The 129,284-nt window shown below is 48.7% G+C and overlaps 8 protein-coding genes across 25 annotated transcripts; 4 read left to right on the forward strand and 4 right to left on the reverse strand.

Moving 5' to 3' along the window:
* Nucleotides 1-385: 385 nt before the first annotated feature.
* On the reverse strand, nucleotides 386-13,777 carry CGREF1 (cell growth regulator with EF-hand domain 1). Of its 5 annotated transcripts, none has more exons than XM_064571988.1 (7): nucleotides 13,085-13,223; nucleotides 10,932-11,093; nucleotides 2,768-2,861; nucleotides 1,660-1,725; nucleotides 1,504-1,574; nucleotides 1,242-1,366; nucleotides 386-1,026 (listed from the first exon to the last, which is right to left on the reverse strand). In XM_064571988.1, the coding sequence occupies exons 3-7, from the start codon at nucleotides 2,842-2,844 to the stop codon at nucleotides 583-585; spliced, it is 783 nt and encodes a 260-aa protein (XP_064428058.1). In that variant the 5' UTR covers nucleotides 2,845-2,861; nucleotides 10,932-11,093; nucleotides 13,085-13,223; the 3' UTR covers nucleotides 386-582. The 5 variants fall into 5 exon arrangements, with proteins under 5 accessions (XP_064428058.1, XP_064428059.1, XP_064428060.1 ...); XM_064571989.1 differs by having other exon boundaries at nucleotides 10,932-11,043; nucleotides 13,085-13,104; XM_064571990.1 differs by lacking the exon at nucleotides 13,085-13,223 and adding an exon at nucleotides 12,073-12,093 and having other exon boundaries at nucleotides 10,932-11,043.
* A 3,369-nt stretch (nucleotides 13,778-17,146) lies between these two features.
* On the forward strand, nucleotides 17,147-22,516 carry ABHD1 (abhydrolase domain containing 1). The gene is given in 10 exon segments (XM_045883948.1): nucleotides 17,147-17,260; nucleotides 19,908-20,068; nucleotides 20,635-20,817; nucleotides 21,016-21,061; nucleotides 21,220-21,332; nucleotides 21,459-21,632; nucleotides 21,793-21,841; nucleotides 21,938-22,103; nucleotides 22,229-22,272; nucleotides 22,274-22,516. Coding segments are annotated over 10 exon segments (1,293 nt in total).
* On the reverse strand, nucleotides 22,461-70,303 carry PREB (prolactin regulatory element binding). 5 transcript variants are annotated; one of them, XM_064571984.1, is made up of 9 exons: nucleotides 70,168-70,303; nucleotides 25,133-25,325; nucleotides 24,744-24,964; nucleotides 24,486-24,566; nucleotides 24,262-24,386; nucleotides 23,886-24,059; nucleotides 23,670-23,742; nucleotides 23,322-23,481; nucleotides 22,461-23,157 (listed from the first exon to the last, which is right to left on the reverse strand). In XM_064571984.1, the coding sequence occupies exons 2-9, from the start codon at nucleotides 25,242-25,244 to the stop codon at nucleotides 23,063-23,065; spliced, it is 1,041 nt and encodes a 346-aa protein (XP_064428054.1). In that variant the 5' UTR covers nucleotides 25,245-25,325; nucleotides 70,168-70,303; the 3' UTR covers nucleotides 22,461-23,062. The 5 variants fall into 5 exon arrangements, with proteins under 5 accessions (XP_064428054.1, XP_045740208.1, XP_064428053.1 ...); XM_045884252.3 differs by lacking the exon at nucleotides 70,168-70,303 and adding an exon at nucleotides 25,927-26,267; XM_064571983.1 differs by lacking the exons at nucleotides 23,886-24,059; nucleotides 70,168-70,303 and adding an exon at nucleotides 25,927-26,268.
* Nucleotides 27,002-70,304, reverse strand: PRR30 (proline rich 30). The gene is made up of 3 exons (XM_045883949.3): nucleotides 70,168-70,304; nucleotides 31,128-31,187; nucleotides 27,002-30,875 (listed from the first exon to the last, which is right to left on the reverse strand). The coding sequence occupies exon 3, from the start codon at nucleotides 30,525-30,527 to the stop codon at nucleotides 29,313-29,315; it is 1,215 nt and encodes a 404-aa protein (XP_045739905.1). The 5' UTR covers nucleotides 30,528-30,875; nucleotides 31,128-31,187; nucleotides 70,168-70,304; the 3' UTR covers nucleotides 27,002-29,312.
* TCF23 (transcription factor 23) lies at nucleotides 45,760-49,072 on the forward strand. Its single transcript, XM_045884262.3, has 3 exons — nucleotides 45,760-45,981; nucleotides 46,725-46,967; nucleotides 48,754-49,072. The coding sequence occupies exons 1-3, from the start codon at nucleotides 45,760-45,762 to the stop codon at nucleotides 48,931-48,933; spliced, it is 645 nt and encodes a 214-aa protein (XP_045740218.1). The 3' UTR covers nucleotides 48,934-49,072.
* A 14,632-nt stretch (nucleotides 70,305-84,936) lies between the features above and the next one.
* SLC5A6 (solute carrier family 5 member 6) lies at nucleotides 84,937-96,307 on the reverse strand. 3 transcript variants are annotated; one of them, XM_045884277.3, is made up of 18 exons: nucleotides 96,235-96,306; nucleotides 95,992-96,058; nucleotides 95,838-95,909; nucleotides 92,152-92,693; nucleotides 91,762-91,827; nucleotides 91,364-91,415; nucleotides 90,912-90,979; nucleotides 90,464-90,618; nucleotides 89,694-89,834; nucleotides 89,364-89,493; nucleotides 88,729-88,817; nucleotides 88,196-88,308; nucleotides 87,798-87,865; nucleotides 87,301-87,387; nucleotides 86,971-87,152; nucleotides 86,674-86,777; nucleotides 86,334-86,449; nucleotides 84,937-85,912 (listed from the first exon to the last, which is right to left on the reverse strand). In XM_045884277.3, the coding sequence occupies exons 4-18, from the start codon at nucleotides 92,542-92,544 to the stop codon at nucleotides 85,760-85,762; spliced, it is 1,917 nt and encodes a 638-aa protein (XP_045740233.1). In that variant the 5' UTR covers nucleotides 92,545-92,693; nucleotides 95,838-95,909; nucleotides 95,992-96,058; nucleotides 96,235-96,306; the 3' UTR covers nucleotides 84,937-85,759. The 3 variants fall into 3 exon arrangements, with proteins under 3 accessions (XP_045740233.1, XP_045740227.1, XP_045740232.1); XM_045884271.3 differs by having other exon boundaries at nucleotides 86,331-86,449; XM_045884276.3 differs by lacking the exon at nucleotides 95,838-95,909 and having other exon boundaries at nucleotides 86,331-86,449; nucleotides 96,235-96,307.
* A 278-nt stretch (nucleotides 96,308-96,585) lies between these two features.
* ATRAID (all-trans retinoic acid induced differentiation factor) lies at nucleotides 96,586-102,303 on the forward strand. Its single transcript, XM_045884278.3, has 7 exons — nucleotides 96,586-96,961; nucleotides 97,659-97,780; nucleotides 100,329-100,400; nucleotides 100,613-100,684; nucleotides 100,785-100,906; nucleotides 101,633-101,730; nucleotides 101,954-102,303. The coding sequence occupies exons 1-7, from the start codon at nucleotides 96,863-96,865 to the stop codon at nucleotides 102,056-102,058; spliced, it is 690 nt and encodes a 229-aa protein (XP_045740234.1). The 5' UTR covers nucleotides 96,586-96,862; the 3' UTR covers nucleotides 102,059-102,303.
* A 138-nt stretch (nucleotides 102,304-102,441) lies between these two features.
* Nucleotides 102,442-125,773, forward strand: CAD (carbamoyl-phosphate synthetase 2, aspartate transcarbamylase, and dihydroorotase). 8 transcript variants are annotated; one of them, XM_045884268.3, is made up of 46 exons: nucleotides 102,442-102,788; nucleotides 103,042-103,181; nucleotides 105,062-105,191; nucleotides 106,269-106,411; nucleotides 106,584-106,725; nucleotides 106,915-107,086; nucleotides 107,294-107,479; nucleotides 107,661-107,773; nucleotides 108,102-108,247; nucleotides 108,518-108,649; nucleotides 108,788-109,021; nucleotides 109,154-109,375; nucleotides 109,579-109,767; nucleotides 110,025-110,149; nucleotides 110,324-110,454; nucleotides 112,962-113,074; nucleotides 113,519-113,763; nucleotides 113,969-114,215; nucleotides 114,583-114,681; nucleotides 114,871-115,095; nucleotides 115,173-115,355; nucleotides 115,565-115,783; nucleotides 116,076-116,243; nucleotides 117,018-117,200; nucleotides 117,337-117,441; nucleotides 117,871-118,110; nucleotides 118,354-118,435; nucleotides 118,628-118,794; nucleotides 118,953-119,117; nucleotides 119,259-119,390; nucleotides 119,577-119,778; nucleotides 120,170-120,360; nucleotides 120,469-120,609; nucleotides 120,827-120,928; nucleotides 121,381-121,477; nucleotides 121,728-121,778; nucleotides 122,070-122,114; nucleotides 122,219-122,388; nucleotides 122,500-122,574; nucleotides 123,138-123,350; nucleotides 123,516-123,641; nucleotides 123,836-123,991; nucleotides 124,077-124,178; nucleotides 124,387-124,481; nucleotides 124,590-124,642; nucleotides 125,271-125,773. In XM_045884268.3, exons 1-46 carry the CDS (start codon nucleotides 102,707-102,709, stop codon nucleotides 125,288-125,290), a joined length of 6,699 nt encoding a protein of 2,232 aa, XP_045740224.1. In that variant the 5' UTR covers nucleotides 102,442-102,706; the 3' UTR covers nucleotides 125,291-125,773. The 8 variants fall into 8 exon arrangements, with proteins under 8 accessions (XP_045740224.1, XP_045740222.1, XP_064428032.1 ...); XM_045884266.3 differs by having other exon boundaries at nucleotides 124,590-125,773; XM_064571962.1 differs by having other exon boundaries at nucleotides 121,381-121,468; nucleotides 124,590-125,773.
* Nucleotides 125,774-129,284: the final 3,511 nt, after the last annotated feature.

Raw genomic sequence — 129,284 nt, forward strand, 5'->3', positions numbered from 1 at the left:
TATCGTGAGGATACAATCAGACAATGGAGAAAATGCCCAGCATGATGCCTGGTGTGTACTCGGCTCTCAGTAAATGGCCGTTCTTGTTAATATTACGGGGAGGGCACCTACAGGGTGGTGGGGAGGACCGGCTCGGAGCTGCAGGAGGGTCCTGGGTGTCTGAACCCCAGGGGAGGGGGAAGAGGGGCATTTGGGCCCCAGCGAGAGGCTGCGCTCTCTTCCCCAGCTTGTCTGCAGCTGGGCCCTGGTGCTGTCCCCTGCTGTCTCAGCACCCTCTGGGAACACGGGGGAAGCCGAAGCCCCTCCCAGAAGCCTGTGCAGTCCCCAACCCCCTGTGTCCCTGAGGCCAGACCGGCCAAACCAGTAAGTAGATGGCCCAAGCAGATGAGTTCATTCAGTTCTTTATTGGTTATCTGGGCCCCAAAGCTGCCCCCTCAACTTCGGGTCTCCCTGAGCTGCACAGAAAGACCTGCCCCTCCGGGGGCCAGGAAGCGGACATACACCCAGCATACACAGCCCACTCTTTGGGGCTTATGTTCTGGTGCTGAGACTTCTAGGGGTGCAAATCTCTAGCCTCAAGGTTCATATCTCATCATTCTCCAGTTGAATAACATGAACTTCAAACTCATTTTGGGTGTTCCTGGACTCCAGTGTTTCCCCTGGATGCTCCTCTGCGTCCTTTCCAGCGTCGCTGGCCTCTTCCTGGCCCGCAGCCTCTGCTCTAGGGCCTCGGGCTTCTCTTTCAGCCTCTGCCTGTCCCCCAGCCTCCTGTACAGGCTCCAAGGACTCCCTTGTGGCCTCTACCTGTGCCCCATCTTCTCTGGGACCCAGGGCTCCCTGCAGCTCTTGTCTGGACGGGCTTTTAGCTAACGGGGACTGCCTCCCAACATCTTGTGGCTCCGGGGGCTCTTTGGGCTCTGTGTGCCTGGGGGCCTCTCCTGGGAAGTTGATAAGCTCTGCAGGGGTCATGAGCCCATCCCCATTCAGGTCCTGGGTCTCGAGCACCTTGTCCACTACCAGGATCACCTGTGGAAGCACACGTTTGCTGGAGAGTCTGCAGCAGACAGAGCTGTTCCCAGGAGCCCTGACCCTCCCAACACCTCCCCACGTCCCTGCCAGGCAGGCTCAGGGCACTTCTTTTATCGTGGATTCATCAAAAGAGCCATGATGAAAAAGACTAAAGCCCCAAGAAGCTGAGTCTCCTTCGTGGGAGAAGGGGCCCCCCGGCCAGCAGGGCTTACCGGGTTGGCGATAGGAAAATCAGCAGCTTCGGGCGCCAGAGCTGCAGTTAACATGGACAACAGCTCCAGGCCGTCCAGCTGTCCACTCTGGTCATAGTCGTGGAGGGCAAAGAGGTAGAGGAGAACTAAGGAGGAGAAGCCAGATCAGAAGAGGCACCAGGAACAGGTGGAGGAGGCAGGGGACAACTGACAGCCCGGGGTCAGTCTCGGCTCTGCTGCCCCTGAGCCCCCTGCCCGCTGGCCCCGGGGCCCAGCCCCTCACCCTGCTCCCGGCTCATGTGTTCCAGCTCCTTTTCCATTCTCTCCAGTCCCTGTAGGTAGTTCTGCAGAAGCCTGGCAGAAACGGGGAAAGTAAGCCCGGAGAGGCCAGTGTGCGGACCCAGGCCCACCCCCCCCAACCCCCGCCCAGCCCACTCACCGAAGCTGCTCCTGGCCTGGCTGGAAGGGGTTGGACAGGGGCAGCTGCTGCACCTCGGGGTCCAGGCTGGAGGAGGAAGAGAAGGGCCAGGCTTGCCAAGAGCCTCCCTGAGGATCCGGCCTACCAGCCTTCCCCCCTCAAGCTCCTGGCAGAGTTATCTCCCCAGACCCAAAGGGCGTTGTTCTCTCAAATTCCCAAACACCTTGTGGGGAGGAGGCCCTTCTGGTCTTAGAAGCAGAACCTGACTCCCTCAGACTGTTTTTACAGATTCCTAACTTAGACGTTAAGGGATAAATAAAGCACCTGGTTAGACAGAGGCCAGATGAGGCCACACCTAGTAGATACAAGTTGGAGACCCAAGAAAACAGTGAGTGGGTGTCCGGACAGCGGGGCTCGCAGTCACCCCTCTGCTCTGGGGCCGGGCCCGAGGGGCAGGTCTGTGGCTCAGCCCCGAGGCACTGCCCAGGTTTCCGCAGACTGGATTTGCTCCATGGCGCAAGCTGAGGGCGTAGATGTTGGTTTTGGAGTTTTGATCGGCTCAGGCTCTCCTTCTCAGTCCTCCAAGCCCAAGATTTGCTCCCAGTTCTGGACGGGGCTGCCTGTTTGCCCAGATCGGTCCAGACCTGTGGGCCAGATGGCTGGCAGGAGCCTCGGCAGCAGCCTTTGCCCCGCGGCCAGCCTTGCTGCTCTCCCTGTATCTGTCCCCCAACCCAGCCCGCGGACCCGCGGTGTGCTCCTCACACGGGCACCCCTGAGACGGCTGGGCACACAACCCCGAATGGGTCTGCTAATGATCTCCAAGGCTCTGGCATTCCCACATAAGGTCTTGAGAAGGGAAGCGCAGCTTCCTCCCAAGCTTCACACCCCATTGGAACGGAGTCCCCGGATCCCCGATGAGCTGATCCCAGCAAAGGTGCACCGGGTGCCCGCTCTGCGGAGGGTGCCCCTACGGGCACAGAGATGGCAGTAACTGGGGGAGGGGGGCGGATACGGAGCTCAGGGAGCATACACCCCAGGCTCCTGCCTCCCACAGGGGCCCAGCACACCTCAGATTCTCCAGAGACTCTCCATATCCCAGCCTATGGCCCTGCCCGCTGAGGCCCATTACCTCACGGTTCCATCCTTGGGCGCGGCCGGGCTCAGGGGCAGCAGCACTAACATTCTCATTGCCAAAGGTAACAACATCCCTGCTGGAACTGGAACTAGGAACAGAGTCAGGGAGTCAAGGGGGAGGGAGGTCTGCCACAGAGTGGGGGGATGGGAGGGTTAGACAGGCGCGCCTTCGCTCCCTGCCTCCACCTGCAGCCAGGTGACAGGACTCCTGCTCAGGGAGGAGGCCCGCATAGACATCAGCCATCCCCTGTGGAATTTGTCCAAAACAGATCTTACTCCGGACCCGGTGTGTAAAGCACGTAAATCAGACCTGCTGTGGTGGAAGCAGCTCTGAGGGCAGGAGCCCCTCCCCACACCCATCACCCCCAACCCCACTGAAGTGCCCTGCCCATCCCCCAACCATATCCTCGCCCCCCTAGTCCGAGGCGCTCGGAGAAGTGCAGTTCAAGTACATCTACTCCAGTCCAGTCCCTCACTTTGCAGATGGAAACTAGCTCCGAGACGTTAAGAAAAAGGCCAAATCAGAAATGCAGAGGGTCACAAAAAGACCATGACTTACACAGAGGCAGATTATTAGCCTGTATTTATTAAAACTCAGCCAAGAGCAAATCGGTAAAGGCTCAGACTCCTTGAAACAGATCTAAACTCAGGTAAGGATTGAAACAAATCAGAGTCAAACCAACGGTGGCCCCAGGACCTATTCCTTTCTCTTGGGAAATCCCAATAGAAAAGAAAAAACAAAAGCTTCCCTTTAGACCTACACTGTGCAGGCCCATTGGCAATGCAAGCACTTGGTTATATGAAAACAGTCAGAGAAAGGATAAGTCAGAAGCACAGAGCATGAAGCTTACTTGACTAGTCCCAGGTGGGATGTACGTTATCATAACGAATTCCTAAGGAAGCACACACCCACCACAGTTGAGGCCTGAGACCCCATCCCCATATCTAGGAAGATAAATCATCAGGTGCAGAGGATCAGGAACCTGTCATGGTCTTGGACATTCTGGCTGGCACGGAAGTCTCCTGGGGAAATGTCTGTAGCTTTCATCAGATTCTCAAAGAGCTCCATGGCTCTAACAAGGTGCAGAAGCACTGCTAGGCTGGACATCAACAGCTTCAGAGAGGTGGGGTAGGGCAGGGGAGCATCCGGCCCATGGGAAGATGCATGTGGGAGGCCAGCTGTAGCTGTGCAAGCAGACCCGCCTTGAGGAAGAAGCAACAAAACATGGAAGTCTACAAGAAGGTGAAGCTACCGAGAGGCATAGAAACTGTCTTTAGGGCACCTGGGTGGCTCAGTCGGTTGGGTGTCTGCCTTTGGCTCAGGTCGTGATCCCGGGGTCTTGGGATTGAGCCCCATATGGGGCTCTCTGCTCATCGGGGAGTCTGCTTCTCCCTCTCACTCTACCACTCCCCCCTGCTTGTGCTCTCTCTCTCGAATAAGTAAAATATTAAAAAAAAAAAAAGAAACTGTCTTCAGTTTTCTCTGCATACGTGGCCCCAATAGATATCATTAGTCTACACAGTTGATTGGTGTCCGTAATCTGCAGTAGCCAAATGGGTATTGAAGCCACTGCTCCCCTAAAGGTGTTCATGAACATTGGCTGCAATACAGATCCTTGAGCTCCGGTTGTTGCACCCAAGAGAGAAAACAAGTCTTGGGCCCATCCGAGGGAGGGAGTTGGAACTGAGATCCCCATATCATCAACTGGGGGCCCTCAGAGGTCCAACTGCCGTGGATACATCTCAGTGAAAGGGTCTTCTAGAAAAATATCCAAACCTCCATGTCTGGGCGTATCATAGTAAATGTCCCAATGAAAAGTCATTCCAAAGCTGAATAAAAATAGAACGTATCTTTTCAAATGCATTGAGTTGGCAAGAAAGTAAGAAATTCTGAGTACGAAAGCACAGTGAAAATAGTAATCCTCGGGGGGAAATGAGCTTGAAGTCAGCTTTTGCCTTGTCTGCCAAACCAAACCCGGGTGAGTCTGCAGTATCAGTCTGGGCGCTTGGTGCAACAGAGGAGCCCAGAGATAAGGCCTGGACCCACCCAGTGTGAGGAGACTAGTAGGAGATTCCCTACCTAAAGCTGGGATTCAAACAGCCCGACCCAATCATAAGGGTGAACAAAAAGTAAATGTGCCACAAAGAAGGGCAGCACAAATCTCGCCTGTCTTGACCTTGGTGCTGGGTGGAAGGGATAAAGTCTTCCCTGAGAATTTGTAAGAAGCTTGCTCTACTGTGGGTGCAAGACCTGAACTAAGCTACCTCTGTGGTTCAAGAACCTAAAGCAGATCATTTATATATTAAGTGGTACCTGGTTGAGAGTACCTCCAGTCAACTAGTAGAGGAAAATATACATCTTGTCCGAGAAACACAACTCCAATCCAGGCCTCAAAGAAATTCCATTGGTAAAGTGTCATGGAGCATGCCCTCACAGCCAGAAAGTCATAAACATGCAAGGAAATAAGACACTGTGAGTGAGAGCCAGCTAACCAATAGCGGGTAAAACCAGACTTGCAAATTAAAGACATGGGAATTATCATACAGAGAACATAAAGTATATTTAATATGTTTCAAGACATTAAAGAGAAGCTTGAAACTATGGGAAAGGAATATAAGCATAAAAATGACCAAGAAGATTTGAAGAAGAACCAAATATAACTTACACAAACATAATGAAAAGATTGATTTTAAAATGCAAACAGTAAGCATTAGACTCAGACGATGTGAGAATTAATGAACAAATTATCCAGAAGATAGTTCGTTGAGCCAAAGACAGAAAATATAAAATACAGGTTAAGCAGCATGGAAGATGGAGGAGATACCAGAGAAAACTGGATCGAAGCAGTGTTCTAAGATATAACAGTTGAGATTTTTCCAATCTATTACAAAACACTAATACTCTAACCCAGGAAGCCCAACAATCCAAGGAAAATTAAATAAACAGGATACACACCCAGAGCTGTTCTGAAACTATAGAATACCAAGAAAAAGAGAAGATCTTAAAAGCTGTCAGAAAGAAAAGACAAATCCCCCAAAAGGACAATTAGACTGACAGTTGATTTCTCAACAGCAACAGTGATTCCAGATGACAGTACTACTATAGTATTTTAACACATTGAGAAGGGGGAGTGGTGGGGAGGGAGAACTGCCATTCTAGAATTCTAGTCTCAGCAAAATTATCTTCCAAGAATGAGGTGAAACAAAAAGTTTTAATAAACAACAGATTAGAGAATTTGCCACCAACATTCCTCCATTAAAGGAAATTCTAAGGGATCTATTGCAGGAAAAAGGAAAATGATCCCAGAAGGGTGTGAAATACAAGGAAATATGGTGAGCAGAAAAAAAATCAGAAAGTATTTGGGAAAATAGAAACAAACATAGATTGATAATTATGTTAATATAGGAAGCAAAAAAAGGTGGACTGAGCTACAATATTGGACAACATTAAGATGTAAGGTGAGGATGGTTGTTTGGGAAGAGAGTAGACATACTGAGCAACTTTGTTAAATATGCATGTAAAGGTCTTAAGGATAACCACTAAAAAAAAAAATGGTATGTATGACCTCAAACCAGCAGAGAAAAAAATGAGTGGAATATTTTTTTAATGTAGATTTATTTATTTATTTTTTTTAAAGATTTTATTTTTTTGACAGAGAGAGACACAGAGAGAGAGGGAACACAAGCAGGGGGAGTGGGAGAGGGAGAGAGAGAAGCAGGCTTCCCGCTGAGCAGGGAGCCCGATGCGATGCAGGGCTGGATCCCAGGACACTGGGATCATGACCTGAGCCGAAGGCAGATGCTTAACGACTGAGCCACCCAGGCGCCCCGAATGGAAATTTTTTTTAAATGACTTCAAAGGAAGGCAGAAAAGAGAATAGAGAAACTTAAAAAATTAAAAAGGAAGGCAAATAGAAAGCATAAAATAAGATGGTAAAAATATATCTAAGTTTATCAGTGGTCATAACTATAAAATCTTTAAATTGATCAGTTAAGAAACAGAAATTGCCAAAATGTATACAAAACAAAATACAGTTATATGTAATTTTCAGGAGATGAACCTAAAAAGTATAGACACACGTTGAAAGCAAAAGGATGGAAGAAGGATATATAAAGCAATTTTAAAAAGGCAATAATAGACGAAAGAAAGCTAGTATAGCTTTATTGGCATTAGACTAGATGTGACGATGAAAGGCATTATCATAGATAAAAGAATGTCATTACAAAATTCATAAAAATTTAATCCCCTGGGAAGAGATCATAGTTCTGAACTTGTATATGTCTAATAACATAGCCCAAAACATCTAAAATAAAAACTGGCATAACACAACACACCTATTAGAATGGCCAAAATCCAGGACACTCACCACACTAAACACTGGCAAGGAGGTGAAGCAGCAGGAACTCTCATTCATTGCTGGTGGGAATGCAAAATGGCGTAGCCACTTCGGAAGACACTTAGGCAAGTTTCGTATGAAGCTAACCGTATTCTTACCATACAATCCAGCAAATCCAGCAATTGCACTCCTTCATATTTACTGAGAGGAGCTGAAAAATCCTGTCCACAGAAAAACCTGCACATAGATGTTTATAGCAGCTTTATTCATAATTGCAAAAACTCGAAAGCAACCAAGATGTCCTTCAATAGTGGAAGGGGAAATAAACTGTGGTATATTCAGACAATGGAATATTAGTGATAAAAAGAAATGAGCTATCAAGCCATGAAAAGACCTAGAGGAATTTAAATGAATATTACTAAGTGAAAGAAGCCAATCTGAAAAGGCTATGCACTGTATGATTCCAACGATATGACATTCTGGAAAAGGCAAAACTGTGGAGACAGTCAAAAAATCAGTGGTTGCTAGGGGTTGGGGTGGAAGGGATGAAGAGGTGGAGCACAGAAGATTTTAGGGCAGTGAAACTACTCTCTATGATACTATAATGATGGAGACATGTCATTACACATTTGTCCAAACCCACAGAATGTACAAGAATGAACCCTACTGTAAACTATGGACTTTGAGTGATGATGTGTCAGTGTAGGTTCATCCAGTTGTCACGAATGTACACTCTGGTCTGGGATGTTGAGAATGGGGGAGCAGTGCATGTGTGTGGGGGGCACAGAGGTATATAGGAAATCTCTGTACATCCCTCTCAATTTTGCTGTGAACCTAAAACTGCTCTAAAAAAATAAAATCTTAAAAAAAAAACTAGCAGAACTACAAGGAGAAAAGTCTAATCTGCCATCATGGTGGGAGAATTTAACATACCTCATTCAGTATTTGAAAGATTAAGCAGACTGAAAATGAGTAAGAATGTAGTACGTTGAATAAAGCACTTAATATGCCTGAGCTAATGAACAAATGAGAGACCCCCCCCCACTTCAGTCCCTTAGCAAATACATATTCTTCTCAATGCATGTGGAATATTTATAAAAACTGACAAGTAATGGGCCAGAGCACATGGCTCAGTGAATATCAAAGAATCTGTCTCACACTATATTATATGACTGACATGTAATTACATAGAAACGAATAACAAAAATGATGCAAAAAACTCACATATATGGAAATTAAAGGGTATACCTGCATGTGGATCAGAGAAGAATATCATAATGGAAACTGTTAAATACTTAGAATCGGATGATACTGGGAAAATATGCATGAAAACAAGATAGGTAGCCAGAGGGAACGTGGACTGACTTAAAAGCATATATTAGAAGAAAGGGCCAAAAGTTCATGAGTTAAGCTTCCAACTCAATAAGGCAGTAAAATAGAAGAAACTTATAGAAATAAAAAATAAAAAATGGCAGAGATTGGGAATATAATAGAGAAGAGCAACAAAGCCAGATACTGGTGTTTCTTTAAAAGGACTAATAAAATAGACAAACCTCTGACAACTCGCATTAAGAACGAGAAAAGGCACAAATAAAGAACATTAGCAATGAACATGGGGACATAACTTCAGAAATCGCAGAAATTTGAAAACTCAGAGGTCAGAGTTAATTTCCTAGAAAAACTTAATAGCAAAACTGATGGAGGAAGAAATAGCAAATCTTTTTTTTTTTTGAAATAGCAAATCTTAATAGTCCTATAACCATTAAAGAAATTGAATCAGTGAGGATTAACCTCTATTGTTTGAGGGACTACAAACCTGAAACGTTTCTAGAGAGCAATCTGCAAAGGTGCAGTAATTGCCATGAAACTCTGACCCAATGATACCATCCTGAGGATTACATCGGGAGGAACTCATATGGAAAAGAAATTATAAAGATATTTATAACGGTGCTATCCATATTAGTGAAAGAAACATAATCAACCTGAATGGCTAACATTGAGGCAGGGGCTAAGCAAATCACATTACATGATGGAGCAATTAGAAATGTTATAAATATGGCAGAGCGCCTGGGTGGCTCAGTCGGTTGTGTGCCTGACTCTTGGTTTCAGCTCAGGTCATGGTCTCAGGGTCTGGGGTTGGCGGGGGGGGGGGGGGGGGACACCCCACCCCCCTGCATCGGGCTCTGAGCTTGGTGGGGAGTCTGCTTCTCCCTTTCTCTCTCTCCCTGTGCCCAACCCCCTGCTCTCTCGCTCTCAAATAAATTTTTTTTTAAATGATAAATATTGCAAACTCTTAAGTTTTAAAGGAAAAAATAGATGTGAATATATCAAAGGTTTAAACTTCTGCATCACGAGAGACACCATAAGTCAAGTACAACAGGACAAGTGAGAGAGGACTAGGGGAGTGCAAGTAGGGTTCAAAACTACCTGGGTTCTTGGGAGGGAGGAGCTTACCGAAGCCTGCCTCAACAGGGGGCGAAAGACAGAAATCTCAAGAGAGAGCCCATGGGGATTGAGGAGAGATGCAAGACTGCAGACGTCTGTGCCTGAACCAGGAGGATCAGGGAGAAGGCCCTGCACACAGGGTGCCTGAGCGTTCTGGAAGTAATGGCTGAAGGAGGGTACAGGTCAATGGGGCAGAGGGCCCTGGTTCTTTATGTCCAGAGTGCTGCTGGGTTTCTTGGGGGGTGGGGTGGTGGTGGTGGCTGGATTCAGCTGAGGGTTCCAGTCTCTAAGGCGGAAGAAGAGGCACGTAATGGCTGAGAAGGCCAGCTGGCCAGAAGAAGCCAGAAGGAGAGTGCTGGAAAGTAGAGACCCAGGGACCAGATACCACAGAGGATAGCTTGGGTTGAGCCAGATGTCAAAGACCTTTGTTGACAAAGACCAAGAGGTTGAGCAGCCGCAGGGAAGGCAAATAGAAATATAAGTTTGTAGAATGAAGATAAAGTTGATTTACTTCTTTAATATGTATTAAGCACCTACTGTGTGTGAGGCACTATCTTAGAAGTGAGATGATAATATAAAGTAGTATTTGTCCTTTTTGTTCTTAAAGCTTGCAAATATGTAAGTAAGAAAAGATACAAATGTTAGACAATGATTGAGGGAGGGACAGAAAAACACAGAATTACTAAAGAAGAGGTGGCACAGCCTACAGGGGAAGGGTATGGGCCTTCACCTCAGGCTGCCTGAATCCCAGTCCTGGCTCTGGAACTGTGAGCCTTCGGTGTTTTAGGTCCTCCATCTACAGTGTGAGGCCGGAGAGAGCACCTCCGTGGGGTGTGGTAAGGTGCCATGACACGAGGTCCTACACACCCTACACATTTTGCACAGTGCTTGGCTGTACAATAATGCCCGTTTCCCTCCAGGAGTCTTTCTGGACTGCTCTGCAGTGGCTTCACACATACCCACCGCCCTGGGCTCCCCACCTGGACACCCTCAGATTGTTTCCTGCACCCCCACCCCATCTGTTTACTGCCAGGACCGGGGCCTACAGGAGGAGCTAGAGTAATTTAAATCCCTCAGAGCTGTCAAAACCTATTATCCGGGCTTCTCATGCACTAGCAGTTGCCTTTTAAAAGAGGACTCTCTGGTGGTAGCGATTCAGGCATAAAGGGGAAGCACCCCTCACATCCCACTAATCTACTCACTCGTTAGGCCAGATGCACCGGTTTGCAAAACAGGTCTACAAATTCCTTGACATTTCTTCCCACAAAGGACCAAGTCTAATTTGCCTTTCCTTGTATACGATCTGGACTTAGCCACTCACTTCTAAACAACAGCTGAAATAAAGGTGTGGGTCAGAAAAGGTGCCATAGCTTGTACCTGGTTCTGCTTCTCTCTCGCTCTGTCTCCCCACGCGCAGATATGCACCTCTGGGAGCCCTGAGCCGCCACGGAAGAAGTCTGGCGTCCCCGAAGCTGCCACGCTGAAAAGACTGTGACCTTGGGTAAGTTAATTATCCTCACTGGACTTCAGTTACCTTATCTGCACAATGAGATAATAGTGAGTGCATAATGAATTACTTCTTGCACAAATTAATGTAGTAGCCTCTCTCTTGCCTTTGCCTCTGGTATCTTCTCCACTTAAGGAACCCTCCAGGGGCACCTGGGTAGCTCACTCAGTTAAGCATCTTGACTCTCAGTTTGGGCTCAGGTCATGATCTCGGGGTGGTGAGATCGAGCCCCATGTCCTGAGCATGGAGCCTGCTTGAGATTCTCTCCTTCCCTCTTCCTCTGATCTTCCCCCTGTGTGCTCTCGGTCTCTCAAGTAAAGAAATAAATCTTAAAAAAAAAAGAACCCTCCATACCCACATCACATTAATCTTCCTTAGCTAGAACACCACTGCTCCAAAATCTTCAGTGGCTCCCTATTTCTATTATAGCCCACGGTCCTCACCTTGGCATTCAAGGCCTTCTACAATCAGCTTTCAGGTTACCATTTTATATTCGTCTTCCAGTGCTCCATTACACTAACACTCAGCTTCCGACAGAAGGGTGACTGGAGTCCCCCCAAAGTGCTTCTCACTTTCACTTTTCAGTGCTTTTGCCCAAGCTGTTCTACCCTCTACCTGGAATACCCTGAGCTCTCCTGACAACCTGAGCATTCTGGTTATAGTTCATGTCACAGACTTAAATAACTGTATGGCTCACCTCTATTGTTTAAAGGTAGTCAAGCTAAGGCACCTCAAGTAACATGTAATGACGTTGGTGTGATGTGATTTGTTCACGCTTAAGACATTTCTCAGCACTTAACAAAAGCTTTTGTAAGCAACAGAAATAAAGCCATTATTGAACCACTGCCTGTCAAATAAATGTGTTCCTAATCATTTCCTACAACCATAAAGCGAACAAATGTAATTTACCCTCATGACCACCTGAAAGCCACCACAACTCTTAGTTAACAGTTGTGATGTAACTCAGTAGTTATTCACATCCTTCACACACACTCACATTCATACACTCACATTCACAATGACTCTCAGGCCTCAAATTTCTTCGAGCCTTGACACCAGCGCAGTGAGGAGAGCCCAGCCTTGGGGTCAGACCTCTGATCAGATCCTGCCTCTCGGTTCTGACAGTGTGATCCAGGCGGGTGTCTTAACCTCTCTGAGCCTGGGATAACAGTATCTGTCTTGTAAGGGCCTGGGGAAGATGCAATGGGATAATGCAGGTTAAATGACTGGCATCTGAGGATTTCCAGAGAATCTAGGATGCGGCAGGGGCCTTTGATCTTGGGTAGCCTCCCATCCAGTGCAAAACTTTTCCCACAGCATCCCTGTCAATGGCCATTCAGCCCTTGCTTGACTTTCCACGTCAAGAGTCTAGCACCTCATAGGGCATCCATTCTGTTTCTGGCTGAGTCTCACTGTCCCAAAGTTATTTTGAACCAAATCCTAACCCTTAACTTATCCCTCTGGTGCCCCTGTGCCTCCCAGGACACGACCCCGCCCCCTAAAAGAAGAAGAGAGAGTGGTTCTACAGCCAAAAAGGTCCCACACCTGAGAGCCGGTCTCCACCCTGCCACTTCCAACTGGGTGATAACCTGGGGCCCCTCCCCAGCCCCCCTTTTCTTCATCTGTCAAATGAGGATCAAACTCCCGCCAGCCCCCAAGCCCCCGCGCAGGATGTCAGAGCGACAAAGGGTCGGGAATTGTGGAACCCCCTCATCACACCTAGGAAGCTCAGGATTCGCTTTCCAGCCCCTTCCTCTATCCACTCACCCGGGGGCTGGGCGGGGGGAACCTCCTCCCGGGAGATGCCCCGAGGCGGGAGCCGCCGCTCCAGCCCCGTCCGCGCCTCAGGGGGACGCAGAGGGACTGCGCCTGCAGCCCGGGGACCCAGACGCCGGGAGGGCGCCCCGGCCCCGCGGTCCCGCCCCGCGGCGACCCGTGCGTCCCCGCCGGCTTTGGTGGCGGCGGCGGCCCCCCGCCCGCCCAGCCCGGTGCCCGGCCGCCCCGGGCCGGAGCGCGGACCCACCTGCGGCGGCGCGACGAGGGCTGGGGTCCGGCTTCGCGGCGGCTCGACGCTGTGCGCCCGCCGCGCCTCGGCTCGCCGCCGCCGCCGCCGCCGCCGGGCCCTCCCCCCGGGCGGCTCCACGTGGCCGCTCCACGTCGCCCTCCCGCCGGCCGCCGCCCTGGCCCGGGCAGAGTGCGCAGCGGCCGCGGCCGCCCCCCTCCGCAGCCCCCGCAGCCCCGCCGGGCTCGTCCCCGCGGTGCCCGCGCGTGTGTGCGCGTGTGTATGAGCGCGCGTGGGTGAGCGTGTGCGCGCGCGCGCCTCCGTGAGAGAGACAGAGACGGACGTCTAGAGACACAGAGACAAAGAGCCGATGGCGACGCGGCTGTTTAGGAGAGGCAGGGCTAACGGTGCCACAGCCTGCCGGCCCCCAGATGTGCAGGACAAGCCTGCAGCTGTTAGTGTGACCGGGGCTGCTGGCTGTGTGTGAGGCGCCCGCGACGGTAGGGGTATGGACGCTGTATCCAGACTGACAAGACGGCCCTGAGAGGGTATGGCCGGTGTGTGAATGACTGGGTGTGTGACCGGAGAGGACATTCGTGGCACACGTGTCAGGGTATCTGGTGGAACTCTTCCTGAGTTGTCTGTGATGCTCAAGGGACAGCCGTGACTGCCAGTTTCCAGGGAAGGTGTCATTGTGTGGCGGTGACCGTGTGCATCACTGAGAAGTGGCTCCATACGAGACACAGTTGGGGAGGGCCTGGGAAAGGATCATCTTAAGGGCGATGGTGGCAGTCGTTTGCCAGCACAGAGTGTAGCTTTGCGGTCAAAATGGTGTGTCACCTACTTTCGTCACTGTGATCGGTTCCACCTACGCTTCAGACTACATCCTCACCCACTGGCCCAAGGTCTTAGTTCTTTAAAGGAATAACTTCAACTCTTCCAGAATCTTCAGAATCTTCAACTTCTCCCTCTCCATCAGCTCCTTCCCATCAGCATCTATCACGACAAACAGACTCTCATCAAGGTCACCCTGTCCTCCTTCCTATGGTGGACATTGCTGGATACTACCTGCTGGAATCATGGTATCCACTGGCTGCAGCAACACCATTCTTTCTCTTGGCATTTCTTCTTCATTTTCTTTGTGTCCGAGTCCTCTGGGCTGTCTCCTCACTCCCCATCTGCTCATGTGTTCATCTGTTCATGTAGTTTCCATCACTATCTGTTATGGGTGGAACTGAGTCCCTCAAAAAGTCATATGTTGTCATCCTAACCCCCAATACCTCAGAATGTGACCTTATGGGGAAATAGGGTCACTGCAGGTATAATTAGTGAAAATGAGGTCATGTTGGCCCATGCTACTCCAATATGACTGGTGTCCACACACACACACACACACACACACACACACACACACAGAGAACAGCATGTGAAGACGCAGGCAGAGATTGGAACGAAGCTTCTACATGCCAAGGAATGCCAAAGATTGCCAGCAAACCCCCAGAAGCTAGAGAAGAGGTGTGGAACAGATGCTTCCTCACAACTCTCAGAAGGAGCCAATCTTTCTGAACCTTGGACTTCTAGTCTCCAGAACTGTCAGACAATAAACGTCTGTTGTTTAAGACAGCCAGCATGTAGTACTTTGTTATGGCAACCCTGCAAACTAATATATCATTTAAATGCTGATGACTACCAAATCTCAAATTCTAATCTCCAAGCCCCAGACTACTTCAGGAATTGAACATCCTCTAATTTGTGCCTAGATTTTAATTTATAAAGGTGACTGAGTGACAACATGGAGAGGTCAATGCCACTGAAAGAAACATTTAATGTTACAGTTCCCGAGAAACGAGAGGCACAGCTCACCACACAGGACGGCAGGGGGAGGCACCAGTGTAAGAGGGCAGAAAGGAGCCAGGGGGGAAGGCACAGGCCACAGCCTCTGCTAAATGGGAAAGGCAAGGCAAGGTAGACAGTTTAGGATTGGCTAGTTGGAGTCATTCAGGCAGGCTTTGGGACATAGGAACTGTCCCTAGTTATCTGACACCTGACCCTGGGTTGATTTTAGGAGAGGGGAAATACTGGTTTGTTGAGTGAGAATTAGATTAAAGTAGTAGCTCAGAGTATGGGCTCTGGATTGCAGGTGAGATGTCAACTTTGGCTGTTAGTTTGGCTCTGTGATTCATGGATGCCAAGTAGACACAGAATCTAAGAAAACACAATTAGCAGCGACCACGCTACCCTCTATGTGTCTAAGAATGAATCTTCCTTCTCCTCAAACCTTCCTCTTCCCAGTTCCCCTATCTCAGGGACTGGCAGCGCCATGCATCCCTGAGTCATACAGTCAGAAACTTGGGAGTCCTTCATGATTTCTCCTTCTCTCCCAACCTCCAACCTACCACCAGGTCCTATCAATTCTGCCTCCTATCTTAAAGATCTTCACTCCTCTTTGGAGCTTCCTCCAGGCCAGGCTGCCATCTGCCATTCCAAAATTCTCTTAACAGCCTAACTGGCCTGTTTCCTTTCTCAGCCTCCTCCAATCCATTCTCCAAGTTGCCTGAATGATTCTTCTAAAACACAATTCCGGTCATGTCACCCACCCCTTCGTAAAACCCTTTGGTGGCTTTCCTCCACCCTTTGTTTAAACTCTAACATCCCTTTTTTTTTTTTTAGATTTTATTTATTTATTTATTTGACAGAGAGAGAGAGAGGCGGCGAGAGAGGGAACACAAGCAGGGGGAGTGGGAGAGGGAGAAGCAGGCTTCCCGCAGAGCAGGGAGCCCGACGTGGGGCTCGATCCCAGGATCCTGGGATCATGACCTGAGCCTAAGGCGCCCCAAACTCTAACATCCTTTGTGTAGCTGCTCACAGCTTGATTCTTGACCAACTCGTATGCCCCAGACACACGAGATTTCTTTTGTTTCCTTTAAGAAGTCTCTCACATCCAGGCTTTTGCTTATGCTGTTTCTGCTCCTGAAACTGTTCTCTCCCCACCTCTCCTTTGCCTGGGAAACTCCTACTCATTTTTTGGTTTCACCTTAAGTGTATCGTCATTTTGGGCACCCTCCTCAGTGCTCCCACTGCAGCTGTACTTCCCTTACCTAGCCCCATGCCCTATGACAGGGGTTCAACCCCGACTACACATTTGAATCTTCCAGAGAACGTCTAGGTTATATTGACATCCAGACTCCTCTCCAGACCAACTATAGCAGGGGGTGAGGCCTGGGCGCTGGTAGTTTTTTAAAACTCCCAGATGATTCTAATCTTCAGTCAAGGTTGCAAACCACTGCTCTGTTAAATTATATATTTATTTCCACATTCCAGGAATGTGATGACAGGGAACACCAACCCCGGGGCATCCCTAGTGCCTGGTACAAAGTGGGTGATGAGTACATATCCGTCCTGCTTACCTGACAGGGATTAGATGAGACAGTGCAGAGTGACACTGTGTGAGTGACTGTAACCTGTGTGTGTGTGAGACTCTGTGTGGAATGCCATGCACTCAATAGCTGAAACCTGTGTGACAGTGTGGGGTGTCACGGTGTGAATGACTGCGCCCAGTATGGGAAGACCACTGAATGGCTGAACACGGTGGGACTGTAGAGCGTTTTCACAAGGTGAGTGGCCGTGTCCTGAGTGGGGAGGTCACAGGAAGCCACCACAGGAGGGGCTGTGTCCTGTGTGCCAGTGACTGGGGACCGTGCCCAGGCTGCCCAACTCGCGCGGCCGGGGCAGGGTTTGAAGAAGGCGCTGGAGGCACCTCTCACCAAGATGGCGGCGGGGGGGGGGGAGGCCGCTAGTCCTCGCCAGGGGCGGCACCGCCGGTGACCGCGAGGCGGAAGCAGGAGGCGCCCGGGCGCGCGACCCGGGCGATGGGGCGGGGAGGCCATTAGCAGGTGACTCGGCTCCGCTCGGCGGCCCGCGAGGTCCCGGCACCGCCCCTCACCACGCCCGCCGCGGGGCCCAGTGGAGGTGGGCGGGGCCCGGACCCCGCACCTGCCGGCCGATGGCCTGGAACGGGCGGGGCCGGGCGCTGGAGCCAGTCAAGAACTTGAGGGTCGGGAGGTCGGGACCCAACCACCCAAGATGCCGAGCTCCTCCCAGAGCCCTCAGAATGGCACCTGGACAGAGCCTTTCTCCCTGCTTTTAGGTCTTGGCGCCACCCTCTACTTGGGCTACTACTGGAGATATGTGCCCCAGGCGGGTGCGGGTCCAGGGCTCTGGCCGGCGGGTTTAGGATCCTCGGGCCTAAGGAGCAGCTTCCAGCCAGGGGCTCGAGCCCTTTGTGGGAGGTGGCACGATTGCGCCTCCCGCAACAGGTGCAATCTGATGCTCCCACCCCACCACCAGCCCTGCCGCGTGCCGCAGCAGGGTTCTGCTTTGCTCTCATCACCTAACGGAGAGTCGGTTCTTTGCCTGCCTAGATTCTCTGCATCCCGTAGGCTCCCCGTACCAGTTCGGCCTTTCAGGCACCGGGGGGGGGGGGGGGGGGGTGCTGCTCCCTAGGATGTGGGCAGACATCTGGGGAAGGGCGGGGTGGAAGGCATCCCAAGGTGTCAGGGAGATGCTTTCCTCTTCTAAAAAGGCAGTCTAGCTGAGTTTCTCACTAGCTTCACCGAATAAAGGAACTGGAGGCCTGTGTGGCTCTGGCTAACTCCCACCACCTCATCAGCTTAGTAGGGCCTTGCTTCTCTCACAGGCTGGGGGAGGTTCCCTGCCTAGCTCAGGACTAATGGATAACCCTGTCGTTCATTCTGCCCTGTTTTAACTTCTAGGCTCTCCATGTATATATGCTGCAGTGGGCAAGTCTGAAGAGATTTTTCACTGAAATTCAGATAAAATACATTAATTTACATATCCAGAAAAATCTAAATCTTTTTAATCTTCATTAAACTGTTCTAGGTAACTGAGTCTAATATAAAACCAATTGATTCAAGCCCTTAAAAAAGATCTATAGGGAATTTAAATGTTGCCTAGACTTCTATTTTCAGAGCTTTTTACATTTGCATGTACTGTCTGCCTTAATAAAAGATCCAAACCTCACAGTACCCTATAAATCTTACCTTCCATGCCTAATTTCAAAAGTCAGTCATTTCAAACCAGAGCTCACCTTAACTAACCATTTTCCTTTGCTTGCAACCAGCCACAAAGAAGTCAGAGACCTCTGCCTCTTTATATTACAAACCCTTCCTTGACTTCCAAATACTGGTTAAAATGCAGGAAGTGCATTCTGGAAGTCCTGAGGAGTTTGGATGGTCCAGCATGGTAATGGACTAGTATTGATTCATCCACAGAGACCAATGGCATATTACTAATTGATTCTCAAGAAATGAGTCAAGAAACTCTTCACTAGAGCTAAAATGAAATTAACCTGTGACCTAATCTGTTCTACACTGCTGAGCTGTTTGATCAAGGATTCCATAAATTGGTAACTCAAAATCCTGGCAATGAGGAGGTAATAGAGTACAGTGACTAAGAGCATGAGCTCTAGAGTCATACCTGGGTTTGAATCCCAGCTCCACCTCTAGCTGTCTTTGGCAAGATAATTTATTCAACATTCAAACCTGTTCCCATGGGGGAACCACAGGATCTATGCCAAAGAACTGTTGTGAAAATCACAGGATATAATCATGTAAAGTGCTCAGCACAATGCTTGAAACCTGCGCACTCAACAAATTTTACCTACTAGTATTGGTAGTAACACCATTAATTGCAAATTCCACTTTGCCTCTTGCTTGCTGTGTGACTTTGGGCAAACAACTTCATCTGAACCATAGTTTCTTCACTTACAAATATCCTAGCCCCTAAGGTTGGGCTTAGCCTAGTACCTGCGCATAGCACACAATGAATCACAAGCATCATTATTCCAGGGCTTAAGGAGCAGGGTACAAGTCACATCTCGAGACAGTGGCATGAACAACTTGGCCTCTCTAGTTCATAATTTACCCAGCCTTTTGTGAGTACTGGCCTGCAGAAGACCTAGAAATCTGATCATCAGGTTCCTTAGGGCTCGCAACAGAAATGCAATTTCTATTTCTTGAGCCTGAGGCCTTTTGGCTTTCTACAGCACACCCCTCTTTCGTAAGCCATGTGGCTAGGCCCTCTCTCACTTGATGTGCATCCAGAAGAACCAGCAGAGGCGTTTAAAGTCAGGGCCAACTCCCCCACTGACCTGTATGTCCCTGCCATTGTTACCTTCCCTCTGGCTGGCATAAAAGGAGAGAAAAATCTGTTCCCATCGGGACTATTCCTCCTTTGGAGTATGCTCTAACAGCAAGCCCCATGACTAAGAAAATGAGGTGCTGTGGTCGAAGCCATTCAGCTGTGAGCACACGCTGTAGGGAACATGAGTATGTGGCAATGGGGTGCTAAAGCCAGGAGCCAGCATGGCCAGAGCTAGTCTTAGGAAGATGCCAGTGTGGATAATTCAACTGCAGAGCAAAAGCCACAGACGGAATGGTGCTGTACTTCTTCAGCCTCTGACGGGGACGCCAGCCCTTTCCACAAGGAGTCAGCTGGGCAACGTATATTACCTGCTCTCTCCAAACTGGGGCTGGGGCACGGATAGGCGGAGTGGGAGAGTCAGCACTCGGTCAGCTGCAGCAGCTCCCAGCCCTGGCACTGAGTCCGTTCAGAGTCAGGCCAGGGAGGTGGCACTCCAGGACTGGAGTTCCTGAGGGCTCTGGCGGGACTGTGTTCACAGAAGTGACTTGGCCGTTCCGGGCCGAAGTGTGCTAGACTTCTCACCGCCGGAGGCTGGCCTCTGGAGAGGCGTCACGCTGGTGTCGGGCGTCTCACTGGCCTTGCAGACACCAGGGGAGTGAGGCAGACTGTGTTGTGGTTGCAGAGGCCTCAACTGGTGACTGGGTCCTGGTTTCTGGCCCTCCTGGAGCAACACTGTCCAGTCACCCTGGAGGTTTGCTACCCTACGCTGTGGTGTTTTGAGGGGCAGCTCCAAACCACCTTCCGAGTCTTCCTGCAGTCTCAGCCTCCAGTCCCTTACTGGAGGTAGGAAGGGACAGAAGGGGTAAACGTGAGGCTGCACCTACAAGGGAATCCTGTCTTCCTTCTTTAAACTGAAGGTAATCTTTGCCCCATCTACCCCGCTGTGCTGGGGGCAACAATCAGAGTGGCTATATGGAAGGCCTATTTAATTGCTCGACCATGAGGTAGCATTTAATCATTTATGTCCCATTACACCTTGTTATGGTCTTTTTTTTTTTTTAAAGATTTTATTTGAGAGAGAGAGCATATGAGAGAGAGAGAGAGAGAGAGAGCACAAGCAGGGCCGGGGGCAGAGGGAGAAGCAGACTCCCCACTGAGCAGGGAGCCCGACGCGGGGCTCGATCCCAGGACCCCGGGATCATGACCTGAGCCGAAGGCAGACGCTTAACTGACTGAGCCACCCAGGCGCCCCATACCTTGTTAGGATCTTAATGTCTTGCATAACATATGCCCTCAAATGATGCCAATGGGAAGGTTTGGGAGTTGTTTGTTGGGGAAGAGAGGTAAACCTTTCGAAGTACATGGAACTCCTAATAGTATCTTTGTGTGCCCTTTTCTCCCAACCACAGTGAAGTCCTCCACACCCCAGATGGAGGCCAGTTCCTGCTAGACTGGGCTGGCCAGTGTGGCAGCAGTCAGTACCCTGACCCTACTACCCAGCCCATTGTATTACTGCTTCCTGGCATCACAGGCAGTAGCCAGGACTCCTAGATCTTCCAACTGGCCAACCAAGCTCTGAGGGATGGTTATAGGTAAGGATGGGCCAAGTCCAGAGGAAGTGGGTCGTGTCTGAGAACTTGTAACAGGGAGGTCAATGAAGACCCTGAGACCTCTGGGGAGAAGGCACTATATGAAGGGCACCTTCTCCCTGGGGTCTTTCTGAAGGCTACCAGAAGGTGAGTGGGGCTTCTAGAGAGGGTCTGGCTGAGATGTACCTGTGTGTGCCACAGAGCTGTTGTATTTAGTAACCGGGGCTGCCGTGGGGAAGAACTGCTGGTGAGTACCCTCCTTCCTCATCGTAGCCCTTCCCCCGACTCCCTTAAGAGATCCCTGACCCTGGGGTTCTACCTACCTGTCCTCCTTCCATGCTCCTTCCATCTTTCTGCCTTCAGGCCATGGCCTCCCTCCCTACCCAATGATCTGGTTTGCCTCAGACCCACAGGGCCTTTTCTGCCAACAACACTGAAGATCTGGAGATAGTCGTGAACCACATAAAGCACCGCTACTCCCGAGCTCCACTGCTGGCCGTGGGCATCTCTCTTGGAGGGTAAAGGTTGCCTGGGCTTGACCCACAGGCCCAGTCTTCCTTTGTTTCCTCCTCCATGTCCTCTTCCCCTCTCCTCTGTCCCTGCTCACTAATGCAACCCTTCTTTCGTGGCCCCTGGTCCGTCAGGATATTAGTGCTGAACCACCTAGCACGAACAGGGCAGGCTTCGGGGCTGGTGGCGGCACTGACTCCATCTGCGTGCTGGGATTCCTCTGAGACCACCCGCTCCCTGGAGACCCCACTCAACTTGCTGCTCTTCAATCAGTGCCTCACTGCTGAGCTCTGCCACATTGTGAACCGGTAGGGTCTTGGCAAGTGGGAGGCGGCAGCAGACAGGGAGGGATGGCGGACATACCAGGTTCTCCCAGTGCTCAGGTCAGTTCTTTATCTGGGTTTGCTCACTCATGAGACAGACAGGGTCAGGTCCAGGCAAGGCAAACCTCTATGAGCTCTTTTGCAGAAATAGAAAAGTAATGGAAAAGGCGGTGAATGTAGACTTCGTGCTACAGGTATAGTCTTTCAACCACCACCCCCTGCCCAAAGTTGTTTAATATCTTCTTCTCCCTAGCCTCATCTTAGCCTACCCCACCCTCTACCCCGGGCAGGCCTGCACCATCCACCAGTTTGATGAGCGCTATACAACTGTGGCCTTCGGATATCAAGACTGTGTTACCTACTACCAAACAGCAAGCCCAAGAACCAAGGTAGATGCCATCCAGACCCCTGTGCTCTGCCTCAATGCAGCTGACGACCCCTTTTCCCCAATCCATGGTGAGCAGCCTGAATCTGGATGCTTTAGAGGCCCCAGGGAAAATGGGCCACAAGGTGCAAGTGGAGCGCGCCTGGGCTCTCAGGAAAGGCCCGGGTTCCTGACCTCCTCTCCAACCCTCCCCAAGCCCTTCCCCTACAGGCTGCCCAACGCTCTGCCCACGTGGCACGGGCTCATCACAGCCCGGGGTGGCCACACTGGCTTCCTGCAAGGGCTGTTCCCCTGGCAGCACTGCTACATGACCCGCCTCCTGCATCAGTATGCCAAAGCCGTCTTCCAGCACTCGGCGGAGCTGCTCAACCTCAGTGGTCTCTCTCCTTCCAAGAGAGGCAAGAGCGGACAGGAGTACCACCGGGGTCTTAATTCAGTCTTCGCTTATTTATTAAATATCAACTTTTCCCGAAGAACAGTCTGAGGTTCATTTTCCCTTTCCTCAAGGTTAGGGTAGGCCATCCAGGAACTTACTGTGTCTGTAGCCAAGCTGGCTTGGAGCTACCAGCTGGACCCAGACACGACAGCTTGGGTCGTCCTTTTGCCCCTTTCTTCCCTAACTGCAAGTCCCAGGCCAGAGCCTGCCCCAGCAAACACGAGGGGCTCATGTGAAGAGCAACTGATGGACAGCAGTACCTCCGGGTTCTTGGGCATCCTCACATATTTCTGGAGAGAGGACAAGCTCAACTCTGGAGCCTCTGTTAGGCAGAGGGAAAGATGCAGGTGGCATGGCCTGGGTTGCAGGTACCACTGTCCTGGGTGGATCCATGAAGAATGAAGGGTTCCCAGGACTCAGAGTCACACAGGGCCATAGCCAAGCTTTCACTGGGCGGGGCAGGCAGTGCCCATCAGTCTCATCAGAAGCAACCCCAACTGTGGACCCAGGTAGGGTAAGCAACGGGGTCCAGGCCTCCACTCTGGTATAGAAGATGGCGGTGTCCACACCCCTGATTCCCCAGGAGCATGAAGGCTAAAGAAAACCTGGGAAGACACCCTGGAGCAGCACGATGGTCATAACAATAAGCCCGACACATAACAGGAGCAACAACCAGACAGGAACACTCCCTGCACAAGGGTAAGGAAAGAAGTCAGCAGGCAAAGTGATTCACAGCCCTAAGAACAGAACCGTTTAAGAAGGGGGCAGATGGCTACAGATAAGCAGCCCATTCTCCAGAGGGGCAAGTTTATGCTATAGCTAGAGGTAGGTACCCCCCACCCCAATGACTCACTCCGCGAGGGCAGCAGGTGCAGCTGGCAACGACTATCCACAGCCACAGAGAACAGGGCAGTTTCATGGAACCCAAGGAGCTCTGGACCACGACCCTTCTCAGGTAGAAAGGCCACATCCGTCACAACAATGCCATGAGCCTCCTTCACATAGTAGAGGCGCTGGAGACAGAAGAACTAGTGAGGGAAGGCCTAGTTGGAAACATGCCTTCTGGAAAACATGCTCCCTGTCCCCAGACGGCCTTCCCTCTATGGGCTGGGCCAGACTCCTTCCTGCACACTTAGATTGAAGCAGGTCTAGATTCTCCCCCTCGAGAGCCCTCAGGGCTGCGCCCACCTCTACGCCTTACCTGGAGAGAGAAAGCTATGTAGATGGCCACAGAGCCGGTGACCGTGCCCAGGCCTAGGAAGGTACCCGAGTCACTGCAACAAACAATGAAGTGTTCACTGTTCTGGAGGCCTGTGCAGCAAAATTCGCTAACAGTGGTCTTCAGCGCGTCAGACCAGACACCTGCCCGAGCTCCCCCAGGCACCCTGCGAGCAGTCAAGCCACCACTGTCTCACACCTGACACTAAGGCAGGAGATGACTTCATGGCCACAGGACTTGGTCCGAAGGGGCAGGAAGGTGGAGCCATCCCAGGCTGTGAGGTAGCAGGGTGGGGGCTGGCGCAGACGCTTGTGGGGAATCTGCACTGTGAAGAGTCGCAGCCTGGTAGGTTGGTCTGGAACCTGCCCAAACCTGGGGGGGCCAGGCGGAGAGGCTGTTCAGCTCCCGGGGCCTGCCTAGCCCTTCTCAGAGGTCTGTACCCTCCTGTACCCTGGTCAGGCCTGGGGTAATACCCACCAAGGTTGCAATCCTCCCCAGCTTCCCCCCAGTGTTTTCCCACTCCCCCACCACATCTAGGCTGTGCCTCTTTTAGCTACCCTCTGGGGTCTCACACCTGCAGGCCTGGTAGCGGTAAGGCGTGTTAGAAAAGGTGGGTCCATTCTCTTGCCACTGCAGCTGTGTCACCAGCTGATCCTTCTGCCACACGGAGGCCTTAAGGTCCCAGCCCACAGTTACCAACTAGTCAGGAATCAAGATTCCAAGGATGGACAGTTAGGGGATCCACCTACTGGACAAGCAGCATCATCATCTAGTTTCTCCATCCTCTCACTTCCTCACCTTGCCATCAGGCCCCAAAGCCAGGTCCTCAATCTCTCCTTCGTGGGCTCTGAACTCCAGAACTTTCTCTAGGCTGGGTACCTGCAGCCAAACCACCAGCATGGTTACCCCAGGTACCTGGCAAGGCGCCACGATCCCCACCCGTCTCTGCCACTCAGTGCAGGCTTCACTCACAAGTCTCCCAAAACCCATGTTCGGTTTCTCACAATTCTGGCCTTGTTGCTATCGACACTGATCCCCTAATCCCCCAAATCATACCTTCCAGATACGAACGTAGCCATCCGTCCCTCCAGTGGCAAGCAGGGTGTTATCGTGGTTGAAGCATACAACTTTCTGAAACGGATCAGGGCTGAAGTCTGTCTGCACCGCTTGCAAATTCTCTACACTGAGTTCTATCCTCTCCTGGTGGGTTTCAGCTCCAGACTTCTTCTCCACTGGGGCTGCCCCCTTCCTCTGTCGAGGCCCCTGCTCCTTGCAACCTGCAATACAAAGAGCCTGCCAGGTTCCAGGCTTCTACAGTAAGTAGTACTGGTCTCCTCCCTAGTAGTGAACATCCGGCTTCTTCCTGCCCCATTTCTTTAAGAAACCAAAATAAGTGATCTTACTCATTTAACCCTTTCCCCAAAGCGAAAGAGGGAGCTTCTCACCTGCCTTCTCTGCCTTGGTTTTGCCCTTCTGCTGATGGGTCTGGAAGCGCAGGAGCTGACAGTGGGCATCCTGCCCTGCGGCAAGGATGTTACCAGCCAGCGCCATGTTCATGGTAGCCCGTGTCTCTGTGTCATGGGAGTGTAGCAAAGAGGCACTCAGGCGCCCGTTAATCTGCTCTAGCTGTAGAAAGTGCTGTGGAAGAGAGAACCAGGATGAGCAAGGTTCAGGGGTGCCCAGAGAGCACCTCAAGGGCAAACTTACATCTTACAGTCTAAAGCCCTACCCCTTTGATTACTGCACTTTCTACTTTAAAAGGCTTTTTCCAGCCTGCTTGCTTCTTTCCCTCTCTTGGTTTCTTTCTTTCAACCGCACAAATCTGTACAGCAAGGAGGGTTGGGATTAATACCTCCAGTTTACAAAATAATAGGGTGACCCTCAGAGGAGTGAAGAAACCCAGCCTAAAGGCCAAATGCAGCACTCCTGCCACTGCTCTCCAGCAGTGGGACAAGTCTTTGCGGCCTCCCCAGAAAAGTTCAGGATAAGACCCCTGGGGCTGCTCTTGAGCTCGAGTTGAAGCCTAAGTTCCTGCCTAAGCGGCGCTGTGTATTTTTACTCTATCTTAGGAGTTCCTGGTGAGTAAGTTCTTAGCTGAAATTCGCACCGGGGCGCCCGAAAAGCCTAGACTTCCCACCGGGGAGAGGTAAGGTCTGAAGCTTGAGATGCGGCCATTCCCAAGATCCCCTACCACCATCACCCCTGGCGTGACCCGGCCCCAGTGGCCCTGAGCTCTCACCACGCCATTCTTTATGCCCGTCTTGGCAGCACCTCCTCCGCCTGCAGCGATGAGCAGCCCCGTACTGGGGTCGACCTGAAGCGCATACAACGGGAACGGGGCCCGGTACAGCTCTGGCGCCCGTCGCCGGCCCATCCTGCTCGCGGCGCGCTTCACTGTACGTACTGCGGCACCTGGGACATGCCCGTCCCGGCCGCTATTTAACTTGGTCCCGTGGCCCCCAGGAGGATTCTGTCACACCCTCCGAGGTGCCAAAACTCTAACCCACAGATTTGCCAAAACGACACTCAGGGAACCGGACTTCCGCTGCCGGTCTTAACTGGGTCTGGCTGTCGCGCAGTGCGCACGCGCACCTAGCCCGCTGCTCTCCTTGCGCAGGCGCAGGACCGCCAATACGCGTCAGCACTAGCGGGCCGGTGAGCCAACACCCCCCTCAGGATTCCGTCCCCCTTGTGACGTCAGCCTCCACCATGTTTGTGCGGGGCCGGAGGGCTTGCTCTTCTTCCAGGGGCTCGGCTTGGTGATTCCGGAGGAGGAGGGGAGCTAATAAAAGTTAAGGGATGCTAGCAAACCTTTAATAAATCTGTGGGGGCTCTTGACTTGCTCAGTTGGTAGAGCATGTGACTCTTGATCTCAGGATTATAAATTTGAGCTTTGAGCCCCAGGTTGGATGTAGAGATGACTTAAAAATCCTTGGTTACGGCTGTCCCCATTTCAGGAGTGATACACAAGCTCAGTCCTTACCTTTTATCTCAGAGAGGGAGTGATTTGTTGCAGGTCACACACCTTGGAAATTCAACATGAACTGTGTCTTTTGCCTTTTAATGGAGGCAGAGTGGACTTTAAAATAAAACTGGCTTCAAATCCTCAATCCACCACTTCCTGCTTTTTTTTTTTTTTTTTTTTTATTTTGAGAGAGAATGAGAGAGAGCATGGGGGGGGGGGAGGGTCAGAGGGGGAAGCAGACTCCCTGCCGAGCAGGGAGCCCGATGCGGGACTCGATCCCGGGACTCCAGGACCATGACCTGAGCCGAAGGCAGTCGCCCAACCAACTGAGCCACCCAGACTCCCCACCACTTCCTGGTTCAAGGAAACCGCTATTTACCTCAACCAAACACCTATCCCCTGTGGCTGGCAGATTTGAGAGTTGGCCATTCTTGTGGCTCTGCACACAACAGCATTCAAGGGTTTGGGAGGGGGCTGCTCCCTGCTGACACCCTCAGAGGGAGGCAACTTGTCTCCCAGGCAGGGCAGGTCTCTTTTCTGCCTGGCATTTCCATCTTCCTGAAGAGGTGGGTCCCTTGGGTTTCTGATCTTCAACATCAGACTCTTAATGTTTCTCTGCAAGTGAACCCTAGGAATGCCGGTCCCTTCAAGGAGACACCTCTTGCTGCTCCCCCGGCTGCCTAAGTGAGCATTCTTGTTAACCTAAGGTGCACTCAGAGGAAGGAGCCCAGTGGCTTCATCTTTGGGAATGCTGTTGTCTGTCCCACCAGATTGAATTAAATATGTAAAGGGCCCCGCAGAGCTGTCTGCACATCTCAGGTGCTCAGGCCTTATGGACCCCATGCCCTCCTCAGATACATGGCACCTACTCTCTTGGTCACCCTGTTTGACTCTCCGCCTCCCCTTGTTTATTTTTTTTAAAGATTTTGTTTATTTCACAGAGAGACAGCGAGAGAGGGAACACAAGCAGGGGGAGTGGGAGAGGAAGAAGCAGGCTTCCCGCTGAGCAGGGAGCCTGATGTCGGGCTCCATCCCAGGACCCTGGGATCATGACCTGAGCCGAAGGCAGACGCTCAACAACTGAGCCACCCAGGTGCCCCCTCCGCCTCCCCTTGTTTAGTTGTGGTCCCCAGTAGGTTCAGCTACCCACTATGTCTGCTCAGCAGGACACCGATGTTTGTTGCAAGCTTTCCTTTCCTTTAGTGCCCACAGTTCTTGGTCATGCCACTTTAAAGAATGAAGAGGTAGACCAGACGACGAGTGGTGGGCAGCAAAGTTTAACAGAGCTCCTGAGAGGGAGGGGACCCAATTTGGTGGTTAAACCTAGGGGTTTTTATGGGTGATTTGGTGGAGCTGTTTTAATCTGATTAACCCTCCATGGGACTGTCACCCAATCAGGTTTTTTGTCCACACGCTCATCTACCTATCAGGTAATTGTTCACGTGGGAAAGGGTGGAGGGCTCCTTCCAGGGTGGTGTTTCATAGTAGCCTTCAGGGATCAAGAGGGCGGGGCCGCCACTGCCTTAAGGCATGCTGGCCAGCCACAGGCCACTAGATCAAGCTCTTAGCTTAAATATCCCACTGGCTGTTGACCTGCCCCCTCTCCCCCCGGGGCCTGGGTTAGGACACCCAAGGCCATTCCCTTCCTTTCTAAAGTTGTAAATCCTCCCAGTTGGAAGACTTAAAGCTGGGGCACTGAGTAAAGCCTAGAATAACAGAATGGGGGCTTTTTCCTTTTAAGGGTGGTTTCCTCTTAGGACAGAGGGGGATGGGGGGCGCTTACCCCTGCCTGCCTGCCTTCCGACTATCCTCCATCAATGTGGGAAATGAAGGCAAAAGAAAAAATTAGATTTCTTTATAACTTAACAGCCCACTGACAAGTCCTTGAGACAGGCGAGGCGGTGACCTTCCCCTAGAAACTCCACTGCCTCAATGTTAATACTTCGCTAGAGGCAAAGGCAACCTTAGCTTAACATTATCCCAACTTGCAGGATCCTGGAAGTCTCCTTTAACAAATAAAAATTCCTTTGAAAACTTCCTTTATCTCTAACCCCAAGATATATGTTAGCGATCATCCTCCAAGCATATGGCCCACTGATAAACATCTGAAGGGTCTCATGACTAACATTTTATTAGACAGTAATAAATGACCTTTTCCTAACAATAGCTAGTCCCCTCAAGGTCCTGGAAACCTTGCTTCCAAAATTCCTTAGAGACTTACGCTATCCCTAACCCCCTCCCAACTTGAAAGTATATAATCAGCCACTCCTCACAACTCCAGGGCAGCTCCTTCTGCCCACAGGTCCTGTCCCTGTGCTTTAATAAAACCACCTTTTTGCACCAAAGGCGTCTCAAGACTTCTTTCTTGACTGTTCACTCCAAACCCCAACATTTCCACATCAGACACTAACACAAGTTTTGCAGGGTCGGGCTTTATTGATACACTATAGGCTGAATGGGATCTAAGGGTGCCCTTCATCTTCTTCAGCCAGGAGAGAGCAGACTCCATAAGGGGCTCCCAGGGTTCAAGGCTGGAGAACACACCTGACCTCCTGCCAGCCAGCCCTTCAGGGTGTCTCGGGGACTCCCCAAGATCGGGGGCCTGGTAGGGGCAGCAGGGCTCGGAGGAGGTGCTCCAGAGAGCCTCCTTGGCTCTGGAACTAGGGTGGTGACTCTCGGAGAATGGGCTCTGGAGAGGCAGGCCCCTTGGACGCAGAGAAAGGCCTGGGTTTCAGGGAGACAGTGGCTTGTTTGGGTGCCTGAGGTAGAGGCCCTGAGAAGCACATAGAGTTTGGTGACTGGAGGCCTGTAGATCTGAGACTCGCGGCCTGGGAGGATGTGCCGCGGGCTGGAGGGGTCCACGCCTGAGCCACTGCTGCCTGAGCTGCTGGAGCCTGGGATGCCCGGGTTTGATATCCATGGGCCTGAACAGCCTTGCCCTGAGGCCCTGCTTCCTCTGGCTTTCTTTCTGGCAAAAGATGCAAGGCCCTGGCCTGGCCCCGAGGCAGGCGGAGGCCAAAGCCAATGCCTATGCGGAGTGGTCCGGATTCCTGGCCCTGGGCACAGGGCAGTAGCTGGGGGAAGGCAAGCAGCCGGGGTCCAGTCCTGTACCTGGGGATGGGGCAAGAGGGGCTGCGGGGCTTGAGGCACAGCAGGCATATGGGATATTCTACAACGGGGGCCTGGCCAGTCCTGCCAAGCCACAGGCGCTGCAAAAGCAGTAACCGCAGGTCGTGTGCGATGCGCCGGTGCCCCAGATGGACCACCAGGGCCTGGGCCAGGGCTCCTGGGTCCCGGAACTCTGCAGGGTCCCTCTCGCTTGCCACGCATTCTCCCACCGCCCCAGGGGAGCCGGTGTCCCCGTAGTGATGCCAGGGCCATGTCTGCCTGTTTGAGTGGACCCCACCAGAAGGTAGGCTGGGGGTCGGGGAAGTGACGGTGGAGCTAGGGCAGTCTCCTGGGGGGGAAGGAGACTGGCAATGAGAGTGGGGGAGAGAGGTGTTCTGTAGCTGAGAGGGAGAGGAGGGATGCGTGTGAGTAGGGGAGGGGTATGGCCGGTGGGAGGGAGAGGAAGAGGGGGGGTGGGAAAGAGAGAAGTAATTCTGATGAAAGAAACTGGGGGAGCTTGGGAGAGAGGAAGAATAAGGGTGTAGGATAAAGTCAGAATTTGAGTCAGAAGAGTAGAAATGGGAGCCTAGAGAGTGGGACCGTGGCGGAGGGGAGCAAGGAGAGTGGGAGAGAGGGGGTGGTCGCTGGGGAGGCAGAGGCTGTAGGTTGCTGGATGAGGAGTCCACAAGTTGTGAGGGGCTCAGAGGGGGGCGCCCAGGGGGCGCTGCGTTCTGTAGCAGCACCTGGTCCTTGTTTTGAGGCAACATTGCCTTGAATTCAGAAGGGACTGGGGCCTCAAGACCAGAGACGAGAGACCTGGCAGAATCAGGACCAGTATCTCGGAGGCCAGACCTGGCTGAGAAATCAGGGCCTTCTGTGGCTCCAGCCCAGGGTTGGTGCAGCTGTTGATGCCAGGACAAGGAGCCACCCAGGCCTGTAGCACTAGGCTCTCTGAGTGTCTGGGTGGGAGCTTGGGTCTAAACTTGGCCTCTCACTTTGCAGTCAGCCATTGATGAGGGATGTATAGGGATGGAGAATCAGAGCTGCCTCTTGGGAGCTGAGGGACAGCATCAATCGTCTGGGTGAGCTAGGGAGGAAGACACAGCCCAAAGGACCTGTAGAGAAAGGAACAGAATCGGAGATATTGGGAGAATTGGTCCACTTCTGGCTCTGAAGACTGATTTACCAAGACCCTAAATCCTTGCACCTTTGGGATCAGAAGAGCTGGCAAAATGCTCCAGGGAAGGTGAGAGATGAGAAGAATGGCGGGGGGGGGGGGGGCAGGTAGAACGGAGGTGGAGGAGGGGGCTTGAGGATGGCCGCTGAGGTGGGACTAGAAATTGTGTTCTGGTGCTGTGAGCTCTTACCAATGAGGGTTCCTCTGAGCTGTGAGCTGTGTTTCACAAGGCACTTTAGCAGTGAGGAACCTGGGAGAGAGAGGGACAGTCACAAAATGGTGGCCACACCCCCTCCGTCCCCAGCATCTGTCACCCTAAACTCACTCTGACCCAGATTTCTGTCCGAACCTTGCCCTCGGTGGTCCTCCAGCCAGGAGGAGGTCTTCTGTTACAGATTTTTGCTCCCCTAAACCTGAGTCAGGGATTCTGCAAGCATCCTGGTTTCCTGCCCGTCCGGTTTGCCTGACTCCTTGTCACCCCTGATGCTGATGTCCTCTGCCTTGGCCGGGCCCTCAGCACGCCCAGCAGTGGGAGCAGCACGACCAGCAGCCGTGGGGCCAGCTGGTGAAAAGTTCTGGGAGACTGAACTTTGTCTAAGCGGCGGCGTTGCTGCCCCCCTCGGGAGCTATGAGCCCCATTCCCTGGGGGGCAGCTCTGCCTGGCATCTCCTGCCTATGTCACAAAGGTCAGGTGCTGACATAACACACTCTCCTCAAGGCTCTAGGACCTTCCTTCAGAGATCATCCAAAGGCTGGCCCTTGACAAAACTAAAGCAGACAGGGTGCTTGGGTGGCTCAGTCGTTAAGCGTCTGCCTTCGGCTCAGGTCATGATCCCAGGGTCCTGGGACCGAGCCCTGCATCGGGCTCCCTGCTTGGCGGGGAGTCCGGTTCTCCCTCTCCCTCTGCCCCTCCCTGCTGTGTTCCCTCTCTCGCTGTGTCTCTCTCTGTCGAATAAATAAATAAAATCTTAAAAAAACAAAACAAAACTAAAGCAGACAAAATTCTTTGGGGGCACTTGGTTTCCCCGTCAGGACCTAACCTCCCCCCTCCTCTCTGCCCGTATTTTTCACAGTTCCCACCGCCTCCTACATCTGGGGTTCTCTCCAAAGGCCTCTCTCAGCTGGGCTTTCTCTTCAAAGCCCTGTTTAAGAAAACAGCTTTCTGGGCGCCTGGGTGGCTCAGATGGTTAAGCGTCTGCCTTCGGCTCAGGTCATGATCTCAGGGTCCTGGGATCGAGTCCCGCATCGGGCTTCCTGCTCCTTGGGAGCCTGCTTCTCCCTCTGCCTCTCTGTCTCTCATGAATAAATAAATAAAATCTTTAAAAAAAAAAAGAAAACAGCTTTCTGAGCAGTGGCTCATGCTCTATACCATTTCCGCCCTTGGGATATACTTCTATGTTTTAATAACTATTTTCTCAACAGCTTTAGTGAGTATAACTCACACACCATAAATTCCACCCATTTAAAGTGTGCAATTTACTGTTTTCTAGTTTACTCACAGGTTACGCAACTATCACATATCTAAGCATGTTCTTCCTTTGGCTAGTATCTATATCTAGATAGATAAATGATAGTTACAGATATATCCTATTGGTGTCTTTCCAAAAAAGTATCTGTTTCATTTAAGTCATCTATTCTTATTGACATACAGTTGTGTATATTTATGTATAGCGATAGATAGCTAGATAGACAGGTAAGAGATTTATTATAAGGAATCGGCTCATGTATCTATGGAGGCTGAGAAGTCCGAAGGTCTGCAGTCAGCAAGCTAGATACCAGGAGAGGTAATGGCATAGTTCCGGCCCAAGTCCAAAGGCCTGAGAACCAGGAGAGCTGATGGTGTCAGTTCCAGTCCAAATCTGAGTCCAAAGGCAAGAGAAAACTGATACCCCAGCTTGAAGATAACCAGGCAGCAAGAGTGAATTCTCCCTTACTCTGCCTTTGTTGTTCTATTCAGACCTTCAATGACTGGATGAGGCTCACCCACAATAGGGAGTCAAGTTGCTTCACTCAGTTTACCAGTTCAAACATTAATCTCATCCAGAAACACCCTCACAGACACACGCAAAAATAATGTTTAACTAAATATATGGGCACCCCATGGCCCAGTCAAATTAACACGTAAAATTAACCATCACAATATGTGACTGAAAGATGAGATGCCCTTCCAAGGAGCTATGATGCCTATATTAAAGAAGGCTGTGCCCATATCAATATTTCTAAATGTCAGGGTGCCTGGGTGGTCAGTCTGTTAACTGCCTTTGGCTCAGGTCATGATCCCAGGGTCCTGGGATCAAGCCCTGCGTCGGGCTCCCTGCTCAACGAGGAGCCTGCTTCTCCCTTTGCCTCTCCCCCCCACCCCCACCCCTGCTCGAGCTCTCTCTCTTTCAAATAAATAAAATTCTTTAAAAATATATATTTCTAATTGTCTTTTTTTTTTTTTTTTTTTTTTTTTAGGTGCCCTGGAGGTTTATTGAGTCCGGGCAAGTCATAATAAATTTAGGAATGAGTAGGAGTCACAGCTTGTATAAAGTGAGAGATGGGCACTTATGAAAAGGTGGGTGGTGGGAAAGGAAAACCAGGCAAAATCTCGGGCACATCAGTTTTAGAGAGGAGGAAATAGGTAAGTTGAGATCCAGCCTTAGGGACTGAGGGACTTCCTGGGACATGAGACTTTTAGTGCTAAAACCAAGACAGTTCTGGATAAACTGGGACAATTGGTCACCCTAGAACTTGGGTCCTCTTGGAAAATATTCATGTTCCCCTAGGGGTATGAGGACCCCAAATTGAAGATTGCTGTTCAAACAAAAATTTCTATAATAACTTCAATTTGCACTAACCAATCTCTCCCTTAGTTTGTGTTAATTACTCTATGCTTAGTAAAATTTTATTGACCAAGTGAGTAGAGGTTCTCTAAGCACTTGGAGTCCAAGTTGGAAATGTGATATTGTAATGAACTTGTTTGAGTTTGCTAGTTGTTTCCTGTTATAGATATTATCTACCACACACTCTTTCCACCCTCCACTTCCCCAATCCTAGGCAAGAACACTGTGTTTTATTTCTTTCAAATGCTATATAGCATACTCTTTCCAGAAATCTGTACATGTTTCTTAAGAGGATAGATGAATGAATGGGTAAATTGAAAATTACTTAAGAAAATTTAACCTTGGCAATTTTTTCTTTTCTTTTCTGTTTGAGCTGTACATATGACACAGTAGGAAGGGGCTGTTTGCAGAACTACCTTGAGTATTCATGGAGAAATCATAATTATAAGAGAGGTGTCAGATACTGCAGATAGGTAAATATTAAAAAAGGGGGGGAAACAAATTCTAGGATCTCAAATCAGTTTCTAGTTTGCTAGGAAAATTTTCAACTGGATTATTAAATAGAATGTATGTAACCTCTTAGAAAAGAAACTGATGATCACAAAGGACAGAGTTGGTTCAAGTAAAGTAAATTATAAAGTACTTGGTTCAAGTAAAGTAAGGGCCATCTGGAAGTGGCATGTTTGCTATGTCATTGGGGAAAACAATTATATCTGGACTTTTACTTTCCAGGATGAGAAATGTGCTCTTGACCATGCCAACTAAAACACAACAGCCTAAAGTAAGTGCCAGAATGCCAATTTTATTTTTATTTATATATTTATTTTTTAAAAGATTTTATTTATTTATTTGAGAGAGAGAATGAGAGAGAGCACATGAGAGGGGGGAGGGTCGGAGGGAGAAGCAGACTCCCCTGCAGAGCAGGGAGCCCGATGCGGGACTCGATCCAGGGACTCCAAGATCATGACCTGAGCCGAAGGCAGTCGCTTAACCAACTGAGCTACCCAGGCGCCCCAGAATGCCAATTTTAAAAAAGTAGCTCACACAAATGGAAAATAATTCACATATTCTCTCTCTATAGTCTAGGTATTCGAGAAGACAAAATGTGATCAGAATCCACATCATTGATTTACTATGAGAAATCAGAGTTGCGGGGACTGACTTATTGCTTTCAATATCATCAGTATTCTAAAATCATGGAGCTAGACCTGCCTGGGAGTCAGAAAGATGTTTGATGCTTGGTCTCAGAAGAAGGGAAGTTGAGTAAATTAATGAATTAATTGCCTAATGGCACCAAGCTAAGAGAGTTAGTTTCATTCACGTCAATAGAAATACTCAAATAATGTTGAGAGCAAAGTTCTACCTTTTCTGTACAGTGCTGGGATGAGTATGCCTGGATTTGCCCCTCCAACCCTTCTTTTCTTTCTTTTTTTTAATTCATTTTAGTCAGAGAGATACAGAGAGAGAGAGCGCATGAAGAGGGGGAGAGACAGAGTGAGAGGGAGAAGCAGGCTTCCCGCTGAGCCAGGACCCTGGGATCATGACCTGAGCCGAAGGCAGATGCTTAACCATCTGAGCCACCCAGGTACCCTATGACCCTTCTTTTCTTACTCTTCCAAAGTGGATTGACACATTCTCTCAAACTAGCTACCAAAGAAACTTGCTAGATGGGAATTGAAATCTACGTACCTGTGCTCTGACCCATGGTGAGTTGCTTTTGCAGTTCAGCAATGCAATGTACCTTATACCCAAGTGCTTGTAGGAACTAAATATAGTCCTTAAGTACTTATCATATGTATTTTCCCACATTGCTTTTATTTCCTACTTTGTAAATGAGTTTTATAATTTGGGAATTGTAATAATCCCTATGTATTTTTTTTTAAGTTTATTTATTTGGGGTGCCTGAGTGGCTCAGCTAGTTGAGTGTCGGATTCTTGATTTCAGCTCTGGTCCTCATCTCAGGGTCGTGGGATCCGGCTCCGCACTCAGCATGGAGTCTGTTGGAGATTCTCTCTCTCTCTCTCTCTCTCCCCCTCTCCCTCTGCCCCTCTTCTGCTCTCTCTCTCTAATAAATAAATAAAATCTTAAAAAATTAAAAAATAAAAGTTTATTTATTTAAGTAATCTCTACACCCAACATGGGGCTCATGGCGCCCTCTTCATGCGCTCTCAACATGCTCTTCTGACTGAGCCAGCCAGGTGCCCCTCCCTATATATTTTGATTTCATCAAGGCTTTGACTAAATATGATGGTGGAAAATGTGAGCCAGCCAGTTGAACCACTATTGCTTTTTTTGCCTTTCATCTCTTATTGTTCTTTGAGGTATACAAATAATACACAAATTCTACAAATAGGGGCACCTGGGTGGTTGTAGGTTAAGCATCTGCCTTCAGCTTGAGTCATGATCCTGGGGTCCTGGAATCAAGCCCTGCATCAGGTTCCCTGCTCACCTGGGGTCTGCTTGTCCCTCTTCCTCTGCACCAACCCCCCGCCCCGCTTGTGCTCTCTCTTGCTCTCTTGCGTGTGCTCTCTCTCTCAAATAAATAAATAAAATCTTTATTTAAAAATCCAAACAAGGGGCGCCTGGGTGGCTCAGTCGTTAAGCGTCTGCCTTCAGCTCTGGTCATGATCCCAGGGTCCTGGGACTGAGCCCTGCGTCGGGCTCCCTGCTCCGCGGGAAGCCTGTTTCTCCCTCTCCCACTCCCCCTGCTTGTGTTCCCCCTCTCACTGTCTCTCTCTGTCATATAAATAAATAAATAAATAAAAATCTTTAAAGAAATAAGTAAATAAAAATCCGAACAATACAGAAGTATACAGGTAAAATTTAAAAATTAGCCTTGACAGTCTTCCTATTTTTACTCTCTCCGGGGATATTCACTGTTTGTCCTATATTTTGGATATATCTAGTATCTTGAGTTTATTAGCTATCATTCAGTATCTTGGCTTAGGTATCTCTATGTAATCTATCAGTTACTAAAAGGAGTACGTAAAGATCAACTCTAATTGATTCATCTATTCCTGCATTTCTGTCAGTTGTCACTTGATTATTTTGGGGGCTGTTACTAGATACAAGAATATGCTTATGATGATTGTCTTCTTGTTCCATTGTTCCTCTTATCATTTAGCAAAACACAATAAACTTTAAGATAAACCAACCAAGCTGTCTTCTCAAGAAGTTGGAAAAAATGAACACTAGGGGAAAAGTGAAGAAATGAGAAGGAAGAAAACAAAAATGAGAAGACTAAAAATAAATGAAATTGACACTTAAAAATACTATACAGTCACATGCATTAGGATGGCAATTACAAAACAGAGACAAGAAAATAACAAGTGTTGGCAAGGATGTGGAGAAACTGGAACCCCTGTGCACCACTGGTGGGAACATAAAATGGTATAGCTACTATGGAAAACAGCGCAACAGTTCCTAGAAAAATTAAAAATAAAATTACCACACGATGCAGCAATTCCACTTCTGGGTATGTACCCAAAAGAGATACTTGTACACCCAAGTTCACAGCAGCATTATTCACAGTAGCTGAAAGGTAGGAACAACCCAAAATGTCCATTGACCGATGAACGGATAAACAAGATGTAGGGGGCGCCTGGGTGTCTCAGTCTGTTAAGCAGCTGCCTTCGGCTCATGTGGTGATCCCGGGGTCCTGGGATGGAGTCCGAATTGGGCTCCCTGCTCAGCAGGGAGTCTGCTTCTCCCTCTCCCTCTACTGCTCCCCCTGCTTGTGCTCTCTCTCTCCCTGTCTCTGACAATAAATAATCTTTAAACAAAATGTGTATCTACAATGGAGTATTATTCAGCCTTAAAGAGGAAGGAAATTCTGACACATGCTGCAACATGGATGAACCTTGTGGATGCTCTAAGTGAAATAAACCAGACACAAAAGGACAAATACTGTAAGATTCTACTCATATGAGATGCTTAGAATAGTCAAATTCACAGACACAGAAAGTTCAATGGTGGTTGCCAGGTGTGGGATGGGGTAGGGAGAATGGGAAGTTATTGTTTAATGAGTATAGAATTTCAATTCTGTGGCATCTGCCCTCGGCTCAGGTCATGATCCCGGGGTCCTGGGATCGAGCCCCACATCGGTTCCCTGCTCAGCGGGGAGCCTACTTCTCTCTCTGCCTCTCCCCTCCACCACTCATGCTCTCTCACTCTCTCTAATATAAATAAATAACTAAATCTAAAAAAAAATTTCAATTTTGCAAGGTGACAAATGTTCTGTGAATGGATGTCAGTCATGTTTGCACAACAGTGTAAATGTACTAAATGGCCCTGAACTGTACACTTAAAATTGTTAAAATGGTACATTTTATGTTATGTCACAATTTTTTATAAATAATTTTTTTAAATATATAGAGTATTAAAAAAAGAAAGTCTGGTCCTTGAAAAGATAGATAAGCTAAGCATACTTCTGGTAACACTTATGAAGAACAAAAAGAGAGTTAGGTGCAAATAAAACACAGAACAAAAAAAAAGAGAGAGAGAGAGAAAGTATCTAGAGACAATGGAAATTTAAAAATAAGAAAAGAGGGCTCCCAGGGCGCCTGGGTGACTCAGTCGCTAAGTGTCTGCCTTCGGCTCAAGTCATGATCCCGGGGCCTGGGATTGAGCCCCACATTGGGCTCCCTGCTCAGCAGGAAGCCTGCTTCTCCCTCTCCCACTCCCCCTGCTGGTGTTCCCTCTCTCACTGTCTCTCTCTCTGTCAAATAAATAAAATCTTTAAAAAAGAAAAGAAAAAGAAAGAAAAGGGGGCTCCCATAGTAGTAGTGAAACTTCTAGGGCACCTCTATAACACTCGAGGTACTAGGAGAAGTATGAGTGACTGTTCTAGAAGGGGAGGAGGAAGGCTGCTCTTGTCCCCTCCCACTGGCCCCACTGCCTAGCAGAAGGATCCTGAGCTTGCCAAGCACTTCTTTTTCAAAGGGACAATCAGTATCCAAGAAGTCATTGTTCCAAGTGTAATTAACAGCTCTTGAGAGATGGGGCTCACGTTCCGAGGGGAAGATGATCTTACTCTACATCCACTTTCTCTCTATACCTTCATGAGAGCCAATCCCACCCAAATGGGAAGGCGTCTGGGCTTCTGCCGTAGCCTGTGACAGTGGGGGCTGATGGCGCTGTGCTGAAACAAAACCCAGGAAAAAGAGAACCTGTCATCAGCACTAGAGGCCAAGGAGAAGCCATGAGGCCCAACTTCCATGAGTTGGACTAGTTCCCAGTACTGTGCCTGTGTCCGACCCAAGAACTAGAGATCCCAGACCAACTTCAAAAGCCAGTACATGATAGAGAAGCTGAGCCTTCACCCATCTGCTGCCTGTGTGCTCCATGAAGCCCACTCAGACCACGGTGGCAGAACCTGCCCTGTTATATCCATGGCCCGGCCACTGAAGATGAAGCATAAGGTGGCGACAAAGTTCCATTTCACAGAGCCGCCCACATACATGCATCCAGGTGGTACCGTGCCACAGAGGAAGCCAGGCACAGCATGGACCTGAGCCGTGCCCTGGACACGAGTTCCACCATGCAGAACCCAGCTACCTTGAAGATCAGCTTGAAGATGACGGAGTGCTAGAAATGGTCTCTGCACCTTCTGGCCAGGAAGCACCCCTCCTTGTACATCAGTCTCACTCTCTCCTAGTTCACCACTTGGGGCTTTGTGGACACTGTTTTTTGCTGTGTAAATTTTCCTTTATATACCAACATCCCTGCTGTGGACGCAACACGGAGGTGATAGCCTGAGAGTCCCAGGTTCATCTGACCATGACCTTGAGGTCCTTCTGAGGACTGAGCCTTCAGGTGGAGGAGCTCCCTGAGGGTGTCCAGGTCATCTAACTCTGAAAAGACACTTGGCACAAGAAGATCTCTTTCCACATGGCCTTGAGCTTTAATACCTTCTTCCTTCCTACTCCGTGTCCTGCCAACACTCAGAAAATTTGGAGTCAGATCTCCCTCCTTCTCTGATAGGTAAGTTCCTACAGAAGGAAAGAGATGATACCCGTTTACCATCTGGCAAGGGTTTCCGTGGATTCCCCTCTACGTTTGACTTTGGCACCGACCTGATTAAATTTCAGATGGAAGTTTCTGGGAGAGGTCTGCCTTAGCAACAACTTAATGACTTCTAAGAAAGAATATTAAACTGAAAGCCCAGGAATACCGACCATTCATTCCATGGGCTACTCCTCATCTCACAGATGGTTAGAATGAAAGAAACTCTGGACTGCCCAGTGAGTTCCCTAGAGTTTTCTGTGGGTAGCTTTTTGAACCTGGTCTGAAGATCTTGGGATGGGAGCCCCTGTTGATGTTTTGGCTCATCACTGAAAGGCTGGCATCTAATACCATCAGGGTAGCTACATATATATGGGAGGACAAAAGACAGTTCTGTTATGTCTGAAAAACATGTTTTTGCTCTATCCTTCAAAATGCCATTCTTCTGTCCTGAGGTCCTGATGTGCAGTTCTCTCAAGATTAGAATGATGTCTGCCCCTGAAGGGGCTGTACTTTCCATAGACATGCTTCCTCTTTTTTTTTTTTTTTTGAGAGAGAGCGCGCGAGTGAGAACTCGCATGAGCAGGGGTGGGGGCTGGGCAGAGAGAGGGGGAAAGAGAAAATCTTAAGCAGGTTCCATGCTCAGCAGGGGGCCCAATTCGGGGCTTGATTTCACAACCCTGAGATCATGACCTGAGTCAAAATCAAGAGTTGGACACTTAACTGACTGAGCCACCCAGGCGCCCCAAATCAGTCTTATCTTGCCTGTCCAGCCACAGAACCATTGGTCTGTTAGAGTCACTGGAACTTTGGGTTTTACCAGCGATCCAAGGCCATGCCCATTTTGTGGGCCAAGTGTTGTTCCTGGGCAAACTGCCTGGCCATTCTCAGAGTTCTACACTGTTCTTCTCAAGGCTGAGAAATGCCTACCTTTTTGAAAGAAAACTTCTGCTGAATAGGACTTCTGTTTTTTTTCTCATTTCCTTAGAGACATAAAGAGCATTTTGTACATTAAAGTGTTTGAATTCCTGAATGAAATGGCTAAATTCATAGAAAAATATAAAATATTAAGTACCAAAGAAATTAAGGGGAAAGTTAACATTTCTTCCCCTCTTCACCAAAGGAAAACTAGGCCTGGTGGTTTTACAAGTAAGTTTTACCAGACTTCAAAAAAGGGTTAATTTCTATCTTATGTAAAAAGTTGAAGTAGAAGAGTGAGAGCTCCCCAGCTCATTTTACGAGGTTAGTGTAACCTTGATCCCAAAACCAAATAATGACAGTTAAAGAGAAGAAAATTAGAATCTCATTTCACTTGTGAGATGGCTGTAAAAATCCTAAACAACATATTAACTATATGAATCAGAGAGTGTATTTTAAATAAATTAATCACAAGCAGATGGGATTTATCATAGGAACTCAAGCAAGATTTATCGTCAGAAAATACAACAAAATAATTTAACATATTAATAGACGAGGGAGAAAAATCATGATTGTATCTCAGTTGATGCAGAAAAAGCATTTGATAAAGTTCTACACCTACTTATGACTTTAAAAAAACACCAAAAAACCTCTCAGCAAACAAGGACTAGACCAATACTTCCTTAACTTGGTAAAGGTTATATATCAAAAGCCTACAGCAAATATTATGCCTAATGGAGAAATTCTAGATACATTCTACATAGCGTTAGGGGAAGAAAGGGTGCCTGCTATCACTCCTTCCGGTTAACATAGTATCAAAAGCACAAGTCAATGCTCTAAGGAAAGAAAAAGAAACAAGTATAAAGATTGGAAAGGAAGAAATAGAATTGTGATTTTTTTAATCTACTTAGAAAAGCCAATGGAAGCAACAGTTTTAAGACTAATAAGAAAGTTCAGCAAGGTTGCTGGATTCAAGACAAACTTTAAAAATTTGCTAGCATTTCTGTATAGCGGCCATCATCAACTAGAAAATAGAATAGAATAAGAGCATTTGCAAGAGCAATAAAAACTATGAACTACTTAGTTCAACAAAACTGTGAACTATTTCACTGAGGCAAGAATACACAGACATTCATGGAGTAAACTATACAATTAATAAAGGATATAAAAGATGTTTAAAATGAGAGACATTTCATGTTCTTAGAATGTTTGACTCAAAAGTATAAAGACAGCAATTCTCCTCAAATCAACCCATGTATTCAACAAAATCCCAATAAATTTCAGTTAAATTTTTTAGGAACCCAATGAACTTTCTCTAAAACCTAAATGAAAAAATAAGGGTCCAGAAATAACTAAGTCAACCTTGAAAAATAAGAGTAAAGAGGGGAGTTTTACCCTACCAAATAATAAGACATGCTACAAAGTTATTAACAATAAAAGCAGTGTGCTATTAGCTCAAACATAGACGAAATGATCAGCAGGACAGAATAGAGAACTCAGAAATTGACCAATGTATAAATATGGGAAATTATTATATGATAAAGTAGGAACTGTAACTGAGCAGGGAGAGAGAATGGACTGTTTAGCAGATGATGTTGGGAAAAGAGTCTCCCTATATGGAGAAAAATGAAATGCAATCTGAGCACCACCAAGCACCACACACACACACCTTTATCAGATAAAGGCAAATTAAAACAGCCCTTTATAGCTATCCTACCATAAAACTGGGAATCTGGTTAATACCAGGTGGCGCTGAGCACGTGGGGCGCTTGGACTGCAGACTCTGCCCTTCCGGATGGCACTCTGGCAATACCCAGTCAATTAACGCAGGGGGGAACCTGGTCTCAGTGACAGTAGAGGGACCTCCTCCCAAAGACGCTGGTATGGACCAAGTGCCACTTGCTGAGCTGCGGGAGGCCCAGGGATCGGCCTGCTGCTGACACAGGAGTCCCAGCTGGGGTTCCAGTGGCCCGGGACCCTGCAGGACTTGCTGGGCCAGGCCGAGAGGTCAGTGGGCCATCCCAACAGGTGATGACCCCACAAGGAAGAGGCATTATTGCAGGCTCTGCAGCTGCTGTCATGGCCAAGACTGCAGGGGGGCCCCAACCCAGTATCCACCTGGCCATGGGAGTCCTCCCCAACCTATGGGCCTCCAAGGGGCATCCCCCCCAGGCATGGTGGGCTCGCCACCTGGCCTGAGGCCTCCCATGGGTCCCCCAGTGGGGATCCCCCTGGACAAGCAGCTCCAATGAGCATGCCCCCTCCAGAGATGCAGGCACTCCCCCACAAAGTGAAGCCCCCCCACCAGAACGCACCCACCTAGACTCATCTTGGCCCTTATCAGCTTCCTGCCTGTTTCCTGAAAGGCTGTACGAGTAAAAAGTAAAAGTCCTTTTACTTTCTTGTGGCCTGTGAAACTAGTTTATAATAAACTCTTAAGAATATTATGAAACAAGCAAAAAACCCATAGGATTGAATGGAAGCAGTAACAGTAAAGCTTACAGAATACCTACTACGTAGCTGATACTGTGTTATGTACTGATCATATAAAATGCATTATTATAATGAATTTAAAATGTATTCATACAACGATGCACAGGGTTGAATAACACACATTGCATGAGTTCTCTATTGCTGCTTACCCAATTACCCCCAAACTTAATTAACAATAAACATTTATTGCCTCCCATGGCTTCTGTGGGTCAGAAAGTCTGTGGGTGCGAGCAGCTTAGCTGCGTGACTCTGGCTCAGGGACACTCATGAGTCGCACTCCAGCTGTTGCCCAGGGCTTCGGTCATCTGAAGGCTGAACCAGGGCCGGAGGGTCCGTTCCAAGGTGGTGCACTCACATGGTTGCCGGTTCGTGCTGGCTGTTGTGAGGAGCCCCCTTCCTCACCACCTGGACCTCTCAGGGCGACTGGAGTACCTTCGTGACACAGCAGCTGGCTTCCCCTAGAGCCGGAGGACCAAGCGATCCCAGGAGGAAGCTACAGCATCTTTTTTTTAAGATTTTATTTATTTATTTGAGAGAGAGAGTGAGAGAGAGAAAGAGCACAAGAGGGGGGAGCAGGAGAGGGTGAAGCAGACTCCTGCTGAGCAGGTAGCCCAATGCGGGACTCGATCCCGGGACTCCAGGATCATGACCTGAGCTGAAGGCAGACATGACTGAGCCACCCAGGTGCCCCTGCCACGTTTTATTTGTTGGGAGCAAGTTGTTAAGTCTGGCCCACACCCACAGGGAGGGGGACTGGGCTCCACCTTCTGAAGAGAGAAGTATCAAAGAGTCTGTGTACATATTTTAAAACCACCACACAGACTAGCAAAAGACTATACATTAAATACTTTGAAATGGCGATAGGGAAGAAAAATGGGAATGGGATAAAAGGGGATAGATGGAAGGAAGGGAGGGAGGGAGGCCAACAGGAGGCTCTGTGGTACCGAGGGCCACGGTGCACCACGGATCCAGAGTATGTTTCATTCTCTGCATCTAGAGTAAAACAAACAGAACAAAACAAAACAAAACAACATGGCGTGCAACTTTTTGGTCTAGTTTCTATACATTCATATAAACACATAAACCTCCATGCTTACAGCTTTTGGTTTTTGGTGTTTTTGATCCCAGGTGGGATTTTATCATGTATATTGATCTACAGCTAGGTTTTTCTCACTTAACCATGCATCTTGGAGAGTTATTTTCATGTCACTCTACAGAGGTCTGTCTTCTTTTTATTACTGTGCATCAGTCCACGGTATGGAGATACCAAAATGTATGTGATCACTTCCTTACTGATGACGGACATTCAGGTGGATTTTCCTTGTCTTCCTGTTTCCTTTCCCTCTGGTTGGCTGTGGTTCTCTCTCACTCTACTACGTACATCCGCCTTTACTCCTCTGTCCTTTCTCTCCTTTCTCTCTACTTATTTTGTCTCCCCTGGAGTTCATAATGGGCGGACAAGGGACATCTCAGATGGATTGTGCTGCAAGCAGAGACTGGGACTTGGGGACAGGCAGGGGCTACTGTGGCAGATTTGCTGTCCCTTCATCCTCACTCCTCCTGACTAGCTGTAAGGAGCAGATGATGTGACCCGCATGGGGACAGACATGAGTGACCCACCCACGCAGAACAGCATAGGCTGAGGGGCAGCCTTCCAAGTCTAACAGGCTGCCCTGGGCTCTCATCCCACCCCCATCGCTTACTAGCTGTATTTATTAGTTGTGTCACTTCCTGATCCCCATTTTCCCATCTGTAAAACGAGGATACGGGAGTCTCTTTTTCCTTAGAAGGTTGTTCTGAGAAATAAACAAGAGAATACATATAACGTGCTTAGCACAGTGCCTGGCACATAGTGATCTAAGAACACTGAACTGTGAGGGAACTCGCCAGGGTGTGGTCATGCATAAAGTAGGGTACCCATCAAACAGGGAGACATGGGCTCTGGCCTCTGCGGGGTTTGAAGAAATCCTCACAAATGAAGGGTATAAGCCAACGGATGAAGGCAGCCTCCTTTCCCCCATCCCCGGAGGAAGGATCCCAGGGAATGGAGAGGCACTGGGTCGGAAATAGGAGGCCTGCTTGGGGGATGGGGAGTAGTGCCCTGTGGCTGGAAGGTCATGTTCATTGGCAAGGGGAGGAAAGGTCCCTTGCCGGTGTGTGCAGGCGGGCTTCTGGCAAAGGAGGGGGTTCGGGGCCCTTGCAGGGACTTGAGCCTCAAAGCTAGACTTGCGTGTGCATGGCAGGACTACTGTGAGGATCCGGCAAGGCTCTGGGAAGGGAGCTGCCTTCCCACCACCCTCCTGCCTCCTCCAGCAGGGGCCTCCTCCTGGGGCTCGGCCACTCCCGGCGTCTGTGCCCCCACCCCTGAGCCGATTGGGAGGCAGGCAGGAGGCTCCTCGCGGGGGCTGCGCCGGGTGGGCGGCCGTCCCAGAGCAAGGAGTGAAGCGGGACTGACTGGGCGCCAGCTCCCTCGGAGACATTGCTGGCTGGGCGACCCGCCTGCCCGCTGAGCTTGTGCCCACGGGCTCCGTGAGGCCCTGTGCTCCCGTCTAGGTACTGCAGCACATCGCCCGGGGCTGTGGCATGTCACAGAGGGAGGTCAGAAGGGCCCCCGCCATGCCGGCAGTGGGGCAGAAGCCGGCGAAGGCCAAGCTGCGGCTGGTCGCAGGCCCTGGCAGGAAGCGGAGCCGCCTGAGCAGAACAAGGCAGGACCTGTGGGAAGAGACGAGCTGGAGCGACCGAAGGTGGAGCAGAGCTGGCCCGAGCCCACGGGGGGTCAGGCCCAGCAGCCTGGCTCGTGGCCGGGTAAGGAAATGCCGGACCTGTGGAGGGAGTGGGGGGAGGCAGGGTTGGAGGGGCTGAGGCATCACCTCTGATGGCAAAGCCTCTCTCAGCATTACTGTCCCTGCCCAAGAGGGGGGCCACTGGCGCCTTCGACTCCAAGGCTCCACGCTTGGGTGGTTGGGGTAATTCAGGGGGTCTCAACCAGAGCGCGGCTCAGAGAGCTGGCCCAACTCACTTCTCTGGGGGAACTGAGGCCTGGAGGAATGGGGTGAATTCCCCACAGCCCCAGAACTGCAGCCGGTGGTGGGGTCAGGACAGCAGCTGTGGGTTCTGGCCTCTGGTTGGGGGTCCTTTCTTCTTCACTGCAGCTGCGTCTTCATCTCAGGACCTGGCCGGGCAAGGGTCAGCCTTACGGAGCGGGGGGTGGCTCTTAGCTTCCCGCGGCCCTGGGGCACCCTGATAAGCAGGCTTCAGACTTGGGTGTGGATGGAGCAAGGGCTAGAGTATTAGAGAGAGGAAAGGACTCTCGGCTTCTGAGCCCAGCCTTGCCACCCTGCTGCCATCTGACCCCAAGTGACACCTTCTCTGCGTTTCCTCAGGCGTAAAGCAGGGCAGGACTGAGAGCGGTCAAACAGGGCATGAGGTCCTCAGGTCTCTGTTCAGCGCACTACTGCTCTGGAAGGAGACCTCACACTAGAATGCTCTTAGAAACAGGGGCCGATGGGGGTCCAGTCAGACCCACTCACCTGGGGTCCTCTGTGCAGAGTGAGGCCAGTCCCAAGAATGCTGCACGGGAGCGGAGCCGGGTGAGGACACTGCGCCAGGCCTTCCTGGCCCTGCAGGCCGCTCTGCCCACTGTGCCACCCGACACCAAGCTCTCCAAGTTGGATGTGCTGGTGCTGGCCACCGGCTACATAGCCCACCTCACCCGCACGCTGGGCCACGAGTTGCCCGGCCCCGCCTGGCCTCCCTTCCTGCGTGGACTCTGCTACCTACACCCTCTCAAGGTAGGCCACGAGCCCCGGGCCTTGGGGAATGGGGTTTGGGATGGACTGGACTCAGGCCCCCTGCCCTGAGCAGAGCTGACGTGGGGACCGGGGACTGGCTGCTTCCTGCTCTCTCACAGGGAGAGGAGCCAAGCCCCGCTCTTGGGAATCGGCTGACCCTGGGGGCAGTGGGGGTGGTGATTGGAAATGACTTCATGGAAAATGCGGCTCCTCCAAGAGGAGGGAAATTCGGAGCAGTTTCTGGGGCTGGGACCTGGGAAAGGAAACCGCACCGGGAGAGTCCGAGATTCCAGGGCACATCACCCGATCATCGTATAATGCCTCCGTGTCCTCTGGACTTCTGCCATAGGAGGGATCCCCCTCTGGGAGAACAGGTCTCAGAAAGCCTCACTGGAGAAGCAATCAAGCTGGGGTGGGGGAGGGACCAGCAGTGGGGGGGCAGAGTGTGTGTGTGTGTGTTGGGGGGGTGCTTTCCACCTCCTAGACCGGGACCTGCCTTTCCTGAGCCTCAGCTTTATCATATGTGAAAGGGAAGCTAACACGAGCCTTACTTCCCCTCCATGGTATGAAATGAGATCATGAGTGAAAAGTAGAATTAACAATATTCACCATCACAAATAACAACAATAACAGTATTTGGGTGCAAAAGTTATGCCAGGAGCTGGGCTTAGCACTCCAGTTCTTTCCATCTTCTTGTCCACACGAGAACCCAATGAGGATTACTTTACAGATGAGGAAATCGAATCTTGGGGAGATTAAGTGGCTCAATGCAGTTTGAACCCGAGGGTGTCTGACCTCAGAGCCCATGCTCATAGCCATCAAGCAGGCCAAGGGTGCTGTAAGCTGCTGGTTGCAGAGTGAGCTGTTATAAAGGATGGGTCATCTCTGCCCTCTGAGGCTAGACAGCACTGGAAAGGGCTCAGCCTTGTTTTTATGGAGGATACGTTCACCCTCTCTATCCCCTAAACATCACAGTTCTGAAATGTCTTGAAACTTGAGATTTCTTTCCTCTCATGCAAATATAGCTAAAATGCAAGAACTTGAGACTAAATGGGGACGACTCTGAAATGCTGACAGTGGCAGAGTCGTTTCCTTACCTGTAAAGCGACGACCCAAGTCAGGCCCTTGCATGTAGGAGGTGATGGATAAATATGCTGAAGGAAGAAGAGATGAGAGCCGGTTCTGTCTAGAACTCAGGCAGCGTGGGGGGATGGGAGAGTTAGCAGGGAGCAGTGCCCCTTGGCGCCCCCACCCCATAGAGGGCTGCCAAGAGGAGGGCAGCCCTCAGAGCAGAGTCAACTGGTGTTTTCTGGGGTTGTCCATGCTCCTTCTGGAAGGATGCGCAAGGAGGTCCCCAGCTTAGATGGACGGGCAGCCCTAAGTGTGGCCAGGGGTACCTGGGTTGGGGGCTGAGCAAGAGAAGAGGTCAGGGCTGTTCAGTATCAGGAGGACCCTCTCCTTGCCCCGGCTCTGCTGCCCTCCCCGCTGCCCAGCCCCTGGCTGCTGCCAGCTCTGCCATGCTCCTCCCTCCCCATCATCGGGGGGCTCCTTTCAGGACCTTGCTCTTCTCAGACAGCTCCTCATGAGCCTCTCTGCCAGGCTCAGGGGGTCAGGAGAAGGCAGGGGACCGTAAGTGGTGGTGAGCCCGAGACCACTGTGATCAGGGCAGTCATGGTGGGAGAGGGTCTCAGGGAGGGGAGCTAGGGAAGGCCAAGTTTGGGGTGCCAAGGACTACGAGGGGCTGCAATACTGAGCATTACTCACTTCCCATCCCCGTGTCTTGCAGAAGTGGCCCATGCGATCTCGTCTCTATGCTGGAGGCCTGGGGGGCTCTGGCCTTGAGCCCACTACAGCTACCACCTCAAGCCAAAGAACAACGGAGGCAGAGGCCAGAGCCCAAGTCTCTGAAGAGGCAGACGCTCTCTTTCCCACGAGGCCACGCTCACCAGCTCTCGGTGACAAATGAGCATCACCACTTGCCTTTTTCTCCTAGACTGCGACTCGAGCTTAGGAACCTAGATTCCCTACCAGCCCTGCCTGTCTTCCCTCTGACTCTCAGCCCTCAGATTGGACAGACTCGGGTTCAGCGCCCAGGTTCCAGCACGCAGACCAGGCCAAGCAGTGGGCCCTTCGGCAATGGGAGGGTACTCAGGAGCACTGGGGGAGGCGGGTGTTGTGATGGCTGCAAGGGAAGTGGGAGAGGACAGGGTTTGGTTGGCTTGGACGCTGAGTTAGGGCACCGCCCCTGCTTTCTCCCCTAAGCTTCCCACAAACCCTCCGGACATGCAGGTGCAGAGGTAGAGGCCTAGGAGGGCAGCAGCTGCAGGTGCTGATGGGAAAGCCAAGGGCCGGACAGGCTCTGGGCAGCTGTGAGTGTGAACAGAACTGGGCCAGGGTCACGTAGGCAGATGGAAACTGAAGAAGGGAGCCTGCTTGTTATTGCTCCACAAGACATTACCTGATGTCCAAGAGGCAGGGGGGAATTTAGGAGTCTTGTCTGCACTGTGGTCTCTCCAGCTGCCCCTCATCACTACACTTCCTCCCTCTCTGGGCCCTGCGCCCTTCCACGCTTTTCTTGATAATGACTTAGATTTATGGGTTAAGCCAGAAAGCTTGCATTGCTTGCATTCCAGTTTCCAGAGAAACTTTTTGATGGTCCCAGCTGCCTAGTTTGACATGATCTTATCCCAGAGGCAGGCCTACTGGAACTGAAGCAGACAGCACCTGAAGGCCTTGAATCTGAAGGATATTGATGGGCCTGATTACCTCCTTGAAGGACCTTTGAAGGCGAACACTTACCTTTTCCAGGGGATGATAATTAGTCTTCTCTTTCCATTATGTTAGAAACCTAACCTCCAGGAAAAACAAGATAGGCCTGTGTTCACTGGGTTCTTTATATGATTTTGGCCTAAGGCCTCACTGGCTCTGGAGTTATTTCTACAATCTGTCTACAAATGAGCTCTCCAGGGGCAGCTTCTCCCCACAAGCACTGCCCTCCCAGGCACTCCTTAAGTCTTGCCACGGGGTGCTGGAGATCTCTGAGAGCTTTAGTGGAATTTCTCTCTGGCTCTGAAGAAATCATTTGAGGACTAATCCTAGAGTCTACACATACTAAAAGTAATTTTTCAGATCAGGGACAGCTTCAAACCCAAAGGCACCTGAAGTCCAGACAGAGAAGGAACCAGCTTTTTGTTAAAGATCAGTACCTCAGAGCGGGAGGGGATGGACCAGCTGACTCGAGTCCCAACACGGGTAGCCTTAGAGCCACCACTGCCATTGTGAGACTAAATGAGGCTCTGGCATGACGAGCCACTGCTCCTCCACAGGACTGGACCGGGCAGCAGGGGAAAGGGGCTGAGGGGTGACTCAGCAAGTTGGGGTGGAGGCAGAAAAAGACACAGAACGTCCCAGCCGCGGGCTGCATGGGATGTGGGAGAGCAGCTGAACAGTGGCTGGGAGCCATGGGGAGAAGGTCTCAGCCAAGGCCGAACTCATAAATCTACCAAGTCTCCACTGAGGGACCCACTGAGAACGGCTCCTGAGCAGCTGGATGAGACCAGGCAGGGGCAGAGACCAGGTGTGGGTGGGCATGAGCACAGTGTTCCTCACAAGACCATAAAAGTCCAGCTTGAATGTTCTATTTTTAAAGCCAAATAGCAATAACTTCCTGGTTGAGTTTGAAAGTGGTAGGCAGAGGAACAGATGAATCTCCTCCCAAGCTGGTGGCACACAATCTTTTTCTGGGGAATGAAACTGGGCAAGCTGGTTTGGGGCATACATTGGGGGGTCCCCTTCTGATAGCTAAGGAGACTAGTTGGGGGCCTGCCCCACCTGACCCTGCTCAGACTCCAGCTTTTGCCCAGTCCTATCAGGCCCCCCTGGGGTGACTGCATTACCCTGGTAGAGAAGACCAGGACAGCAAAGGAAGATGAAGCTGGTGGACCGCTGAGGAAGGGGAAGCGCATTCAATACAAGTTGCTTAGGCTGCCCCAGGCTCCTGTTTTCCTTCGTGCCCAGGCCAGTCTGGGGTCCAGAGGCCATGTCCTCCAGCTGGAGAGCAGCCAGCACAGGCCAGGTTGCCAAGGGGCTGCGGAGGAGGCAGAGTCAAGGGAAGGACCAGAGGACGAATGGGAATGACCGGAGGAAATGTCAGGTCAGAGACTTGGATCCACAAAGGAACCAGAACCAGGAGTTCTTTGCCTCTGCAGCAGAGGAATAAAAACACCGGCTCACTGAAGGCTTTTTATTCCCACCAGGTCTAGGGGCATGGGATAGGCAAGAGTGGTAAAAGGCAGGTTAAAACTCAAGTCCAAAGACAGCTTTGGTCCCCCTGGGAACAGGCTCCAAAAGGAACCAGAAGTACAGAGGACAAAATGCCACTAAGGTGGCCTAACTCAGGAGTCAGGGGGATGGCTGGCCCACTTGGCTAGCTTGTACTGCCTGCCCGGGTGCCCATGACCCGAGGTGGCGGGACAGGCAGAGATGGCCAGCACAGCTTCCCCAGAGTTGGATGTGCATCTGCTTCCCGATGAGCAGCAGAGTTGCAGGGCAGAAGCTTGGGCCATGGGAGAAGCAGAGCTGGCCGAGGGATGTCTAAGTAGAAGGTGGAGACTGTGGATTTTACCAGTTGGGAACTAGGGTAATTAAAATACAAGATCTAGTCTTCTCTGAGAAATTCCTTTTCTCTTCCTCTGGAAGGGGCCTGGCTAGGACGAATCAGATGGCACTGTCCTCCTCCTTTTATGGCACAAGCCCCAAACCCAGGCCCCTGCAAGCTTGGTGCTGTAGACCAGGAGCTGGCTCACTGGCCAAATCCAGCCCCCCTCCTCCCACCCCCTGCAGGTTTTTGTAAATAAGTTTTTGTGGGTTATGGTCATACCCATTTGTTTACATGTTACCTATAGCTGCTTTCCTGATACCACAGCAGAGTTGAATAGCTACGACAGATTAAGCCTAAAATATTTACAATATGGCCCTCCAAGAAAAGGTATACCGCCCTTCACTCTAGATCACAGGTATTCAAAGTGTGGTCTGGGGACTCTGGGGGCGTCCCTGAGGCCCCTTCTGCGTGGCCCAAACTATTTTCATAATACAAGATGCTATTTGCCTTTTCTCACACTTCTCTCACGCATCATGGAATTTTCCAGAAACCACACAATATGTGATATCGCAACAGATGGGATGTAGAAGCAGACAGGAGAATCCAGCTATCTCTTGCAACAGACATTAAAGGTATTTGCAAAAATGTAAAACAATGCCACTCTTCCCACTAAATACTTTCCAACACGGAAAATAATTATTTTTCATAAAAATGTTATATATAGTCACATATAGTGGGCTCATTAATGTAATTTTTTGAAGATTTTTTTTCTTTATTTATTTGAGAGAGAGAGAGCACGCACACACATGGGGTGGCAGAGGGGGAGGGAGAAAGAAAGAAGAAGACTCCCGCTGAGCGCAGAGTCCAACTACACACAGATCCCCCACAACCCTGAGATCACGACCCGAGCTGAAACCAAGAGTCAGTCGCTCAACTGACTGAGACACCCAGGTGCCCCTAATTAATGTAATTTTTAAATAACAGCAAGATGTCAGCTGTCGAGTAGCAAGCAAAGGGCAAGGGCCCACCTCAGCCGCCTAGGGCACGAGCTGCAGCATTCCGTGTCAGCTACAGAAGACCGCTGAAGAAGCTGATCGTGCACTGAATAAACCGGGAAGTAACGAGGGGGCAAAGACGACTGAGGTTTTTTTAACCAGAAAAACTTACAAAAAATTATGGTCCAGAAATCAGAACAAGAACAGTCCTCCACATTGAGGATGCTGGAAGAGAAAAACAGGCTCAGTAAATCAGGCCTAAATCACATCAGTTACCTCCGGCTTCAGTGGGCTGGAACCTCTGGGTTGGGGCCAAGTTGGATGAAAATAGATTCCATGTCCCACATCCCAGAAACCACAGCTAACTGCAGGCTGGGCGGCAGAGCCCCTAGAGCTCCTGGTGCAAATATAGGTACACTCTCTATAAAGGTGCGAATTTTAAATAGCGCATGGGGAGGGAGCCCATGTCCGGTGAACAGAAGACCATCAAGGTATCAAGGTCTGATGCGCTCTGAGAAGAAGTGCAGTAGCACAAACCAGAAGTTGAAGCAAAGCTCAGCTGTCACCGCTGAAGTGTGGCCATGTGCCAAGCCTGCTGGGGAGGGCTCCATCTCATCGCCAGTAGCCATGGGCCCGGGTGCTGGGAGGGCCGCCAGATGGGGGATGTGCCAATCAGCAAAACTCCTCCTGCACAGGCCAGGCTGGGTGAACGTGCCTCCCTAACGCAGTTACACTACCCCACCAACTGGCCAAGGAAGTGAGACTCTCTTTCACAAGGCTCATCTATCTTGGCAACAACGCACCACCACCATTATTTCCCTGGACAGAAAGGCAGGCCAGGACAGACCTTTTTCTTTCTTGCTTTTGGCAGCTTTGTCATAAAAATATGCCATTGACTCAGGTCGGGTGGCTCAGTCGGTTAAGGTTAAGCGTCTGCCTTTGGCTCAGGTCATGATCCCGGAGTCCAGGGATCGGAGCCCCTGCATCATCGGGCTCCCTGCTCAGTGGGGAGTCGGCTTCTCCCTCTGCCCCTCACCCCTACTCATGCTTGTGCTTTCTTCTCTCTCTGTCTCTGAAATAAATAAATAAATCTTAAAAAAAAAAGTGTAATTCTAGGGGAGGCTGGGTGGCTCAGTCTCATAAGCCATGGACTCTTGGTTATAGATCAGGTCAGGATCTCAGATCCTGCGATCTAGTTCCACCTTGAGCCCCTCAGGCTCTGCATTCCGCTTACAGTGCCCCTCCCCTCGTGAGTGCTCATGCCTGTGTGTGGGCTCTAAATAAATAAATAAATGAATGAATGAATGAATGAATAAATAAATAAATAAATAAAATCTTAAAAAAAGAAAGAAAGAAAGATAGGTGGAACTCTACATGGGGGGAATGGTGTTACTAAAAAATTATGAAATCCTAGGCTGTATTTGAAATCCCAGGCTGAGTACAGGACGCCGGGTTAATAGATTTTCATGGGATTCTTGTTCTGTGTGAGCTACAGGGAGAGTGGAGGAAGAACAACTGGATAGCCCTTTTTGAAAGGCAGTGTCACTCTGTAGAAGAGATCTTGATATTGCAAATCGCTCCAAGAAACCAGCTGTTAGAAACACTATCAGTGAAGTAGTGGGTGTGTTATTAATGCCTTGCTTATTTAAGACCTAGGACGGAAAGGGGCTGGTCTCACGCATATCAAAAGAAGCCAGAGCCTTCCTCAGCCTCCCCAAAACAGTACAAATCCTATGTCAATCATTTTATGTCCATCCTCCTAAAGCCCTTTTAAGAAGAAAAGTGTTCTTTTCAGCTCAAGATGACAAAGAGATTGGTGGGGCTTTCTGCTCCACTCCCTTCACTGGAGGATTTTTTTTTTTCATCACCATATTACAAGGATGACTTTGTACAAGGTCAGAAGTAGAACTGTCAAGAAGCCTCCCACAAAGCCCTAAATTGGCAAAGCATCTATGTTGAAATATCTCCTCTGGCTTTACCAGAATCTTCTCTTAAATCTACATCCCAAGCCAGGGAAATCAGTTATTTTGAAATACCTCCTCCCAAATTGCAAAATTGTGGAGGAAAGTGACTCTGATCTTGACAGAAGGGTATCTAAAGGAATTGATCAGTTCTCCCATAGTCTTTATTTTATCCCAACTTGATGTGGTCCTGGATGATCACCTCATTATCTAGTCCAATAATAGCTATTCTCACAGGGTTTTCATTCAATCTGTGCTTAGTTATGGCAACTATGCAACTCTGTTTCTCCGGAGACATTCTAAACAAACATGAAGAAACAGATCAGGAAGGAGAAATCTTGGGTTTGTAAAACATACTTGACGCTGAAGTAGAAATTACCTGCCTTGTAGGACTCCTGCATGAGTGACATGTTTTCTAAGAAAAATCGTTGGATTTCTATTTCTGACAATATGGTGGGCTAGATATGCAGGGAAATCCTCCTGGTACAGAACACGCAAAATGATGGATAAAATATTAAAAACATATTTTTAGGGTCGCCTGGGTGGCTCAGTCGGTTAAGCATCCGACTCTTGGTTTTGGCTCAGTTCATGATCTCGGGGTTGTGGGACTGAGCTCCGTGCTCAGCGGGAGTCAGCTTGAGATTCTCTCCCTTCCCCTCTGCTCCTCCCCCCAGATAAATAAATAAAATCTTTAAAAAATATTTTTAAAGATTCTATTTATTTATTTATTTGACAGAGAGAGAGAGGCAGCGAGAGAAGGAACACAAGCAGGGGGAGTGGGAGAGGGAGAAGCAGGCTTCCTGTGGAGCAGGGAGCCTGATGTGGGGCTCGATCCCAGGACCCCGGGATCATGACCTGAGCTGAAGGCAGATGCTTAACCGACTGAGCCACCCACACGCCCCCCAAAAATCATATTTTTAAATGCATTGTTGGGCCGGCAGAAAAGTAGGGGAAAGAAATAAGAGAAGGAATAAGAAACCATAAAACCAAAAATGGTAAGCCAGCACTGAGGCCAGTACTGCCTTGATAGTATCTGCAGATTGTTGGTGCCCCAGGCCAGGGTTTTAATAGGCCAAATTTGGGTGCAAGAGACAAAGCCTGGGACCCATACAAAATGGGAAGATGAGTCAGAGACCCTGTCATAAAGCTGGGGTCACCAAAAGGCAATACCCTCATTGCGGGAAAGAGAATTGGCAACACTTGCTATAAAATAGACCTTGGCTGGGGTGGGGTGGGGGGAGTTCCCCAAAGATTTCTAAGCCCTCAACCTTTGCGGGCCAAAAAAGCCAAAAAAGCCAAAAATTTCGAGTGGTCTCAATTTAGTAGTGTTTCTAGGCACAAGCAAGTACAATTCCTCTCTGGGAGAATATACTTTAAATCTAAGCTTTGAAGGATTCCCATGAATAAAATTGTAACAAACTTGAGCTCAGAGCAAACAGTTATAAAAATCTGAAGGAAACATAAGCCAGCATAAACAAACGATAGCGGAAACACTGAACTGTAAAATCACACTGGCAATGACTGCAGATACAGTAATGTTTAGGTACATGATACGCATTAAACATGTTTCAGATGTTTAAAGAAATAACAAGGATTCTGAAAAGACAATGCAGGAACAAGAGGCTAAAAATGAGCAGGCAAAATTGGGGAAAAATAATAATTTCTAGAAATTAAAAATATAATATTTTAATTAGGAACCCAGCAGATGATTAGAAACTGCTGAAAACAAGTAAATTGGAAAATAGATCTGAAGAAATGACTCAGAATTCAGTACCTATGGACAAAGAAAAGAGATGGAAAATAGAAAAAGAATATAGGAGAATATATTCATGAATCTGAAATAAGGAAATACTGCTTAAAGAAAATATAGCACGAACTCTAAAGGAAAAAATCTGATAAGTTGTACTATATAAAATTAAGAACTTCTATTCATCAAAAGGCACCAATGGAGAGAGTGAAAAAGACAAATTCACAGGCTGGGAGAAGATATTTGGGATGCATATAATCGGAAGGGCTTATATCAAGAATATATTTAAAAACCCCACCAAGCAATAAGAAAAAGACTGACCATCCAACTGTAAATGGGCTACAGACTTAATGAGGAATCTTTTTTCTTTAAAAATTTTTAAGTAATCTCTACACACAATGTGGGGCCTGAACTCACAACCCCAAGATCAAGAGTCGCATGCTCCACCGACTGAGCCAGCCAGGCATCCAAATGAGGAACCGTTCTAAGGAGGATATCCCAGTGGTCAAGATGGCCAACTTCAATAGTGATTAGAAATATGCAAATTAAAATTACAATTCACATTCACCAGAACGGTTATCATCTGTATCTATTAAATCTAGCAAGAACACTCCTAGATATATATGCCCAAAATATGAGTGCACAAGTGCATGGAAAGATGTGTACAAGAATCCTCATAATAGCGTTTATCTGTAATAGCCCCAAACTAGAACCTTGTATTCGTTTTCCTACGGCTGCTGGCGCTGGGCTTCTTGCAACTACAGTCCTCTTTGCCGGGAGCCCCTTGTTAAGCTCCGCCAATAGGGGGTGCTAGAGGAAGCCTGCAAAGTGCTTGCTTTCCGCACCTGAGTGTAGTGGTGGTAAGAGCTCCCCGCAGCCCGCCCCACCCACAACCTCCACCCTCACCCCTACCCCTGCCCCCGCCCCGCCCCGCCCGCTGCCTCAGGGGCTGCACTCGGTTCCACCTTTTCCCCTTCTTGGACCCAGCCTTAATTGTGCCCCTTAAAGATACCAGCACCAACTCTCTAGTACTCCTTCCTCTGAGGTCTGAGTTCCGCCTCCGCCAGGCTCCTCCTCGAAGCCTCTGGGTTCCAGTAAACTTGTACCTTTTCCCTTTGTTAATCGCTACCTCTCCAGGGGCTTCAGTTGCCACCTCTGCGTTTCCTTGGCATTCCCTTTGGCTTATGCTGTCCTTACAGTAAATATCCTCTGTTAAATTAACTGGTCTGTGTACCCGACTGGACCCTGCGTGATAGGATGGCCAAGGTTTGATTCTTTTGGCATCTGGCCTGCCTCCTGACAAGGGATGCACTGAACATCACTCACTCCCCTTTTAAATAGGGAACCTGAGGGCACCAAGTTTCACAGATCCTCACAGCCTCGCTTGGTTGATTGTCGGTGGCGTCTTGACCTGGCTGCAGAAATCAACCAGAGCCAAAGAGAGCAGAGCATCCTGGGTGTCTACTACTGTGACTGCCTGCCAGAAGGACACTTAGGGTCACACCGATCGTTATGAACACTCTCTGGCTGGACTTTCTTTTCCTTCGGTGAATGTGCACGGGAAAATGGCATCTTTCCTAAAATCTTCGTGTCCCTCCTCAGTAGGTTGTTGAGGAAACTGAATTTGAGAACGTCTAATGTCTTAACTCTGCTGTTGCTATGGCCACCATTGTGTCCGTATGTGTTTAATAACGTCATTGTAAGGGCTGATTCTTTAACCAGATTGTAAACAGAGGTTGCCCAGCAAAGGAACAAGAAGGTTATGCAATTTGTAAGCAAAACAATGTGAGCTAAGATCTTGATGGGCCATGATTTTTCAGTGTTCTTCCCTCAGAAGGCTGTACCGACCGTTATGAATCATTATAAACCCAGACCACCCTCCTTCTCCCCCAAAATCCCTGATGGTATATAATTTTCTTAACTCAGGTACACACCTCCATAGTTCCCACCATTTAAATGTGTGTCTAAATAAGGCAGAATACAAGCCATTATTTAAAAACCCATTTTTATTTACACTTTAAGCCAGAATATTCTCATAAGATTTTCCTACTGTATAAATTCTAGGTTGTGCCAATGTTTTGGTTCTGTCCAGAGGCATTATCCTTAGGATCTCGGCTCCTCACCTCCTCAAATGCAATTTCCTGTTGCTTCACTTCAGCCACCCACTCCTATGGTCATGACCTTCACCTTATCATCACCAATAACTACACTGTCTCCAAAATCTCTATTTCAAGAATTCTGACTTGTTCCTTATCTCCTATCCTCCTCCTCCTGTAGGCTAGTGCATGCATTCCAGCATTTCTTCATTCTTACTGAAACCTGTGACTCATATACTAACCATCTTGCCTCATGTCCTCACTTCCTCTTTATTCATGTCAGATTCCACGTTCATTATTGTAATTGCTCTCTTGCACATACCACTATCCTTTGCCTCCCCTGCACTGTGTTTGCTTGGCAACATCCTGACCCTGTATTATTTTCCACTCCAGGCCTTGCCTGAACATGGCTGGAGATGAACATCAACTTGCTCAGTGACCTCCCTTGAAATTCTCACCATGAATCTCAAATGGGCACTCAACACTCTATGGCAACTTTCCCTGGTGCGTTTCCCTACCACATTCTAACACATTTATTTCCCGTTCTTTTTCTCTACTCAGCCCTCCCAGCTTGCCTTCACCACATGCTTCATGGAGAAAACAAGAGCCATCAGGCAGGAACCCCTCCGTCATCATACCAACAGCCACACCTACCATTTCCCAGCTGTGTGCCCACACTCAAAAGGGACAAAGTCTGCCTTCTCTGTGAAGCAACAACCCAGCCCCTCTTGCCCTTTAGAAGGGCCTCACTTCTAAAAATATTCCCTCTGCCTCCTTCTACATCCTTAGCTTTTTCCATCCCTGGGTCATTTATATGAGCATATAAACACTCCCTAGTATAATATCTCCCATTACACCACACTTCTCTGTCCCGCTGCATAGCAAAACTTTTTTTTTTAAGTGTTATTTATTTATTTGAGAGAGAGAGAGAATGGGGGGAGGAGCAGAGGGAGAGGGAAAGAGAAACCCAAGCAGACTCCATGCTCAGGGCAGAGCCCAATGCAAGGCTCGATCCCATAACCCTGAGATCATGCCCTGAACCAAAATCAAGAGTCGGACACTTAACTGACTGGGCCACCCAGGTGCCCCTGCATAGCAAAACTTTAAAAAAAATACTCTCTGTTGTCTTTCCTCATTCACTCACTCCAACCAGGTGTCTATCTCCATCTTACCGCTAAAACCACACTGGTAAGGTCGTTGATGGCCTCCCTTTTGCCAAATCCAATGTTCATTTCTATGGCCTCATCTTAGTGTTTTGTTTTGAGCATCATTTGACCCTTTTGACAATCCTGTACTTTTTAAAAAGATTTTATTTATTTATTTGAGACAGAGAGAGAGAGAGCACACAAGTGGGGAGAGAGAGGCAGAGGGAGAAGCAGACTCCCCACTGAGCAGGAAGCCTGACGTGGGGCTTAATCCCAGGACCCTGGGACCATGTTCTGAGCCGAAGGCAGACTCTTAACTGACTGAGCCACCCAGGTGCCCCTTACTTTTTTTTTTTTAAGCAGGCTCCACATCCAACGTGGGGTCTGAACCCATGACCCCAAGATCAAGAGTCTCACGCTCTGCCGGCTGAGCCAGCCAGGTGCCCAACTCTGTCCCTTCTTCTTCTTCTTTCTTCTTCCTCTTCTTCTTCTTCTTCTTCTTCCTCTTCTTCTTCTTACTTTTCTTTTTAAGATTGATTTATTCAGTAGAGAGCAAGAGAGTACCTGTGCACAAGTGGGGGTAGGAGAAGAGAGGGGAAAAAAATCCTCAAGCAGACTCCCCACCGAGAGCGGAGCCTGACATGGGACTGGATCCCAGGACCCTGAGATAATTACCTGAGCCTAAATCAAGAGCCGGACCCTCAACCAACTGAGCCACCCAGGCACCCCCAACTCTATCTCTTCTTGAAACACTTTTCTTCTTTAGGTTCCTTAACCAACTGTTCCTTTTCTTCTTCCTGGCCCCTCCTTCTCTGTTCTATTTCTAAATGTCAAAGTATCATGGAGAAAATTCGCAAGATAAAAATCACTATAAGCAGGGGTGGGAGGGATGGCGTGGTTGGGTGATGGACATTGGAGAGGGTATGTACTATGGTGGGCGCTGTGAATTGTGTAAGACTGATGAATCACAGACCTGTACCTCTGAAACAAATAATACATCATATGTTAATTTAAAAAATCACTATAAGCAAAGTCAAAAGGCAAATGACAACATGGCCAACTGTAATGGAAAAAACTTGGTTTTTTCCTTCCTAAGTAGGTGAAAACCCAGTTCTTCCCTGCTCTGTGTTTTTCTCTTGTGTGTCTCCTTTACCTTTACAGAGAATACTTCACTTCTGACACTCTGGTCACAAATGTATGAGGGTTTCGCCCCAAACACTAAGCAACTCTCCTGACACGAGCTGGGTGTCCTACAATTTAACTCACTCCTGGCATTATCTACCTGAGATAGAGTCAGATGTCATAGGTAAGGGTTCAGTCCCACAAGACTGCTCCTCACTCCCACCCTCACTTCAGACACCAGTCTCAAGCTCAGGTTATCACCTGTGGTTCTGATCTACTGGCTATAGCCGCCCCCCCCCCCCAGTTTAATTAATTTGCTAGGGTGGCTCACATAACTCAGGGAAACACTTATGTTTTCCAGTTCATTAAAGTATATAATAAAGGATACAGATGAACAGCTAGATGAGGAGACACACAGGGCGAGGTCTGGAAGGGTCCCAAGAGCAGGAGTTTCTGTCCCAGTGATTTTAGGGTCCATCACCCTCCTAGTGTGGATGTGTTTGCCAGTCTGGAAGTTCCCTGAACCCCATACGATTGGGATTTTATGGAGGCTTCCTCATGTAGGCATGATCAATTATTAACTCCATTTCCAGCCCCTCTCCCCTCTCTGGAGTATGGGGGATGGGGCTGAAAATTCCAAGCTTCTCATCATAGTGTGGTCTTTCTGGAGACCAGCCTCCATCTAGGAGCCCACCCAGAATCACCTCATTAGAACAAAAAATATACCTGGTTCTCTTATCCCTTAGAAACTTATGAGGGTTTTAAGAGCCCTGTGTCAAAGATGCTCTTTGTGCTCTTACCATTTAGAAAATTACAAGGGTTTTAGGAGCTCTGTGCCAGGAACTGGGGGCAGAGGCCAACATATATATTTTCTATTATCTCATAACAGTATTTATAGTTCAGGTCATGGATATAGTGATAATATCCCTAATATTTCTTTTTTTTTTTTAAGATTTTACTTATTTATTTGTCAGAGAGAGAGAGAGCACAAGCAGGGGGAGTGGCAGAGGGAGAGAGAGAGAAGCAGGCTCCCTGCTGAGCAAGGAGCCTGATGTGGGACTCGATCCCAGGACCCTGGGATCATGACCTGAGCCAAAGGCAGACACTCAACTGACTGAGCCACCCAGGCATCCCAATATCCCTAATATTTCAAGAGAATTTTCTTTATCCTAGAAATCAATAGAAAAGAGACCAATCACCCAACAGAAAAATGGAGAAAGAATATGAACAGATGGCTCTCAGGAAAGGGATGCAAATACCGTTTAGGATACAAAGAAATAGACAAACTCATTAGTAATAAAGAGAAATAAAGATGAAAGTCACACCAAAATATCATTTTCAACTATCATACTGACAAAAATCCAAAAGTTTGACAGCATGTCCTATGGGAAAACAGGTCTCCTATATTGCTGTGAAATTAATATGAAAAGATCTCTGAGACGGATTTTTAAATGGGTAAAAGGAAAAGGACAGGAGCGCCTGGGTGGCTCAGTCATTAAGCGTCTGCCTTCGGCTCAGGTCATGATCCCAGGGCCCTGGGATCAATTCCCACATTGGGCTCCCTGCTCAGCGGGAAGCCTGCTTCTCCCTCTCCCACTTCCCCTGCTTGTGTTCCCTCTCTCACTGTTTCTCTCTGTCAAATAAATAAATAAAATAAAAATCTTTAATAACAATGAAAAGCGGTTACTTGTTATAGTGGGAACTGGAGTGGATGGAGGATAAGGTGAAAGTGAGTCTTTTAAGTATACACCTTTTAACAAAAGAAACAAAGAACTATGGTCCAAAGAATTTTCTAAAAGGCAAATCATTATATGTGATAAAAACGGAATACTGTTTTGTTTTTTAAGTATCCAGAAGTTTTGAAATGCACCGTTATGGCTATGACTCCTGTATGTACAATTGCACAGATATTTTTTGTGTGTGTCTGGATCCTGGCATGACTGCTTATTTCAGAGAAAACTAATAGGCAGAGAACTTTTTTTTTTTTACGTCAAAAGGGTAATTAAAGGGTATCTAAAGTGCCAGAAAAAATAATGTGGTGCAATGGCTTCTTGGCAGCCCTGGAACAGGATGTTACAACACATTTCCCAAATATTCTGTTAATAGGAATCCTCCTGGCCACATAGAATGATAATGAGCTTATTTCACATGAAATGTGTCAGTATGGTAGTTATGAATAATCTGAGAGGGAAAGCAAGAAATGGACAGTCAACTGAAATACTGTCATTGGACATTTATGCTGCTACAATTTGGCAGCCTTTCCATCATTCAAAATATGTTCTCACTGGGCAAGAGAAGCCACACAATCAATTGATTTAAAAAGACAAATACCATATGATTTCCCTTATATGTGGAGTTTCAACAAACAAACAAAAAAACAGACTCATAGATACAGAGAATAGATTGGTGATTGCAAGAGGCAGGGAGTAGGGGGTGGGAGCAATAGGTGGATTTTTTTTTATTTTTTATTTTTTTATTTTTTAAAGATTTTATTTATTTATTCATGAGAGACAGAGGCAGAGGGAGAAGCAGGCTCCCCGCGGAGCAGGAGCCCCGCGGAGCAGAGAGCCCAGGTTTTTTAGTTTAAATAAACAGAATAAAAAATTTTTATATAAAGATAAAACTTGGGGGCGCCTGGGTGGCTCAGTCGTTAAGCGTCTGCCTTCGGCTCAGGTCATGATCGCAGGGCCCTGGGATCAATTCCCACATTGGGCTCCCTGCTCCGCAGGAAGCCTGCTTCTCCCTCTCCCACTCTCCCTTCTTGTGTTCCCTCTCTTGCTGTCTCTCTCTGTCAAATAAATAAAATCTTTAAAAAAATAATAAATAACTAAATAATTTTAAAAAAAGATAAAACTTGGAAGCAACCTGAATGTCCATTGACAAATGAATTGATAAGCAAAATATGGTATATACATACAACGGAACATTATTTAGCCTTTAAAAAAAGGAAATTCTGCAAAATGGATGAAACTTGAGGGGCGCCTGGGTGGCTCAGTTAATAAGCATCTGCCTTTGGCTCAGGTCATGATCACAGGGTCCCCAGATCGAGCCCCGCATCGGGTTCCCTGCTCCCTGCTTGGAGGGAAGCCTGCTTCCCCCTCTCCCACTTCCCCTGCTTGTGTTCCCTCTTTCAGTGTCTCTCTCTGTCAAATAAAGAAAGAAAATCTAAAGAAAAAAAAGAAACTTGAAGATGTTGAGCTTAGTGAAATAAACTGGACACAAAAAGACAAATACTGTATGAATCCACTTACATGAGGTACTTCGAGTAGTCGAAACCATAGAGACAGAAAATAGAATCGTGGTTTCCAGGGGCTAGATGGAGGGGGTGAATGGGGAGTTATTGACTAAGGGTATAGAGTTTCAGTTTTACAAGATGAATAGAGTTCTGGAGATGGACGGTGGTGATGGATGCACAACAATATGAAGGTATTTAATACTACTAAACCATACACTTAAAAATGGTTAAAATGCGGATGCCTGGGTGGCTTAGTTGGTTAAGCCTCTGCCTTCGGCTTGGGTCATGATCCCAGGGTCCTGGGATCAAGCCCCGCATCCGCATCAGGGTCCCCGCTCAGTGGGAAACCTGCTTTTCCCTCTCCCACTCCCCCTACTTGTGTTCCCTCTCTTGCTGTATCTCTGAAATAAATAAAATCTTTTTTAAAAAATGGTTAGGATGGTAAATTTTAAGTTATGTGTGTTTTATCACAATAAAAAAAATTGGAAAAAAAGAAAGCTAGGTGGCTTTGTTAATACCAGACAAAGTAGACTTCAGAACAATAAAACCAGGGGTGCCTAGTAGCTCAGTCGTTAGGCATCTGCCTTCACTCAGGTCATGATCCCAGAGTCCTGGGATGGAGCCCCGCATCTGGCTCCGCGGGAAGCCTGCTTCTCCCTCTCCCATTCCCCCTGCTTGTGTTCCCTCTCTCGCTGTCTCTCTCTCTGTCAAATAAATAAATCAAATCTTTAAAAAAAAAAAAAGAACAATAAAAGAACCAGAGATAAAGAGGAACATTTTATAATGATAAGAGAGCCAATTGACAAGGAAGAAATAATAATCCTAAATGTGTATTCACCTAATAACAAAGTTTTAAAACACATGAATTAAAAACTGATAGACACAAAAGGAGAAACTGACAAATCCACAATTATAGTTGGAGATTTCCACACTTTTCTCTGTGTAGCTAATAGAACAAGTAGACAGAAAATCAGTAAGCACAAAGAAGCTCTGAACAACACCATCAACCAATTCGATGGAATTAACATTTATAGAACAAGAACAGCAGGAAGTCTTTCTTTTCAAGTGCACATGGAACATTCACATCCAAAAAGGTAGACCATATTCTGGGCCATAAAATAAATCTTAACAAATTATTAAGAATTAAAATCACATAAGGTATATTCTATAACCTCAAAAGAATTAGATTAAAAACAATAACAGAAAGATATCTGGATAATTCCCAGATAATTGGATATTAAACAACACACTTCTAAGCAACCCATGGATCAAGGAAGAAGTCTTCAGTGAAATTAGAGAAAATATTTGAGCTAAACTAAAATGAAAATACAGCCTATTAAAACTTGTGAAATGCAGATAAAGCAGTGCTCAGAGGGAAACTTATAGCATGAAAAGTTTTGTTTTTAAAGATTTTATTTATTTGACAGAGAGAGACACAGCGAGAGAGGGAACACAAGCAGGGGGAGTGGGAGAGAGAGAAGCAGGCTCATTGCTGAGCAGGGAGCCCGATGCAGGGCTCGATCCCAGGACCCTGGGATCATGACCTGAGCCGAAGGCAGACGCTTAACGACTGAGCCACCCAGGCGCCCCGTGAGAAGTTTTTATTAGAAAAAATTATCTAAAATCAATCATCTAAGCTCCCACCTTAAGAAATTTTTTTTTAAGATTTTATTTATTTATTTGACAGAGAGAGACACAGTGAGAGAGGGAACACAAGCAGGGGGAATGGAAGAGGGAGAAGCAGGCCTCCCGCTGAGCAGGGAGCCCGATGCGGGGCTCGATTCCAGGACCCTGGGATCATGACCTGAGCCAAAGGCGGACGCTCAACGACTGAGCCACCCAGGCGCCCCAAGAAAATTTTTTTAAAAATTAAAAAATAAGAACAAATTCAACTGAAAGCATGCAAAAGAAAATAAAGATAAAGATAAGAGCAGAAATCAATACAACTGAAAACAAGAAAACAACAGAGAAAAATCAATAAAACTAAAAGCCAGTTCTTTGGGAAGAATAATAAAATTGATAAACCTCTAGCCAGACTGAAAAAAGAAGACACAAATTATCCATATAGGAATAAAAAGGAAATATCACTACAGACTCTACAGATCCTACAGACATAAAGTGTTACCAGAAAAAAACCCAAAAACCAAAAAAACCAAAGTGTATCAGAAAAAAACACCAAAAACCAAAAAACCAAAACCAACCAAATAAACAAAATCCTCTATGCCCATAAATTTGACAACTTAGATGAAATGGGCTGATTTGCTGTTAAAAGATACAAATTACCAAAACCCATTCAAGAAGAGACAATAGCTGAATAGTCCCATATCTATCAAAGAAATTGAGTTCATTGTGAAAAGCCCTCCAACAAAGAAAACTCCAGGCTCAGATGGTTTAGCTGGCAAATTCTACCAAATATTTAAATAAGTAATAATGCCAATTTGACATAATCTCCTGCAGAAAATAGAAGAGAAGGAAACACATCCCAAGTCACTTATGAGACCAACATTTCTGTCTTAGGTCAGGGTGCTATAATGAAGTAGCATAAACTGGGTGGCTTATAAACTACAGAAATTTATTTTTCACAGTTATTGAGGCTGGAAGTCCAAGATCAGGGTACCAGCATGGTTAGAATTCTGGTTAAGGCCCTCTTCTGGGTTACAGACTGCTGTTTTCTCATTGTATCCTCATATGGTAGAAACAGTGCAAGAGAGCTCTTTGGGATCCCTTTCATAAGGGCCCTAATATCATTCAAGAAGGCTTCACCTTCATGACTAATTACCTCCCAAAGGCCCTACCTCCTAATACCACCACACTGGGGGTTAGTATTTCAACATATGAATTTGGGGGGAAAAAACTTTCTGTCCAAATGCAATTACCTTAATATCAAAACCAGAAACAGTGTGGTATTAGGTTAAAGGATAGGCACATAGGTCAATGGAACAGAGCACAGAGTTCAAAAATAGACCCACACAATGGATCTTTTTTTAAAGGAGGCTCCATGCCCAGTGTGGAGCTCAACAAGGAGCTTGAACTCACAACCCTGAGATCAAGACCTGAGCTGAGATCAAGAGTCAGATGCTTAACTGACCAAGCCACCCAGGTGCCCCCACACAATTGATTTTTCACAAAAGTGCAATGGCAATTCAATGGAGAAATGACTGTCTTTTGAACAAATGGTGGTGGAATAACTGGATGCCCATTGGCAAAGCAAAATGAGCCACAACACATACTTCACATTGTATACAAATTTAACTCAGAATGGATCATAAACTTAAATATAAAATCTAAAAGTATAAAAACTTTAAAAGAAAACACAGGAGGGAATCTTTGTAACTTGGAGTTAGGCAAAGATTCTAAGAAATGACACCAAAAGCATAATCCAGAAAAGAAAAACCTGACAAATGGGATTTCATCAAGACTTAAAACTGACTCTGTGAAGAATACTCTTAAGAGAATGAAAAGACAATTCATAGATGGGAAGAAAATATTTATAAATCACATATCAGAAAAAGGACTTGTATCCAAGATACATGAAGAACTCTTAGAATGAAATGAAAGGAAACCAATTTTTTAAAAATGCCAAAGATTTGAAACTATAAAAATACTAGAAGAGAGCACAGTCAGTAAGTTCTCTGACATCATCTGTAGCAACATTTTTCCAGATATGTCTCCTGAGATCAGGGAAACAAAAGCAAAAATAAACTACTGGGACTACATGAAAATAAAAAGCTTCTGCACAGCAAAGGAAACAATCAACAAACCTAAGAGACAACCTACTGAATAGGAAAAGATATTTGCAAATGACATATCCAATAAATGGTTAGTATCCAAAATACATAAAGAACTTACACAACTCGGGCACCTGGGTGGCTCAGTTGGTTAAGCAACTGCCTTCGGCTCAGGTCATGATCCTGGAGTCCCGGGATCGAGTCCCGCATCGGGCTCCCTGCTCAGCGGGGAGCCTGCTTCTCCCTCTGACCCTCCCCCCTCTCATGTACTCTCTCTCATTCTCGCTCTCTCAAATAAATAAATAAATCTTTAAAAAAAAAAAGAAGTTACACAACTCAACATGAAAAAACCCCAAATAATCCAATTAAAAATGGGCAGAAGGGGTGCCTGGGTGACTCAGCAGTCAGTTAAGCGTCTGACTCTTGCTCTCAGCTCAGGACTTGATCTCAGGATTGTGAGTTCAAGCCCTGCATTGGACTCCACACGGGGTCTGGAGCCTACTTAAAAAAAAAAAATGGGCAGAAGTCATGGATAGACATTTCTCCAAAGAAGACATACAGATGGCCAACAGACATATGAAAAGATGCTCAACATCACTCATCATCAGGGAGATGCAAATCAAGACCACAATGAGATATCACCTCACACCGGTCAGAACAACTAACATAAAAAACACAGGAAACAAGTAAACAAGTGTTGGTGAGGATGTGGAGAAAAGGAACCCTTGTGCACTGTTGGTGGGAATGAGAACTGGTGCATCCACTGTGGAAAACAGTATGGAGGTTCCTCAAAAAATTAAAAATAGAATTACATATGATCCAGTAATTCCACTACTGAGTATTTACCCAAAGAATACAAAAACATTAATTTGGAAAAATATATGCACCCCTATGTTTATTGCATTATTTACAATAGCCATATTATGGAAGCAGCCCAAGTGTCCATCACAGATGAATGGATTAAGAAGATGTTGGCGCCTGGGTGGCTCAGTCAGTTAAGCATCTGCCTTCAGTTCAGGTCATGATCCCAGGGTCCTGGGATCGATTCCCACATTGGGCTCCCTGCTCCGTGGGGAGCCTGTTTCTCCCTCTGCCTCTGCCTTCCTCTCTCTCTGTCTCTTATGAATAAATAAAGAAAATTTTTTAAAAATGTGGTATATATATACAATGGAATGTTACTCAGCCATAAAAAATAGTGAAGTCTTGCCATTTACAACATAGATGGCTCTAGAAAGTATAAGGCTAAGTGAAATCAGTCAAAGAAAGACGAATACCATATGATTTCACTCATGTGTGGAATTTAAGAAAGAAAACAAATGAACAAAGAAAAAAGGAGACAAATAAAAAACCAGACTCTTAATTATGGAGTACAAATTGATGGTTACCAAAGGGGAGGGTGGTGGGGAGATGGGTAAAATGGTAAAATAGGTAAAGGGAATTAAGAGTACACTTATGATGAGCACTGAGCAATGTAAAGAATTGTTGAATCACTATATTGTACACCTGAAACTAACGCTGTATGTTAGCTATACTGGAATTAAATATTTTTTTAAAAAGGGGCAAAGAGGCCGCCTGGGTGGCTCAGTTGGTTAAGCGACTGCCTTCGACTCAGGTCATGATCCTGGAGTCCCGGGATCGAGTCCCGCATCGGGCTCCCTGCTCGGCAGGGAGTCTGCTTCTCCCTCTGACCCTCCTCCCTCTCATTCTGTCTCTGTCTCTCATTCTCTCTGTCTCTCAAAATAAATAAATAAAATCTTTAAAAAAAATAAATAAAAAAAATAAAAAAATAAAAAGGGGCAAAGATTTGAACTGACACTTCACCAAAGAAGCTATATGGATGCCAAATAAGTACATGAAAAAATGCTCAAAATCATTAGTCATTAGGAAACTGCAAATCAAAATCATAATGGTATACCATTTCATACCCACCGAGATGGCTATAACAAAAAATACAGACAACAACAGGTGCTGATGAGGATGTGGAAACATTGGAACTCCAGTCCACCACTGGTGGGAATGTAAAATGGCACAGCTGCTGTGAAAAACAGTTTGGCAGTTCCTCAAAAACTTAAACATAGAATTACCACATGATCCAGCAATTCTACTCCTGGGTATATAGCCAAGAGAACTGAAAGCACGTTCACACAAAAACTTGTCCACAAATATTCATAGCAGCATTATTCATACTAGCCCAAATGTAGAAATAACCTAAATATTTGAGTGATGAATGGATGAGCAAAGTGTTGTATATCCATACAATGGAATATCGTGGAATGAAAAGGAATGAACTATTAATGCATGCTACAACATGGATAAACCTTGAAAACATCATGCTAGGTGAATGAAGCCAGACACAAAAGGCCACGTGTTGCATGATGTGATCCCATTTATACGATTGTCCAGCATAGGCAAACCCATAGAGACAAAAAGTAGATTAGTTATTGTCAGAGGATGAGGGTAGAAGGGGTCAACAGGTACAGGGTTTCTCTTGTGGGGTATCTTAATCAACTGCAGCTGCCGTAACAAAATACTATACACTGGGTGGCTTAAACAACAGAAATTTAGGGATACCTGGGTGGCTCAGCCGGTTAAGTATCTGCCCTTGGCTTAGGTCATGATCCTGGGGTCCTGGGATCGAGTCCCATGTCGGGCTCCTTGGTCAGCAGGGAGCCTGCTTCTCCCTCTGCCTGCAGCTCCCTCTGCTTGTGCGCATGTTCTCTCTCTCTCCCCCTCTCTGTGACAAATAAATAAATAAAATCTTTTAAAAAAATAAAATAATAACAGAAATTTATTTTTCACACTTCTGGAGGCTGGGGAGTCTAAGGTCAAGGTGCTGGCAAAGTAGGTTTTATTCTGAGGCTTCTCTCTTGGCTTGTAGACAGCCTTGTTGTGTGTTTACGTGACATTTTCTTGGTGTGTGCGTGCAGAGAGATCTCTCCTCCTCTTCTAAGTGCACTAATCCCATCATGAGAGCCCCAAATCTCATCACGTCATCTATCTCGAATTACCTCCCAAAGACCCATCTCCAAATACCTTCAAATTGGGGAGTAGGGGACTTCAACATGAATTTCGGGGGCAATTCAGTGCAAGCAGAGGCTGATGGAAATGTTGTGGAATGAGATACTGGTGGTGGTTGTAAAACTTCATGACTATACTAAAAACCACTGAACTGTATACTTAAAACACACACACACGCGCGTACAGTAAGATACCACCACACATCTGCTAGAATGGCTAAAATTAAAAATAAACAAATAAATAAAACACAAATGACCATATATGAAGTGCTGCCAAGAATGCAGAGGGACCAAAAGTCTCATATATTGCTGATGAGAGTGCAAAATGGTGCAACCACTCTGGAAAAGAGTTCGGAAGTTTCTTACAAACTTAAACATACGCCTACCACATGACCCAGGAATCTCACCGCATGTTATTTGCCCAAGTGAAACAAAAGCCTGTGTTTAGAGAATAACTGAAAAACAAAAAACACCACACAAATGTTTACAGTAGCATTATCTGTCATCACCCAAACCTGGAAACAATCCAAAAAATTGTGGCACACCTATAAAATAGATTGCTAGTTAGCCATTAAAAGGAAAAACAGAACTGATGCTACATCGGCACGAACGACTCTCAAACACATTACGCTAAATGAAAGAAGCCAGATTCGAAAGACTTACATATGCTGCATTCCATTTATGTAACATCCTGGACAGGCGAAAGTGCAGGGGCAAAGAACCAATCAGCGGTTGCCAGAGATTCACGGCGCTTCCGCTTCCTGACCCTCTGCGGTGTTCTGCTGGGCCAATCAACTTGCTCTTTATTGGTGTGCCCTCCACTCCCCACCTCTACCTGCAGCACCCCTCCCTCAGGCTTAAGCTTCTCCATTGCACTCAATCAGTTCTATTATCCTCCATCTGCTTTCATTTTCCAGAATTGTGTGGACATTTCTTTCTTGCTTTTTTAAAGATTTTATTTATTTATTTGACGGAGGGAGAGAGAGCGCCCACAAGCAGGGGGAGTGGCAGGCAGAGGGAGAGGGAGAAGCAGGCTCAGCCCTTGGATCCTGACCTGAGCAGAAGGCAGACGCTTAACTGAGCGAGCCCCCCAGGCGCCTTGTGTTGACATTTCTTAACTCCTGTCATCTTCTCTCTTCTCTTTAACCCTATGGGTTTATGGTCTTTGTATTTATTTATTTTTTACTGTTATTATAGTGAGGATTTGGGAGGGAACAGATAAATACCTATTCACTCTTTCATGTTAGCTGATACAGCTCTTCTTTAATCAAGTCTACAACATAAATATACTTTAGGGGCGCCTGGGTGGCTCAGTTGGTTAAGCGACTGCCTTCGGCTCAGGTCATGATCCTGGAGTCCCTGGATCGAGTCCCGCATCAGGCTCCCTGCTCGGCAGGGAATCTGCTTCTCCCTCTGACCCTCCCCCCTCTCATGTACTCTCTCTCATTCTCTCTCTCTCAAATAAATAAATAAAATCTTTAAAATAAATAAATAAATAAACTTTAGGAAACGGATACTATTTTCTCATGAATATATATAAAGTTTATCGCTGGTCAACCTTGGAAAACATAAGTGTTTATCAGACATGACCCCAGTAAGTATATCCACTCAAGCCATCTGATTTTTATCTCCCAGAGGGGACTCATTTAAAAGAGTCATCTAGTCTAATAGCGAGAATTTCCAACAGCTGCCTAGGCTATGGGCCAGAGCTCATGGGAGTATGACAAACCAACGGTTTTACTTGGAGCTGTGTGAACAGGGGCAGCCCCCTAACAGTGGTAAGCTGGTGACTCAGCAAAGGAGTTGTAGGTTTGTGTATGTCTATGAGTAACACCCCAGCAGTCCCACTTGTAATCGGGACCCAGAAATGCCTTCTCATTACTTACATCATAATCATCCCCTTACATAAATGCATAAAAATAGTGTTGAAACAGCTTTGACTCCCATAGGAAACATTCCTGTTCTCTCTCATCATTTCTATGGCACCATGCTCTTCAATCCCAAGTGATCTTTGAAAAGGCAGTAATACTCAAATCTTCCACATCAGGAAAAATCCAAGGTCTCAGGGAGCAGCTGGGCGGTTGTTTACCCCTCCTTTAGAGGCCGTGCAGCAAAGCTAAAGAACACTAGGTAGTGGCATTTAAAACTTTGGCTCATACAAATGTAAATTACAGGTTGTAACATGCTCTACACACATCTTACTTTTAACAATTCTGTCACTGGGGACGCCTGGGTGGCTCAGTTGGTTAAGCGGCTGCCTTCAGCTCAGGTCATGATCCCAGGACCCTGGGATCAAGTCCCACATCCTACTGCTTGCTCAGCAGGGAGCCTGCTTCTCCCTCTCCCTGCAGCTTCCCCTGCTTTTACTCTCGCTCACTCTATCGCCTATGCTCTCTCTCTCTAGCAAATAAATGAATAAAATCTTAAAAAACAAAAAACAAAAAACAATTCTGTCACTGTTCATTTTTGCCAGCTCACACACACGCACACACACACACACAACTGGGCACCTTTGTGCTATGTGAAAACCCTGGGCCGTGTAAACCAGGACTTTTTCTTTTGTGTATGAGGGTGTACAGTGTACTTTATTTTTTTATTTTTTTTTTTTTTTAAAGATTTTATTTATTTATTTGAGACAGAGAGAATGAGAGAGACAGAGAGCACATGAGAGGGGGGGAGGGTCAGAGGGAGAAGCAGACTCCCTGCCGAGCAGGGAGCCCGATGCGGGACTCGATCCCGGGACTCCAGGATCATGACCTGAGCCGAAGGCAGTCGCTTAACCAACTGAGCCACCCAGGTGCCCCACAGTGTACTTTATTGATGGTCCACAACAAGGTAGGGCTCCCTAAATGCCTCTCCTTCTTCAGGGGTCTGGGATGGAAACTGTGTGGAAGGTAAGAGATTTTCAGTATATCAGGAGGTCTATCTGGGGCAAGGACTCCCCAGCACCTGAGCCTCTCCTGCTCTCCCTGGGGCTGGTGTTCCTGGGGCTCTTATTCCTGGGAGGCCATGTGGACCACAAGGTCCATCACCCTGATGCTATAGACAAATTCATTTTCATCACAGGAAACGAGCTTGACAAAGTGGTCACGGAGGGCAATGTCAGCCCTAGCATCGAAGGTGGAAGAGTACATGTCACTGTTAAAGCTGCAGGAGACAACCTGGTCCTCAGCACAGCCCAGGATGCCCTTGAGGGGGCCCTCTGCTGCCCACTTCACCACCTTTTTGATGTTGTCATATTTGGCAGCTTTCTCCAAATGGCAGGTCAAGTCCATGACCAACACCCACAAGGTTGGGGAAAGCCATGCCAGTGAGCTTCCCATTTCAGCTCAGGGATGACCTTGCCCTCAGCCTTGGCAATACTGGTGGAAACAAGGACAATGTTGTGGACAGCTCCTCAGCCATCACCACTTACCTTCTCAGAAGGGCCTTCTACAGTTTTCTGGGTGGCAGTGATGGAATGTACTGTGGTCATGAGTCCCTCCATGATGCCAAAGTTGTTATGGACAACCTTGGCCAGGGGACCAAGCAGTTGGTGGTGCAAAAGGCATTGCTGACAATCTTGAGAAAGTTGTCATACTTCTTTTTCATGGTTCATGCCCATCACAAGCAGAAGAGGCAAAGATGATGACCCTTTTGGCTCTACCCTTCAAGCGAGCCCCAGCCTTCTTCAGGATAGTGAGGATACCAGTGGATTTCACAGTAAGTTCAGCACAGACCTCATTTTGTTTGATGTTAGTGAGATCTCCCTCCAGGAAGATGGAGATGGGCTTTCCATTAATGACAAGCTTCCCATTCTCAGCCTGGACTGTGTCCTTGAACTTGCCATGGGTGGAATTATACTGGACCATATAGACCATGTATCGAGGTCAATGAAGGTGTTATTGATGGAGACAATATTCACTTTGCTAGAGTTAAAAGCAGCCTTGGTGACCAGGCACCCAAAGTAGCCAAAGCCATTTAGTTGGGCCTTCACCATCATGTCTCAGGGACACAGCTGTTGTCAAATAGGGAGGGGCAGAGAGCCAAAGGGAGCCAGGATTTTCTTGAACAGAAGTTGAAGGAAATCTTGTAAAGCAAAGAGGCAGACGGTTGATTGCTACTTTTAGGCACCACTGTCTTATTCTTGCTAATGGAACACTGATTTTGTTAAGTATGGTCTGGCAACAGACTCAGGAAAGATGAGGGTGTCACCCAGCAGCATTGCCAGAATCTCAAATAAAAATATAGGACAGCCAGTTAAAACTGAATTTCAGACAAACAAGTAAGGGGCAACCCTTTTCACCCCATCCTCCATCCTCCCCCGGGGGTGAACTGTGATTGGTTAAGACAAGCGTGATAATCCTGTTACCCCTTGCTAAAGATTGGTTAGGAGGTGGGCATGTCACACACTTCTGACCAACTGCATATGGTGGAGAAATCTTCTGGGGGCTCTGGGAAAGATTTTCCTCCCTGATTACAAACAGAAGAACCAGTACTCGAGCAAGTGAGAGAAAGCACAAGAGCAAGCAATGTGGAAGTCCTTCATGCTTCGTGCCTTCACTAATCTCACGTGAAGGTATGTGCTGGGAACAGCAACAGTCATTTTGTCGCCATGAAGGAAAAGTCTTAAATAAGTCAGAGAGATTGAGCCAGAACTCTGCCATTGTTGAACTTCTGACTGAGGCAGCTCTGGAATTCTTTTCACCAGACTTCTTGTTATGTGAAATAATGAATGTCCTCACTGTTTGAGCTTCTTTTAGTTGGGGTACTCTGTTTATGCTGCTGGGAGCATCTTAAATAATTCAGCTGAAAGTATTTTGAATCTCACTCAGTGGGTGTTAAATGGCTGTGGTTAATAGACCCAATCTTCTACCCAGATAAACAAAACTATTTTGTTATAACATCTCCTGGCCTCGTAATGTCGCTTGGCTCTTTCTCAACTTCTCACAAAAGAATCACAGAAACCCTCCCACAGACTTTTTGGGGTGGGCAGGAGACCATTTCTTGCTCCTTAGGATGGAATAATTATTAACAGTTCTCTGTGTCCTCAAAGTCACTGACAGCTTCAGAGATCTGAACTGGGTGCTTGGGGAGTGCTGGCCAGGCACGCCAGTTTTATGGGACAGGTGGATGCTGTTCCACAATTTGGGGTTTGAGATGGGCAACCTTTAGCCCAGACGAAGTTGAGGTTGTTGACCCTGAGATATCATTAGCCTCAGTGGTATCTGTGCTCTCACTTTTAATCCCAATGTAGATAATACCCACTGTTCATTGGCTTTATTTCCAAACATTCTGAAGTGAATAAAATTTATGAAATGTTTACTGGCCACAATTTGTATATGTGGCAAACATTTTTACTTTTTAAAATTTTGAATAGATTATATATGCATATGGCATATACAGAATTCAGACCAGTACGTCCCCCATCCAGCCTGGTCTCCTTTTTCCCTTCTCCAGAAGCAGCCATTGTTATCAGGGTCTTGTGTATCCTTCCAGACTTTTGTATACCTGGACAAATATATAATATGTATAGCTCTTTTTAAGATACAAATGACAGAATATGGTACATATTAATTGTATCTTGGAGATTCTCCCACATCATTATTTTTTAAACTACCTTACTCTGTTCAAGAGCTGCATTGTCTTCTAATGCATGGATGTGCCATAACGTATTAGCTATCTCCAATTAACAGACACTTCAATGGACATTTGTCATGTTTTCTGGTTGGCCAACTTCTTTGGAACATTTTTCATGTTCGTGGAAATATTCACTCTCCAGTTTCCTTTGAAATTCCACCAACCAGCTGTACCCATGCCAATCTCCAAATCAGAAATGGACCCCAGGAGGAAATGGGCTTTGGGTAGGATACCTATTATGGCTGGCAAGGGTGCAGCATGGCCTTATGGCTTTGGGGACAGCATGGATTTCAAAGCCTGAGTTCCTGATGCAGAAGAGGTATTAGTGGTGCTGGTGTGAGTGACAGTTCCAACTGCAGTCAGGTTCTTGGTGGCAGTGCAAATTTAGCATCTAGTTTTTGGTGGCAGCAGAATTCTTCTGGGCCTTTCACACATCAGGCTATTTATATATGTGGTTTGTGGCTTTAATTCTTGAGGATTATCATCAAGCCTATTCTCTAGTCCTCACAGCCACGTTCTTTTTTTTTTTTAAAGATTTTATTTATTTATTTGAGACAGAGAGAATGAGAGAGAGAGAGCACATGAGAGAGGGGAGGGTCAGAGGGAGAAGCAGGCTCCCTGCCGAGCAGGGAGCCCGATGCGGGACTCGATCCAGGGACTCCAGGATCATGACCTGAGCCGAAGGCAGTCGCTTAACCAACTGAGCCACCCAGGCGCCCTTCACAGCCACGTTCTTTATAACAAACGACTTTCTGCTCATCAGCCAAAGTCACTTCTGCTGCTTGCAACCAAGAGCCCAGTCTGAGACAAATATTTTGTTTCCTTCTAATCTGTAGTTTTATCATCTATTTTGTAATTTGTATTTTCCTTGCATATACGTCTGTGTACCTGTGTGCAAGCGAATCTGTGGCATAAAATCCTAAAAATGGAAATGCTCTGAAAGAATATTTGAAAGACACATCTGATAAAGGAGTATCATCCAAAATATACAAAGAACTCTTAAAACTCAACAAGACAACAATCCAACTAAAAAAATAGGCCAAAGACCTTACTAGACATCTCATCAAAGAAGATACATTAAATAAGCATATGGAAAGATGCTCTACAACATATATAGTCAAGGAAATGCAAATTAAAACAACAATGAGAAAAAAAATTTTTAATAAAATTCTGATTCTTTTCTGGAAGCGAAAATGTTCAATAACAGCCCCCAAAATCTGAAAAAGAATATTGAGTGGGAATTTGCCCTACAATATATGAAAATATGAATTTAAAGATATATAAAGCTATGTAAACATAACACAAACAGATTTAGCAACCTACAATGAAGGGATAAAAATAGATCAATGCAATAAAGTGCGAAACATCCATATATCTGTGCAAATGTTTATGGTTAGAGGCAATGCTTATTTATTTAGTTAGTTAATTTCGATAGTGGCAACATTTAAATCTATGAAGGAAGGGTGGCTTTTTCAACAAATCATGTGAGATAATTGGCTATCCACTGAAGAAAAAATAACATTAGATTGAACCTCCTCCCCATCACATCAAACACAGCTGGTACAAATAATTAAACATTTAGAAGGAAAAGGTTAAAATATCTTAAAGGTTTTTAAACTATAGTTTAAATAATATTGGGGTGGAGAATGCCTGCCTAAACAAGACACAAAACCCAGAAGAGCCATAAAAAACTGAGAGATTTGTTCTCAAAATTTAAAACTTCTGTTAAAAGAAATGCTCTAACAGAAGTTATAAGAAAAGGGAAAGTAAAAAAAAGGGGGGAAAGTGTGGGGGTAAATTATTGCATGGAATTAATATCCAGAATATACACAGAATTCTGACAACAATTATTTAAATCAACAGAGGATATGATCAGGAAACTCACAAAAAAATCCAAACCAAAAAAGAAGGAGGTAGAGGAGGAAAAAAAGGAGGTGGAGAAGAGGGGGAACAAGGAGAGGAGGAGGAGGAAGAGAAAAAGTAAAGGTGCTCAAACTCAATTATATTCAAGAAAAGTAAATTAAATGAAATATTTTTTTTTACCCATCAGATTGTTCAACATTTAAAAGCTTGCTTGTCTAATTGCTCTGTAATGCTCTAGTTGCAATATAATTCTGAAATGGTTTATAATTTCCAGTTTTAATGGTTTAGAATTTCCAATTTTATCTTTGATACAGGTTTATTTAGAAGTATTTTTTAAACTTCCAGATGTATAGGGCTTTAAAAATATTTTAGTATTGGTAATACATGAATTGTTCAACATCAAAATGTATAAGAAAGTGTAGAGAGATGGGAGACAAGGTGACCCCCCACCTCTGTCTTCTGGTCACCCCATCCCCTTTCACAGGCAGGGAGACTCCCCTCTTCATCATTGTAAGTTTCTTTTGTACCCTTCCAGAGACACTTTGTGCAGGTACAAACAAGTATTAATGTGGTCTTTTCCACATCATTTTTACTACAGTGACATGTACTATTCTGCATCTTGCCTCTCTTCTTAATAATATGTTAGGAGAGGGCGCCTGGGTGGCTCAGTTGGTTAAGCGACTGCCTTCGGCTCGGGTCATGATCCTGGAGTCCCGGGATCGAGTCCCGCATCGGGCTCCCTGCTTGGCAGGGAGTCTGCTTCTCCCTCTGACCCTCCTCCCTCTCATTCTCTCTGTCTCAAATAAATAAATAAAATCTTTAAAAAAATAATAATAATATGTTAGGAGAGACAGCTATGTGAGTGAATGATATTAGCAGATTAAATTTTTTACTGAAAAATGTACATAGAGGGGCGCCTGGGTGGCTCAGTCATTAAGTGTCTGCCTCCGGCTCAGGTCATGATCCCAGGGTTCTGGGATCGAGCCCCGCATCGGGCTCCCTGCTCGGCGGGAAGCCTGCTTCTCCCTCTCCCACTCCCCCTGCTTGTGTTCTCTCTCTCGCTGTCTCTCTCTGTCAAATAAATAAATAAAATCTTTAACAAAAATAAAAAGAAAAAAGAAAAATGTACATAGAGCCTATAAGACATAGTTGTAATGTTTACAGTGAACCTTTATGATATTCCCATTCAGTGAAGAACTAGAATATTGCAGGTGCCTGCAAAGCCCCTCCCTGATCACATTATCCACACTTCGCTTGAGGTCATCTCTCTCCTGGCTTTAGGTTAATCATTCCTTTGCTTTTAAAATTTTTTTAAATTTTTTAAAATTTTTTAAGATTTTATTTATTTATTTGACAGAGAGACACAGCGAGAGAGGGAACACAAGCAGGGGGGGAGTGGGAGAGGGAGAAGCAGGCTTCCCACAGAGCAGGGAGCCCTATGCAGGGCTCGATCCCAGGAATCATGACCTGAGCCGAAGGCAGACGCTTAATGACTGAGCCACCCAGGCGCCCCCCTTGCTTTTTTGAAAAAATGGTCTCACCACCTTGTATAGTTTTTTCTGTTTTGAACTTTAGCAAATGGAATCACAGTGTTTTCCTCCATGACTTTGCTTTCTTTTGATCAACACTTGATGTGTGTGGTTGTGGTTAATTTTTTGTCACTGCTAGATAGCATTCCTGTAAGAATGTAACACTAGTTTTTATGGACTTTGGGGTTGTCTCCAGTTTGGCAGTATTATGTTCCTAAGAAAGTTCTTGTACATCTCCTTGCTTAAGGTAACAGTTCCTAAAGTGTGGTCCACCAACCCCTAGGGCTCTCTGGGACCTTATCAGGGAGTCACTGAAGTTAAAACTATTTTCTTTCATGCTAATACTAAGATGTAATTTGCCCTTTTCACTCTGTGAACATTCGCACTAGTTGCAGTCACCTTAGCACAAATCAAGTCGATTTGGAGTCATTTTTTGCCAGTTTGGTTAAGTATGTAATTGCATGTTATTTTGGTTTTAATTGTCATATCCCTGGTTACTAATAAGACTGAATTCTTTTTGTCATATTTATAGATCATTTGGATTTCCTCATTTGTAAAATGCCAATTCAAATCTTTCCCCCATTTTTGAGATGTCTTTTTTATGTTCTTAGTTCTTTATGGTCATTTAAAAAAAAGATTTTATTTGTTTATTTGACAGGGAGAGACACAGCGAGAGAGGGAACACAAGCAGGGGGAGCCTGGGATCATGACCTGAGCCGAAGGCAGACACTTAACTGAGCCACCCAGGCGCCCTGTCATATGTTCTTTAAGTCAGATATATGTGTTGCAACTTTATTTTCCCTTTTTCTATGTTGTCTTTTTCACTTTCACTGAAAAGTTTTTGACATGTCAAATTCATCACTTTTCCTTTGTTTTGAGCTTTTGTGTGCTCACTAGAATATCAAGTACAAAGGTGAAATGAAATTATAATAGCAAGCATCTTTATCTTGTTCCTGATCTCTAAGAGATAACTTCCAAACCTCATCATCAATTTTTCCCCTACTGTTTCCCTTTTTAAAAACAACTTTGAGGAGCACCTGGGTGGCTCAGTTGGTTGGGCGACTGCCTTTGGCTCAGGTCATGATCCTGGAGTCCCGAGATCGAGTCCTGCATCGGGTTCCCAGCTCAGCGGGGAGCCTGCTTCTCCCTCTGACCCTCTCCCTCTCATGCTCTCTCTATCTCATTCTCTCTCTCAAATAAATAAAATCTTTAAAAATAATAATAATAAAAAAATAATAAAAACAACTTTGAGGGCGCCTTGGTGGCTCAGTTGGTTAAGAGACTGCCTTCGGCTCAGGTCATGATCCTGGAGTCCCGGGACTGAGTCCCGCATCGGGCTCCCTGCTCAGCAGGGAGTCTGCTTCTCCCTCTCCCGCTCCCCCCTCTTGTGCTCTCTCTCTCTCAAATAAGTAAATAAAATCTTAAAAAAAAAAACCCTCTTGATTAGAGTTAAAAGAATTAAATTATTTTACCTTTAATTTTGGTTATAGTTTTAAAAGTTTTGTTGTAGATTGTTTTCATAGATACCCTTAATCAGGTTAAGGAAGTCCTTCTAGTGCTAGCTTTTCTCCTAAATGAATGTTAAACTTCATGAAACTGTTTCTGCATCTGTTAAGATAGTAAGATTTTTGCTCTAATCTGTTAATGTTAAGGATCATATTATTTGAGTTTCTATTGTTAAAACAACCTCTCATTTCTGAGATAAACTCGATGATATATTATCTTTTTTATATACATTGCTGAATTCAGTTCACTAATATTTTGTAATTTTGCAGCTATGTTTGTAATATTGACCAATAGTTTTCCTTTCTTCTTATGCTGTCTCTGCCTGGTTTTGGTATTGGATTGATGCTGATAAAAGATTTAAAATTTCATGCTTTAAGTGTTGCTGGAAAACAGAAAACACATTCAGGAAGGTTCCCTCTTCATCTATACTCTGGAAGCATTTACATAAATTTAGAATTATTTATTCCTTCAAAGATTAGAACTCAATAGTGAAGTCATGTGGGCCTGGGGTTTTCCTCATGATTAGATGGTTTTATTTATTATTGTTTCTATTTCTTTTTTTTTTAAGATTTTATTTATTTATTCATGAGAGACAGAGAGAGAGGCAGAGGCAGAGGGAGAAGCAGGCTTCCCGCCGAGCAGGGAGCCCGATGCGGGACTCGATCCCAGGACCCTGGGATCATGACCTGAGCCAAAGGCAGACGCTTAACCAACTGAGCCACTCAGGCATCCCTGTTTCTATTTCTTTAATGGGAATAGGACTATTCAGCTATCCTATTGTTTCTGGAGTCTGTTTTAGTGATATTTTTCTAGTAATTTGTCCAGTTTTATCTAAAATTTCAAATTTGTTGGCCTAAAGTAGTTCATAATCTGATTACCATGTTAATATCTACATATCTGTAATTACGTACCCTTGTTATTTCTGGAATTATTTATGTCTTCTCTTTTCTCTTATTTTGCCAGTTGGTTTTATTATTCTTTCAAAGTCCCAAATTTGGACTTGTTGAGCAATGTGAAATTGGACTGCAAATCCACAGGAGAGCTGATTTGTGATTTTCCAGAGATTTTATTCACTGTTCTGTTTGGCTGTAATCCAACTCTCCTTGCACTGGGCTGGCCCCTGTGCAGGTGTCCATCACCCTGCTTAGGCTGACATCACACCCAGACTGCCTCACCCTACTTGGGCTCCCATCTGACTGCAGGTCTTCCTCCCATACAGATGCACTCACTCCCACGTTCTAACAGCCCAGGCTGGGCTGCTCCCATGTGCAAATGCCCTCTTCATTCTGCAAACTTTGATTCTCCAGGTGGGACACATACAGACACATACACACTGGCTCTGACAACTCCCGTCAGGCCACCTTCTATGTGGTTGCCCTCCTCCCCCTGCTCAGACTCTGACATGCACACCAGACAGCCCCCAGCACCAATGCTACCTTGCACTGTTCCACCTAATGGCTTTAGGACTGAATTATGCAGGAAGAGAAGGGAAGAGTTCAGAAAATATGAAATATACCCAGAGGCATTTTTTTCATGAAGTGTTTTAGTAACATAATGCAATGTATGAGTGTATGGGATCATAACACAAGCATATTCTTTTTTAAAGATTTAATTAATTTATTTTTTGGGAGAGAGAGAGAGAACACATGAGAGGGGGGAGGGTCAGAAGGAGAAGCAGACTCCCTGCTGAGCAGGGAGCCCGATGCAGGACTCGATCCCAGGACTCCAGGATCATGACCTGAGCCAAAGGCAGTCGCTTAACCAACTCAGCCACCCAGGCACCCATGAGCATATTCTTAACTGTGGGTCTGTCAAAGGTTTGAAAGCCACTGACCTAGAAAGGTTTTGGAATGATGGTATAGTAACGCCCCATTTAGAGCGTTATAGTTTTCTGGGCTACTGCCTCAAGATTCCCTGCCACCTGTGTGGACACCCCATCCAAACGGACGCTTCCCTGGCTGACAACAGAGATACAACTTTGGTGGGCTACTGGGAGTCACAGACCTGAGTTCTAGTTCTGCCCCTCAACTTCTCATCAGCCAAGCAATCTGGTTATCTTATACACTAAAAATGCAGATGATACGCGCCATACCTCCCTCTCAAGGCATAAAATCAGGTAGTACATGAAAAGTGCTTTGAAAACTACAGCAAATATACAATAACTGACATCTAATGAATGTTTAAGTCCTTTACATGCAATGTAACTGAATCTTTAAACAACTCTGAAATTCACATTTAATAGATGAGGAAACTAAAGCTTAAGGAGGTTGAATGGATGAGAGGGTATTTGAATCCAGGTCTGTGCATTCAACTATACCCTCATCATCATTAAGCAGTATTTTTTTTGTTGGTTTGTTTTTAACAGAGAGCGAGAGCACACAAGTGGGGGAGTGGCAGGCAAAGGGAGAAGCAGGATCCCCACTGAGCAGGGAGCCAATGTGGGGCTTGATCCCAGGACCCTGGGATCATGACCTGAGCCAAAGGGATTAAGCAGTACTTTTAAAGATTTTATTTATTTTTTTTAAAGATCTTATTTATTTGACAAGAGAGATAGACAGAAGAGCACAAGCAGAGGGAGTGGCAGAGGGAGAGGGAGAAGCAGGCTCTGCACTGAGCAGGGAACCCGACGCGGGACTCGATCCCAGGACCCTGAAATCATGACCTGAGCCGAAGGCAGATGCTTAACCATCTGAGCCACCCAGGCGCCCTAAAGATTTTATTTTTAAGTAATCTCTACACCCAACGTGGGGCTCAAACTCACAACCCCAAGATCAAGAGACGCCTACTTTTCCGACTGAGCCAGCCAGGCACCCCGTAAGTGGTACTTTCATCATATGTGAATGAAGCAGAGCATCTTTGTTCTGTTACAGAGTTTTATATGGATATGGAGAACCAAATGTATTTACCATTTCCCCATTAAACATCCTAATTCTTGAAAGCTTTGAATCCTGCGGACTTTCACCTTTTCTATGCAAATATAGCTAACAGGCAAGGATCTGAGACTAAATGAGGTCACTTTGAAATGATGGTGGTACCTATACAGGGTCCAGTGGTGGCAGTCAGTTCCTTAGCTGCAAAATGGTGGCCAAGTTTAAGGCCCTTGCACGTAGGCAATGGATAAATATGTTGAAGAACGAACAAATGGGAGCCTGGTTAGGTCTAGAACTCTGGCAGCTTGGTGGGGTGGGGTAGTTAGCCAAGAGCAACGGCCCCTCAGCCCCCAGGTTGAAGGACTGTCAAGAAGAGAGCAGACCTCAAGGCAGAGTCCACTTGGCATTTTCTGAAACTGTCCACAGATCTGCCTGGGATCAGGTCTCTGCTGAGGGGCCTGGAGAGTCTGTGTAGAGCTCCTTCTGAGCAGCTGGATGAGTCCAGGGCAGGGCAGGGCCCAGGGGTGGATGGGTTTGAGCACAGTGTTCTTCACAAGAGTCCAGCTCAAATGTTCTATTTTTAAAGCCAAATAACAGCATTCTTCCTCCAGCCCCAAAAGTGAAAATCTGAGCAGCAATAATTTTTCTGGCCAAGGACAAGGTGGAGGTGGGACAGGAGACAGAATGAGCCACAGGGGATGAAAAGCAGCAGAGAGAGAGTGTGCATTTCCACCCAGATGAGTCCACTGCTGTCCCTGAAGACATGCCAGCCAGTCTCCAAATCTCCACAAGCCAGTGCCAATCCCCTTCCACCTCTCCTCAGCAGAGGAACAGCTGTGCAGGGGAGGGAGCACTTTACCCCTGCCATGGATGGGACCGGGGGGGTGGGGGCAATGACGATGACAAGAACAGCTGTGAACAGTACAGAAGCCCAGATTCTAGGTCCAATAACAGTTTTTATTCCCTTGGAACAAAGATCTGTGGGAAAGAAACTCCAAAAAGGAAACATGAACATGAACAACAAAATGACACTAGAGTGGTGTGCCAGGTGGATGGCACACTCCACAGTGGACCTGGTCATGCCCTGGTTTCTTGGATCAATATTTGCTCCGCCCCCAAGTGCCCATGACAGGTGGAGGGTGGGGGCAGTGAGGTGGAAAGCTTCCCTACTCTATGCAAGGGAGATGAATGTCACTCTGAAGTCTCTCAGGGACACCAAACCCTCCCCCTCAAGAATAGAGGTAGACAGGTAAGAATGAGAGGGACCTGGGTGTCACAGATAATGAGAAAGTAGTCATGGACCCTTTGTGGCCGACAGAATCTATGCTTAAAATAGTACCACAAGAGAAGCAACAGCTCGCTGAGACAACTTTGTGTTTCATGGTAAACATGGCCAACCTTGTCAAACCAGGCCCCATAGCAGTGGTAACTAGCACTACTGTTTCTATTCACTTCAAAGGAGCCTGGTGGTGGTTAATCGGAAGCCATTTCCCATTTCCCAGAGGATTTGCTTCGATCCCCTTTTCTAGCAAAATCCTATCCCCTGCAAGCCTGGTCCTCTATAGAGAATAGGCTGTAAAAACCCTGTCCTACCCTCACACTTCCCATGACACGACAGCTTCTACTGCCGCCCAAACACCTAAAAACAAGGTCCTTTGGTGGGCTAGATAATCCAGTTCTCGATTGTCCCTACATTGTGTATCACCTAACTCATCACTGTACTACAGGATGGCCTCTGGCACTGGGACCCGAGCCTAGATCACAGTGAGGTCTCCTGGAGGATGAAGGTGGGGCTGTTCCCTTGGTGGGCTGAGCTTTCCTCAGGCACTGCCATGACCTCCTTGTCTCTGCTGTTCTTCAACATCCCATTACTCATCTTTTCCGGAAACGTAGGAGTGTCCACTGAGAGGTCCTGGAGAACACAGAGCAAAGAGAGTGGAGGGGGTGGGATGAACATGAGACAAAGGGGTGAAGGAACTCAGGCAGAAAAGGTGGAAGACCCTGCTTTGATCCCTGCTGGAAGGGAGATCAGCAAAGGGCAGTGGGGGAGAAAGGGAGGAGCAAAGCATGAGGTGAGTGGTGGTGGTGGGGGGGGGGCGGTAGGGAGAGGAAAGGCCAGCACACTAGGCACCTCTCTGGGCTGAGACCCTTCTGCCCACCAAGTCAGCACTCCCCTGAGGGTAGAAGCCAGGGCAGTTACTGGGGGATGGTCCAGGTTCAGACAAATAATGAGAGCTGCTGGGGAGGAGAAAGGAAAGGGAGGGAAGAGAATCTGGAAGGTCCGGCAGTAAGAGAGGGAGGGGAGGGTATAATCTGGACAACATAGCTGCTACCTGGCTGTAGCTTATGCAGTGAAATCGCTTCTGACAGGACAGGGGCAGCAGGGCAACGAGCTTTGGTAACACTGGGTAAATGGTCCGAGGATTCAGGGTCCGGCCCCGCATTCCTCCTGAAGGCAAAGGCACTTCTGAGTCTCCTACCATGTAACCAGTGCACACCCAGCAAGCCATCTGTTCTCAGGGCTCTGGGTTCCCAGCCCCTGCCCACCTCCCAGAGCTCAGCCAAGAAGCCCAAGGAGCCCAGAGGGCTGGGTCAGTTTTCCCCCAGAGCCAGATTCCCTGAGTGGCCTCCCTCAGTCTCACTTCTCTGGGTCCCCATTCCACACGCCCTCACCAGTGAGCAGACTGACAATCAGGCCCACCACAATGACTGTGGTTGAGTTGTGAGCGCTGTACCATAAATACGACAAGGAGTAGAGACGCTGCAGTCCTGTAGGCCTGGGGAGAACCGAGATAAGGACAGTTAGCAATTCGCTGACAGGGCATTCCTCAGGGACATAGCCCCCGGATGTTGGGACCCAACACCTAACATTTCCCTGAGGACTCTGGTGGCCCATCCCTTAGCAAGACCCCTGGGAAACCCCTCAAAAATGAGCTATTCTCACCAAGGAGAGAGCGAGCCCCAACTCACTTGGAGAGGGTGGTTGAGGGCATCAGTGTGGTCATGGTGACAGAGGTCAGGTTGCTAGGCAGGGAAAAGCTGGATATATTAGGAGGAGAGGGTGCCATGCGGGAGGCCATGTTGGTCACTATGCTCCCGATGCCGATCCAGAAGGCCATGATGAGTCCAGCCAACAGGCCCACAATGGCACCCTGCCCAGAGACACAACACATTCTCCTGTCATGATGCCAGCCCTAATAAATCTTCACATCAGTTCCCAGAACTCATGGGGAGAGCCCGGCCAAGATAATTCTCAGGTCCACCCCTGTACACGACTGTGGAGCCAGATGGATCACTCACAGGAGGGTTGGCACAAGGAAAGAACATCCCAAGACAGAAGAGTCCGAGCAGCGGCCCCCCAACCATGCCAAAGATGCTGAGTGCTGCCTGTGGGCGACAGGGATGAGGAAAAAACGAGAGAACATTCAGGCTCAGAGAACCCCAGCCTCACCAATGTAGAGCACAGCCACCTGCCAATGCCTCAGCGCCCCACTTGTCGGATCTGCCTGTATCTTCTACCTGGAAACATCAGAATGTAGGATTCCAGAGGGCAAATCCTGGGAATGTTAAGGGAATGTACTTTGGGTTGTCCTCTGTGGCTGATCCCTCAGATGTCTCTGAGCTGACAATGTCCTGGGACTAACTCTAGGGAACACAGCTAACGGTGGTCCATCAAAGGTCAATTTTTGACACCCATCCCTATACCATTCCCTTCACATCAGCTGTCTTCCTCAACTTCCTGTTTCAATCGCTCCTTTCTCCCTTAAAAATTGCTTTCTTCTCTGCACAGTCCTTACCTGTAACACGGGTCCCATCTGGGAAGAAATATAGGCCATTCCCAGACAAAGTAGCCCATAGCCAAAGGCTGGAGAAAAAGAAGGGAGGAAAAAGGCAGAGATAAGAAAGGAGAAAAAGTAGAGCAAAGCTCCTTCCCCAGCCAAACCATTACCTCTGTGTCCCTGGAAACAGCATATTCCTTCCTGCCCCAGCTCCAGGTCCCTCCCACCTGGTCTTCCCATCTATGTGACTCAGAGACCTTCCCAGGGAATGCCCTGAGATGCCAACAAGTTTGTGTGCTTCGTTTGGCAAGCACTGAGCCCAGACTAAAGCTGGTGCTGTGAAGCAGACTGATGACAGTGCTTAGAGTGTGTTTTAGAAAGAATACAACTAAAAAAATGAGGAAACATAATCCCACCGAGGATTCTGGAAAGCATGATGGCCTGGACTTCAGAGAATTGAGGGAACCAGGGTCGGATCAGATCTTCCATTGTAACAGTTGCCAATGAGTTAAAAGCAGAAGATATGGTGCTGAAAGGAGGAAGACAAAGATGAGCTGTGCTGAGCCCGGGAGTTGAGGGCAAAACCAACAGGGGCCCTACTGAGGGAAGAGCGCCCTAAAGGCAGGAGAGGACATATGCAGCCAGGAGCCATCCTCATTCCTCATGGTTGGCAGCTGAGGAAGAGGTCCAGAAGGCAAGGGCACTTGTCCTTTCTGAACGGGATACAGGTTTTGATCAAGTAGAATCAATTCCTAGAAGAATCCTTCTCCAGCAAGGGGGATCCCCTGGGAGAGGATATGCGCTATTCTACACAGATGAGCTGTCCCTCATCATCTATAGATGGATGGGCACACTGAGAAACTCAGAGAGATCCCCTCTTCTACCTGTCACCTTGGGCCAAGTAGGGCTCAGCTGCACCAAGCCTGAGGGAAACGGTCGAAGAGGGTACCTGAGGGAGCCACTGAAGAGGCAGGCAACAAAGAGCCCAGGCAGGCCTGGCAGGTCTTTCAGGAGATCCATCACAAAATACAGGACGAACTGCAGGCAGAGCAGAAGTGCACAGCTCTCTTGAGAGAGGAACGCTTCCCCAGAGTGAAGCGTGTGGGAAGCCCCCTGCACGTGCCCCTACCAGTCTATGGAGAGTGAGTGACTAAGAAGGGGGCTAAGCACTGAGGGTGTCCCAGTTAGTGGAGAGAAAATGGGCTCTAGGTAGAGAATGACGCAGTTCAGCTCCCAACCCTGCCCCTGACTAGCAGTGTGACGAGCATTCCGGCCACCTCGATGAGGTTTTTTTTTTTTCTTTTCTGTAAAATGAGACAGTTGTAAGGATTACAGGAGACCAGGTACAGTCGTGAGCCAATAATAAAGGCAGGTCCCACCCCAGCAGGGTGAGCACTATGATTAGGTGATGCTGGCCAGGGGCTGGGACCCTCATGTGCTAGACTGTAGAATCCCAAGTGGAAAACGACTTACATCCATTTCCTACCCAGGGTGAGAGTCCTTTCTGCAGCCAACCAGACACTCCTCCTGGGGAGCCAAGCTGGCCCTCATGGGCAAAGAAGGGTGCCAGGGAGGACTTCTCACCTGGTCAGGGGCTGCTTGAGCCTGCTGGGTGCTCATGGGATACTCCTGGTAGTAGACAAACATGACCAAGCCAATGAGGCAGCTCATGCAGAGGACCAACTGCTGGCAAGGGAAGACTGCATAGCAGGAGCTGCAGAGAGACCAGTGCCAAGGAGACAGAGGCTGTTAACAGACACCCTCAGGCACGTCTCCGAGCTCCAGAAAGCAGACCCATATCCTGACCCCAATGGGTGTGTGTGTATGCTCTGGCATCCTGCCCCAACCCCACCTGCCCTGTGGAACGGGGCCCCCCCCCCCGCTCCTCCCCGGTCTTCCTGTCCCTGTACTCACAGCACAGCAGCCTTCTCCGTGCGGGAACTCAGGTAGCGCTGCACCTGAGCCTGGTTCACCCCATACAAGGAGAGCATCATGAAGACACCCCCAAAAGCCAATGTCCAGAAAGTGTGCCGTACAAAAGGATCTGGATCCAGCCTACAACAGACACTGACTGGTCATTGTGGCATAGCCCCAGACAGACACAGCCTTCCTCACACTCCTACAACAGGGGGCAGAGCAGAGACGCTGCTGCAGGGCAAAGGAGCTACTGAAGGCAAGAACTGGGTGGACACAAGGGGCGCCTGGGTGGCTCAGCCGTTAAGCGTCTGCCTTCGGCTCAGGTCATGATCCCAGGTCCTGGGATCGAGCCCCACATCGGGCTCCCTGCTCCACGGGAAGCCTGCTTCTCTCTCTCCCACTCGCCCTGCTTGTGTTCCCCCTCTCACTGTGTCTCTCTCTGTCAAATAAATAAATAAAATCTTTAAAAAAAAAAAAAAAAGAACTGGGTGGACACAAGAAACAGCACAGCAAGATGGAGGAAGGGTTCTATCCCTCCAACCCACAGCCTCATGCCAGGTACTGAAAACATCTTGACCCTCCTTTACCCACCAGCCAGATCCCTGTGATCACCCTCCATCTCTGCAGTGCCAGCTTCCCACCTGTCTCACTGCTGCCCCTAAGGCTTCCACAGCTTGTCCTGTTTACTGCAGCCCTGAGTTCAGGTTCTAGGATGGGCTCGGCCCCCAGGCACTACAGACCCCAGCCAGGGGAAGGGGTGTACTTACACGATCCCAGAGATGCGGCCATGCTGGGAAGCCACTTCCCACACATGCCTCAAGCCGCCCACCTTGGCTGACCCCACAATGATAACCACCAGCTGCCCTAGGAACATGACCAGCGTCTGGAACACGTCTGTCCAGATGACTGCCTTCAGCCCGCCCTGCAAGGCAAAGACAGCATGCCTGCCACAGACGTCTTTAAAGCCATCCACAAGTGAAGACACGACACCTACCACCAGCAGGCGACTATACTGCCACCAGGGGCATAACTGCTGAGCCTCTGTTGACATCAGTCCCAGTCCGTCTCCTACCCCACCAAAGTCCCAGCCCGTCTCCTACATCCTGACTCGTCCCACTCCAGAGCTCCATCCCACCTCACCTACATTTTTACCTCATCCCTTCCCTTCTTTTCCCTCCCATCTCCTCTCCCTCTCCTAAGACTTACTACACTTACCAGAGCAGTATAGACAGTACAAACAATGCCTAGGGTCAGCACTGACAGCCACAAGTCAAAGCCAGTCACTGTAAACAGATAAAAACCACATTCCTGTCTCTGGAAGAGGGTTTCCCAACAGAGAAACCAGAAAAACCCTAGTAAGACATGAGGCATTTGGTCATTAAGGATGAAATAAATCATTCACCACAATGGAAAAAAAAAAATGTTTGAATCCCACCAAAAGGTGTTGATTAACCAGTTCAGATGAGACACGGTAATGTTTGATTAGCTTTCGGGTGAGGTGAGCCAAGGCACCTCCACCTCCAGCGGAGACCAGTCAGGAGTCCTTGCAGGGAAGTAACTCCCTGGCCAAGGTCGGATTCTTTTCTGCACACTCTCCTCTACCGGCCCCTCCCAAAGGTGTTTTCCCAGTCGGCTGTGGCTGAGAGCCAAGGGCTGTGACTCCTCACCTGCATTGAGGGCCAATGATGGTGCATAGAGCACGACTCCCATGTAGATCACCTGTTGCATATGGAGAAGAGAACGTGAGGGGGAGGGGAAAGGAAGGTGGGCAGAGGGAAGGGAAAAGATGGACCTCAGCTCCAATAACCTGATGGCCTCCCTTTGTCTCGGCTCGCTTCCCTCTCCCTTCTTCCAAATCTTGGCCTGCTGCCACCATGGTGACTGTGCTGCAACTGGAAGGAATAGGAAGCAGGCTGCCTCTGGTGGCTTCAGGGACACTGGCCCCTAGTGGGACCTTCAATCTTGCCAGTTTGAGAGCAGGAAAGGCTCAGAATCCTTCGACATACCCGAGTTTGGGTCCCTCTACCATATCTCAAGGTCAAATTCTACCCTCATTCCTACTTACCATCTGAAAGATGAAGGTCAAGGTCCCACAAACCCGCACAGCTTTATTGAATCGGAGCTCCAGGTACTAGGTAGGAATACGTATGTACACATACACATATATATAAGTAAGTAAAAGTATTCCTCCCCACTCTACCCCATAATTCGACTTCCCTCAAGAAACCCCGGAATGTGAAGGAACATTCAACTCATATCTGCTCTGGGCCTCCCAGCACAGCACCCTCCTCTTCCCACCTGACCTCACCCAGAAAGAACTTGGAAACACACAGTGTGTCTCATCATTCTCATTAGGCAGAAGAGGTCCAGCGACCCAGATCCCTCATATATGGCCTCTTCCTTCTTTCTATTCCTGACCCTGATGGTCCTATGTGCTCCTCTTCCCCCCACTCACCTCATAGGCACTGGTGAGATGCAGGCGGTAGAAGACAGGGATGAAGACGTGTGCAGGGATCAGCAGGCCCAGAAAATAGCAGCAGCCCAGGAACCAATACTGGGTCCCAAATCGGTAGATCTCGGACGGCACACCCAAGATGGCCACGGCTGATTGGAAGGTGGCCAGCAGAGACAGAGCCACAGGAAGACAGCTCATTTTTCGGTCTGCCATGAGCAGTTGGCCAACAGTATGCCGGCCCCAGCCACGAAAGGCATGGTAGAGCCCAATAGCAAGGGAGAGAACCAGCAGCAGCACAAACACTACATAGTCCACAAGGGAGAAGGTAGATGTGACAGTGTTTGTGTCTGAGGCTGGGAGCAGGGGAGCAGAGGTGCTCACCACCACACTCATATCTTCGCCGTGTCTGTGGCCTATGGCCACGTGCTGCTCCTGGGCTCTGGGCTGCCACTCAGCTGGGCAGTGGCAGGCAGGTGGCTACAACCTGGCTTCTAGCCACGATCTCACAGTCCTTCTCCACCAAGTGACATCGTCCAAGTGAGCTGCAAAGGAATCAGCTCCTAGTCAGGCTTACCCTGCCTTCATGGGCACCCATCCTCAGGCCTATATATCCCACACCCATCAAACCTGAACCAGCCAGCTCTGTACAGCCCTTGTAAGTCTAGAGGTCCTAGTATGGATTTGGTAGGGGAGGAAGGAAGCAGCAGAGTGAGACAGCCAGGTGACAACTGCTTGTCCAAGATCATTTTGGGCATACACAGCTGTGAAACATAAAAACCTTCTTGGGGTGCCTGGGGGTTGCAGATTGTGAGATCAAACCCTGTGTCAGGTTCTGCACTCAGTGTGGAGTCTGCTTGAGATTCTCTCTCCCTCTGCCCCTCACCCTCCTCTCCAAAATAAATTAAATCTTAAAAAACAAAAACAAAAAACTAACCTTCTTAGGTCTCCACCCCAATCACAAAAGAAAAATCAACTCTAGCCCACATTTCTTCTCAAAGACTTCCCTGCCCCCACTTGCAGGCACAGACCCAGTCACTACAGCATGCTAAGCCAGCAGACCCCAGCCTGGCGCCACAGCCCAGCAGGGAAGAAGAAAGGGAGACTAATAACAGCATGGTTTCCTCTCTTTCCCCCAGCCTCAGCCCCCATCTCCCCTATTCTCAATGTCACCTTCCTAACAGGACCCCTTTTCAGCACTGATCCCCAGTGCGATTACCTACATGGCAGCCCCAAACTCCATTCCACATATCCCCAGGTCAACCACTTCGTTCTCCCCAGCACTACTAGAAAAGCCCTGCCACCCATCTCTCAGCAACTCTCCCAGCAACACTACAGTCAATAGCAGATCTGGGGAGAGTGCTGGGATTCAAAAGTGTGAGGGCAATGTGCGGGAGCCAGGAGTTCAGAGTTATGATACAGAGAAGCAAACCAGCCAGGGAGCTGGGGGCAAGGGAATAACAGCCAGGGAAAGTGCGCCTCTCCTCCTGGAGCAGGAACCTACCTAGAGAAGTAATCTCTGTTCTGAGGCAGTGCTGCCTGGAGAAGCTGTGTGTGTCTGGAGCTGAGCAGAAGCTGAGGGTCTGGCTCTATAAGTAGCTGAGGTGAAATCAGGAATTAGGGGCGGAGTGAAGCTCAGCAGCTATTTGCTCTGGCCCCTTCAGGGAACCAATCAATGTGATTCAAATGGCCCTATCACCCTATGGCCCCCAAACTCCAGCTCAGTCCTAGAGGCTCCAGAGTGGGGAACAGGGAGCTCACATTCAACAGCATTCCTAGCTAGATTAGGCTTTCACTGTAAGTCACACTTGGCACTGTGTGCTAGAGGGAATTACAAAGTAGGAGCCCAGGGAAACGGGAGTTGCTTTTCTGACTCCTGCACCAAAAATACTAATCCTCAAAGAAATACAGCATTATCCTCAGAACAAGGACAGGATTATGCTACTTCAAAACTTAAGGGAACATTCAGAGATCACTATCATGACCCCCCTCAGTTACCAACAAAGATACTGAAGCCCAGATGACTCAAGTGATCTTTCCAGAACCACAGAGTCGATTATTGTCAGTCTAGATTAGAGCTCAGGTCTACTGATTCCCCATCCATCCACTCTTCATTTATACCATAATGTCTTTAGAAGATATCCACGACATACTCATCGATATGGAGAAAAAAATACCAAAGCATGTAGGTTTTCAGATAGCCTAAATGATGACAGTTAACACTTTTTGAACACCACCCCTTTTTTTTTTAGTGAAGCAACTCAGCTCTTACTTCTTGTAACCCAGCTGTGTGCCGTGAACTTTACAAACTTTAATAATGATAATGAAAAAGTACCCTTTGCTATCACTTTTAAAACACCACCTCTTGTTTATGAACTTTAAATGAACACTCTCTAGCTCTCAAGGAAACGGAGTCAGAAAAGTTAAAGAACTTCCTTAAGGTCACATGGCATGATACAAAACAAGGGAGAAAGAAAGAGTGCTATCTGCAGGTAGGACAGGTGATTTACCAAGGGGCCCATCCTTACCATTCCTAGAACCAGGGCGGGAGCAGAATGTTAATTGTAGTCAGTCATTCACGGAACAAAGTTTAGATTCCAACTAGTGTAAATACACATTAATATAATCTATGTCTTCTGTTCTTGCCCACTAGGAGAAAGATCAGCCTGGCTGTCTTCTGGTTCACTCACACTGTGTTCTTGGGCAGATGTCGCCCGGCTGGCAAGATATGGTCTTACAGAGACCAAACCTGAACTCTGAACCTCGTGGGGCCAACAAAGAGAGGAAATCAGAGGCGGCAACTCTAGGATCACATGTTCTACGAGTCACAAATGTTCGTACCCAGAATAGTATTCCCAACAGGCCACTCTGGTTTAACCTAAAGATGCCCTGGGCCTTTGTACATTGCAACATCTTTAGTTCCCACTCCTCTTTGGCAAATTTTACTATGATAGAGGTGATGGAAAATACTGGAGAATAAGAGAAGGTGTCTGCTGTGTGCAAATAAGAATGCGTAGCTGTAAAGGGTTAGTGATAAGGCTACGCTGGTTACGGAAAGGAAAAACGATCTCAGTGTAGACTAGAACACAGACATACAGAACTGGAAACTCTCCTGCTGGGGTAAATTGGTGAAGCTTCTAGATAGAATTCTGTTTGCATGAGGTGTAGAGAACCTTCCTGGATGGCTGAAGACAGAGCCAGGAAAGACAGGAAAAACCTGACCCAGTAACAACGTGTTCCTCAGACATGATTCTGATTCTAAGAACAGGATAGTGGCTTTCTAAAAACTACACTGCTCTAAACCCCATGGACTTGCATCTCCCTGAGAGAGGAGGAGCCAAAACAGCAGAGTGGTTTCACTAAAACTGTAACACACAGGGCACAAAATAGTGGGTTGTGAGACCCCTTTCTAAAAGTATGACACACACAGAAACGGAAGACCATCATTCTACACCACCGTACCCCCTTTGACAGCCTGCACTGAATTGCCTTGACTCCTACAAAGGGCAAAGGGGGCCACTGCAGGACCCACTGTCCCAAAAAAGATTCCTTAAAAATCTGCCCTTGTGCTTAGAATTCCTCGAGGTCTGAAAGCTTCGGTACCCTCATTAAAAGGCTAAGAACTATCAACGCCTCAGAGAACGTGCCAGCCAGCTGAAAGTAAATCCTTTCAAGGAGATTCCACATACCTGCGGTGTGTGGAAGGGAACCCGGGGCCGGCCACTCAAGACGAGTCAGCTTTGACGAGCTTTTGCCTGGCCCTATAATCAAAGGCAACACTCAGTCCCTCCGGGCGCGGGGCTCCCGAGGGCCACCCTGGGGTAGCGCTCGCCTTTCCCTTACCTCCTTGGCTCCGCCAGGGCTAAGAAGGTCCAGTCGTTTGTCCTGAGATCAGCATCGCTCCGTTTTTCTGGGAAGGAAAAGGAGTTGAGAAGGCAGGCAAGCGCCTACCCCGCCCCTCCCTCCTCACCAAGGATCCGGCCGCCACGCGGTCTCCGGACTGAGGTGAAGGTGCCAGGGCCCGGAGCCTCCCCAGGCTTGTCTCCTCCCGCCGGGGTTTGCCCTTCACTCTTCTATCACCCTTACCCTCTTTATTTGCTGGCTTCCCGCCTTCCCTCCACACGTGAGGTAGCTTAACCACTACACCACGCGGTCTCAACTCAGATCTTCCCGCGCCTCCACGCGGGGAACCAGCTCGCCCTGCCCCTCCCCGTCCCCGCGCCACTCTCGGGAGCCTCTGGGTACTGGCCCCCATGCGCTGGCCCGCCCAGGTGCAGCCCATTTGCCGGGTCTCCACCTTTGGGTGCAGCGGAGTGGCCGAGCCAGCCCTGCCATATGCCGGCTGAATGACAGCGGCGGGGGTGGGGTGAGGTGGGGGAGGGCCCGCCCCCTGGCCGCCTCACGTGGCGCCGCCATGTTTACTGAGGGCGGACGGAGTGGGCGCCGAGCCACTGCGGCGACGCGACCTCGGCGTCCGGAAGCGAGGAATACGGAGCTGAAAGAGCGGCGGCGGGGAGGCCTTCGCTAACAGGGGAAAAGGAGAGGGGGTTGGCCAGTCCGCCCTAACGGGGACAGGGGCGCGCAGAGAAGAGCTCTAACCTCCTCGAGCAGCCGCAAGCCCCAGCCCGTACCGGGCGACTAGGCCACGCCCTGGCAGGGCGGAGCCACACGCGCAAGTCTCGCGAGGCGCTGAGAAGGACGAAAGGAGCAAAAAATGTCTCCGCGCGGGCCGGGCAGTCCTTCGTTCCTGGTCCCTTGGGCAGCGACCTTGCTCCTCGCTCTGGGCGCGGAAAGGGCTCTGGCGCTACCCGAGGTACAGAAGCAAGTTAGAGGTCGGGCTGAAGCAGAGCTGCTGGGCAACCTTGTTTCGCGCTCGCCCGTCCTCGGCTCTCCCCTCTCCCCAGCCCGCCCTGGCTCGGATTTGGTCCCTGAGGCTTCCCTAGCTGTAGCCCAGCCGGCTCCGGCTCCTGAGTACTCACGCCGCGCAGGTCTCCCGGTGCCCTCGCCCTGCTGACGAAGACCTTTAAAATTTGATCTCCTTGTTCCTTAATCTTTGAATAACTTTAAATTTCTCGGCTACCGACGAGTCCTCTGGCTCTTCCTCAAGCTCGTCACGCGCCAATGCCGTATATCGTGCTCTGGCAGTACTGTACCTTGTGTAAAGCTTGATGAGTTCTTTGTATGCTTTTATACCTGGCCAAACCGGGTCTGTCAGATTGAGAAGTCACTGGAGAGGGCATAAGAAATATGTTCGAATAGTGATCTTCAAAGATGAGGGCCTTTCCTGGGCAAGGTCTGGTGCAGAAAGCCTCTAGTATGCTGATTTAGCTCCTGGCTCTAGGCGAAGAAATGAATCCCGTAGGCAAACTTGATATATAAAAATAGGACACTTACCTGCCTAGTGTTAAAGGGATTCTGAAGAGTGTACTTACTGGCAGTTAACTTTTGCTACCTATTTGTTCTTTTCTTGGCTTTTCTTTATGGAATTCTAATAGTTTTCTCTTTTGCAGATATGCATGCTGTGTCCAGGGAGTGTGCGGGATTTGTCAGAAGTGACCCTTTATTGTAAGCAGACACCAGAGCTAAGGCTGCACTCCCGCTGCTGCCTGAATCAGGAGGGCACCATCGTGGGGTGAGGGAGGAAAAGACAACTCTGGATACTGGAAGAGTTCCCAAACCGGATTCCTTTTTTTTTTTTTTTTTAAAGTAGGCTTCATGCCCAGTGTGGGGCTTGAACTTAGGACCCTGAGTTCAAGACTTGGGTGGAGATAAGAGTCCAACACTTAACCCACTGAGCCACCCAGGCACCCCCTCTCCCCCCAGATTCTTAAAGGCTTGCCTCATTGGCTTTGGGATAAATATCCGTGCCTGTTTTGGGGGCATCCAAACCATGATTCTGTGTTACAGCATTTTTAGCTAGGTAAACAACCCTGTGATTCTTCCTGGTTGAAACTGCATAGAAGTCACAATTTTTACCCATTAAAAAAAAAGCTCCTTATGACTTCCTCTTATTTTTTTTTTAAGAGGTTATTTATTTGAGAGACAGTGAGCAAGAGAGTACGGGAGCAGGGGCAGAGGGAGAGGCTGACTCCCCACACTGAGCAGGGAGCCCGATGTGGGGCTCTATCCCAGGATTCCAGGATCATGACCTGAGCCGAAAGCAGACGCTTAACCAACTGAGCTGCCCAGGCGCCCCTACGGCTTCCTCTTAAAAGAAGTTTTGTTCTTTTATTTTCAACTCTGGATTACTTAGTGTATATCTCCATGAAATGGCTCCCTTAGCCTCCGAGGCAATTTATTAATAGGGTATTCTTCCCTTCTGGTTAATTCATGTTTGTCTTTGAGGCAGATTCCTCTTCTGCAGATTCTGTCCCCTTATGAAGGTTAGTCCCTACATTTTCTTCCTTTACACTCTGAGGATTCACTCTTCGTACAGTTTCAGCTATAACCACCGTGCAGGTGTTTCCCCAAACTAGATCTCTTTTAGTATCCTTGGCCACCTCTCCAACCTGAAGGTACACATGAATACCTCTAGCTTCCTATTATACATTTCCTCTTGAGTGCACCCTCACTTCAGAATCCTAAATGTCATCTGTCTTGCTTCCATTCTCCTCTCTCCCTAATTACCTAAATACTTCTCTATAGGAAACTATCTGAAAACCAATTTTTTTCCCGTCATCCCTCTCTGGTTTTAAAATTAGAATTGTCTGTTGCCCTCAGGATAAAGTTCAAACCATAAACCACTACAGATTGGTCTCAATCCACTTTTCAAACATTTTTTTTCCAACTATTTGTCCACTAAAACCCTTCATGAGGGTCTGGCTTGAGCCAGACTTGCCTACTTTCCAAAAGCATTCCGCTTTTGTTTCTTTGTTCATTCAGGCCTCCTTATCTGAAATTTCCTTCCTCCACCAAATTAAAACATATCCATCCTTTAATTCCAGCATCTTCTGTAATGCTCTCTACTACTCAATGTTAGAATATCTTTGTTTACTTCTTCTAACCCTTAGTGTCTGTACCACTCAAAATTATTCATATATTGTCCTGTGATTACTTTCAGATGATAATTTAATGTTTATGTTGTTTTTATATTTGGTGATGGTCTTCCTCTACTACATTGTAAGCCACTTGAAAACTAAGATACTGAGGGTTTTCTTTTTATTCTCCCAATTTTCGCAGTTAATAGGCACTTAGTATGGGTGCCTAGGCAGCTCAGTCGGTTAAGCAGCTGCCTTTGGCTCAGGTCAGCCCTGCATTGGGTTCCCTGCTCAGTGGGGAGTCTGCTTCTCCCTCTCCCTCTGCCACCCCCACTGCTTGTGCTCTCTCACTCTCTGTCAAATAAATAAATAAAATCTTTTAAAAAAATAGGCACTCAGTAAATATTTGAAGAATAAAGGAACAGACAGCAATAGATAGTGACGGAAAAATAATGTGGCATGGTCCTTAATATCCAGTAATTTGTCTTCAGTCTGTGGTAGAAAATGCACTTGGAAAAAACTTTCATTTATGGGACTTGAATTTTTTCCCCATTTGAAGGCCTTTGTGGATCTGAGAATCATAATGCTACATTGTGAAGATTCACTAACCTAGACAAGGAACAAATTTCTTCCAATATATGCACAGATGCATAGATACACTGGTTAGAACAGGACTGTCCGATAGCACTTCCTGCTATGATGGAAATGTTCCATATCTGTACTTTCCGATATAGTAGCCACTGATCACATGGTGAGTGGTTACTGAATAGTTGAAATGTGGCTAGTGCAAATGAGAAACTGAATTTTTTTTACCTAATTTATTTTTTTAAAGATTTTATTTATTTATTAGAGAGAGTGAGAGCAGGAACACAAGCAGGGGGAGTGGGAGAGGGAGAAGCAGGCTTCCTGCCGAGCAGGGAGCCCGAAGCGGGGCTCCCAGGACCCTGGGATCATGACCTGAGCCGAAGGCAGACGCTCAATGACTGAGCCACCCAGGCGCCCCTTTTTTACCTAATTTAAATACCTACATTTAGCTAGTGGTGACTGAACTGGACAGTGCAGAATTAAAACATCTACCACAGCATCTAGTTTGTGGCCCTGAACACAGCTGTGTTCAATTAATATTTGCTGAAAAGAGGGTTATATTAGCTTACCATTGGTGAAGAGAGACATATAATTACACAGATTACTGTGTTTCCTCAGGCTGGATCTCCAGAACTGTTCTCTGAAGGACCCTGGTCCAGACTTTCCTCAGGCACATACTGCCGTCATCATGTAAGTGGTTGGTTATCCTCCCTCCCCAACGGCAACTATGATAAAGGGCTGATTGGAAAGTCTTTGAGGTTGGACTCCTAAAAAGATGTTTGAATATTAATGTCCAAACTTGGACAACTCAGAATGAGAACTGGATTACCAGCCCAGGAAGATGTGTGAATGGAAGTAGAGTGTTTTCCTAGAGCACACAGCTAACAGTGTGTGCTTTGCAGAGACCTGCAAGCAAACCCCCTCAAGGATGACTTGGCCAACACCTTCCGTGGCTTTACCCAGCTCCAGACTCTGTGAGTAAGGGTATAGGGTTGGGGAGAGAACCAAAGAGGGACAGTGTTGTGAGCTCAGCAATTTTGGGCTGTGCATTATGACTGCCTGTGTTGTGTTCAGGATACTGCCCCAAGATGTCAGCTGTCCTGGAGGTATTAATGCCTGGAATACTGTCACCTTCTATATAAAAAACCAAACCTGCCAAGGGCAAAGGAACCTTTGCAACAGCACTGGGGACCAAGGTACGCTGTCTCACCTCCACCCTTCCAGGAACTGCCTTTCATCCCTTATATTCTCCATTTTAGATCTGACAGTACTAAGTTGCTTAAATGCTTCTTGTTCAAGTTTCTGAACCTCTAACCCCTTGAAAGAAAAGGTTGTAAGATGTATTGTTGTTATGTTCTTTTAAAAAAAATTTTTATTTAAATTTAATCAGCCAACATACAGTACATCATTAGTTTCATATGTAGTGTTCAATAACTTATCAGTTGCGTATAACACCCAGTGCTCATCACATCACATGCCTTACTTAATGCCCATCATCTAGTTACCCCATCCCCCACCCACCTCCCCTCCAGCAGCCTTCAGTTTCCTATAGTTAAAAATCTCTCTACGAAACTAATGAATCTTTGAACACTACATCAGAAACTAATGATGTACTATATGATGGCTACTTGAACGTAATAATAATAAAAAAGAATCTTTCACAATTTTTCTCCCTCTCTGATGACTTCCCATTCAGTTTTCCCTCCTTTCCCCTATGATCCTCTGTGCTGTTTCTTATATTCCACATATGAAGGATAATTGTCTTTCTCTCTTTGACTTTGTTGTTATGTTCTGATTATTTGAAATCTTCTTTCTTCTGCTTTTGACCTAGAAATAGTTGAGAGAATCTAAGTTGAAGCAGATATTTGACAAACCTACATAATGAGATTCAGTGATGTTTTCTGTTTTTCTCTGGCTCACAGAAATGTGTCCTGAGAATGGATCCTGTGTACCTGATGGTCCAGGTCTCTTGGAATGTGTCTGTGCTGATGGCTTCCATGGCTACAAGTGTATGCGCCAGGTGAGGAATTAGGCCTTCTAATTAGGGATAAGAGAAATGCATAAAGAAGAACCTCTCTGAAAGAAGAGCCCTAAGACCAGAGCTGATGCAAATCATCTAGAGAAGGAAACTATAAGAGAATTGCCCTGGATAAGGGGATAGGTATACTAGCAAAGAACTAGGTGTTAGGATGTAGTCCTTGGTGTCACGATGTATGAGGGGTTTTTTGGTCTGTCATTCATAGGGTTCCTTCTCACTGCTTGTGTTCTTCGGTATTCTGGGATCCACCACATTATCCATCTCCGTTCTGCTTTGGGGGACCCAACGCCGAAAAGCCAAGACTTCGTGAACCACCTAAGTCTTCCTACTGACCTAAAGATCTTCTTGATCTATCTGAGCCCAGTCAGGGAGATTCTCTTCCTAGACAGGCATGGTTGGCCAGCAGGTCCTCCTCAAGACTGAAGCCACTTTTGGCAGGAAGATGGAAAGTTGCATAGTCTTGGGGTGTCGTGGACACTGCGGTCCAGGAGTGGACGGGGCTGGTGCCCCATTTGTGCTTGTGCTTGACTATAATAAACATCTTTTCTTGTCGTTCTTTTTTTTTTTTTTTTTTTAGAGAGAGGCGACCTGGCTTTGTGTATTTCTTGGTTAGAGTGGGAGAGCTTTGGGGTAGTCGGTTTTCCAGTTTTCCCGGGGCTTTGCAGTGGGGCGGAGTTGGGGGGAGAGGAGACGCCGTCACGCTGTTGCTAGCTTGGCCCCGCCCCTTACGTGCTGGGCCCCGCCCCTCACGCTGCCGGCTCCTTGCGCCGCCGCAGTCTGCCTCCGCCCAGCGCGCCTGGAGCTCCTGCGCCTTCCGCGGCCCGCGCTCCAGCCACCGGCGCGGTTAGCCACGTGGACCGACTCCTGGCGCGCCGACCTCACGTGGTTCCAGCACCGGCTGGGGCTTGCTGCGCTTGCCGCTTCTCTGTGCTCGTCCCCGCCTCTGAGCTCCGTTCCCATGGCGGCCCTGATGTTGGAGGATGGGTCGGTCCTGCGGGGCCAGCCCTTTGGGGCCACTGTGTCGACTGCCGGGGAAGTGGGTAAGCAAGCTCGGGCCGGCTGCCGACCTCATCCCACTTTCTGCTGCCCCTCTCTGCCCAGCTTGCCCTGCCCAAACCCGCCATTTTCCTGCCTGCATACCCTCCTTCCCACCCCCATTTGGTATCCCTGTCCCCATCCCAGCCTCTTTCATCCCTCAAGGTCAAGGCAGCCTCCGCTGGGGCATTGTCATCGCGCAGGGCAGTGTTGTGAAGGGTGTCCTGCCCGAGCCCCAGCCCTGCCTTTTTCTTGCAGTGTTTCAAACCGGCATGGTCGGCTACCCCGAGGCCCTCACTGACCCTTCCTACAAAGCACAAATCTTAGTGCTGACATATCCTCTGATCGGCAACTATGGCATCCCCACAGATGAAGTGGATGAGTTCGGTCTCAGTAAGGTAGCCACACCCAAATGCTTTCTCTACTTTCCTTTTCAATTCAATGATTATTAACTGTTAGTCAAGTGAAGACATTGACATTAAGTTAGGCATCCTGGAGCGAACAAAGATAGACACACACTGAAATGATAAGCTAAATCCCACCCAGGGCTTGAATACCCTGAGAGGCACAGAGCGCTGGAAGCCACGCCAAAGAACCTGGGCTTTGGTAAGGAACCAGTGAAGATTTTTTAGGAGCAGAGTGGTGTGATGGGGGCAATGCTTTAAGATTACACATAGTGGGAAGAGACTGGAGGCTAGGGTCACACCCTTCCCAGTGACAGTGGGTCCCAGTTCACCTACCAAACAGTCAAGTCGATAATCTTTTAAACCTATTTTCCTTACCTTGACTCATTTTTGCCACATTTCAGTAGAGTTCTTATCTCTAGATAAGAAAACTCAGTCTCCTCCCACAGTGAGCTTCCACCTATTCCTCCTCCTCTGGAATTTGGAAACTAAGTTGCACTGACAGTTCAACTAATGAAAAAAATCAACAAATTCATAGTGGAAACCACCCCAGCCTAGGTAGAGTATTCCTCCAAATGCATTTTGTCCTGGTTTTCCAGGCTTAATGAGCCTTTAATTCACCCTGACTCTTAGGAGAGGGAACTCTAGGTAAGGGACACTCTTTGTTATTCCTGGAAAGGACCAGTCCTCATCACAAATCTGTAAATAGACTGCATTCTTGTTTATAACGCAGTATGCTGGTTAACATATGGCAGTCTTCACCTTTGTCAGCTGTGGACACACTGACAAAATAAGCGTTTATAAACCTGCAAAATCGAGGCACTTAACAGAATCAGGGTGAGTAAGGCCTCCTAGAGCCTCCAGTCCCCCATGGATGCGTTTGTGGCACATGCGCTGTGAATGCACCGGTCCATACGCAGATGAGTCTTCCATGGCCATGGAAGGTTCTGCCAAACTATCCTGCAGATCCCTAAAGAACACTAAACGGCCATCATCTTTTAAACCTGTACCACTAAGCATATGTGACTTCGATATGCCATCCCCTCCCACGTAGATGACCGAGTTCTCTATTTAGTTATTAAATGCTTATGTATTGGGTAGCAAACTTGTGTTAGCTTTCTTTTTTTTTTTTAATGAAAATCCCCTACTAAGGGGGGGGAGGGGCATAATCATGCCTAGTGTTGTACCTTAAACCTTTATTTTTATTTAACAAGGTATTGTGCATCTATCTTACATTCTGCTTTCATCGTACTCTGTAATTACGATCTTGTTTATTTGCATGTTGCTTTGTTAATTTTCAGGCTTCTTAAGTAGCAAATTAACCTAGTGAAGACCGGGACCTTGTCTTTTTGCCTACTCACTGCTCCTCCCCCAACATCTATTACAATGCCTGGCACTGAGTGGGCACTCGGTAAATGTTTGTTGACTGCTACTATGTGTCGGGCACCTTGTTCCTGAGGTATTCATAGTTCTGTGATGGGGAGACACACAAACATGTTTATATACAATGTAAATAGCAAGAACAGTGGAAATAAAGTGAGTTTAGGTGAACCCTAAGGAAGAGGCACAAACTGCCAGGGGTGAGGAGGCGGTATCTTCACAGAAGTGGGATTTATAATCTCCGTTTTGGATAAAAGGAAAGGAAGGAAAGGAAAAGCTCACTCTCAGTTATTAACGAGGGCCTGGTATTCAGTGTTTCACATGGCGAACGGCATTGTTGGTAAAGGACAAAAGCGTGAGGTGCTGGGTGTGTTCAAGGAATTGCCGGGTCTTTCAGTGTGGCTGAAGTGTAGGGCGCCTGCTGTACAGTGGGAAAAGAAGATAGGAAGATCTGTGGCCCTGGGCTCCTCACGATCTCTTCCTTCTGTCCACAGTGGTTTGAATCCTCAGGGATCCACGTGGCAGGACTGGTGGTGGGAGAGTGCTGCCCCACGCCCAGCCACTGGAGTGCCACCCGCACCCTGCACCGGTGGCTGCAACAACATGGCGTACCCGGCCTGCAAGGTACGGCGTGAGCCTGCCCGGACCTGGGCAGAGCCCAGGTGCCTGGATGGGAAGAATCGAGAAGTCTCTTGTGCACTCTTGGGCCTTGAGTCCAAGGTTGCAATAGAATGTATCGGATTTGGAAAATTTACATTGGGGTCTGCAGGTTGGAGAAGGAACTGAGCTCTCGCTCCAATGGGAAGAAATAATATAATGATCCCCCAGCTTCTGTAATCATTAACTCAGGACTAAACTTACTTCACCACTACAACTAGAACCCCTTCATTTTTTCGAAGCAGATCTCAAGATACTGTATCATTTCATCCACAAATAGTTCATTGTCTGTGAAAAAGGAATCAGGAATCCTTTTTAAAACAAAACCATGATAACATTATTGTACCTTTAAAAAAGTAACAGTAGGGGCGCCTGGGTGGCTCAGTCGTTAGGGGTCTGCCTTCGGCTCAGGTCAGGATCCCAGGGTCCTGGGATCGAGCCCCACATTGGGCTCCCTGCTCAGCGGAGAGCCTGCTTCTCCCTCTCCCACTCCTCCTGCAGTGTTCCCTCTCTCGCTGTGTCTCTCTGTCAAATAAATAAAATCTTTAAAATAAAACAAAAAAGTAACAGTAATTCCTTAATATCAAAAATCCAGGCAATGTTTACAATTTTCTCTATTATCTAAATGATTTTTACCGCTTACTTGAATCTGGATCTAAGGTCCGTGTATTGCATTTGGTTGATATGTCCCTTTGATCAATGGACCTTATAACCCATTTGACAAAAGCAAGTCAGTTTTCCTTTAGAGTATCCCACAATCTGCATTTTGTTGATTATGTTCCGATAGTGTTGTTTAGCATTTTCTTTGTCTCCTGGTATTATTTTCTGTAAACAAATCTAGAAGTCATGGTTCAATTCAGATGTGATATTTTTAGCAAGAATACTTCATGGTAGTGTACTTCCATCAGGATGGCCCAGAATTTTGATGCCCCTAGAACAGCTGTGTGTGACTCAGGATTCTGGAATGCAGTGCTCCTGAAAGTCTAACCTCATGCATGACTGAGTTGAGCGAGTGTGATCTCTGAGAGAGTGCTATTTTGACAGGAGTGGATACTCGGGAACTGACTAAGAAGTTGCGAGAGCAAGGGTCTCTGCTGGGAAAGCTGGTCCAGGATGGGACAGAGCCTTCAGCCCTGCCGTTCTTGGACCCCAATGCCCGCCCCCTGGTGCCAGAGGTCTCAATTAAGGTACAGAGGTAGAGTGGGAGAGCAGTGCAAGCATAGCACGGTAGTTTTATTCTGTCTGTAACTGGGGTGACCACTTGAGGGCAAATCAGAAGAGGCCTCAAAGGCAGGGGTTGGTGTGTGTTCATCTGTCCTCACTGATCACAGCTGCCAACCGTTACCCTTTATTCCTCAGGCTCCACGGGTGTTCAATGCAGGGGGCGCCCCTCGGATCCTTGCTTTGGATTGTGGCCTCAAGTATAATCAGATCCGATGCCTGTGTCAGCGTGGTGCTGAGGTCACTGTGGTACCGTGGGACCACGCCTTAGACAGCCAGGGTGAGTAGCTGGGGTGTGTACAGGGCTACAGACAGGCAGCATGGGCGGAAGATCTGTCCCTTGGTCTAGTTGCTGTAAGTTGCAGGGAAGGAGACAGAGATCAGGGCTTTTGCTCTGATGGTAAGGGCTGCAAGTGTGTCTCTCTGGTTAAACTACTGGTTTTGACATCATCTTTTCTGCCCACTCCAGAGTATGAGGGTGTCTTCCTGAGTAATGGCCCTGGTGACCCTGCCTCCTATCCCAGTGTGGTATCCACACTGAGCCGTGTCTTATCTGAGCCTAATCCCCGACCTGTCTTCGGGATCTGTCTGGGACACCAGCTGTTGGCCTTAGCCATTGGGGCCAAGACATACAAGATGAGGTGGGACTTGTGGGGAGAGGAAGGGCCCGAACTACTGATGTGAGCGGTGGGGAGTCTTGGGGATGGGAATAGAGTTGGTATTGGCTAGTGTTGAAACAGGAGCAGGGGCCGGTTGAGGGTGCTGAGCTCAACAGAAGCTGGGTTTGGTAAAGTGGTGAAGGGTGGGGGGTGAGAGGGGCCAGTGACTCAGTGTGCTTCCATCTCCAGATATGGGAACCGAGGCCACAATCAGCCATGCTTGCTGGTGGGCTCTGGGCGCTGCTTTCTGACATCCCAGAACCATGGGTTTGCTGTGGAAACAGACTCGCTGCCAGCAGGCTGGCTTCCTCTCTTTACCAACGCCAATGATCGTTCCAATGAAGGCATCGTACACGACAGCCTGCCATTCTTCAGGTGGGTCTGGGTGATTCTGGCAGGGTGACTGAATTTCTACAGCTTGGAAGCCCCAGGGTCTTGAAGATCAAAAAGTAAAGCACAGTAATGGGCCCCGGTCATCTATCCCACTACCTACTCCCAAGACTGCCAATTCAAGGCAGGGATGATGGCAGGTTTCGTGATCCTGTCTCTTCAACAGTGTCCAGTTTCACCCAGAGCACCAAGCTGGTCCTTCAGATATGGAGCTGCTTTTTGATATCTTTCTGGAAACTGTGAAAGAAGCCACAGCTGGGAACCCTGGGGGCCAGACAGGTAAGCACCTGAGTAGACCCAGGTTGTGGAGAACTAAGAGTAGGGTTGGCTCTGGGATGGGCATAAGATGGACGTGCCCCAGGAAACTGAGATATGTTTGGGAGCTTAAGGGGATGGGGTGGGAAAGCAACCAAGCCACGATGATTATTTATGCCTCTTCTGTGGGAAGGAGCTCCAGAGTCATGAGTCCTGGGTTTTCGTCCTGCCTCTGCTACTCATGAGAGGCATGACTTGTTTTGGATTTTTCTGTAAAAGGAGGGGGTTAAGGTAGGTGATCTCTCAGGTCCCGTTCAGCTCTAACGTTCTATGACTTTCTTTGCCTCCACAGTTCGAGAGCGGCTGGTTGAGCGCCTCTGTCCACCTGGAATTCCCACCCCAGGCTCTGGGCTTCCCCCACCACGAAAGGTTCTGATCCTGGGCTCCGGGGGCCTCTCCATTGGCCAAGCTGGAGAGTTTGACTATTCAGGCTCTCAGGTAAAGCATGTCTATCCCTGCCTCTCTGGGTGTGTGAACCTTAGGAATGGATAGTCTTGAGGAGAGGGCTGAGGCATGAACGTTGGTTGTAGGGTGGGAATGAACCAGGAGATCTGGGGAATGTGTGGAGAGGTGAGGTGCTGAGGAATAGGAGTTGGTTACTAGGGACTGAGAGCACAGGGAGGGAGAGAAGAGACACTCTGGTGGTCTAAGACCATTGATAGTCTTGCTTCTGCAGGCGAGGCTGATTGGCCATTTTTGTCCTCCTAGGCGATTAAGGCCCTGAAGGAGGAAAACATTCAGACGTTGCTGATCAACCCCAACATTGCCACAGTGCAGACTTCCCAGGGTCTGGCTGACAAGGTCTATTTCCTTCCCATAACACCTCACTACGTGACCCAGGTATGACTGGGGTAAGGCTGGACTGAGGAGGGGACCCACGTGGGTAGGGGGATCCTGTGGTCATTCTGGGTTCTAAACTTCTTTGATCCTCTTTTCTGGACTCCCAAGGTCCTAATGCTTATTCCTCTCCTCCCTCAGGTGATCCGTAATGAGCGCCCAGATGGAATCTTACTGACTTTTGGAGGCCAAACAGCTCTGAACTGTGGTGTGGAGCTGACCAAGGCTGGAGTGTTAGCTCGGTATGGGGTCCGGGTCCTGGGCACACCTGTGGAGACCATTGAACTGACGGAAGACCGGCGTGCCTTTGCCTCCAGGATGGCAGAGATTGGAGAGCACGTGGCCCCCAGTGAGGCGGCCAATTCTCTTGAACAGGTTCGAGGGTGACTGGGGGACGGTGGAATGGTGTCATTGTCTTTGTATCTTATTTTCTGTGGGGCCAGGCACCTTCTGTGCAGCAAGCAGTCGAGGTCTGATCTGTTTGTGCATCTCTTCTGCTCCTTGCAGGCCCAGGCAGCTGCTGAGCGGCTGGGGTATCCCGTGCTGGTGCGTGCGGCCTTTGCCCTTGGTGGCCTGGGCTCTGGCTTTGCCTCTAACAGGGAGGAGCTCTCTGCTCTTGTGGCCCCGGCTTTTGCCCATACCAGCCAAGTGCTGGTCGATAAGTCCCTGAAGGGATGGAAGGAGATTGAGTACGAGGTGGTGAGAGATGCCTACGGCAACTGTGTCACGGTGAGTAACGGAGGCGGGACGGGAGTAACGTCGGACAGTATGAGCTGTAGTAAGAGCAGAGCCCAGGGCTGAGATCTTTGAGGGTTCGGTGTCCCTGAGACCTGCGGTGGGGTCTCACCAGAAGTCACAGGGCCCTGGGATGCAGTGTCCTGCCTCTCCTGCCTCCCTCTGGCACGGACCTCCATGGGACCTTCCCTTCACAGGTGTGTAACATGGAGAATCTGGACCCACTGGGCATCCATACTGGGGAGTCCATAGTGGTGGCCCCAAGCCAGACGCTGAATGACAGGGAATACCAGCTATTGCGGCAGACCGCCATCAAGGTGACCCAGCACCTTGGAATCGTTGGGGAGTGCAATGTGCAGTATGCCTTGAACCCTGAGTCTGAGCAGGTGAGACTCTAGGCCCTGGAGCTGATATTCTAGCTCTTGGACCCCCGTCCGTAACTTTGGGGCCTTTTGACCCTACAGACCTTGGAGTAGAAGTCAGGATTGTCTCTGGTAGGGTTGGACTGGGATGGGGGTGGTGCTTCTGCTCTCTGTCCCTTCAGAGAGGGCTTTGTTTTCTGGCCCTACTGATATCTCCCTCAGGTAGGCCTTCTGGGCCAGTTACCTGGTAACACTCTCTTCCTGTCTCTCTCTCTTTGCAGTATTACATCATTGAAGTGAATGCCAGGCTCTCTCGCAGCTCCGCCCTGGCCAGTAAAGCCACAGGCTATCCGCTGGCCTACGTGGCAGCCAAACTAGCTTTGGGCATCTCTCTGCCTGAGCTCAGGTACGAGGGTGGGGAAAAGATCAGAGAGGGGGAGGGGAGCTGAAGAAGACATTCATGGGACAGGGATTATGAAGAGGACATTGGTTTGAATGTGTGGGGACAGAGGAAGCTATCTGGAAGCTCACTCTTTACATCTCCCACTCTGTCCTGGCACCTCCACATGATGGCTCCCAGGAACTCCGTGACGGGGGGAACAGCAGCCTTTGAACCCAGCCTGGATTATTGTGTGGTGAAGATCCCTCGCTGGGACCTCAGCAAGTTCCTCCGTGTCAGCACAAAGATTGGGAGCTGCATGAAGAGCGTCGGTGAGAGAGACACACCCCCAGAGACCCTTCCCCGGGTTACTCTCTGGGATCCCAGCAGTCCTAAGAATCTAGAATGTCATAGAGTTAGTTCCCTGGCATAGCCTTTCAGATGCTGTTATTAGCAGTAGCTTGGGAACAGGGATTCTCAGAACTCACAGGGATGTTTCAAATCCAGTAGTCTTCATCAAGAGTGGGAATTAAAGGCATCTGGAAATCTGTGCCAGAACACACATGCCACCTCCACTCCCCAGATGGCGGGCGTGTCAGAATCTCGGGGATGGGGTGATAGCCATCAGACTAGCTCATCTCTCCCGCTTTACAAATGAGTAAACTGAGGTGCCCGCAGAAGGAAAGTGATGAGGCTGAGGAGAGGGTAGAGCCAAGAACAGAAAACTAGATCCAGTCGCTAGTTACACGCACCTCTGTCACACTCTGCTGCCTGTTGTTGGCGAGACTGGCTTCGTGAAACTCTACCCACAGCCTTGCATTGCATTTTGCCCATGGTCTCATCACTAGGCTGTTAATGCCAGTGACAGTTTGTTCTCTGTGCGAATTTAAATACTGATGCTTCGGGGAAGTGAGACCTGCTGTTCTGTGAACCCTTCTCTATCCAAGTCAGTGCAGTGGCAGCCGGCGTCTGCCCATCTCCTCCTCCAGGCGCTTTCTGCCACCATCACCAAATTTTTTTTTTTTTTTTTAACCCAACGTTTAAGATCAGAGCAGGACATCTGAGACCTTTTTCATAAAAACAAGGAAATGTAGCAGTGAAAATGACTGGGTGTAATGGTCAACATCCAGGCGGTGGTCGAATGTGCTGGAATTGAGTTAACATGCTTCCCTGTGTCCTTTTAAGTCACTCTATCTAGACTGTTCTAAAACATTTCAGCCAAAGCAAGCGTTTCACATACCACAGTGCTTCCAGCTATGGATAAGAGCATTTCATTGTGTTCCAAATTTCCATTAAGAGCAATGCTAGCCTTTCAACAAGCAAGTCTAAGTAAGCTCAGATATTATTTTGGAATTTTTAGAAATCATACAAGACTGCCAAGTTGTTCCTTCTGGAGATGAATTTCTGTTATATGAAAATTATAATAAACATGGGAATGAAGCCATAATTAAGTTGTTGGTAAAAAGAAGTGGACTGAAAATAGGAGAAAGATTGATTCCCAGATGAGACATTTAAACGTTTTACGTCTTATTCAAGTATTCTTAGAATGTGATCTTTGATAACTTTTTGTGACTTCTATTATATAAGTAAGATACATGAACCATTAAGAAATTAGCAATGTAGTTGAACCAAAAAAGAGTAGTCACCTATAATCATGTCACACAGAGATTAATTTGGGTATATATATGATTCCAGAATCTTCCTATGCATGCATATACAAATATGGCAGGTTGCTCTTTTGCCCAAAATCAACACTTTTATAATATAACCATATTACAAAGGAATTGCATAAAATCACTTATCATCCACTTCCCTAACACTACTATTAGCATTTTAAAGTTTTAAAGTTCTTTTAAAGAAACAATTAGGATTGTAAATAGAAAAATATAATTGGTAAGAAATACTTGAAGACCCTAGGGTAAATTGTCAGAGGACATTACAATACTTTATGGAAGAGGAAATCAATAAGCAAACCTGGAAAGTTGTAGACAAGGGAGTTCCCTTTTATTAGTAAATCGAAATCTGTTTAAAATGAGGTAGTATTTTTGTTTTGAGCAAAAATTGTTTAAAATAATTGTATATATTTCTTAGAAGGTGGTTAAACTTACACGGTGTATTATAAAACACAAACTTCTATGAAGCAAGTAATATTTATTAAAGGCTTTATCTATTGCCCCTGCACTTCTGAAAATTTATCCTAAGGAGATAATCCAAAGCCCTAAAGACATCACAGGCTCACTTAGAAGGATAAACACTTCAAAGCTAGGGGAAGTTAAACGGCTGGTAATAAGATCACATAGCAATGTGGGAACAAGTTTATGATGAGAGAAAAAGCAGGTTAGAAATCATACTATTTACACATGGTTATTCTACAACCATGTGTAAAACACATTTGAAAAAAGTCCAGGAAGAAATACTTTAAAATAAGAGTTGTAAAACATGATTACCTCTGGATGGATTCAAAGAGTAGTGGGATCATCTTACTATCCAGACTATTGAGAAGTTTGAAAGGATGAGACAGATCCCAGATAGTGTCACAATAGGAATAAAGCAAATAACCGGATAACCGTCAGGGGTTGGGCCACTGTGATAAACTGTAGTGTTCTAGTATCTCTGTGTCCATTTTAGGCATTTTAATTCCGTGGTCTCTAATAAATACAAGACATGAAAATTGTAAGTAAAGGAACTTCCGTTTAAGATTCCTCAATAATGAAACACCATACATACCACCACCATGGGACTTATCCCAAGAACCTCCCAGAGACTTGACTAAATCATAGAAATTCTGGGCAGCATCTCCTGGCTCCAGGCCCTCAGTCCTTACATCCTCTTCCTCCAGGTGAAGTCATGGGCATTGGGCGTTCTTTTGAGGAGGCCTTCCAGAAGGCTCTTCGCATGGTGGATGAGAACTGTGTGGGCTTTGATCACACGGTAAAGCCGGTCAGTGATATGGTAAGTGGCTCCCTTCCCCTGGCCCATGAAATGGACCGCCTCTGCCCCCAGCCCACGGACTTGTTACCACTAGTAGAGCAGTCGGTACTGGACATTTGCTGTGTTTTCATGTTGCTGAGAATTTTGTGGTTCGTCTCCTCTATCATAGGAGGATGTATTCTTGTTTCCAGGGACAATGAAACAGGCCTAGAGAGCTTGTGGAACTTGCTAATACACTCTCTGCACAGCCAGAAAGAGGCAGAGCCAAGATTTGCATACAGGTTTTTGCGATCACAGAGCTTTGGTTCTGGTTCCTTTTCCACAGCTTCCTTTCCTAAAACAGTGAGGTACTCGTGCTCTCAGGCTTTTTAGATGCTAAAAGTAGATTCGGAATATTTTGCGTAACATTCGGACATCTCCCTCTCCACAGTCCTTCCATATCCGTTTGCCTGCCCTCCCTATTAGGAGCTGGAGACGCCAACGGACAAGCGGATCTTTGTGGTGGCAGCTGCTCTGTGGGCTGGCTACTCGGTGGCGCGGCTCTATGAACTCACTCGCATCGACCGCTGGTTCTTGCACCGGATGAAGCGGATTATAGCACACGCCCAGCTGCTGGAACAGCATCGTGGACAGCCTTTGCCCCCAGACCTGCTGCACCAGGCCAAGCGCCTTGGCTTCTCAGACAAGCAGATTGCCCTTGCAGTTCTGAGGTTAGAGGTGGTGGTGAGGGCCTTGGGCTGAGGATGTGGGGCAGAGAATCTTTGTACTAGTGAGGGGCCCTTGGGAGGGAGCTTTGTAGGCTTCTGACCTTCGTCCCTGGGATATTTGCCTCTCAGTTCCCTGCCCCAGGATCTCACTTCTTTACTTAGTCCACGCCCCACTCCCAGGGCTATGTTTTTGACCCTTCTCCTTCAGCACAGAGCTGGCTGTTCGCAAGCTGCGTCAGGAACTGGGGATCTGCCCGGCAGTGAAACAGATCGACACAGTTGCAGCCGAGTGGCCAGCCCAGACAAATTATTTGTACCTGACATACTGGGGCACCACCCATGACCTCACCTTTCGAACACCGCACGTCCTGGTCCTTGGCTCTGGCGTCTACCGAATAGGCTCCAGCGTTGAATTTGACTGGTGTGCCGTGGGCTGCATCCGGCAGCTCCGAAAGGTTTTTCATATTGTTTTCTTTACTGTTCCATTCAGTTCCAGCAATTGCCTTTCGCCCAACTTATCCTGGCATTTTCTATTAATTGCTACATTTATATTTATTTTAGGACTTTGGGAGGTGTGGAGGGGGTCGGGGGGGGAGCCCTCCCCTTAGGCCATCTTGTGCCTCTCACAGGGCATGTGTCTTTTCTCCATCACTTTGTACCTACTTCTCTGATACCTACAGGGCTGGCCCTACTTCCCTCCCAAGGCAGGTGTCCCTTACATCCATTTCAGAGAAAGCTGAGGTGAAGTAGGGGTTTTGCCTTAGTTTTTCTATGTTCTTCCTCCCACCTCTTAGCTAAATCTCATTTCCCTCTCTATCACAGATGGGGTATAAGACCATCATGGTGAACTACAACCCAGAGACAGTCAGTACTGACTATGACATGTGTGACCGACTCTACTTTGATGAGATCTCTTTTGAGGTGAGAGGAGTATGAAGACTGCTCATTAGCCTGGGTGGCCAGGGTCACATGGGAGTGGCTGGCTGACCTAAGATTCTTTGGAACTTGTGGGGTTTGAGGGGAAGTGGGTAGAGGGTGAGGAGCAGTGAGCAGGAAAGCTCAGATCCCTGACCACTTGCCACCTCCACTCGATTCTCCTCTTGCACCAAGGTGGTGATGGACATCTATGAGCTAGAGAACCCTGAAGGCGTGATCCTATCCATGGGCGGGCAGCTGCCCAACAACATGGCCATGGCTTTGCATCGGCAACAGTGCCGCGTGCTGGGCACTTCCCCTGAAGCCATCGACTCAGCTGAGAATCGTTTCAAGTTCTCTCGGCTCCTGGACACCATCGGTATCAGCCAGCCTCAGTGGAGGGAGCTCAGTGAACTAGAGGTGGGCTGGGGCCTGGTGGGGGGCTGGGAGCTGGATGAGGTCATGGGTGAGTGTGACCAACCCAGCTGCACCCTTAGTCTGCTCGCCAGTTCTGCCAGACGGTGGGGTACCCCTGCGTGGTGCGCCCCTCCTACGTGCTGAGCGGCGCTGCTATGAATGTGGCCTACACTGACGGGGACCTGGAACGCTTCCTGAGCAGTGCGGCAGCCGTCTCCAAGGAGCACCCCGTGGTCATCTCCAAGTTCATCCAGGAGGCCAAGGTAGGGCCACAGACAAAGAAGTCTCTGAAGGCAGGCTCCTCAGCCTTGGTGGAAACTCCCCTCTCTGGTCCTACAGCACTTTGTAGGCACAGTGGACTGGGAAGGATGGGTTGTACCAAGGCTCTCAAAGGAAGGGAGCCTCCTGGGGCAAGTGGGGGAAGAAAATCGCCCCCCTGCCCTGTATCACATTGCCTTCGCATCCCCGCTAGGAGATTGACGTGGATGCTGTGGCCCGTGATGGTATGGTGGCAGCCATTGCCATCTCTGAGCACGTGGAGAATGCAGGTGTGCATTCAGGTGATGCCACGCTGGTGACCCCACCACAAGACATCACTGCCAAAACCCTAGAGCGGATTAAAGCCATCGTGCACGCTGTGGGCCAGGAGCTGCAGGTCACGGGACCCTTCAATCTGCAGCTCATTGCCAAGGTAGTAAGAGGGCACTGAGGGAAGGGAGTAGCACCTCCTCATTCTCTGGGGCCGCAGTGCCCGCGAGGCTCACTGTCTCCTGCCCTCATCAGAGTAGGCCCGGAAGCTGGAGGGAAGGGGTGGTAGCTATAGAGCCCGCATTGTTGTCAGGGTTTGTGACCGTCAGTTACCCTGACCCCTGTTCCAGACTGATTACCCACAGAGTGGTAAGTCAGGGGAAGAGTCAAGGTCAGTGGAATAGCATCCGTAAGCCCATACTGCGGAAGGCCTGACTAGTCCCTCTCTGCCCCAGGACGACCAGCTGAAAGTCATCGAATGCAACGTGCGTGTCTCTCGCTCCTTCCCTTTCGTCTCCAAGACACTAGGTGTGGACCTAGTAGCATTGGCCACACGGGTCATCATGGGGGAAGAAGTGGAACCTGTGGGGCTCATGACTGGCTCTGGAGTCGTGGGGGTAAAGGTACGGAGGATTGAAACCTTGAGGTTAGAAGTCACAAGCAAGGAGACAAATAGTGGGAGAGCTTTCACTTACCGCTCACGTAATACGTCAGTCAACACGTAAACCAAGCAGCTATTGTAGACAAGGCATCACTGGGCCATAAGGGTGATAGGATGGTCTCTGTCCCTTAGGAGCTCATATTCCAGTGATGGGAGGCAAGGGAAGTTGGGTCCAAAAACAGCTTGCTTCTATAACAGGCCATGATAAACCTGCGTAGTAGAGAGAAGAATAAAATGCGAAACGAGTTTACAGACAAGAGATGCCACTTCCAAAAGGGGTGACCTAGAAAGGCCCAGGAGGAGAGCTGGTGCCTGAATTGAGTCTTTTTTTTTTTTTTTTTAAGATTTTATTTATTTATTTGACAGAGACACAAGCAGGGGGAGTGGGAGAGGGAGAAGCAGCCTTCCCGCCAAGCAGGAGCCCGATGCGGGGCTCGATCCCAGGACCCTGGGATCATGACCTGAGCTGAAGGCAGACACTTAACGACTGAGCCACCCAGGCACCCCCTGAATTGAGTCTTGAAGGACGGTCAGGATATTTGGTTTACTGAGCTTGTTGAGGAAGTGTTCCAAGGCCAAGGAATAGGCCTTGTGGAAAGGAATAACGAGTGGAAACTGAGGGAAGACCCAAAGTATGTTCGGGAAGCAGAGGACTGATAGAGCAGTGGCGGGGAAGGCTAACCTTGCCATTTGGCTGAGGCCCAGGAGCTCGGCATCTCGCTTCCTGCTCTTTCAGGTCCCTCAGTTCTCGTTCTCGCGCCTGGCGGGTGCCGACGTGGTGTTGGGCGTGGAGATGACCAGCACCGGGGAAGTGGCTGGCTTTGGGGAGAGCCGCTGCGAGGCCTACCTCAAGGCCATGCTAAGCACTGGCTTTAAGATCCCCAAGAAGAACATCTTGCTGACCATTGGCAGCTATAAGGTACAGACTCCAGCGTCAGGGTTTGGGGGGCTGCCCAGAGAGGCTGGGGCAGATGGCCTTGGCTCTCTGGGCCTGGGCTGACCTTGAAGTGGAAGACGGGAGAGACACGACTTCGTCCTCCTTCTGCTTGGTTCAGAACAAAAGTGAGCTGCTCCCCACCGTGCGGCTGCTGGAGAGCCTGGGCTACAGCCTCTACGCCAGTCTGGGCACCGCCGACTTCTATACTGAGCACGGCGTCAAGGTACCAGGGCGCCCGCAGCCTACCCCACGTTGTACCAGAGAATTCTGTCTTCCCCTGCTTTTACTGTCATTGCACAGGTCCTGTGTATTCCACGTAGAGCAAATAGAATATACGGAAAAGCAAGGGAAAAAGTCTCCTACGGTTTCTTTACCACTGTTAATGTTCTGGTATATTTTCTTCCAGAATATTATTTCTCTGTGTATAAGTGTGGGCTCATACCGCATAGAGTCCTTGGTAACCATAGAGTAGATATCTTCCGTGTCAAGAAATACACTTTGCCAGTACCAAATAGAGCCAGCCCTGGTCCCCACCCTGTGGGTCCTCATTCTCCTCCTCATGGGTTCCTGGGCCACCTCCCCTCCCTTTAGGCTGTTCTTCCTGACTCCTGCCAGGCTCAGGTTAGCCCTTGACCTTGTCTCTGGGCCGCAGGTAACAGCTGTGGACTGGCACTTTGAGGAGGCAGTGGATGGTGAGTGCCCACCGCAGCGAAGCATCTTGGAGCAACTGGCTGAGAATCACTTTGAGCTAGTGATTAACCTGTCAATGCGCGGGGCTGGAGGCCGCCGTCTCTCTTCCTTTGTCACCAAGGGCTACCGTACCCGGCGCCTGGCCGCTGACTTCTCTGTGCCCCTCATCATTGATATCAAGTGCACCAAACTGTTTGTGGAGGTGACTGGGGCCTGGGTGCTGGGAGGCCAGCAGCCAGTGTTAATGGGGCAGGAGGGAGAAGTGGGTGGTCGTGGGTTGGGAAATCTCAGTATGAAGGAGTCATGCAAATAACCAGGCTTTGTGGCTTCAGAGAGAGAGAAGGGGGTAGAGAGGGGTAGAGCCTGGTTTATGGGAAAGCCCAGACCCTACCTACAACTCGCGGGATGCCCTCAAATGAGAGCTGACCGCAGTTTTCACCTGCAGGCCCTAGGCCAGATTGGGCCAGCCCCTCCTTTGAAGGTGCACGTCGACTGTATGACGTCCCAAAAGCTTGTGCGGCTACCAGGTGAGTGCATCTTTTGGGAGGGCCAGACTCTTTCTCACTGAGCTCTTTCCTCTCATGACCCACTGTGCCCCTGACTGACCACCTCTCACTCGTATCAGTCGCTGCTGCTTTTCCTGCCACCCGGTTCATATGTTTGATGTCCTTTGTGTCTCTGAACCGTCCTCTAATCTTGCCACGTCCGTGTTCTCCCAGGATTGGTTGACATCCATGTGCACCTGCGGGAACCAGGGGGGACACACAAGGAGGACTTCGCCTCGGGCACCGCCGCTGCCCTGGCGGGGGGTGTCACGATGGTGTGCGCCATGCCTAATACCCGGCCCCCCATCATTGATGCGCCGGCCCTGGCCCTGGCCCAGAAGGTGAGCCCTGCACGCCTGCTTCACGGTGACCCAGATGTCCCTGCCTGCCTCCCAGACCCCTCCTCCCCCTGCCCCTCGCAGAAGTGCGGGGGCGCAGGCCCCTGGTGCCAGGCCGGCACGGATGCCAGAAGGCCTTGTCTCCTGTGTACCCTCTCCAGCTGGCAGAGGCTGGTGCCCGCTGTGACTTTGCCTTATTTCTTGGAGCCTCGTTGGAAAACGCAGGGACCCTGGGTGCTGTGGCCGGGTCTGCTGCTGGGCTAAAGCTCTACCTCAACGAGACCTTCTCTGAGCTTCGGCTGGACAATGTGGCCCAGTGGATGGAGGTAGGGAGCGGGCCTGTGGGAGGAGGCAGCCAGTTAGTGCGTCCTGGCTTGAGGACCCCGTAGAGTTGGATAACAGCAGTGAAGTGTCAAGAGCTCCGTGAGAGCTCTGCACGCTCCCTACTAAATTCTTTCTGTCCCCAGCACTTTGAGACGTGGCCCTCCCACCTCCCCATCGTGGCCCACGCAGAGCGGCAGAGTGTGGCTGCCATCCTCATGGTGGCCCAGCTGACCCAGCGCTCAGTGCACATATGTCACGTGGCCCGGAAGGAGGAGGTGAGAGTACACCAGAGGTCCCGGTGCCCTTCCTGCTTGGGTACGAGGGGGCGGGGAGTGTGGAGCCAGCACCCTCCGCCTGCCTGCCCCGTAACTTTCCTGGAGGGGAGCTTGGATGCGGAGACCTTGCGGGGCAGGGCACGAGGGAGGCCTCCTCTAGATCTCCCCGCTCTCCGCCCACCCCAGATCCTGCTGATTAAAGCCGCCAAGGCACGGGGGCTGCCAGTAACCTGTGAAGTGGCGCCCCACCATCTGTTTCTGAGCCACGATGACCTGGAGCGCCTGGGGCCGGGGAAGGGCGAGGTCCGGCCCGAGCTTGGCTCCCACCAGGACGTGGAGGCCCTGTGGGAGAACATGGCTGTCATCGACTGCTTTGCCTCAGACCATGGTGAGAGGCCCCACAGTGTATCTCTGCCCAGCAGGGCTCGCACCCCACCTCAGGGCCTCTAGGCTCCGTGAGGACTGGGACTTGATCTGTGTAGCACAGCACCTGGGCTGTGACAGGTGCTCGATAAATACTCCCCAAAGGAACTGATGAGCACATGAGTAAAATTATAAATAAGAGAAGGTGGGTCCTTCTGCTGGTCCTTCAGCACCTGGGCTGTGACAGGTGCTGCTGGTCCCCAAATGATGGCAGCCGCCCCAGTTTACAACTGTTTGCCACGTAACCTGAAGAGATGAGCATCGGGGCTAGGGAGGCAGTGCAGTCCTGGTGGCCTGTGTGACTTCCCAGATGGGGAGGTGATCGGGCCTGACGGGGCTGCTCTCTTCCCTCCCAGCCCCCCACACCTTGGAGGAGAAGTGTGGGCCCAGGCCTCCCCCCGGCTTCCCGGGGCTGGAGACCATGCTCCCACTGCTGCTGACGGCAGTCAGCGAGGGCCGGCTCAGTCTGGATGACCTGCTGCAGCGGCTGCACCACAATCCCCGCCGGATCTTCCACCTGCCCCCTCAGGAGGACACCTACGTGGAGGTGTGGGCACGTGGGCCTGGCGGGGGGCGGGGCGGCGATGCACTCTGCAGCCTGCGGCTCTGTTCCATGGTGTGGCCCTACCCTCGCATAACCCGTGTCTCTGGGCAGGTGGATCTGGAGCACGAATGGACCATCCCCAGCCACATGCCCTTCTCCAAGGCCCACTGGACACCCTTTGAAGGGCAGAAGGTGAAGGGCACCGTCCGCCGTGTGGTCCTACGAGGGGAGGTGGCCTATATCGACGGGCAGGTATGTATGTGGCGCGAGCCCCATCCCAGTAGTGACTTCCTCGGTCCCATTGTCCTCCTGCCCTGGCACGTCTCTGTGGTGCCACCACCACCCCCAGCTGCCCTGAGGCGGGTGTTTGTTTTTTGTTTGTTTTTTTTTGCTGGCTTCCACTCCTGTAGGGTCTCAGTCTGGCTTTGTGCCCCCTGCTTATTCGTCTGCTCCTGCCTTCCGTCTGCAGGTCCTGGTGCCCCCGGGCTATGGACAGGATGTACGCAAGTGGCCTCAGGGGGCTGTTCCCCAGCTTGTGCCCCCAGCCCCTGCCACCAGTGAGATAACCACGGTATCTGCAGTGCTTCGGGCCTGGGGGGGTGGGGGGGTTTTGGGGGATGTTGGGGGGTACAGCCAGGGACAGGGCTAACGGCACAGATGGTTGCATTGGTGGTTTAGAAGGTGGAAGGCTCTGCACTTGACACTTAAAATTTCCACCTCCTACCTCTTTGTCTGCTGCATAACATAGAATCAGCTCCCAGTTTAGGAGGTTACCTAACTAGGGGAAACAGGCCCCTTATTAACCCAACCAGAGATTTATCTGGGCGCCTGTCATGGGACTAGTTTGTCTGTCTCTGTCAAGGACAGTGTAGCAGAAGGATGGACCAGAGGGGGAGGTGACGGAGACTGGGACCCATTCCATTCTCACTGTGGACAGTGAGCAGTTTGGCTTTTCTTGAGGGGTTGAACTTGAGAAAGAGTTGGGTCAGTACTTTTCAAAACTCTAGACCTGTGTCTCTCCAGACGCCTGAAAGGCCCCGCCGGGCCGTCCCAGGGCTTCCCGATGGCCGCTTCCACCTGCCACCCAGAATCCACCGAGCCTCCGATCCAGGTCTGCCAGGTAAGAGGGAGGTCCTGTGATATGTGGAGGACGGGGCCATCTGGACTTAAGAGATGTGTAGGGAGGGACAGGCTCCTCTTCCCCCCCAGTGTCGCTGATGGACGGGGGTCACTTTGGTCCACTTACCCTGTCCTTCCGGCCATCCCCTCATCCTAGTCTGATCCACTGTACTCTCCTTTGCCTAAATCAGTCTGCCCAGCGTGAGGTAGGCACCCCACAGCTTCTCACGGCCCTTTCTTGTTGTGGGCAGCTGTGTTCCTCCGCCCGGGAGCTGGGATCCCACGGGGCAGCAGGACGTGGGGTAAATCCAGGTTGTTGGTTGGTGTGAGCCTGGCCGTTCCCCTTGCCTAGGATCCCTTTGCCTCCTGGGAGGGCCCTGGGAGGGCACCACTGCTCACACACAGCAGCCCCCGTGGGAAGTCACTTGTGTGTTCCCCGGGCTGCTGGTCCTTCTTGTTTGCCCCTAACCTGCTACAGCTACTGTTGTGTGAGTTGGTTTAACACAGACACTGTGATCCAGAGTGTGGGGAAATGGAGGCTCTTCACAGACCTTAGTTGCAGGCTTACATCTGTCCCGTTGCCCTGTTTGTAGCTGAGGAGCCAAAGGAAAAGTCCTCTCGGAAGGCAGCTGAGCCAGGTGAGACTCCCCTGGAACACACGCTCACCTCGGGGACCTGTCTCATCTGGCTTGTGTAGGAGGAACCCTCTGACCCACCTCTTCTGCCCCGTCCCTCACTGCAGAGCTGATGGGAACTCTCGATGGCACCTGCTACCCTCCACCACCAGTACCCAGACAGGCGTCACCCCAGAACCTGGGGACCCCTGGCCTGCTGCACCCCCAGACCTCACCCCTGCTGCACTCATTAGTGGGTCAACATATCCTGTCTGTCCAGCAATTCACCAAGGATCAGGTGCCTGGGGGAGAGCGGATGGGGACACCCAGAGCTTTGAGAATCTGGAAAGTTGGGGCTAGGACCTCTGGGGGCCACCGCCTTTCCAGCTGACTTGGGGATCTTTCTTAGATGTCTCACCTGTTCAATGTGGCACACACGCTGCGTATGATGGTACAGAAGGAGCGGAGCCTCGACATACTCAAGGTCAGGGTCAGGGCTGTGGGTTATGGGTCCAGGACCCTGTCAGCAGGGCTCTGCAGCGATCAGAGGGATCTCCCTCTCCTGCCATAGGTCCCTTCCTGTGAGTTTAAACCCTCCACTATAAGTTACTCCGCCTTCTCTACTCTGGAAGGTCCGGCTGCCCTAGGCCCCCCAACCCCCACGTTTGCTCTCCTCTGACCAGTAGTTAGCTGACTTACAAGGCCCTGAGCACCAGTGTATCAGCTTACTTAATCTGGTCACTTGGTCTATGCAGGTGGATTCATGGGACAGAACTGGGGTATTTCCTTCTCCCCCAGAGAACAAGTATCTGGTTCAGATACTTACCCATGGTTTTGTTGGAAGCGGAGCCTTTAGCTCCGTGTGACACTAATGGAAACGTCAAGGTCAGGACAGGTCACGAGGAGGTTTGCGGGGAGGGGCCGCAAACCAGGGGAGGGGAGGGGTTCTCTCAGTACCTCTCCTGTGTAAGTGGGGGAAGCAAGCCGCAGCCGTGCTTTCCCCAAGATGAGCACCCACATTTACATCAAATCTTGCCTTCCTGCCAGGGGAAGGTGATGGCCTCCATGTTCTACGAGGTGAGCACGCGGACCAGCAGCTCCTTTGCCGCGGCCATGGCCCGGCTTGGGGGTGCTGTGCTCAGCTTCTCGGAAGCCACATCTTCGGTCCAGAAGGGCGAATCCCTGGCTGACTCCGTGCAGACCATGAGCTGCTACGCCGACGTCGTCGTGCTTCGGCATCCCCAACCTGGAGCGGTGGAGGTGAGGCCAGCAGCGCACTGGGACGGGGGAGTAGGGTGGATCCAGGGACATGACTGTGAGTGTCTGGTTGGGCCGGACGGGGAAGGGGACCCAGGAAGAGTGGGACTCAGGCCGGGAGTGGGGGCCACTGAGTTGCAGAAGACAGGGCTCTCCTTGTTTTCGCAGCTGGCAGCCAAGCACTGCCGGAGGCCAGTGATTAACGCTGGGGATGGGGTCGGAGAGCATCCCACCCAGGCCCTGCTGGACATCTTCACCATCCGGGAAGAGCTTGGGACTGTCAATGGCATGACGGTGAGGGTCGTGGCAGGGCTTGGAGGCCTGCTTGGGGAAGGTCTGGAGAGGGAGGCCGTTGGGAAGAACCGTCTCTGCTCCGAGGCATGCTGCAGCAGGGAAGCCTCCGTCCTGCTCCTGAGACTGCAAGCTGTGAAACGGGGGTGCAGGTGTTCAGTCTGGGGGCCCTCTTGGTGATCGCGTTCCTCCCCTAGATCACAATGGTGGGGGATCTGAAGCATGGGCGCACCGTGCACTCTCTGGCCTGCCTGCTCACCCAGTACCGTGTCAGCCTGCGCTATGTGGCCCCTCCCAGCCTGCGCATGCCACCCAACGTGCGGGCCTTTGTGGCGGCCCGTGGCACCAAGCAGGTGAGACCCTGGGAGGCCACGGGGCATGTGGTTGGGCAGTGAGGGCCCGGCACTGCATGCACTCTGGCTCGACCTCGCCCTCCAGGAGGAATTTGAGAGCATTGAGGAAGCACTGCCCGACACTGATGTGCTCTACATGACTCGAATCCAGAAGGAACGCTTCGACTCTACCCAGGAGTATGAAGCTGTGAGTGCCACGGTGGAGGGGAGGCCAGGGCTGGAGCTGCGGGGCATCCAGACTAGTGGCTGGGAAGGCGGGGCCCCAGGAGCTTGATTGGGCCTCTTGGTCGTGATAACTGAGTGTGGGTGAGGAGGGGACCCTGGAGGATCCCAGGCTTGTGGCTGCACGGCCACCCCAGCCCTGAGGTGCTGACAGGGCCCCTGTCGCCTCACAGTGCTTTGGCCAGTTCATCCTCACTCCCCACATCATGACGCGGGCCAAGAAGAAGATGGTGGTGATGCACCCAATGCCTCGAGTCAATGAGATAAGGTGACACGGCTTCAAAGTGGAGGCTATGCTGGGGGCTGGCTGTGGGAGGGCACCTGGTTCCAGACAGGCCTTGGGGGCTGTGTGCCAACCGTTTTCCTTCTCTTGCAGCGTGGAGGTGGACTCGGATCCCCGAGCAGCCTACTTCCGCCAGGCCGAGAACGGCATGTACATACGCATGGCTCTCTTAGCCACTGTGCTGGGCCGCTTCTAGGGCTTGGCTCCTCAGACTCTTGTCAGGCCTAGCCGCTGGGCCCGAAATCGGTGCCCCCCACGGGGGCAGCACACTTAGGAGATGCTCTGGGGCATCCAGATAGCTCATGTGCTCACAGGCGCACCTGCAGACCGTGCGCCAGGCACCGGACTGGACCGGAGTGCGCTAGCATGAGAGTGGGGCCCCGTCTCCCTTACTGCACCGCAAACCTGTAAAGTCATTTTTCTACTGACTAAATAAATAGCTAAGCTGCTTGTAAGTGCCTGCTTCCTCGCATGTATCCTGGCTTCAGCATAGGATGCCAGATGTCATGGGCAGGGCTTTCTTCTGGAAATTGAGAACAGTTTATCAAATCTAAGAGCAGCCTTGCTGGGCGGGCCCTCGCTCTGGCTGCATTTTCAGAGCCGTGGCTCTTCGGGGTCTGAGCTGGACTGTGCTTTTGTGTTGGTGCTCTCTGGGTCCTGCGCTGCCCGGGTCCCTGTGCAGCCGTCTTTCCTCAATTTGCACTCAAAATTCTGATACGAGTTACAGGGTCCTGCCTGGTGAGGCCTTTATTCTTCTCCCGTCTGTGTGTTTAGTCCTCTCCTTCAGTGGCTGAGGTGGCCTTGGAGTTCATCTGCCGTCACTGTTAGGAGCTCCTCCCACCTACTCTCCTTGGGAGCCTCTGGCTGACACTGGACTTTCGGAGACCGTGGAGGGCTGAAGAGCGCTTGGCTTGGAAACCCTGGGATTGGAGACTGGGGTGCAGTAGCTCATGTGTCTTTGCAGGTCAGGGCTTCTGTGGATCATACAAAGTATGTGAGCTTTTCCATTCCGTTCCATGAACTTTAGTAGCATTAAAGAAATTTCTTGATCCAGCAGACTTTACTTACCACCCCCGCCTCCACACCGAGTACAAAGCACCATGTGTAATGGGAGTACAAGAATGAACAGGATCATTTGAGGCTTCTTAACTGGTAAGGCATTCAGTGACTTCTACAGATTGGACTGCCACATGCTGGCTCAGGATGGTCCAGACTGCACCAGCATCACTCAGGAAGAAGCCACAGAACTATTAGCGTGTTACAAGGATAGGAAAGAAGGAACTCGTTTTCTGAAAACGATGTGAGCACAAACCTTCACATATTCTCATGTAAACTTATATCAGCTTTCTAACCATTTTACTGATGCAAAAACTGGCTCAGAAAAGTTACTGGGTGGCTTACCCAACATCACATAGCTAAGATTCATATACAGGACCGCTTGACTTCAAACCCATCTTTCTAGTAAAACGAAAAGGAAAACATCATCTCCAGCTTTAAGGGGCATCCAAAACCAGGGTGAGAGAAAAGCCACACAAATCTGAACAAGCAGAGAACAAGTCTAAGGTATCTGGGGAGCCAGGTTTCAGAAGAGAGATCAGCACAAACCTGGACCTTGTCTGTGGAATGGGATTTGGGCTGTTGCCCAAGGAAAGGACAGGCTCAGGCAGGTTGGATGGGAGGAGAATCTTACTGCTAGCACAGCTTGAACACAGGAGTGGGAATCCTGTGTCTGCAGCACTGAGGGGCTCTACACCCAGACCCAGCTGAGCGCCCCTGCTTTGTACTGTTGGGGTTCAGAGCGACAGACCAGACCAAGAGGTTTGGGTGTGCGTTCCAACAGAAACAGGAATTCATAGCCGCAGGTACTGTTGGAAGAAGGGTGGGACTAGGTATAAAGCCATCTGCTCCTGGAGAGCTGAGACCTCTCCTGCCCTGCTAATGTTAACCCTTCTAGGCTTCCTGGACCCTGACCCTGACAAGTTCTCCCTCGGGGGCCCAGAGAACTTTGTTGGCTGGAAAAGAGGACCACTTATAGAAGGCTTCTCCTTTCTAGAGCTTCAGTTACCCTTCTGAGGTTATTCAAACAAGTCAAGGGATTATTTTCCCAAGTACCTGGGAATCTGTCACACACAGATTCCCACAGAACTCGGAGAGCCTAGTCCTCAAGTGGAAGCAGCGTTTGCTGCCAACCAGCACACACATTCTACTCAGTTGCTAAGTGGTGGGAGGTGTTCCTGCTCTGTTCCTTTCTTTGGCTCTCCTAATCATAACACAGCTCTAAGTTGAATAAACTTCTTTCCCCTACAACCAGAAATGAGATCTCAGTACCTTGGTAAATAAATGAAGCTATCCGCAAGAAATAAAAACAGTGCTTTAACCAAAATGTCTGTATCTAAGGTTGTTCCACACCCATTGAGAAACAAGCTCATACGCTCCATATGGTTGTCATTAACTATAAAGAGCTTAAAAAAAAAAAGTTTTCTGGTCTCCTTTCCTCCTGAATACTTAAGCAATTTGATCTATTTTTTTAAGTTAACATAGCTCTAAGTATGTGCCAAGCCCTGTTCTAGCACTTTACAAATATTAACATTCTTTTTTACTTTTACTTTTGGATGAACCCTTTAGATATACCCCTCTGTGAAAAGAGGTCTGACCTAATGTGTTCCCTTATTATCATTGCAAAGGCATTTTCCCCAGCTCTTCACTGTCTACGCTTGTGAAGAAGAAAATCTCAAAGTAGGCATTCCCCTTGGAACTTGGCCACTTTCGTCCTATTCCCACATGTTACTATTAACGAGCTGCCACCGTGCAAGTCGGTGCAACTTCGGGCTTTAGCGGAAAGGGCAGAGTTGGGAGTTCCCAGTGTAACACTGGTAGGTGTCTGTAATTCTGTAGTGATATCCCGATATCCCGTAGACATATCCCAATATCCCATGGACGGTGGGGGCGGGGTTGGGGGGGGAGACATGGGCTGGTGGAGGTGTGGAGCAGACAATGAGTGCCAGAAGTGAGCGCATGGGGAACGGGGAAGACTAACCTGGCAGCAGCATATGGAAGAGATGGGGGATGGGAGCCATTCCACCATCAGGGAAGCCAATTAGGACACTGCTGCACTAAATGCAGGTGATGGATGAAAAGGGTCTGGACTAAGAGGCAGGAATGGATGTTAGGAAATGTGAAAATACTAAGGATAGGAAAGACTAAAAAATGACTCCATGGCATGGGACCTTGAGATTGGGAGAAGGAGGACTGATGCAGCTCAGTGAGCCAGTTTGGGAGAGGGAAGGACGAATTCTGTTTGGGCATGATACTTTTCAGCTGCTGTAGGGCATATATGGAGATGTCATGTAGATAATGAGGCTAGGGAGTTAGGGCAACCTGCGACGAAGATAAATATGTGATTACATAAGGGACATTACTCACTAATATATCCCAAGCACCAAAAGTATTGAGCCCATAGCAGGGGCTCAGTAAACATTTGTTGACTGAATCATTAACATAAAGGTAATTAAAGGGGGCGCCTGGGTGGCTCAGTCGGTTAAGCATCTGCCTTCAGCTCAGGTCATGATCCCAGGATCCAGGAATTGAGCCCCACCTTGGGTTCCCTGCTCAGTGGGGAGTCTGCTTCTCCCTCTGCCTCTCTGCCCCTGCCCCCTGCTCATGTGTTCTCACTCTCTCTCCCCCTTCTCACAAATAAAACAAAAATAAATAAAGGTAATCGAAGCTCTTTAAATATGTACCTCTGTATTAGTTCACCAGGAGAATGAGAGCAAGGAGAAATGAGCAGAATCTCGGAAAGGGGCGGAGAACTCAGAAGAAAGCCCTCCAGGAGTCCCAGAGTTGCAGGTGTGTGACGTCTGGGGTGAGGTATCAGCAGCTGAGATCCTGCAGTAGGTCAAAGAGAATGAAGTCTGAGGCAGGGACTTGGTCATGGTAGTTACTCTGATGCTTTGTGGCTGTAAGATAGACACCACATTTCATGGGCTTCGTGAGGGACTGGTGGTCTAGAAGTTGAGGTCATTTGCCAAGAGGCAAGGGGTGTGGCATTAGGACCAGAGAGAGTCCTGAAAAGGCTGGGAAAGCTGTGATGAATCCTCAGGAGAGTCATAAAAGGGTCACCGAGTGGGGTTCAACGGGAAGACGGACATCGTGAGCTTGTGGTAGGGGTGGGGAAGCAATGTGCAGGGCAAGACCAGGGGAGAGGCGTGTCACCCACCGTGAGGGACTCTGGCAATATTGATTACTTCCTCCTAGAGAGGCACCGGGTTAGTTACCACCAAATGCTGCTGCAGATCTGCCCTGGAGAGTCAGCTTGTAAGGCGCTGGCTCCTTGGCCTATGGTTGGGAGCCTGAGGACTCAGATGGCACTTTATAGGGGCGCCTGGCTGGCTCAGTCTGTAGAGCATGCGACTCTTGATTTGGGAGTTGTAAGTTCGAGCCCCACGCTGGGTGTAGAGTTTACTTAAAAATAAAATCTCAAAGGAAAAGATGGCACTTGGGACGCCTAGGTGGCTCATTTGGTTGGGCTTCTGCCTTCTGCTCAGGTCATGATCCCAGGGTCCCAGGATTGAGTCCCATATCGGTCTCCCTGTTCAGTGGGGAGCCTGCTTCTCCCTCTGCCTGCAGCTCCCCCTACTTGTGCTCTCTCTCTGATAAATAAATAAAATCTTAAAAGAAAAAAAAAAGATGGCACTTTATAGGCTTTATATGACCCCACGCCCATTCGTTTACCATCTTTTCATCCACTCATTCCTTCACCAACAGTTATCATTGAGTGTCTACTAAGTG

This window comes from Mirounga angustirostris, unplaced genomic scaffold, assembly GCF_029215605.1.
Source record: "Mirounga angustirostris isolate CCGP_5_RB_7025 unplaced genomic scaffold, mMirAng1.0.hap1 SCAF_10, whole genome shotgun sequence".
Classification (NCBI taxonomy): domain Eukaryota; kingdom Metazoa; phylum Chordata; class Mammalia; order Carnivora; family Phocidae; genus Mirounga; species Mirounga angustirostris.

Coding starts and splice junctions, on each gene's coding strand:
- ATRAID (XM_045884278.3), top strand. CDS start 96,863: ATGTCTCCGCGCGGGCCGGGCAGTCCTTCGTTCCTGGTCCCTTGGGCA. Junction 97,781..100,328: donor CAGGAGGGCACCATCGTGGG/GTGAGGGAGGAA, acceptor GTGTTTCCTCAG/GCTGGATCTCCAGAACTGTT. Junction 101,731..101,953: donor GCTACAAGTGTATGCGCCAG/GTGAGGAATTAG, acceptor TGTCATTCATAG/GGTTCCTTCTCACTGCTTGT.
- CAD (XM_045884266.3), top strand. CDS start 102,707: ATGGCGGCCCTGATGTTGGAGGATGGGTCGGTCCTGCGGGGCCAGCCC. Junction 109,022..109,153: donor CGGCCAATTCTCTTGAACAG/GTTCGAGGGTGA, acceptor TGCTCCTTGCAG/GCCCAGGCAGCTGCTGAGCG. Junction 110,455..112,961: donor GAGCTGCATGAAGAGCGTCG/GTGAGAGAGACA, acceptor CTCTTCCTCCAG/GTGAAGTCATGGGCATTGGG.
- PRR30 (XM_045883949.3), bottom strand. CDS start 30,527: ATGTTGCCTCAAAACAAGGACCAGGTGCTGCTACAGAACGCAGCGCCC.
- TCF23 (XM_045884262.3), top strand. CDS start 45,760: ATGTCACAGAGGGAGGTCAGAAGGGCCCCCGCCATGCCGGCAGTGGGG. Junction 45,982..46,724: donor GCAGCCTGGCTCGTGGCCGG/GTAAGGAAATGC, acceptor TCCTCTGTGCAG/AGTGAGGCCAGTCCCAAGAA. Junction 46,968..48,753: donor GCTACCTACACCCTCTCAAG/GTAGGCCACGAG, acceptor CGTGTCTTGCAG/AAGTGGCCCATGCGATCTCG.
- SLC5A6 (XM_045884276.3), bottom strand. CDS start 92,544: ATGAGTGTGGTGGTGAGCACCTCTGCTCCCCTGCTCCCAGCCTCAGAC. Junction 91,828..92,151: donor ATCTCACCAGTGCCTATGAG/GTGAGTGGGGGG, acceptor ATTCCTACCTAG/TACCTGGAGCTCCGATTCAA. Junction 87,866..88,195: donor CATGCTTTCCAGAATCCTCG/GTGGGATTATGT, acceptor CTTTTTCTCCAG/CCTTTGGCTATGGGCTACTT.
- CGREF1 (XM_045884257.3), bottom strand. Junction 1,575..1,659: donor CCAGGCCAGGAGCAGCTTCG/GTGAGTGGGCTG, acceptor CGTTTCTGCCAG/GCTTCTGCAGAACTACCTAC. Junction 1,027..1,241: donor ATTTTCCTATCGCCAACCCG/GTAAGCCCTGCT, acceptor GTGCTTCCACAG/GTGATCCTGGTAGTGGACAA.
- PREB (XM_045884252.3), bottom strand. CDS start 26,061: ATGGGCCGGCGACGGGCGCCAGAGCTGTACCGGGCCCCGTTCCCGTTG. Junction 24,965..25,132: donor AACCAAGGCAGAGAAGGCAG/GTGAGAAGCTCC, acceptor TTTGTATTGCAG/GTTGCAAGGAGCAGGGGCCT. Junction 24,387..24,485: donor CTTTGGGGCCTGATGGCAAG/GTGAGGAAGTGA, acceptor ATTCCTGACTAG/TTGGTAACTGTGGGCTGGGA.